This window comes from Myxocyprinus asiaticus, chromosome 41 (genome assembly GCF_019703515.2).
Source record: "Myxocyprinus asiaticus isolate MX2 ecotype Aquarium Trade chromosome 41, UBuf_Myxa_2, whole genome shotgun sequence".
In the NCBI taxonomy this organism is placed as follows: Eukaryota; Metazoa; Chordata; class Actinopteri; order Cypriniformes; family Catostomidae; genus Myxocyprinus; species Myxocyprinus asiaticus.
In genome coordinates, this window is record NC_059384.1 from 16,499,498 (window position 1) to 16,621,393 (window position 121,896).

Here is a 121,896-nt window from a genome sequence, read left to right on the forward strand (position 1 = left end):
TAATTAAGGAGCTCTTGACCATTGCCAGACAGATTCCTTAAAGATTTGAGTGTGCAAATAACTGCAGAGGTTTACCTACAGTATGTTTGTTAGAGCAATGGTACAGCTATGCACCGCAGAGGTCAGTGCTTTCAACATATATACATTTATATAGACAGGTTTATGGAAGCATTCGTAATTGCAGCTGAAAAGCAACAAACCATTTTTTCCCCAAGAGTCAGCAGCTCCAAGTGTGTTCAGTGTATATATGCATTTGTCTATGGAAATATTCCAATATTGCAGAGAAACGGCTTATAGAGATGAAACAGAGTAATTAGACACATGCATTGGACAAAGCAGACGTTAATATCAGTTAATTAGTTACTGTGCCTGTTGAAAAGCTCTCTCAAACTAATTGCATTCTAGCAATCTGTGATTTAAAAGCATTTTGGCAAAATAAATCAGTCTTGTAATGAACCACTGTATGTAATAGAATATAACAACATATTAATATTAACAATTACATAACAAACTTGCATTCACAATAATTGAGTATAACTGTGTTTAATTCAGTTAGTCAGTCTCGGAATATTCCTCATCGGACAATCCTATCAAATCAACACTGTGCCCTTGCCTCAAGCATGGCACTTAACCCTTGGTTGCTCAGGCAATTATTATACTATTTATAGTTACAAATAACTCTGGATAAGATGCTTCTGCTAAATGACAAAGAAAGCATGAGTGAGCCTGATTTGCATAATCTTCAATTCAAATATTTACTGATTACCATTTGCAGACAAATATTTGAGACATAGTGTTTGAATTCTGAAGTCAAAGAACAACCTCCCAGTACATCAAACAAAGTCTAAAATTAAGAAGTAGTAGCTCTCAGAATTCTTTGACCACTATAAACAGCGTGAGTCCAGGTAGTACCTTTGGTGATAACCTTTGGATTTCACACAAAGGTGGTCTTTTTGTCCAAAGCAACCTTGAGACCAGAGAGCTGCACTCTGGAGTTTTTTTTTTTTTTCTACAGCCTGGCACTCACAAATAGCATAGACCTTGAGATAAAGTCTTTTATTGCTTTCCTGCTAATGCAACAAAGACAGTCGTGCGTGGATGACGAAAAAGAGTGATGTGTAGAGCAAATAGTGTGGAGCTTGATGTGGTTGCGGACTGTGACTCGCTCATTGGTCGCTGAACTGTCAGCAGCTTCAGCGAGTATAGAGCCGCATAACCCTTAGGACTGTTCACTCACAGCTCTTATGATGTACTCTCACAACTTGTCCGATGAGACAGCTAACGTTGACTGAGTTTACTTTCAAGAAAGCCGCAGGAGAAACTTTTACTGATAGTTGTTTTCGTGGTAACGAACATTTACGGAAGAAAAAAGAAAACAGCAGCGTGCGATGGATGCCTCAAAATTGGCTCTATTTGTTTCAACACTGAGCTCCATGTTTTCTGCTGTAAGTATTTGTTCTTGTGTTATGGCATAAAACAAATTAAAAATGTTTTTATATGACTAGATATTGTGTTTAAATTCAGTCAGTGAGAGGCACCGTTTTCAAATAACTGCACATTTATGTACATTTTTAATTGATTTTAAATCCTTTTACTGTGAAATTATGTAATTGATGGAGGAATATGACGATATGTACCTCAGATGTTTTATATAAAACTATAAAATATATATAAAAATCTTACAAGGAAAGCCTCTCGCGTCAGCGGAGTTGTATGCTGATTGAAGAGACCAAATGCGTAATGGCGCGCTCGCATGGCAAGAGTGAAGGCGAAATGTGTAATTTACTTTACAAAAACATTATAATATGGAATTTAGCAACTCTTATGTGGTGTTTACAACATAATAATAAATTAATAGTGTTTATATTGAAGCAAGTATAGGTGCTGGAATACCTTTTCCAACACCTGTTTAGATAGCGAGGACACTGAATCATTTTCAGATCGAAAATCAATTGAAGTGAACTGAAAATTATACAGGTGCATCTCAATAAATTAGAATGTCATGGAAAAGTTCATTTATTTCAGTAATTCAACTCAAATTGTGAAACTCGTGTATTAAATAAATTCAATGCACACAGACTGAAGTAGTTCAAGTCTTTGGTTCTTTTAATTGTGATGATTTTGGCTCACATTTAACAAAAACCCACCAATTCTCTATCTCAAAAAATTAGAATATGGTGACATGCCAATTAGCTAATCAACTCAAAACACCTGCAAAGGTTTCCTGAGCCTACAAAATGGTCTCTCAGTTTGGTTCACTAGGCTACACAATCATGGGGAAGACTGCTGATCTGACAGTTGTCCAGAAGACAATCATTGACACCCTTCACAAGGAGGGTAAGCCACAAACATTCATTGCCAAAGAAGCTGGCTGTTCACAGAGTGCTGTATCCAAGCATGTTAACAGAAAGTTGAGTGGAAGGAAAAAGTGTGGAAGAAAAAGATGCACAACCAACCGAGAGAACCGCAGCCTTATGATTGTCAAGCAAAATCGATTCAAGAATTTGGGTGAACTTCACAAGGAATGGACTGAGGCTGGGGTCAAGGCATCAAGAGCCACCACACACAGACATGTCAAGGAATTTGGCTACAGTTGTCGTATTCCTCTTGTTAAGCCACTCCTGAACCACAGACAACTTACCTGGGCTAAGGAGAAGAAGAACTGGACTGTTGCCCAGTGTTCCAAAGTCCTCTTTTCAGATGAGAGCAAGTTTTGTATTTCATTTGGAAACCAAGGTCCTAGAGTCTGGAGGAAGGGTGGAGAAGCTCATAGCCCAAGTTGCTTGAAGTCCAGTGTTAAGTTTCCACAGTCTGTGATGATTTGGGGTGCAATGTCATCTGCTGGTGTTGGTCCATTGTGTTTTTTGAAAACCAAAGTCACTGTACCTGTTTACCAAGAAATTTTGGAGCACTTCATGCTTCCTTCTGCTGACCAGCTTTTTAAAGATGCTGATTTCATTTTCCAGCAGGATTTGGCACCTGCCCACACTGCCAAAAGCACCAAAAGTTGGTTAAATGACCATGGTGTTGGTGTGCTTGACTGGCCAGCAAACTCACCAGACCTGAACCCCATAGAGAATCTATGGGGTATTGTCAAGAGGAAAATGAGAAACAAGAGACCAAAAAATGCAGATGAGCTGAAGGCCACTGTCAAAAAAACCTGGGCTTCCATACCACCTCAGCAGTGCCACAAACTGATCACCTCCATGCCATGCCGAATTGAGGCAGTAATTAAAGCAAAAAGAGCCCCTACCAAGTATTGAGTACATATACAGTAAATGAACATACTTTCCAGAAGGCCAACAATTCACTAAAAATGTTTTTTTTATCGGTCTTATGATGTATTCTAATTTTTTGAGATAGTGAATTGGTGGGTTTTTGTTAAATGTGAGCCAAAATCATCACAATTAAAAGAACCAAAGACTTAAACTACTTCAGTCTGTGTGCACTGAATTTATTTAATACACGAGTTTCACAATTTGAGTTGAATTACTGAAATAAATGAACTTTTCCACGACATTCTAATTTATTGAGATGCACCTGTATATACATCTGTTGCTGTTTGATTCTCACCATGTACCTGGTTTTCACCTCTGATTCTTGTAAGCATTCACTAGCACATTATTAATTTATTAATTGCAGGGAATACTAAGTTATTCATTACGTTATCCAATGGGTTCTCACTTAAGTTTTTGCTGTGATAACAAAAACTGGAAAAATACATATTTTTCCGTCCGCAGAACTGCCGCTCACATGTTTTGGGCACCATTCTGAGTAAACTCTATTAATCCAGACTGTTGTGCGTGAAAAACCCAGGAGACCAACAATCATGCCATGGTTGAAATCACTTAGACACATTTTTCCCCATTCTGATGGTTGATGTGAACATTAACTGAAGCTCCTGACCCGTATATGCATGATTTTATGCATTGCACTGCTGCCACATGATTGGCTGATTAGATAATCACATGAATAAGTAGGTGTACAGGTTTATCAGGATCTATCTATTTATCTATCTATCTATCTATCTGTCTGTCTGTCTGTCTGTCTGTCTGTTTAAAGTGGAATTTAGTACACTTCTGATTTAGGTGTGATGCAGATGGCAAGTTTTTATCAGGAGCATTTGTATCCAGTTTAAATATTACTCTGAGTGTTCACAAAAGCCTCTTAACTGCACTATATCCACACTTAACCCTCCTGAATCACTGATATGTCCTGCCACTCTCACTGTCACTAGATGTCACAAGTTGAATGAAAATATATTTTGCCACTGACTCTGGAATTAAATGTATCGAATATCAGCTAAAAGCATCGTTTATACGACTTGCCAGCTGCTATTTATTTGAGCAAAAATTAGAGTTCATGCTGGTTTGCATGTTAGAGGGTCCTTAAGAATATTTCACAATGGAGCAAAACAGCACACTTGATAAAGAGCAGCAGGTTGTTGTTTTGAAGATGTGTGTCAGTAAGTGCAGTTCTAAATGTGTTTGACACATTAACAGCATGTAATTGATCTGTATAGCTACAGTATGAAGTATGAGGATTTGACTGGTCTGCATTTAGATATATTTTTGACCTTTTGAGGATTCTAATGTTAGATAAAGCTTTGTGCCTTGGTATTTGTTCTATCTCTTATAGATTTTTGGCATCACCATACTGTAGCTTCCTGGTCTTTACAGCTGTTTTCCAAATGACGTGATGTCTTTGACATTCGGAATGCAAATCGATGAGATATTTTAATACTGTAGCGGTGGCTGCCAACCCTTCTTTGCTAATTTACTTTAATCTCAGGTAACAACCTTCTTACAGGACTTGTTTTCAAACTGATATAATCTTGACACTCAGACTTTGAGCTTCATGCGAGCAATGAATGTGTTAGTGCAGGACGCTTATTCTGAATTCTAATGATTTGAGGGGACGTTCTAAAGACAAGCGAAAGAAAAAGATAATTATGAGGTAAATATTCTGAACTATAAATATGCATGTGCTTAGAACCACCATAGACACTGAGGGGGACAGAATAGGGGTCCATTAATATGGGGTTTTCAATTAGGCCCTCCTTAAAGCACACAAAATGTCAAATTTGGCATAAAATCAGCTAGGAGACACTTTTTGAAGTCATTATACATAAAAAGTTATACAGCAAAGTTGTTCCATCTTAACCTAAATGAGCTCATAATAAAACAATTTATTTTATTTGTATGACAAATTATTAATATTATCAATTTCATTTATTTTTCTTTGTAAAGAAAATGAGCTTTAGTAAAGAAATTAAGAGTTTCACTGCAGGAGAGATAATGCATCCTGATAATGAGCTTATGTAGCTACGCAAAACATACTTGATGCAAAACATGTCTTTAATGCAAATCTTCCTCTTTTTCACTGAAAGAAAAGGAGGTTGTGATAAATCACTAGTTCTCTTAGTGAAGGCGGAAGAGGGAGCCAGGTAAACAATCGAACGTGAATTTATTTTTCTCACACTTTCCAGTGTTAACATAAAGCTTTGCTTTTCAGTATAACACAACACACACATCCACACTGCTGCGTGCGTCTCTCTCTCTCTCTCTCCTCCGGCAGTCTGGACTCCCTTTTTATCCCTCTCCATCTCTCACTGTAACACAGAACAGCTGTTAGAGATAATTTCCCACAGGTGTCAATCCTTACCGGTCTTCCTCTCCCGACCTCGCTCTCCACAGATGTCTCTCGGCCACGGCCACATCACCACAGAGGTGCATTATTATTTTAGGAGTGGCTTATGCAGTGTCTCTTAAAGCTGAATTTTATATTTTGATGAAAGTGTTCTCTAAAGCAGTTCTTTGCTAAAATTGGAACACTTTTTTGCCCTTGAATTAATTTCATTTCACAGATATAAACAAACGCTTAGGGCAGCAGACTGCATTCATGAAGTTTTCCAGACATATTGTAAGAGTTACTCACTCTTTAAAGAATGAGTGCTGGCACTCAAGAGGAAGTACATTTAGATTTTCTCAAGTTCAGACATCTGACTGAAGCGTCAGTGTACTCCCACTGCCAAAAACACTCCCAAACCTACTCCCAAACCCCGTACTGCACTTTTGTCTGGTGTCTCTTCCCACTTCACTTATTCATGAAGAATAGATGTGAGACATCTATTCCCTTAGCACCATGACAACATCCTTTATCTGTGTTCTATACAGCCCACTGATGTATTTGTACCAGTGTTCAGGTGTGAAGTAAATATCTTTGTGTTTCCCTTTCACAAAGAATTCCGTCACTCTTAGGTTCTGTTGCTCACATGAGTTCAAGAAGTTGTCTTGGTTAGTTGTGATGAGTGGGCTATTCAGATAAGGAATAATATCTCTAAACACGCAATATTTTAAAGAATCATATGGCGTTACATTTTGGTTATTTCCAGACAGGCAGACCACTTTGTAGACTAGAGGATCAATCCATCCCTCCGTCCATCTGTCCGTCCTTAGATAATCGCATGATTAAGTAGGTGTACAGGTGTTCCTAATTAAGTGCTCAGTGAGTGTCTCTATCTATCTATCTATCTATCTATCTATCTGCATCCATCCATCCATCCATCAATCCATCCATCCATCCATCCATCCATCCATCCATCCGTCCGTTCATCTGTCCATCCATCCATCCTTCCTTCTATCCATCTATCCATCCATCCATCCATCCATCTATCTATCTATCTATCTATCTATGCTTTCCATCCATCCATCTATCTACCCTTTCCATCCATCCATCCATTCATCCATCCATCCATCCATCCATCCGCATGTGATTCAGCCTATATGGTCTGTCTTGTCTGTGCTGCTTTGCTGACATGTTTTGTTCCTTTAAAGCTTGTGTTAGTGTGAAATCGTTTAAACAGCTGACCTGTGCTCTCCTGAACATCTGTGTCATGCTTCTGTCATATACAAGAGTTTTATAATAACAAAGCCTGACATGTTGTTATTATGTAGTGGTTGAAGATCCTCAGTGATGTGGAATGGAAGAAAATCCCTATAATAATTCCTTATCCAAATTTTTGGCATGATACAGAGCAGATGTGCATGCAGAAAGTTTATGGTCATCTCTGGGGTGGTCATTTATGACTCGACTCTTCATAGTATACTGAGTGATTCACTTTGGGGTTTCGCATCAGTACTGTGAGTGTGTGCAACAGCTGTATTTCCTGTTTGTTCTGGTTTTATTCCCCCTTTCCCTTCTCCTCTTTGCTCATGAACAGTGTATAATTATTTTCTTCTCGACAGCAACAAATTTCAAGTAAACACAATACAGGAGAGCTTAACTGTGGGAATCTCCCTAGTGTCCAGCATTAGGGGATGTATTTGACATGGACTTGAGCTTTGATTTTTTAGTAATTGTGCAACTATGACCACTTATAACAGACACAAACTGATCTGTGTTCCATTCACTGATAATAATTTTTTGAGTTATGGTGTGTGAGATTTATCAGGATTATTCCAGTGTAGATGATACATTGTTCTCCAAATTGTAAATTGCTGTTTTAGACACTGGTAGGGCAACCACTATTCCAGTCACATAAATAACTCAACAAAGTATGGACAGTGGGGTCCAAAAGTCCGAGAACACTACTGAAATTGCTTCTATTTTGCACTCTTTTCTCACAATAAATTTTTTGTAATTAATTATATAAAAATTATCATAACAATTTGAGCAAAAAATGTATTGAAAAATTGACAAATTTGAAAATGTATTTGGTATGTTCCCTTTTTGCTTAAACCATAGATGTCACAGTCTGTCTCCCTCATGTTCTTCAAGGACTCTTATTTTGAAGTTTTCTCCCGGACTACATCTCCCATAGTGCACTGCCCTCATCACTTCCATCTGCTCCTTATCATCCTCACCTGTATTCCATTCCCTCATTTAGCTCCTTGTGTTTAAATTCACTCTAGTATTGTTCATTCATTTGTCAGTCCTTGAAGTGTTATGTTGTTAGTTTGATCCACTCCAGTGATTACTATTGTTGAGCTTTTTTGTTTGTTCCTCTCCAGCGTTTGTTCTATTCCAACATTGTTATTAAAGGATTTAAAGTATTTTCTCCTGCGTCTACTCTCTTCCTCTCCAAGTACTCAGCGTTACAGAAGGACTGACCTGACAAAGAATATGGATTCACTTACCTGCTCATCCTAATGTCCTCCTCTACTCCAGCGATCCCTCTCTCATAGAAAGCCAGACCTTGATGAGCACATCATTGAGCATGGAGCTAACGGGGGTTTTCATGGAACTGTTCAGGCAGGATCTTCCCTGCTTGGAATATTCTACCAAGTTCTTCCAACTCGCTGCAACAACTACCATATCGGATATGTACCTCAAGCCATTTACGGTATGGGTTTAAACTATCACCGAACAACAGCACTTGCGGAGAATCTCTCCCTTGTGGATTATATCCTTGCCACACTGAACATCACCCCTCGTTATATTCCATTAAAAAGGTTACTCCTCTCCCAGCTTTCTCCCCTCACATTGTGGGTTTTGGTGGGAACCCCGTGCCGGCTCCTTGCTCCACGGTCAACGAGCCAGTGCATGTTGCCTCAACCGCCCCTGAGCCAACTCTCGTCAAGTTAATAGACCTGGACTTTCTCCCCTCCCTAGTTCCCACCCTAACTACCCTTCATCCTCTGCTGGTTCCAGCCAGCATAATGGACACCCTTGTTCCGTCCAGTGCCCTGTCTCTTCCTCCTCTGCTGGCTTCACTCATGACATTTGCTCCTCCTCCTGGTCAGCCGGCTCCTCCCACGTCGCCGCCTCGACCTTCGCTCCCTGTGAAACCATGGTCAAGGGGAACCTCATACCCTCCGACTCCGCCTAGACCCTCAGAGCCCTGGACTCTGCCTTGGTCCTTCGTTCCCTCAGTGCCACCTCGGCTCTATGTCCCTTTGGCTCAACTGTGGTCCTTCAGCCAATCGGCTTCTCCGGGGTCCCCCAGGTCCACCTCGGTCCTCCAAACCTTCAGCTCCACCCTGGCCCTTCAAGCCATTGGCTACTCTCTGGGCACAAAGTTTACTGGCTGCGCCCCTCAGGTCTCCCACGGCTCCGCCTGCCTTCATTGATCCTCTCCTAGCTCTGCCCTCAGACTCTTCTATGGCTCTGCCTGCTTCCCCAGAGTCTCCTCCTCCAGCAGTTCCACCTTCTGACCCAGTTCTTGCCCTGTGGCCACCTCCCAGGCCTCTGGATCCATTCCCAGCCCTGAAGGATCCTTCACCTTTTGCGTCACCATACCCTCATCCGTCTTTGGGCGCCAGGAAAGAGGGAGTAATGTCACAGTCTGTCTCCATGTTCTTCAAGGACTCCTATTTGGGAGTTTACTTCCATAATGCACTGCCCTCATCACTTCCATCTGCTGCTCCTCACCTGTATTCCATTCCCTCATTTAGCTCCTTGTGTTTAAATACCCTCTAGTTTTGTTCATTCATTTGTCAGTCCTTGAAGTGTTATGTTGTGTTAGTTTGAGATGTATAGCCTTATAGTTTGTTCTACTCCAACAATCGTTATTAAAGGATTAAGTATTTACTCCTGCATCTCCCCTCTTCCCCTCCAAGTACCCAGTGTTACACTATCCATGTTATCCCAGCATAACTTTTCCAAAGATCTTGTGTGCTTCAATGAAACCATGGAAATCTGACCTTTTGTACAATAGTTGGTATAACATGGTTAATGTCATGGTTAATTTGATTAGTGACCTTGAAATCATGCAGAATTCAAAATTTATTTTATTTGTCATAACTTGTTTAAAATTTTTGGAAATCCTGAAATGTCTAGATTAAGTGTAAAGCTTATGCTACAGCTATTATTAATTTGACTTGTCTGCTTGCTGCAAGAGACAGAAGATTAGAAAAATTATTTTATCTGTGAAGACGTGGGAGTGCTTAATCTGAAATGTACATTTTTGGTAGATCATCTAGAATTAAGAGGAATAGAAGGGAATAAGAAGGAACAGAAGTATGCAGGGTTTTTTTCTTACAGATATCAGACAACAAAGTCTGTCAAATATTCATTGTTAATAGCAAATAGTGTATGGAGCGTTTTTTCTCTTGATTAAGTTCTCCCTGATAGAGACTCTTACATTTAGTAGTTTAATTAGGAAGCCCTCCAATATATATGACATTCTGAAAATATTACACTGTTTTGTTGATGAGAGCTTCAGCCTCAGATGCCCAATAACCACAAAGTCTGTTCACTGACCGTCTGATGCAAATTCAGCTATATTCTTTGTTTTCTGGGTTTTATCTGTGAAATAATTTGTACCTATGACTTTTGGATGCATGGACAGAGGTTCTCATCACAAAGTTTTCACACATTTCTTTAATGTGTTCAAAGCATTTGCAGGGAATTCTGTGCTATAATTTGAGTTTTTTTCTGGGCTGGTCTATTATTGTGGTATTATCAATCAATTGACCTGCTTTAACGACAAGTAAAAGCAAAATGAACTGTGGTTTTTCGCTTTACATGTTGTTCAGACCATTTTTTTGTGTCTAAATGTGTGGTTCTTGAATCAAAATAAACTCTGAAGTCTGTGAGTTAGACAAAAATCTGGCTGTCCGAGACTGGAAAGTGACAGCAATATGTCTTAATGTTCCCTGATCCTCCCTGATCGTTCCCTGATCCTTCCTGATCTTCTAAACAACTGCATACATAATAATAATAATAAAATAATATCTCACTGGGAGCACATTCCTGCTTCTAAAATACTGTTGAGTATTCCCAAATAGTCGTGACTTTAATGTGATGTAGCATGCCGTCAATTCTGTGCTATAAGCAAAGGGATAAACAAAATTGTCAGTGGATGCATGGAGCTGGAGTTTATAAATACTGCAGATCAGCCACCTGGATGGCATATGGCCTGTTTGCACTTTATCTCACCAAAGGTAAAGCATCTGAAATAGTCTCAAACAGGTTTTTTTTAACTCTTATAAGCACTCTGGGCTGTAACTATCTAAGGACATCTCTAATTAGCCCCATCTCTGTCAAAATTAAGATGTAAAAGAATGAGGGTTCCTCGTCAGTCAGCTCCATTACAACTTCTGTAGAGGCTCTTAGGGAACGTCTGTTTGCCATCTTGCTGTTTGTTACTTCCTCACTCAGCTACTTCCTCACTAGCAAAGTGTGTTTATCTGGCTTCGGAATAAGCATAGCAGGTTCATACTGGAGGTCAACAGATGTTCTGATAAGTCAGCAGAGGCGCAGGACTTCATTATTTAACTTAGCTGTGTGCGTATCAGCCCTGTGAGTTGTGTTTTGCAAGATTACTTGTGGTTTTGAGTTAGATCAAAGCCTTCACAGACCTTTGGTGTTATTTTGAAACCTACAAACTGGTTGCATCAGGATAGTTTTTAGTCCACTTATTCATTCGCATTAAACATAATAAATGGCAAAAAACAAAAAACAAAAGATTATATATGATAGTTTTCCCAACATAGAAGATTATGTCATAATTTACTCACCTTCATGTTGTTCCAAACCCACAGAACTTTCTTTCTTCCTTGGAACACAAAAGGAGATGTTTTGAAGAATGTTTTCAAGATGTTTTCTTGCATGTCTTGTAACCAAATGTGAAGTGCCACATTTGAATATGCAGAAGTGCAAATGAGATTTAAGAGCTTTATCGGAGGGGCTGATTATCAATGAATGCTGACTTAAATTTCAGTCTGTCCTTCAAAAAAATCTGCTGTATGGCTTCAGAAGACTTTAAATATATGAAAGTCGTATGAGCCACTTTTATTATGCATTTTTGTCATTCTGGAGCCATTACTTGAATCAGAATTAATTATGCTAATTTCTGACTGGTAAAATGCTTCAACACTGGCTATAACTTGTTTGTTTGACTGTGCAAAGAGAGAACATTGAGATTTTGTTACCAAAGTAGAAAAAAAATATTGTAACATTAAAGTCAAGTCAAATAATTTTTATTTGTATAGTTTTTTATTTGCGCTTTTCCCAATACACATTGTTCCAAACCATCTTTACAGAATGTAATGTCTGTAATGTCTCAAAAACATGAATAACCAACACTCCTGGAAAAATAATAAACAATTTTATTTTAAAAAATCAGACTATCTATAGCTTGGTATTATGGAAAATTTCACAACTTAGTCCCCCTGTCCACATATGTTTACATAAGTTTTTAGGAAAACTGTTTGCTCTAGAAATTATAACTTTTTTTGCATGTTTATTAGGTGCTACTAGTTACAAATCAAAAAGAGAAATGGAAAATACACACAGCAGTCATGCTCGGGTTCCAGGAGGTTAAAATGCTAATACAATTTTTAATTTTCAGGGATTCAAAATTGGGTAAAGTTATTTCTCTTTGAAGATAAATATGTATGTTTTCTGCAGTGAACCAGGACTTGTTGAAAAGACAAAAGGCAAAGCCCTAGAGAGAGCCAGCCCTCTGAATTAACATAATAATCTGATCTAGAAGATCACAGCACAATTTGTTTCTGGTGAGCTTTTTATTTGGCCTGCAAATGTGATGCTCTATGGTTGATTGTCTGTCGCCCAGGTCTAGCTCTGAGTCATCGCATAGTTGTTGTTAAGGGACATGCCCCCCCCCCCCCCACCAACCTCTCTCTCTTTCTTTCAAATGCCACTGAAAAGCAAGGTTGACATTAAATTTATAGATCGATTACTCATAAAGACTGTTTCAGGATTTTCATCAAAGCTGATAAAGAAATTGTTGACTGCAGAGACACTTTCAAAGGCCTTTCAGCGACTAACTTCATTGGGTTTAGTTACAGGAAGTCAGCCTCCTGGTCAAAAGCTTGCTGCACACTGTACTGTATTCACATATTTTGCTCTTTGAGATACATTTCGAGGATCAAAAAAAATTATTTTGTCGTAGGGCAAAATTGACTGCTTAGAGTTTCATGTCAATGAAGATATCAGGACAGCACATGATTAATAGTCTAAGCTTTGAAAATTTTGAACATCTTTAAGATTTAGATAAATACAGTCTGATGTAATAGACAGTTGATGTTGTACAGTCTGCTTTGGCTTTTACGCAACCCCTGGGGTCATATCGAATAATTTGACGAGCAACAATCGTAAGGTACAGAAAAAATCAGACAGTGTATACCTGTCTTTAGTCAGCCAAAGGTAGATTATGGGCTGCTATCTTTGGAAACGAGCCGTTTATGAGAAGGCTGTGTGTAAAAAAGGCTGGTTTGCAGTACACACAGAGAATCCACTTGCATAGCTGAACTCCTGCAAATAATTTGAGCATAAACACAAGTGCGTGAAGTCGACTGTGTGTGCTTGATCAGGAATGCATCAGTTATCACCCCGATGTCTGACCTACCACTTCACTAGGTCACTTTCACACGCAATGGACCTTGCACATGATAAAAGCGCCATTGCAAAATAATTATTGTATATGGAGGAATGCAACTTCATTATCTGATGTAACTCTGAGGGGAAATACTGGAGGAAAGTTGGCAGGTTTATTATTGGACTAACACACCGTTATTGTAATTTAGGAAAAAGACTGTAAACAGCCTCTGAATGGCTCCCTTGTTCACAGCTCTAGACATAGAGGCTTATTTTATCAGTGATCCATAAAAGCTAATATAAACCTGTAATTTATTGTTTGGTTTCAGGAAGCACTCTTTTGTCTGTGTGCCACTAGCTTACATTCTGATTTGTTTAGACTCAGAGGGCAATGATGATTAACCAGAGATAACATTTATAGTACAGAAGGGTTGGGAACGAAAACTGGGGCTGGATTCATGAAAATGTTCTTAAGAAAAAAATTAAGAAAGTTCTTAGGATAAATTATAAGAAGTTCGTAAGAACGTTCCTAAGTGCAATTCTTGAAAAATTCTTAAGAAGTTCTCAAATATTTTCTTAAGAACATATTATGTTCTTTTTCATCATCTTTTTCTTAAGAATAAAAAAACAGGCTTTGACATTGTCTGATCAGCCTGCTCATGGAGTTGCCTTGTCTAATAGCCTACAACAAATTCAATACTTCAACACTGGTAGATCATAATGATAAATGTATCTATTAACATTTTATATTTTCTTTTAAGTAGCAAGCACCTCGCGATAATTTTTTTGAATATAAAGTGAGATGTGTAAGTTTAACGACATTAACCGTCAAAGGAGAATTTACTTGCTGGTAAACATTTGATAATTTTTTATTTTTTTATTTTTCCCCTTTTTCTCCCAATTTGGAATGCCCAATTCCCAATGTGCTTTTAAGTCCTTGTGGTTGCATAGTGATTTGCCTCAGTCCGGGTGGTGGAGGATGAATCTCAGTTGCCTCCGCATCTGAGACCATCAACCCGCGCATCTTATCACATGGTTTGTTGAGCGTGTTGCTACGGAGACATAGCGCGTGTGGAGGCTTCACGCCAACCACGCTCAATTCACCACGCGCCCCACCGAGAGCGAACCACATTATAGTGACCACGAGGAGATTTTACCCCATGTGACTCTACCCTCCCTAGCAACTGGGCCAATTTGGTTGCTTAGGAGACCTGGCTGGAGTCACTCAGCACACCCTGGGATTTGAACTAGCGAGCTAGCGAACTCCAGGGGTAGTAGCCAGTGTATTTTACCACTGAGCTACCCAGGCCCCCCAACACTGATAACTTTTAATTTGACATGGAGGAAAAGAAAAGAAAGAAAATCTACAAGCACTGGATGTTCTTGTTAAGGAAGTTACTGCAAGGAAAGAGTTCTCCTTAGGAAGCTTGATAATACCACGTCGGAAAGTAAGAGGCGTGTAAATTGGAAAGGGTGGCAGAGGCTGTCTCTGCTGTGCCCAACTCCGATAGGGATGTGGATGGGGGGTGAAAAAGAAAGTCTCAGCTTTCTAATTTTATAATTATTGTGTTTCTATGAACTATAAATTTGCAGAGAGAGAGCGCTATATGCAGCGCATCTGTTTGAATTACGATTGGTTACCACATTATGAAGCTTCAAAACAACATTTATTGTTTGAATTTGGTGATAAAATTTACATGGTTTACAAGCTGAAAATAAAAATATAATTAAAAACATTTTTGACTGAAAAATCCAGTAAATTCATTAAACATCTTACCTTTTAGAATTTAAGACAACTGTGAGTTTATCCTAACTTTAAGATTTTATTTACTATGATTTTTACGAGAAAAAAAAAAATTCGAATTTGAATGCTTCTTAAGTTTTTGCTTAAGAACAATCTTAAGAAAAATGATAGGAACTTTCTTAAGAAGTTTTTAAGGGAATACTTATTCGTTATATTCGTAACTTTTTTCTTAAGTTAGAAATTAAGAAGAAAATGGTAGTTCAGAAGAAATTTCTTCTTAAGAACGTTTCGTGAATCCGGCCCTTGGTTTTTAATGGGAAACTTGCAGTCTGAACTGAAAGACTGGGTGCTGCAGAATAATACAAAAACAGTAAATAAACAACGTATCTTTCTATTGCGTTGTCCTTGCTGGTTGCATACAGGAGCAGACATACAGTGAGGCCAGTGTAGTCCAGTGCACATACGTATAAATGACTCTTATGAACCCGGTTCTTTTAATGAATCAAACTCATGAGTTATCTGTTTGACTCTATGAGTCTAATGACTCACTCACTGACTGAATCAGTTTATTACTTTCATCATGTCCAACTTGAAATGAACAGAGAACTGATACGGTGATATGTTTACTTGCAACACTTAAATCTGTGTAATTACTGACTGGTTGTTCATATGACAATGAGCAGTTAAAAACTGACACATTCAGAACATAGTTTATTACTAAAAACATGTTACCAGAAAGTAGTATTGGTTTTGTTATAGTATATTTGTTTTAGAATATTTGAGTATATAGTGAGGACCAAATATTCAAGGGAGAGAATGCTCTTCACTAAAAGAATTGTTAAATGTTAAAGAAACGGAAATGTTAAGGAGATTTAGACCTGTTAAATTCCTTACGATTCCTATCTCTAATACACAGTGTTTTTTTATTTATGTGTTTTTCTATTTGCATTTGTGTACTCTTCCACTTTTGCAATGTTTTGAGAGCCAGACAAGGTCAGATGATGCAATAAAGAGTGTGATGGTATCTTCTGCTGGTGGGGATTATATGTGCATGCATGGCTGATGATGGCAGTGAAGCAGCCTCTTACTGAGCTGACCCCATTATCCATGCACCAAAGTGTTGGAGAGTGACAGCTGAAACTGAGCAAAAATAGCGCCGGTATTTCCAGTGTAATTTCTGCCACTTTCCTCTCAGCTTCCTTCCATAAACATCTATCATGAAATGCAGCTCCACCATCTAGATGTTTTTGACAGTGATAAAACATTCAGCACACTTCTCTGCCATCCCCCTCCACCACCTGACACATCACTGACAGCAGATGTCTTTGCCACATGTTTTACTAATAAGGTTACAACCATCAGCAATACATTCTCAGCACCACACCCTGTCAAACACCTGTCCCCTGTATGCAACTATTCTGTCTCTATGTTCTCTCCTTTGACTGACACTGAGGTCTCTAAACTCCTCTTCTCCAACCACCCCACCACCTGTTCCCTTGACCCCATTCCTTCTCACCTTCTCCAGGCCATCTCTCCGTCCATCCTACCTGCACTCACACACATAATTAACACATCTCTACTTGCAGGCACTTTTCCCACTACATTTAAGCAGGCACGAGTAACCCCGCTGCTGAAGAAACCCGCACTTAACCCCACACAAATAGAACACTACAGACCAGTCTCTCTCTCCCATCCATGGCAAAAACACTTGAAAGGGCAGTTTTCAATCAAATCTCTGCCTATCTCTCACAGAACAAACTGCTGGATGACAATCAGTCAGGCTTCAAAAGTGGACACTCCACCGAGACTGCCATGCTGTCTGTCACTGAGTCACTGAGACAGGCGAAAGCTGAATCGAGGTCATCCATCCTGATTCTGCTGGACCTTTCTGCAGCCTTTGACACAGTCAACCATCAGATCTTACTCTCTACCCTCTCCTCGCTGGGCATCACAGGAAATGTCCTTGACTAGTTTAATTCCTATCTCTCAGGTAGGTCCTTCAAGGTAGCCTGGAGAGGTCAGGTATCCAAGCCACATCAGCTACTTACTGGGGTACCTCAGGGATCAGTGCTTGGGCCACTTCTCTTCACTATATACACAACATCACTGGGACCCATCATTCAGGCACATTGTTTCTCTTACCACTGCTACACTAATGACATGCAACTCTACTTGTCTTTCCAGCCCAATGACACCACAGTGACTGATTGAATTTCAGCCAGCCTGGCAGACATCTTGGCCTGGATGAAGGAACACCACCTGCAACTCAATCCAGCCAAGACTGAACTCCTTGTCTTTCCAGCCAAGCCTGCAGTTGAACACAACATCACTGTGCAGCTGGGTGCAACTACAGTAACGCCTTCCAAAATGGTCAGAAATCTAGGGGTAACCATCAACAACAGACTAAATTTCACAGACCACATCTCAAAGACCGCAAGATCATGTAGATTTACACTCTACAATATCAGGAAGATAAGACCCTTCCTCTCTGAACATGCCACACAACTGCTTGTCCAGTCTATTGTCATAACTAGACTGGACTACTGTAACACTCTCATTGCAGGCCTCGCTGCATGTGCAATTAGACCCCTGCAAATGATCCAGAATGCAGCAGCACGTCTGGTCTTTAATGAACCAAAGAGAGCACATGTTACACCACTCCTTGTCTCTCTCCACTGGCTGCCGGTTGATGCACGTATCAAATTCAAGGCTCTGATGCTGGCATACAGAACAGTCACTGGGTCTGCTCCAGCATACCTAAAATCATTTATGCAGAGCTACGCGCCCACTAGAAACCTGCGGTCGGCTAAGGAATGTCGCCTTGTTGTACCAACACAAAGAGGCACCAAAACACTTTCCCGGACTTTCGGCTTCATCATACCACGATGGTGGAATGACCTTCCCAACTCCACCCGTGAAGCTGACTCATTCTCTGTCTTCAAAAATGACTAAAAACACATCTTTTCCATGAGCACTTAACCAGTCATTAATTAAAAAAAAAAAAAATTCTTGTTGCACTTTTAATCTGTTTTGAATACTATTCTGATGCTAGTGAAACTTTGTAGTACGGCACTTTTTCATACCACGGTCTCCTTAAGATGATTCGCTTTTGTTTTCCTTTGGATAAAAGCGTCTGCCAAATGAATAAATGTAAATGTAAAAGTATTAAAAAAAAAAAAAAAAAGGACGAGCCCTTCGCCCCAACTTCCTGTTTCAGTAGAAAAACAAAAATGTCAACAAAGGCAAGAAGACTTTGCTCATCAGTCATTAACTCTGCAGCGGTCATTTTGCTGCATATCATATGGGGGTTTGTGTTCCACACTATAAAACAATTGAAGAAAGCCTTTTGTTCCGTTAACTCTCTGACTCCTATAACTCTTTCCATTCCCTGCTAACCTCATCTTGTTCTAATTGACTGATCTCTGGTCTCTATGCTCTTTCTTTCTGTTCTCTCATTTAAATGCAGTGGTACACCTGTACACACCCAACTCAGATACACACACAAACACACAAACAGACGTTACAGGCCCATGCACCTGCCAAATAGGCGCAGACTCAGACACAGACTTCAGCCAACAAATAAAAACACTTGCGTGCACATATATCAACAATACAGGGATTCAGTCCACTGTGCCCATTATACCCCTCTTCTCAGCACCATGTCTTCATTGACCTTTTCAAGCTGTTCGTTGGGCTTTTTACGTTCTTATTGACCCACAGGCTGTCTGCCACTGACTGTCAGCATGAATTTGTCATCAGCAGTGGACATCAGTGAGCAAATCCGACGATTACTCACTGGCCCCATGCTCTTCTGTGCCTCACAGGCATCATATCATCTCCACACTCCAGTGGCACTCTTTTGTCTGTGTGCCACTAGCATACACTGGTTTGTCAGTTTGTCAGTAAGAATGGTATACAGCACAGTGTTATTATTTTATTTATTTATTTAATTTGTTTTATTTATTTAAAATGTGACCTTTCTATTCAGTGTGGTTTTCGATCTGTGACCGTAGTTTAAGCTGGGATAGGAAAAGTTATTTTAATATAGAAAAAACTACACACTTCAGCTTTAAAAATGAAGGCAGGATGTAAAGGTTGTAATCCTGTATACTTTGTATCAAAAACTCAAATTAATTTATGGTCATTATATTATAATATATTTAATTTAGTTTTGCAGTCTTGAAAATGTATTTTAGTTTCAGTTTTTTAAATTATGTTAATTTTAATTCAGTTTAAATTTATGTTTTCATTTATTTTTTATTTAAGTTTTCATTAACATTAAAAGTATTGAGTAATACGGCAAACTAGTTTGATTTGTGGATTTGTGAAGCACAGCACGGTATAATTCTAAGTAGATGTTTGCTGTAAATATTTAGCCAAAATAAGCCCACATGAGGCTTGGTTCCAAACCATCAATATGCATATGAAATGAGCCTTACAAAAGGAAAGCTGACACCTTAAAATAATAGACCATACTGAGAATATTATCATGGCAAATCACTGAGATGAAAAAGACTGAAGTTTTTAAGGTTGAGCTGAAGCTGATCAACTGATTCTCGCTCTCTCTCTCTCTCTCTCTCTCTCTCTCTCTCTTCACAGGTTGGTGCTGTTCAGGTGTGTGACGTAGTAAATGAGATTGAGCTGGCAAGAGAGAGATGTGAAAATAAAACTACAGGAAACTTCACATCAGGTGATTTTCACACAAAATATCTTTGCTCTATGCTATTTTCACAGTCAACAAACAATTTTTCATTGATGGGGAAAAGTAGAAATAGCTGCGGATCACAGAGACATTATACCAATGCTGCAAATGGACCATAAACAAAACCTTTGGCAGATGTATTTACATATAACTCAAATTTGTTTGAATAGAACAGAAAATAGTGTAGTGATCCGATTATATAATACAGTAGTTACAAGGAACAATACAAATTGCTTCATGCACTGGAAGTAATACTTTACAATAAGGTTCCATTTGGTAACATTAACAACATTAGTTAACAAGAACTAACAATGAACAATACTTTTACAGCATTTATTAATCTTGGGTAATGTTAATTTCAACATATATTAACACATTTTAAAATCAAAAGGTATAAATGTTAACATTAGTTACTGCACTATGAACTAATATGAACTAACAATGAACAATTGTATTTTCATGAGACCTAATGGATTAACTAATGTTAGTGAATGGAACATTATTGTAAAGTGTTAGCAAAAATAAAATAAAATACCAACATTTTAGACCAGAGCTGTGGACCTATAGTCAGCTGCTCAGACAGATTTTGCTGTGATGCTCATATGGGAGACTGGGGTTTAAATCTGGCCCTGGTCATGTTCCTAACCTGTTTCCCTTTCTTTCTCTCTCTCACCTGTTGGTTTTACTCTCCTCTCTTCGCTGTGTCTGTCCAAAAAATGTGGCAAAAAGCCACAATGAATAAATATATAAAATCCAAAAATCAACTCACATACAGTCTGACTGCTGTCTAAGGCTGATTATCAATATCCTCATCAATGAGAATGCATCATGCACATTTTGATGAGTCCTCAAGCATTCTGAAAAACACAAAGATTCATCAGCCATGCTGATTATTTTGGATGTTCAGCAGAGGTTCGCAGTTAGATAGCAGTGATCATACGGAAGCTGCTTTGAGGTATGAAGTAGGTTATCCTCGGTGAATTGGCAATCAGGCATGAAAGACAGGTTTTTAAAGTGGAAGGCAGCTGTAAAAGTCAGACCCCCATCGTAGACCCCGTTTACACCTGGTATTAGGATGCATCACGGGTGATCCGATCACATGTGGTCAGAAGAGACACATCGCTGTTTACACATGGTTGCTTGCGTATCCTTTGACCACACGGACTTCGAGGGGAGGGTCTCTGATTTCATGATGACATAAAAGTACATCAATCACTATGCCAATGTGTTACTGCATGATAATAAACTGCAAAAAAAAAAAAAAGTAATAAAAGACAAAGAAAGGGCATTTCTCCCAGATGCAGCTGAAATTTGTTTGGAAAAGTCCAAACGCAACATTCTGAGCAGAATTCTCTGCTATTTTAGTGTTAATTGTGTTAGATGAGCTTTAGATGTGTGTGCTTGTCATCCGTGTCACTGCATGTTGATATCAAGCACAATGAAGAAGATCCGTAAAGTTCTTGTGCTTGTATGTGTATATGCTTTTTAAAATTTTCAGATCGGACAGTTATTTCCATTTAAAGCCACTCATAACCGGCAAAGGGATGAGAAATAACTGGGTTTTTCATGTCCAAGGCTCCAATTTAGACTAGGATGAACCATTGAGGCCACAGCAAACAAGTTAGCTGTAGCAGTAAGCTATAAACAAACAAGTTCAAACATGCAGCAAGGAAAAGATGTGCAGTGTGGGAGTTAATGAATCTAGAGGGAATTCTCAAACAATCTATGTAAATCCTCAAAGATCTGCCTTTGTCTGCTGGCACTTTTATTGACAGTAATTGTGGTTAAAAACGGATTCTGTATCAAAATGTGTGCAGTTCTGTATATCATTAGATTAACAATGAATTTATGGGTGTAATGTAGATAATAAAAATATAATAACAGCATGCATTCATGTTTTGTTGTGTTCCCAGACTATTTTATGCTGGTCAGTGCTGGTCTAGCATAGCTGTTCACCAGAAACAGAGGTAGTCTTGTTGGTTGAGCTAGTTAAGCACCCTGGATTCAGATGAAACCTGTAAATAAACTGCCCTGGTCCCATTTTAATCCACAATCAAAGGAAACAAATAAGAAATTGTATTTAGCATATAGAAAATAAAGCATATTTTAAGGGCTATACTGGTCTTTTTAACAGGGTTCTCGATACAGACAGACATTTGTCACAATTTGTCACAAAAAAATACAGCCTTAAAAAACCATAACATTTAATTGCATATGAATTGTACATTATGTCCTCAGAAATCTGGAATTTACAGCAGGGGTGTCATTCGATAACAAGGCTAAAGTAAAGAGACATAAGATTCAGTAATCTGGAAATAAGGTGGTCTGATGAGATTTATTTACATCAGGATCCTATATCTACATCTGAATAGGTTTATGTTTGGCCAAAGGATGCCTTCAACCCATAACCCATCTGTAGGTATCTGTTAAGCCCCGTTCATACTGCCGGCGACATCGAGTGACAAAGCGACACAATCCCATTCATTTTCAATGAGAGTAAAGTGACTTCTGGCAACACAAGCAACAGTGACCATTAGCGACAGAAGTCGTTGTGGCAAGCGACAAGACAAAGTTGAGAAAAGATTAACTTTATGCAAATGACGAGCGACATTAGAGAGCGACTACCAATGAGAGTGAAGGCAGTGGAGCTCACATCATCCGATTTCAGGCAGTGAGTGTGCAAGATACTGGAGTCTAGTGCATGCAAGATGGAGAAGTCAAAAGTTTCTGTGAGTGATTTCACTATTCTATATAATTTGTCTGTAGCCATGTAGCCTAATATAAATGATGCATGGAAAACCATGTCGGCATTCCGAATGAGTTTGATTAATATAACAATAGATTGTTCATCTTGTTCATAATATGATGCATTGAGCACTGCTGCAGGTTATATAAATAAACTCTCCCCTACAAAATGTTCATTTTGAGAAGCAATAGAACTGATTCCTTGTCAAATTAGGATATCCTAGTTTTACCTGCTGTATACTCTGTAATCAGAATTTCCAAAGCTACTATGGCCAGACGTGCAGTCCACCAATAACATTAAAGCAACAGCAGTAGGAATGCCAACCAGCGACACAGATGGCAGAGTCTAGCGACACCAAGCGACAATGGTATTGGTGGGGGATCTATTATGGTTCAGTCAACCATCCTTCAGAAGTCAATTGGTGTGATGCTTGCTCTATAGTGTTTTATTAAGGCCAAAGAGGCCACTTTACACAACCAGAAGTAATCTATGGTACAAATGCTATTCATGATATGGTGCAATGTCCTTGATGTTATATATAGATTATTTTACCAACCTGCGTGTGTGTGTTTAGAAATATTGTATAATGTATATACTGTACACTCAATAAACACTTTATTAGGAAGACCTGTACACCAGTTTATTCATGCGATTATCTAATCAGCCAGTCGTTTGCCAGCAGTGCAATGCGTAAAATCATGTAGATACGGATCAGGAGCTTCAGTTAATGTTCACATAAACCATCAGAATGGGGAACATTTATATCTCAGTGATTTTGACCGTGGCATAATTGATGGTGCCAGATGGGCTGGTTTGAGTATTTCTGTAACTGCTGATTTCCTTGGATTTTCACGCACAACAGTCTCTGGAGTTTACTCAGAATGATGCCAAAAACAAAAAACATCCAGTGAGCGGCAGTTCTGTGGATGGAAACACCTTGTTGATGAGAGAGGTCAACAAAGAATGGCCAGACTGATTCGAGCTGACAGAAAGGCTACCGTAACTCAGATAACCACTCTGTACAATTGTAGTGACCGGAATAGCATCTCAGAATGCACAACACGTCGAACCTTCAGGCGGATGGGCTACAACAGCAGAAGACCGCGTCAGGCACTTTATTAGGACTTTTTTATTCTTTATCTTGTATTTAACCTTGCTCTTTGACTTTGTGTTGATTCTTGAGTATAGTTGTCTAAAAAAAGCATGCATGCTGAGTGTCATAACAATGGCAAAATCATAACAACAGCTCTTATGCAGCATTTCTTTCATACAGAACCAAACCCTAAAACCTAAGCTTACCTAAAACTTTAAAAACTGTTCTAGTGCTGAATTGCAAGCACTGGTATTTTCTTATGGAAATTCACATCTAGTTTACTCTGAAATGTTAATGGTGTTTTATGCTTATACTAAAATTAAGATTATTTTGCATTCAATGTTTGTTCTGAATTCTTTTGGCAGGATGCCAAGGAATGTGGGACATGATTGCATGCTGGCCATCAGCCAAAGTTGGGGAACATGTGGTGATTCCTTGTCCATATTATTTCAGACACTTCTCGGACCACCATGAGGGTAAGCTGAAATCGCCATCAAATTCCAAAATGTAGCTCTTGAAGAAAAGTGTAAAGTATTTTTTGTCATCTTGTAAAATGGGCCATTTATCTGTGTTGGTTGTATTGACAGTCACAAAGCTTTACATCTAAAAGCTTTGAGCCACTGAAGTTTCCCACATACTCACCAGAGGACTTTGATATCAGACCTCTCCAGGCAAATTGGTCTGCTTGGGAAATAGGAAAACTCTAAAAATCAGCCCTTAATTGTCAGAACATGAAACTAAAAAGCATGTTTCCCTCTAGCAAACAGGACTTTTATGGTATGTCGCCATGAATGTTCAAGTAGTTGGCAGAATGAATAGGATGTCATGGTTGGTAAGGAAAGAATTTAGTTATTTCATACATCATAGGTCAAAGACTAGACTATTTATAGACAATGGAATCTGTATAGAATATACAGTACATGCAGATTTAACAAAGTGGTGACTGAGGGGTTACATTTTCTACACATATTTGACTGCAGAACTGCTGCATTTCGAGTAGAAGCAATGAGCAGTCCATCAGGCTGCAAATCAGACCCATTGATTGAGCACTGTCAGGGGTGTGTGCCATTAGATCACACTTCTTTATCTGAAAATCTGTTCAGTGGGCCTCGGCCATTTGAATGGAAACTATTAATCAACAGCTCATGTATTAAAAGTCTGGCAGCCCACCAAGTCCTCACATAACATTATACAGGCCTTCCCTGTTGAAAAGATCAGCATTGCTGTTCATCATGTTGGTGTGTTGGTGTCCTCACCAGGCTTCTTAACTACAGCATGGAATATTCCTCAAGATCTCAAATGCTAGTTAGATTTAGATTTACAATGTTGCAATGTGTACTGTATCATGCCTGTGCTTCAGGTACACTCTACAAGACAAGGCAACTGATCTCAATTCCATACACTGGAAATATAGAGTATGAAAAGTGTTTCTGCAATGATGAAAGAGGCTTGAAGTATTTATTGAGAGCACATCTCCTTTGAGGAGCTCTGGGATTCAGGCAATTATTTTCAACAATGAACACTTTAGGAATGACCAGCTGTGAGAAATGTCTTTGAAATATCCTTTTCCATTCTCCTCACCTGCTCATTCATGCATAAGCTATTTATATGGTACTATGGACGAATCATAGAGCAGGCTGGGTTCTACAGGGGAACCCTCAAACGAACATTAAACCACCCTCAATTGAATATATAAGCCTAATAATACTGTATATTGGCAAAGCAGATTTCCTTGAATCCTGGTGAACACACAAACACAAAATCCCTACATCAAAACTAATAAACGTGTGTTAACTTGCAAATCAGTGTTTCCTAATTTGCAGGCACAGCAATCTGCTTTCATGCCTCCAACATACACATGAGCATTTGATTTGTTAAGACCTCTGCTCACACAAAGAGAAGCTGTAGATTAATTTTCTCGCTTAATGCACTGCCTCACCTGTTGCTTCAGATTTCTGCTCTGGGATAAAGAAGCCCATAGCTGCTGGTCTAGGATCAGTTTCCCAAAACCAAATCCAAACCTTAACTATTAATGAAATGCAAAAACTGACTCTAGTGTGAGTTGAATGGCCTAGTAGCTAGGGTGATTGCCTCTGCTGCTAGAGACCTGGGCTCAAGTCCCATAGTCGCTTCGAGCGAGGGGGAGGGGGCATCGCTTACCCTGTGATGGATTGGCCATCTGTCCAGATGTTTCCCCGCTTTCGGCCTGAGAAAGCTGGGGTAGGCTATAGAGAATGGATGGATGGAAAAACTGACTTTAGATCAGTGGTTGTGGATAACATCTGCTGACATTGCTTGCTGCATTCATGCACAGAGAAAACACAGCTATAATTGATTGTACATTAACAAAAAAACTTAAAGGGATAGTTCACCCAAAAATGAAATTCTCTCATCATTTACTCAACCTCATGCCATCTCAGATGTGTTTGACTTTCCTTGTTCTGCTGAACACAGATTATGATTTTTAGAAGAATTTCTCAGCTCTATATGCAAAATGGAAATGAATGGTGGCCAGAATTTTCAAGGTCCAGAAAGCACATAGAGGCAGCGTAAAAGTAATCCATATGACTCCAATTGTTAAATCTATATTTGCGGAATCAGTATGATAGGTGTGGGTGAGAAAGTCATTTTTTTTTACTATAAATTCTCTTTCCTGACCAGTAGGTGGCAATACGCACGAAAAATGCGAATCACCTAAAACAAAAGTAGAAGAATGTGAAAGTGAAAGTGGAGATTTATAATGAAAAAGGACTTAAATATTGATCTCTTTCTCACACACACCTATCATATAGCTTCTAAAGAAATAGATTTAACCACTGGAGTCTTATGGATTACTTTTATGCTGCCTTTATCTGCTTTTTAGATCTTCAAAATTCTGGCCACCATTCACTTGCATTGTATGGATCGACAGAGCTGGGATATTTTCTAAAAATAGAAGAAAGAAAGTCCTACACATGTGGGATGGCATAAGGGTGAGTAAATGATGAGATAATTTTCATTTTTTGGCGAACTATCCCTTTAAACGAAGACAGAGCATTTAGTTGATTAAATATGAAGTTGTTTTAGTCACATCAAACATGATTTTATCTAAAAAAACACTAATTACATTGCACCTCCACTTTATACTGAGCACCCCCACCATTTTCAGAAGCACGATTTCGAAACCGGACCTGTCATAGGCGTCCCAGCCCTCTCCCTTCACACAGAGGTTTAAATTCACTGCTGTGTGAGACGGTTTTTACACTGGTGACATTTCTTGGCTGAAGGAACATTGGTGAAATGAGTGATTGGAAGTGTTGAGAAGATTAAGAGCCAATGCTGATATCCCAAACATAAGTCTGAGTTGTTAGCAACCAGCAGACAGATATCAAAAAGTATCTGACTGTGGCTTTAAAATGGCAATATGCTGAGATCTGCATAGGTATGGTTTTTGAGCAAACATTTACTGAATTGAATAGGTTAATAATTCTTATTATCCAAAGATATTAGGGTGAAATAGTGCACTGCTGTTTATTTGGCATTTATTTATGCTTATATGCTGAAAATATGATGTCATTAATGAATGTATTCTTATTTTGTTCTTTTTTTCATTATGCTAAACAAATAAAGTATTCTTGTTTAAACAGAAATTGCTAGACTTAGACATAATTTCTGTGCTTATTAAATGCACAAAGACTTGTTTAATGGGTGGCAACTTTTCAAATTTAGTTAGTGTAAAGGTACACTAAGTATTTTAGTTCTCTTTGAATTTCACACATAAAGAAATCAATTTGATTAAATCTGTTTAAAATTGTGTACACTCACATGAAATAAACACTCCAGTCATTTCAAAGGTTAATGGTCTATAAAAAAAAGCTATTTTATTCTACAAGTGTGGTCCCCCCTTAGGTGGCCGCCATGTGGAGATCACATGACCATTCGAATACTACTCACTTGATCTCAGTACCATAAATGACTAAGTGCATACTTCAACATACTGTATTATTATTATTATTTAGTTTTTTTTTTTTTTTTACCTACCTGTAACAATGGCAAAACCCCTGTCTTTATCATCTGTTCTTCTCCCACAAGAATGAATGAGGACAATTGGTTGTAGTCTAGTCTATTTTTGTATGGAGGTGTATCCCATGAATACTTTAGTATTCATGAAGGCTCATTCTTCAGCATTTAATTAAAGTCTAGGCCTTTAGTGTTACTCTTGTTGTTTCATTCAGTTCTCTCCGGAATGTTTAATTAATGAATAACTGATAAATGAGGCACAGTATGCCACAGGGTGTTGAGTGCCAGTGGTTGTATACTTATATACAGGGTTGGGAGGGTTACTTTTGAAATGTATTCCACTACAGATAACAGAATACATGCTGTAAAATGTCATTTGTAACGTATTTTGTTAGATTACTCAAGGTCAGTAAAGTATTCTAAATACTTTGGAATACTTCTTCCACACATTTTTTTTTCACTTGTTTTGACTATAAAAACTCTGCCAGTACAGTAAGACAAAATACACATGTTAAAAATACATTCTCTGAAAAACCTAAATATCTTATGCAGTGTTGTTTCTAAAACAAGATTTTGTGATTAACATTTTTATTGATTTTTTCAAAGCAAACAAAACAAACAAATCATATATACAATAAATCAACATTAACTCCCACTACTACCCCTCCCCAATCAAGAACCCCACCCGACCCCAAACGAACATCCCAGTGGTCTTACCTAAGTACACACATATACAGAGAATAAAATAATAATAACAATAATGAAAAAAAAAAAAAAAAAAAAAAATATATATATATATATATATATATATATATATATATATAATGAAATACACATACATATATATACATATATATGTATATACACATACATACCCACACATATATATATATATATATATATATATATATATATATATATATATATATATGTGTGGGTATGTATGTGTATATACATATATATGTATATATATGTATGTGTATTTCATTATATATATATATATATATATATATATATATATATATATATATATATATATATATATTTATTTTTTTTTCATTATTGTTATTATTTTATTATAACAATATGTGTATGTGTATATGTATATATATATATATACATATACACATACACATACACATATATATACATATATTCCACCACACATTCCCCTTCATTCACTCATCACTACCATCACTATTCTATAACACCCATACACATATATATGTATATACGCATATACACATACACATTCTCATACACATATATACATACACATATAATAAACATACAGCTCTAAACTATATTCCTCTCTCCACAGACCTACTCTGAGAGCCCCCCAAAAACATCAAATATTTACCCCATTTCCCATTAAAAGAATCCCATAACCCCAGCCTTCTACATATAACCTCCTCGAAGGCTGCCGCCCTTCCCATCTCCTTGCACCACTCCCGAATTGAGGGTGCTCCCACCAACTTCAAACCCCTTAAAACAATTTGCCTGCCTATCATCACACTGGCGAGGACCCAATCTTTTATGTATTTATTGCCTAAGTTGATAACATCACCCAAGACACAGAGTCTGGGGCAAAACGAAATCTGAATGCCCAACATGTCACACACAAAACTCTGTATCTTCAACCAAAATTCCTGAATCTCAGCGCACCACCAAAAAACATGGGCCATGTCTCCATCCTCCGATTGGCAACACCAGCAGGTGGGTGTGTCTTTAAGACCAAGCCTATACAGTCTAGAGGGGGGCCAATAGAATCTATGTAGAATTTTGTATTGTATAAGTTGTACCCTTGCATCTCTAGATGCAGTCTTGATGTTTTTTAGAATCCCAGCCCACACTCCATCCTCCAATACCAAATTAAAATCTTTCTCCCATAATCTCTTGATAGAGGTTAAAGTTCCGTCCCCCTGACCCTGAACTAGCAGGGAGTAATACACTGATGCCTCATGACCTTTTCCAAATGCGGTAATCACCACTCCCAGAGTATCTGCCACACTAGGGGGGTGCGTGCCACTCCCAAAAACAGTGCAGAATAGGTGGTGCAGCTGTAAATACTTATAAAATTGAGATCTGGGAATTCCAAAATTTTGAACCAAATTTTCAAAAGGTCTCAGTATTCCACTCTCATATAGGTCACTGAGTGTATTAACCCCCCTCACAATCCAATCTGACCAACAGAAAGGGGACTTATTAATGCATAGTTTAGGGTTCTGCCATATGCTCGAGGCTACGTTTAAATAAATATCCTAATTAAACACTCTGGACACTTTTGTCCATATCGAGTGTAAATGTTAAATAATGGGGTGTGACTTAACTTCACCGATTAATTTGATCGAAAGGCTATGCAGAGGCGAGATAGGGGCAAGAGCTTCCTTTTCAATACAAAACCAGGGAGGGGCTCTCTCAGGTGGAAGCGACCAATGAGCCAAATGTCTGAGACCGAATGCATAATAATAAAACAAAATCTTGGGTAGGCCTAACCCACCTTTGTCAATCGGCCTATGTAACTTATTGAAATTTAACCTGGCACGCTTACCATTCCAAATGAAGGACGTCGCTATGCTATCAAATTGCTTGAAATAAGAGAGGGGGACATCTACTGGGAGAGATTGTAACAGGTAGTTGAATTTTAGAATACAATTCATTTTAATTACATTAACCTTCCCAATCATCGATAAGTGTAATGAAGCCCAACTGTCCACATCATTCGAAAACCTTTTTATTAAGAGATCAAAATTAACTCTGACTAAATCAGACAAATTTTCTGGGAATAATATTCCCAAATACTTAATGCCCTGTTTGGGCCATTGGAAGGCGCCCAGCTGGAAGGCCGTTACTGGACAGTACGCTGTCAAAGCCAAAGCTTCGGATTTAGACCAACTGACTTTGTATCCTGAGAACTTGGAAAAGGAATTAATAATTCTATGGAGGCAAGGCATAGATCTAGTGGGGTCGGAGATGAATAATAAAATATCATCTGCGTAAAGCAGAAGCTTATGCGCCACACCTCCCGCCGTCACCCCTGGAAAATCATCCTCCTTTCTTATCGCGGCTGCTAATGGTTCCAGGGCAAGACAGAACAATAATGGGGAAAGAGGGCAACCCTGCCGAGTGCACATCCTGTGAAGCATCAATGTTTCTCTAGGTTGTTTACACAATTTTGCTTCACTGTGATCAAGGACTGAGTCCATAAAAAGATTAAAGTCTCCTCCCAATATTATATCATGAGGGGTGCCAGCGGTTTGCAGCATCCCTTCAAGATCTATAAAAAAGCCCTGATCATCGGCATTAGGTGCGTAAATATTAGCCAAAATCAACCTTTGCCCTTGAATTTCAGCTAAAACAATAATGACTCTCCCTAATTTATCTTTAGTCTGTTGGAGACATTTGAATTGTAGATGTTTATTAATCAATATAATGACTCTCTTACTCTTACTTGAGCCAGCACTAAAAAAAACATGTCCACCCCATATCTTCCCAAATTTTTCAGTTTCCTGTGGGGAGAGATGTGTTTCTTGAAGAAACACTATATAATATTTCTTACGTTTATGAAAAGTAATAACCTTCCTTCTTTTTATGGGGTGCCCCAACCCATTTACATTCCATGTAGAGAGAGATTGTACAGTCATATTAAATTTTGACATTTTGATATAGTAGAAAAAATAAATTGTGTGTCAAAAACAAAATTATACAGACCACATTCCCCATTAATGAAACAATCAAACCCCGAACTGCACCCCCTGAACAAAACAAACAGAAAAAAGAAAAATGTGCGCATTAACCCCGCGCATGAAAGCGCCAACCGGCGACAGTCCCTCTAAACTCAAAAGGTCCATGAATACCCACGAGCCCCCACGACAACTTTGCCATTGGATTGCTCAATTTTGCCTCACAAATTTGTGAGGCAAAATTACATAACAGAAAGTTGTTTGTAAAATAAACCCCAGTCAATAGGAAGAATGAACACAAAGAACGTGTAGATTCATTCACAGAACTGTCTCAAAGGTGTGATCTCCCACAAAACAAATTCCAGCTTATATAAAACCATTCAGATTCCTCAGACAGACAGACAAATGTTCAGTGAGCCGGCTGTTATGAGTTCAGCGGATGACGTAATCATTCCAATGTCTCGTAAAAATACTCAACAAACAAACTCCAGCCAGGAGGAGGAATAAGCACAAAGAACGAACAGATTAATCCACAGATGTTTCAAAGGAGTGTTATTCAATAGAACAAGCTCCAGCCGCTAGGCGGAACCAATACAAAAAGAAACAAAACCAGCATCCTGGTTCCCCGGATGGTCGAGTCAATTCACTCGGAGGCCGCATAAAAGTATATACCATGACTTACACAATCTGTCAACTTTATAAAAGACATCCTTTGTGTGAGCATGTAGATATTTTGCGGTCATCCGTAGTGTCCACTCTCAAACTGGCCGGGAACTTCAATGCAAATGTAATCTTTCGTCAATGTAAAAGTTTCTTTAAGGAAAAGTGTTATTCACAAAACAAACTCCAGCTTCCTCAATAGCCAGAGTAAGTACAGCGAGTCGACCCACTCACATGAGAAACACCCAATGGTTTACTCACCCATTGATTCAATAGAAGACATTGCCTGATTAGGACATGTAAATATTTTGCGACCGTCCTTCGTTTCTATTCTCAGTTTGGCTGGAAACATCAGAGCAAAAGTGATCATTCACTGATGTAAGAGTTTCTTACATTCCTTGAACCGATCGTGTGCAGTCCCTTTTCCAAAAACAGACTCTGAGCCACACTCAGAGACACTGCTGTGACGCACTGCTGACACTTCCGATCTGAATTCTCTAACCTATTAACCTGGACAGTACACCATGTTCACTCTCTCACACCTTGCTCACACTTGCGATGTGAAACAGCTGTTACCCACTGAATTAGACTGCCACCATCCCTTCAACCACATGCCCTCTCTCCAAAACCCTGCCCTCCAAAGACATGTCACCACCATTTGATTGACTGGTAGACAGTATTTCTGATTGGCTAAGTTTTATTATTGGCTAAAAAAGAGCCTAGGACTGTCACAGAGTCAGGTCTGATTTCTTGGGACACTTATTTTGATGATATCTGTCAGGTAGAAGGGACATTTTATGTGTGCCATTCTTAAAACAGTAGCCTTTATTAAAGAACTTGCTTTGCTCAACAGACTCAGCACAGTATTTGAAACTGGCTCTGAGCAGTTACACTTATACTAGATGGAGTGTTATAGCTGCTGTTTGTCATGTTCCTTGAATCTGCCTCTCACTGTCACGGCCCTGCCACTTTGGTCTTTGTTTTTCATCTTGTGGCGGGATTGCGGCTGTATCCACTTTCTGATTGTCCAGTGCTGTCTCTGTGGTCTTGCCTTGTTCTGTGTTGTGTCAGGTTTCAACCACTTCTCTTGGTAGTGTTTATTATCGGGTGGACTAGTTCTGACACGTTTCATGTCTTATTTGTGGCTGGGTGTGCATTGCATTGTTTGTTTACTTTGCAGTGGGCACTCAGATTTTTTCTTGTCTGGTGTTTGTGTGAGAATGTATGGCATTGCTTTATTGGCATTGTCATGTATTCTCTTGTACTGTCATTTTCTGTTGACATGAGTGCATGTTGCTTGTGTTTTCCTGGCAGCATGTGCTCGTGTCAGTTGTCTGTGTTTGTCATGTGTTAGTACGTGGCTTTAGGTGTGTTTGACTTCATGCAGCACTGCGTAGACCAATCTGGTAACTGTCAAATCTTGCCAATTGGTAAGGCAAGCCGCAGTTGAAGTTGAACACACCTTTTGTTTGGTTCCTCATTGCCATGCGCTTTTCTGTCTTGAGTGAAACCCTGCCCTCTCATTTGCCTTGTTACCTTGTTATCTGTTTCACCTGTTCTCCCTCGTTAGTCTGCTTATTTAAACTCCTTGTGTTCAGTATGTTGTTGGATTATTTTATATTAATTCCTGTCTGTTTGTTTTCTCAGTTGTTATTTTTTAGTTTGTTTGTGGTCTTGTTTATTTACCTTGTGAGAGTTTTTGTTTGTATTTTGTTTTGATCAAACTTAGTGTAACTGCCTCCTGTGTTTGGGTCCTCCCTTACAAACTGTGACCCTCACCTTTGGGTCAAAGCATGCTGAAGATATGGCCTTTCTCAGCAACAACGTTCAATTAAATGAAAAAGGGAGCTGTGTTACCACCTGAGCCCAGTTTTGTAGGCATGCCAGAGCCCCCTGAGTGGGAAATATAGCTTTAGTGTTCTGAGAGCTGTATATATATTTCCAGCCCCCAGTACCAAAAGACTTGCTGATGGTGGAAGAGTAGGAAAGACCCTACTATTGTAACATTTCCACATTTTCCTTCATAACTTACGGACTATTTCAAATCTACCTGCCATATTTTGGTATAAAAAACATTTGCGCGTGCCAAAGGTAACTGTAGAGTTCATAGACTTGTGATGAAAAATACAAGATGATTATGTCAAAATTAATACAAGAAGTCGTGGTGGTACAATAACCCCATTATGTTATATTACCACTGTATCTCAAATAAGACAAGGTAGTAACAATATATTTGCTTTAATATTTATTAATATAACTTCTAATTCTTTTAGCTGTCAAGAATAATATTTATTATATAATAACATATATAATATGCTGTCAGTTGATTAAAATGTTTAATCGTGATTAATCGCATATATTTTTTGTAGTTAATCGCGATTAATCGCAGATTTTGAAAGTGCTGGAATTGTACTCTCTATATACTTTTTTCCTGTCATGATTTTCTTTTTAGGGAAGAAATAATTATAATAATTATAATTATAATTTTCTTTATTTATCACACATTATACATTTGCACATATACAGTGAAATTCTTCTTTTTCACATATCCCAGCTAGGCTGGGGTCAGAGTGCAGGGTCAAATAAGCAAAATATGAAAACAAAACATGTAAAAACAAAATATGTAACAATATAATGCTTTATTAACATTTTTCAAACAAAGCCTACCACAGTATAAAGACAGAAACGCACTAAACTAACACCAATTTGAGTAACATTAAATGTTTTCCAAAGTGGTAGGTTAACTAATTGAAAGAGCTTGTCCGCCCCCCCCCCTTAGTTGAGTATTCATTGCAGAGTTCATTCTCATAACCTCTCATCCTCCACAATATTAATCAGCTGGCAGACAGTGGCTATCCACTTTATTACAGCAATCGTTAAGCTGTGTTTATGGTTCGCGTCAGGGCGCCAGCGTCAAGCGCTGCTTTGAACTCCACATGAAAAGCGCTTGCATACAACATCTCATTCTGCATTTTCGTGATAGTTAAGACTTGATGTGCTTCAGTGGTAATTAAATTGCACCTTACATAGGCTTAAAAGTACTTGCTTTCTATCACAAGTCCCATCTGAGCTTGTTTTGTACAACAAAGAGCGTTAAGAGTCCTTTCTCCATTTTATCACTGACACGGAAGTGCTGCTGTGTGTTTGTTAGTGGTGTGTACGTCAGTGTTAGGACTCCGGGCAGACACATTCAAAGGTTCTGCCCAACTCCGACCAGTGTTTATTCTGGTTTATACTGTATTAACGATAAATGAGTTAATCACGATTAAGAAAAAATAACGTGTTAAACTTTTGAAATTAATAATTTTATTTCAAATTCGATTAAATGTTTCAATTCATTCATATAATTTTTATCTCATAAATCTTACAATTGACCCTTACTTCACTGCCCAGATAAAATTATGTAGGGTAGCTACCAGCGGCAGTGTTAGCATTTGTCATTCATGTTAACCAATAACTTTTAATAATTAATAATTCCTTACATTTATATAGTGATGTTATAGGCACTCAAAGTGCTTTTCATATTATTGGGGGAAACTGCTCAACCACCACCAGTGTGCAGCATCCACCTGGATGATGCGACGGCAGCCATAGTGCCCCAGAATGCTCACCACACACCATCTACTGTATTGGTGGAGAGGAGAGTAGTGTGAGGTAGCCAGTTCAGGGATGGGGATTATTAGGAGGCCATGATAGATAAGGGCCAATGGTTGGAATTTGGAATTTGGCCAGGACACCATGGTAGACCCCTACTCTTTACAAGAAGTGCCCTGGGATTTGTAATGACCACAGAGAGTCAGGACCTCGGTTTAACTTCCCATCCGAAGGATGGGACCAGCAACCTAGAGATAAAACAGATATTAGTTTGAATTCAAAGACATCATAATTGTAGACAGCAGAAAAAAATAATAGCCTTACAAAAAATAATAATTTTTATATCTAAAAATCAGAGGCAGAGAAAGAACTTTATTAAGCATGTGCTGAGGAAGTGTATTATTATTTTTGATTGAAGAAATTTAGAATCACAATGGTTACAAATACATTGCCCTTTTTACAACTGTCCCAAGTCTCCCCTATTCAGTTCCTGATGGATTTGCATTTAAAGCATGCACACAGACATCTATCTATAAAAATACATCTATATACGAAATTCAATGCACAAACACAAACAGGATCTCTCTGAATGGGAATGTCTAGATTATGCTTCTTAGAATGATAAAAGTCTGTCCATGATTCAATAGATAGGATTAATGTTGCATTTTGGATTTGGCTTCATGGGATCTCTGGGGCTTTTGACAAAGCCGGCGGTCCACTGGAATAATGGATAGATATATTGGGAAGGATGGATATATTGCATGTGGGTGTTTGTGCATGGTGATAAATGTGAGATGCTCTCCGACAACCCCACACAACAAACAAAGCTTCAGATGAAAGCCAAGAGTAAACATCCTCTTAAATAAAATTACACACACTTTCAGTTGCTGGCCTTTGTAAAGGTAACATGGATGTTTGTGTAAATTTGTCATGTATTAAAATTACTGCTGATATAATCCCTGAAATATAGCAGTGGGAGTAGCATCAGGTATTAGCTGGATTAACCATAACATGATTAAATTAATCTTAATCCTTCATGATATGCAAGATGTTATGCATCTTTCTTTATTAATGTTTTAGTTTATTAAAATCTAGACTAAAATATAATGTTTTTTGAATAACTAATAAAAGGGTCTCAGATGCCTTAGATGTTTTGTGCTATTATATCATGGGATAGAAATGTACCAACTTAAAAAACAACATTGCATTCAACATGTCAAGCACCTAATGAAGTCAAAAGTCAATTGGACATTGTGACAGATGTCAAATTGTTTAAGACAGGGTCATTCAACATTTAATTATTTTTATCCAGATTGTCTAATGACAAAAACAAATGTCACAAGACTGGGGTAAATTAAAAGAGAGAAGAGAGTCTTAAGACGTCATATTAATAGGCTACTCATGTGTAGGGGTGGAGGGGTGAGAAACAAAGAAGTCTTGCATATGTTTCCCAATCACAGAACCAGGTTTCTGTTTAATTTTCATGCAGGCATTGATGGTTCAAAAGCTGAATGTAGAAGATGGGGAAAGATCAGCTGAATGTTGTTGTTTGTATGATAAAGATACATGCGGATTTATAATATTTAACTGATACTTACAGCAACTAAACTTCCCAGGGTGAGCCAGGGGCCACATCTAGACATAACAATGGCTAATTAATTTTTATCAAGTGGATATAACAAGTTGACCTTATTACCATTACTTCCTGTTGACGCCTATTGTTTTACCACTTTTAAATTTAAACCAAAGGAATTTTGTGATTTGTAACGGGGTGGGGTGAGGATAAGGGGTCGGTGGAGTTATTGGACACAAAGGTTTGTTGAGTAATATGTCTCCTGAAAAAATTCAAAAACAACTTAAACCAGCCTATGCTGGTTTGCTTGTATTAGCTGGTTCAGTCTTCTCCCAGACTGACCAGCTGAAAAGTGCTCAAAAGCCCTTTTAAAAACATCCATCTGGGAGACCAGCTAACAGATAACAATCTAAAGCTAGTTTAAGCCTTTTTTTCAGCATGGTCTTTTCAACAGTTGGAAAAAATGTCATAGTTACTATTCATTCACCAGTGGACATCACTGTTATACAGACAGAGGTCAGTGCCTTGCTGGGCAAGCACGGGTGGTCTTTGTGTGTAGATTTGTCTTGTTCATGTTGTCGCAACCTTGTGGCCTATGTTCCTTTTAAAAGTTTTTTATTTTTTTTAAGTATGTTTCTATTTTAGAACTCTGTTGTGTGCCTCATTTTTCTGTCATTACCTCAGGAAAGCACAGCTCCCTCTTTGAACAAGTGCTATGACTGAAAGGGTGAGTGCTGTCTGACTGCTAGTGTATTTTAGCATTTCAGGGCATCAAGATGAGCGGAATAAAAAATAGTTCCGGTGCCACGCAACAATCATACAATTCTTTTTTTCCACTTCGAAGCTTATGATATGCATTAATGTTCATGTAATCTAAATAATAAGATCACTTGTTAAAAGGAAAACTTCAGAATTGATATTTTTATGTGAGGATCAATATTCTTGATACCACATCAGTATTGGAAGTATCGATACTTTAGTATCGATCCGCCCATCCCTACTATTCAGTGCTAATTTTTTACATGTTATGAAATGGTATTGCTTCTTTTATTCATTCAGCATGGACATACAGTAACAAGCATGTTGAAGAAAAAGCCCTTAGAACAGCACACAGGAATCATGTACCCACACCCTTTTTAATTTAAGCCTGAGTGAAAATGATTGCCTTGTTTTTGATCAATGCATATTTTTGTAACTTGGGCCCTTCTATGAATGCATTTGTTATCAAATAAATAACTAAGTGTCATTCCTATTGAATTATACATCACATTTTTCAAACTGCAGATCATATTGGATGAGAAAATTGTTGGATGAATGAGTCATCATTGCAGGATTACCCACACCCAGACCTTCATAATTTCCCCCCCTGGTTCTTAAAGAAACAGCTCTTATTTAAAACTGGTCATAGACTGTGGTATTATGACTACAAGGCAAATTCTCCTCACAGTGTCACTTCGGTATAACTACTAACTGAACACTTTCAATGCTCTGTTTTGAGTGCTAGTTTATATTACATATAAAGAAATGAATAGTAATTTATGAAAATATGTTAATATGTTAAAGGGATTGTTCACCCACAAATGAAAATTCTCTCATCATTTACACACCCTCATGCCATCCCAGAGGTGTATAATTTTCTCTCTTCTGCTGAACACAAACAAAGATTTTTAGAAGAATATTTCAGCTCTCTAGGTCCATATAATGCTAGTGAATAGGTACAAATTTGAAGATCCAAAAGGACGTAGAGGCAGCATAAAAGTAATCCATAAAACTGCAGTGGTTAAATCCATATATTTTTAAATATTCTTCTAAAATCTTTGTTTGTGTTCAGCAGAAGAAATAAAGTAATAAACATCTGGGATGTCATTAGGGTGAGGAAATGATGAGATAATTTTCATTTTTGGGTGAATTTTCCCTTTAACACTTTACAATAAGGTTCAATTTGTTAACATTAGTTATTACACAGCGGCCTGGAATACTCGATTCTGATTGGTCAATGGTGCCATGTAGCGGTCTGTTATTACTCTGTAACCACCGCTGCTCCACGTATCAGACCGTTCATCCAGGTCCTTGTGAACAGTCTCTCCTGCTTCTTTGAACACTGTACAATCTCTTCAAGTAAGGTAATAAAATATTTTCAACTCAAATCAATGTTTCATGTCCATTTATTTGTTTATTTGGCAAGTAGTCTTGTAATAGCATGGATAATAAGGAGGCAGATGGCCATTTTTTCAAAATAAACACCAACATAAAACTCTGATGCAAACTGGAGGATTATTTCAGCTGTTCGGCTATTTCTTTCTTCTCACATAATTACACAATTTCAATGCAAATCAAAGTGTCATGTCCATTTATTTGTTTATTTGGCAAGTACTCTCGTAATAGGCTGAATAATGAGAAGTCAGATGGTCATTTTCACAAAAAGAAACCACCAACAAAACTCCGACTCAAGCCGGAGGTTGATTTCAGCTGTTCAGCGATTTCTTTCTTCTCAAATTACATAATTTCAATGCAACTCAATATATTTAATGTCCCTGTATTTATTTATTTGTAGCCATGTAATATTCAGCCGGTTGTTATCACACAATAAACCCCGACAGGTTGATCAGGACCCCGACGCAAAGTGGAGGATTCTTGTATAAGCTAATAAGTAATAAACATTATCCCTTACTTAATGCATTAGTTATCATGAACTAACAATGAACGATATATATATATATATATTTTACAGCATTTATTAATGTTTGTTAATGCGAGTTAATAAAAATACAATTGTTCATTATTAGCTCAGTTCATAGTGCATTAACTAATGTTAACATATACAACTTGATTTTAAAAATGCATTGCTATATGTTGAAATTAATAAATGCAGTAAAAGTACTGTTCATTGTTAGTTCATTTTAGTAATGTTGTTAACAGATGTCCTTAAAACCTCAATGTAAACGCCCACTGTTATGATTGGCTAACATTGTGCAGCCCCTCAAATTCAGCAAACACAATCGGAAGAGAATGAACAAGCCCCTCAACAGGGTTTACGCATAATGCACATCCAACACATTGCATCTAAATATATTAAACTGTTCATCTCAAGCACAACTGTTAACACAGGGCACCATAAACTATCAAACAGTCATGACATTTGAGATATTCATGAATTAAACAGTTTACTTACATTTTTTAAGTGTTTTTAACTGCCCCATCTTTCAATAACAGTTCCTTTGCAAAGCTTGAGTCATATTATGATGGTTCACAAACAATTGACACTGACATGAGCTGAAAACAACTAACACATCATAGTCCAAATAACGGTGAAATGACTATTGCTGGAAACACACCGAAACGGTCAAACAGTACATCGTCCATCGTCAAAGACATACAACAACAATTAAAAATAGCTCAGATGGGTGAAAGAACGCGTCCATAACGTGTTTGTGCTCAAAGCAACAAGAGGCAGCAACTGAATGAAAAAGAATTGTTCCTTTCAGAGTTGTAACTTGACACCGTGTCTTTTAAAAGCAGCGAGATACATGACAGCGGTTAAAGAGTCTGTGTAGTTTATGTTCATATACAAAATAATTCAAAATAGTCCAGATGGGTCCCCTTAGGTGTTATGTTAGGAATAGTTAGCCACAGAAGGCCTGCTCTCTTGACTTGAACTGTGCGTCAGTGGGTGGGGCCAAGGATTCGATGACACTGTGGGATGTGTAAATACAAATGAGCAATGTTTCGTGACGTCACGAACAGACAGATTTTAAAACGAGACGTTTCAGCAGGGTGGCAACTGTAAATGCTCTTTTTAGGCTGGGGAGGAAGATTTGAGTTCTGAAATTTACAGTATGTTTTTATAGTACAGTTACCTCTTATATGTATAAATATCAAGGAAAATTGTATTCTCCATTTCATGACCCCTTTAATATTTATGTACACTCACATGATATGAAGAGAGATGATACGAGTCTGTTCAAATTGGTAAAACAAATGATGGTCTGAATAATTCTTATTCGAAGTCATGAAAATGTATTAGTCAAAAAGTGTGGGAACCCTGTTTAAATATAATGAACTGAACAATTTTGTTTTTCTTTTAAATGCACTCCAAGCAGTAAACAATGTATTGTCTGATCGTTTTATACTGCATAGATCAAAACGATAAGCTCACCACACTGAGTCACCTTGCCTGGTGGGGGCTCTTTGCATATTGATTGGATGCAGATTTATTCATTCAGTGTGGTACTGTGCAGGTAAATGAGCCAGGAAACATCTCAGCAAGAGGGGTGGCATGGCCCAGCATTTCTCTACTCTAGCTGAGAAAACCATTGTACTTAAATTATGTGGACACACTCCAGGAAGCGATCTCTTGGGGCTCAATGCCTTTTAGTTAAATTTGGGACAGTAATAAACTAAAGCACACTGATGGGGTGTTTGTTTGTTTTAATGACCTTCAAATGTCTCACACAGGTAACCTTTCCAAGACTTGCACTGCAGATGGCTGGACTGAGATGCACCCCATGACGATTGCAGTGAATTGTGGATATAACCTTAACAGCACTTTTGATGATGTAAGTCTAAATTATTTATCAGGTAGTTTACTGCCTCCACAGGTGATTAAAAACCCTGCTGAATTTACCAGCACTGCTGGTCAAAAGCATGTGTTTTGGATGCTGGTATGCTGGTGCCCATTATTTTTTAAACGTATTTTGTTTTGGGGTGAATTTTGTGTGACTTCAGAAAACAATGGCAGTCTATGGGAAAATCTTGATTTTTAAGCACTTTTTGCTTTGAGATGACTGTTGTGTGACTTTGACACAGCAAACTGTGACAAACTGTGAATAACCCATGAATATTCTGTCATCATTTACTCACCCTCATGTTGTTCCAAGCCTATATGACTTTCTTTCTTCTGTGGAATACAAAACGTCCTGGTTACTTGCGTAACCTCTGTTCCCTGATGGAGGGAACGAGACGTTGTGTCGATGTAGTGACACTTGGGAGCCCGAAACACCTCTGGTCTTTTATAAAACGCCAATGGAAATTGGCGAGTGGTATTTGCATGCCACTCCCTCGAAGTTGTGTCAATGTAGTGACACTAGGGGTCCCTATACGAAACGCCGCAACTGGCTGAACTGTGTTACGAGAACTGGTGGTGTGTGACGGGCAGACCACTGTGTGTCTCATAGCCAGCACACCAGGCGGACACGTAACCTCCCCCAACATAGTTATGAGTGTCGAACGGCCCTTTGGGGACAAGTCAACTACCCAAAAGATAAAGACAGGCTGACCCAGTCGTGGCCTCTTTTCCCCTTCTTTTTTTCCACTCCCTAAAAAAGAAGGGGGATTATCCGACTGGGCCGCCAGGTCTAGTCGGGTGGTGTCCCTCCCAAGGGGAGGACACCGCAGAGACCACACCTCGCCCAAAGAGGGGGGGGATATTTAAGTGGAAAAATATGTCACATGGTCTTGCCGAGCATGTGGAGTGTCTCATGGTAGATCCTACCCAACGGGGGAGGAATTGCTACAAACATGGAGACTGTGGCAGAGGGGGCTCTGCCCAAGGAAGATGCAGTTTGCCAACAGGGAAACGAATTAGCGGTAGATATACATCTCATGGGGTTACCTTACAGGGAACCGCCACATGCGGAGCACCTACCCCAGGACAGGGCTCTTAGTTAGCACGTGTACTGGGCCGGCAGTGAGTCTCTCCGAAAACTCGACTGCCACAGTGCTCGGAGGAAGTCAACCAGGGAACATAGTTTGTGAACACTACTGGGAATTAATAGCACACATCTTCAGCTCAGAGGAGGTGAAAGGCGCTATGTGCAAGCAATACACCTGGCCGGCTATCCCGGGCTTATCCGCTTGTATTGCGTGCCACTACCTGGGATGAAACCGGTTCCACCCGGAGGTTGTAGAACCTTGCAAAGGTGTTGGGTGTTGCCCAGCCCACTGCTCTGCAAATGTCTGTTAGAGAGGCACCCTTGGCCAGGGCCCAGGAGGCCGCTACACCCCTGGTAGAATGAGCTCGTAGCCCTACCGGGGGCGGCACATCCTGGGCGAGATATGCCATAGCTATGGCGTCAATGAGCCAGTGGGCGATCCTCTGCTTAGAGACAGTGCTTCCTTTCCGCTGTGCACCAAAGCAGACAAAGAGCTACTCAGAGATCTTAAAGCTCTGCGTGCAATCCAAATAGATGCATAAAACGTGCACCGGACACAGCAACGACAGGGCTGGGTCTGCCTCGTCCTGGGGCAGCGCTCGCAGGTTCACCGCCTGGTCCCTAAAGGGGGTCGTGGAAACCTTGGGCACATAGCCCGGTCGGGGTCTCAGGATCACTTGAGAGTAGCCCGGACTGAACTCCATGTACGTTTCGCTGACAGAGAACACTTGCAGGTCTCCTACCCTCTTGATGGAAGTGAGCGCAGTCAGGAGGGCAGTCTTCAAGGAGAGTGCCTTAAGCTCAGCTGACTGCAAGGGCTCAAAGGGGGCTCTCTGTAGACCCTGAAGAACTACAAAGAGGTCCCATGAGGGAACGAGGTGCGGTCTGGAGGGGTTCTGCCTCCTGGCACCTCTCAGGAACCTGATGATCAGGTCGTGCTTCCCTATGAACTTACCGTCCACTGTGTCATGGTGTGCTGCTACAGCAGCAATGTACACCTTCAAGGTGGAAGGGGACAGCCACCCTTCCAACCTCTCCTGCAGGAAGGAAAGCACCGATCTGACTGCGCATCTCTGGGGGTCTTCCTGTCGGGAAGAACACCACTTAGGGAACAGACGCCACTTAAAGGCATACAGGCGCCTCGTAGAGGGGGCCCTAGCCTGAGTGATTGTGTCTACCACCGCGGGTGGTAGACCACTTAGGTCTTCCACATCCCGTCCAGGGGCCGGACATGGAGATTCCAGAGGTCTGGTCGCGGGTGCCAGATGGTGCCCTGTCCCTGAGAAAGAAGGTCCTTCCTCAGGGGAATTCGCCGGGGGTTGGGGGGGGGTGGCTGTTGCAAGGAGCGTGAGGTCCGAGAACCACGTCCGGGTGGGCCAGTAGGGTGCTACCAGGATGACCTGCTCCTCGTCCTCCCTGACCTTGCACAGAGGCTCACTGGGGAAAATGCATATTTGCGTAGGCCAGGAGGCCAGCTGTGTGCCAACGCGTCTATGCCGAGGGGTGCCTCGGTCAGGGTGTACCAGAGCGGGCAGTGAGAGGATTCTTGGGAGGTGAACAGGTCTACCTGTGCCTGTCCGAATTGACTCCAAATCAGCTGTACCACCTAAGGGTGGAGTCTCCACTCTCCCCTGAGGGTAACCTGCTGTGACAGTGCATCCGCTGTAGTGTTGAGGTCGCCGGGGATGTGAGTGGCTCGCAGCGACTTGAAGTGCTGCTGACTCCAGAGGAGGAGACGGCGGGCGAGTTGTGACATACAACGAGAGCGCAGACTGCCTTGGCGGTTGACATATGCTACCGTTGCCGTGTTGTCTGTCCGAACTAACACGTGCTTGCCCTTGATCAATGGCTGAAACCTCCACAGGGCGAGCAGAATTGCCAACAACTCGAGGCAGTTGATGTGCCAATGCAGTCGCGGGCCCGTCCACAAGCCGGCGGCTGCGTGCCCATTTTAAGCAGCGCCCCAGCCCGTTTTGGAGGCGTCTGTCGTGACCACGATGTGCCTGGAGACCTGCTCTAGGGGAACACCTGCCCGTAGAAATGAGAGGTCTGCCCAAGGGCTGAAAAGACGGTGACAGACTGGCGTGATGACCACGCGATGTGTCCCACGGTGCCATGTCCATCTCGGGACTCGAGTCTGAAGCCAGTGCTGAAGCGGTCTCATATGCATCAACCCAAGTGGGGTGGCCACCGCTGAGGATGCCATATGCCCCAGGAGCCTCTGAAAGAGTTTCAGTGGAACCGCTGTTTTCTGTTTGAACGCCTTCAAACAGGCCAGCACCGACTGTGCGTGCTCGTTCGTGAGGCGCGCTGTCAAAGAGATTGAGTCCAACTCCAAACTGAGGAAAGAGATGCTCTGAACTGGGAGGAGCTTGCTCTTTTCCCAGTTGACCCAAAGCCCTAGTCGGCTGAGGTGTGAGAGCACCAAGTCCCTGTGTGCACACAACATGTCCCGAGAGTGAGCTAGGATTAGCCAATCGTCAAGATAGTTGAGAATGCCAATGCCCACTTCCCTTAACGGGGCAAGGGCTGCCTCTGCGACCTTCGTGAAGATGCGAGGGGACAAGGACAGGCCGAAAGGGAGGACCTTGTACTGATACGCCTGACCCTCGAATGCAAACCACAGGGAGGTAGAATCGAGATGTGGAAGTGCGCGTCCTTCAGGTCTACCGCCGCGAACCAATCTTGATGCCGGACGCTCGCCAGAATGTGTTTTTGCGTCAGCATCTTGAACGGGAGTCTGTGTAAAGCCCAGTTCAGTACTCGCAGGTCCAAGATTGGCCGCAACCCACCACCTTTTTTCGGTATGATGAAGTAGGGGCTGTAAAACCCCTTCTTCATCTCGGCCGGAGGGACAGGTTCTATCGCACCCTTCCGTAGGAGGGTAGCGATCTCCGCGCGCAAGGTAGCAGCGTTTTCGTCCGTCACCAAGGTGAAGTGGATACCGCTGAACCTGGGCGGATGCCTGGCGAACTGAATCGCGTAGCCTCCGTGTGGGTCGTGCCCAGACACGAAAGACAGCGATCATGACCGTCTGAAGTTAAGAGGTAACGACCGCAACCAGGAATAACACACAATCGGAAAGGCATCTTTAAAAAGACGCGTCTTTAAAAAGATGTTCCGTGTGTGCCTCTCTTTTTGAGAAATATACTCTTTCAGAAAATATACTCTCTTTTTTTCTGCCGAAGCGCCCAGGGGCGTTCTCTGCAATGCACGAGTGCAGAGGAGGGAGAAGCCGCTGAAATGCGCCGTCAGATCCAGCAGAGGTGAATGAACAGTCGTGAGAATTCAGCTCAATGAGCATGACCGTTCGGCTCCGAAGAGAAAATCTGAATGAGTGGTTGAGCGCTACTGTTCATGGACAAATTGCATTTGAATTCTTAATTCAGTCAAACGTGCAGCCTTGATGGATACCATACCGATGTCTCAGAGGTCAAAATCCACAGGTTCCAGAGTTTTTGAATGGTTTTCCCCTTATCATACAGTAAGTGTTACTTTTACTGTCACTGCCACATTTGAAACGTCAGTTTTTCCACATTTATGTGAAAATTACTATGAATAAAAATTAAAAAAATACATTTTCTCTGGAGTGCCAACCCCTCTACGTTCTGTGGATATTATTATTTCTGGATTGTGCATTTAAATTCACAGTCTTGCACTACTTTTTCTCTGAGTCTCAATAGGCGCAGCTGTAGATGTAATCACCCTTAGATAAAATTAACCCTTATTTTTTGTTTTTCCAGTCAAAATTTGCGCTGCAAAAAAAATTATGACAGCTGTAACTAGTCAATTCTGGCAAGTGACCATGGTATAAGCAGGATAAGCGGGTTTCACGTCGGGTGGTTCTTCGCCTCCACGTCATGCATTTAAAAGCGTTTAATGCACACCTAGCCATATATTAACCCCTACATAATTGTTAATATAAACTACAGTTTTCGTTCAAATTCATCACTTTTATATCAGTTGAGCAGCACAGGCAGTTATTCATTTATTCACTTTGGCGCCACCCTCAGGTATAAGCACTTTATGTTATTTTTTCTCTGATTCAAAGCAATGTTTACAGCACTTTCATTCAACACTGTCGTTCATTAAAATTGAATCATGCCCGCTACTACAAATGGCCAAGGTAAGCATGCTCACCAAAATGAGTAAGCCAATCAGAAGCTCCTTCCTTCAGTCACGCTATCTGATAGGCTAGATTTTAGTTTTGTGTCAAAATGTTCAAGTTCACATAACTAATGCGTTATTAAGCGCTAAAACGGATATATGCAGTGTAAGCATCGATGACCGACATGGATTTGGCAAAGTCAATTTAAGTTAAAAATCGAGAAAGAGAGGCTATCGAAACTTCAACAAGCGGGCGACTTTTACATCAAACATCTGTGACATTGATACTAGGTCATAGATACTAGGTCAATGTTTCTGGTCAGTCTGAGGCTATGAAGTGGTGATCTGGCAATGATGTCCTTCTTGTTTTATGTCTATTTTACAGTTCTAATGTTAGGGCGCAGTGTCTGTTTAAAAATTTTTTATTAAGGGATGACTGCCATGTTTATGTTACAATTGCCTTGTGCATTCAGGTTAAGATTGTTGACTTTGATTCTGAACTGAGGGAAGAGTGATGTGTGAGGCCTATAATGTTGAAGCATCTAGCAATCTTTTCTTTTTCTTTTTGTTGTATTTCAAAAAAGATCTTCTGGCACTACGGTTCATTGTATGATTTAATGGACATAAACATGCTCAGCTGAATATATGAAAATCTTTCATTTGTGTGATATGAGCAATATTACTCTCCTGAATTGAAATCAATTTAGTCATGAAGTTTGCCACAGTGACATAAATGTTTCCATTGACCGATGAGTTCTAAGGCAACAATTTATGTCTATAACATTTCCGCGACATTACACTCACCTGTATAATGTGTTTTGGGCACAGCGTTTAATAATGTGTATTAAAAATGCTTGCCCAGTCTCAAAGCCAACAGCACGTGCCTGATTTACACACATATTCCAATATGATTAACTTCCGTGGTAGCTCACCTGATAGAGTGTTAGACTTTGGACTCAGAGATAGAGCCTCAAGACTAGTCAAGCCTGCTCGAAACAAAAGTGAAAGAGAAAGTGAATCGAAAGTGCCCCAGAAAAGACACAAAATGACGTGGTTGCTTCAGTTAATGTGCTTTTAATGTCGAAATTGCTTTTAAAACAGTATCGTTAGGTTAAGGTGTTGATTTAGGGTGAGGATGTCAGTTTTGTTTATGAAGTACATCATTTTGGTTTACAAAAATGTTGCCATTGTCATGTAAATTGCATAAAAATCAGGCTGCTTTAACCATTAAGACTTCCTTGGGCAACCAGCTTCATCAGAGTGACCATGCTGTTTGACCAGCTAAAGCTCGCATGGCAATGCTAGTTCACCTGCTAGACCAGCACCAGACCAGCACTAACCAGCTTGGAAATTCATTCTGGTCTAAGATCAGCAGGAAGTTATGAGAGAACATCATAAATGCAAAGTCTACTTGCAAAGTTATGTCAAACTACTGTTTTCAACTACACTTGCATTTTACAACACTGAAATGCTCCTACTGTTGAACTCTTGAACTATTCAACTTTTAGCCCACATAGAGTGAATACAATCATTCATACTGTATGTCATAGAGCCCTTGAGTGTTCCTCACTCCAAAACACTAGCTTTAAAATTAATTATTTTTCAGTCAACCTCTTAGCCTCCTTTTCCTGCCAGTCTTTTATTCTGTGGGTGCAAACGAACTAGCCAAGCATAAAAGCTCCTCTATTTAACATTGCACATCAGTGTCAGCTTTTCTGCGCATTTGTAAACATACTAATAGTCCATCGTTGAAACAGCCAATGATATACTAAGTGAAATGGCTTGATCTTTGAGCAGAGTGTAGTTAAGTGGAGAGCACATGCCTTTTGCCATTTCATGAAAGCTTTCCAGGCGTATGTTTCCACATCAATGAAAAGCAGGAGAGGTAATTTGCCAGCTAGGTCCAGACCCACTTGGGAATATGTGGGCATGGGACTTAAAAGGAATTTTATGTTCCAATCGGTGAGTATCTGACTCTTCTGTGTTGCCATGTTAAAGGTTTTCATACTCAACCTAAGTCAAAGACTATACAAGGCATTATTTAAGACACAAAAAAGGAATAGTGCCATTGCAGAGCCAAGCTCTATGCAGGTGAGTCATTTAGAAAAACTTGTCGTGGGAGAGGCAGCAAATTATCCATTCTTACCACAAAAAAAGAGAACCTTGAGCCAGAATCATGTCTTTTCAGTCATCTGGAGGCAATAAAAGGGAATAAAAACCAATGTATTGAGTCAGGGTCAAAAACATGGTCAAATATGGTTATTTTTTTGTGCTGTAGTATTTATGTGGGTTGTTTTGAGTGTGTTTTGACCCCACTGTCTTCAAAGAGAGGGACAGCAATATTCTAATTAAAAAGCTCAGTTATAGATTTACATTACACATTGAATACAATACTGACATATGTGACAGATTCTTTTGCTTCATGCAACATAAAAAGAGTTTTTCTTTGTCTAAATAGAAATACTTCTTACTGGAAAGCATGTTGAAGGACACTCAGAAACAGATAAAACTATAATCAAAGAATTTGTTTATTTGAATGTTCAAACAAGGTTTGGCTCTGCAGTTATATTTGAATTTGTAAACATGCATTCTTTCTTTCTGCCTTTCCAGGATAGTTTCTTTAGGTCGGTGAAGATTGGCTACACCATCGGCCACAGTGCTTCCCTCATTTCACTTACTACTGCAATTGTAATTCTTTGTATATTCAGGTAAGAAATACTACATTTTTCATGCATAGTGCTAACATGTATTTGCTGGTGTAGGGGTTCAATTTTTATTCTTTTCCACAAAAAAATTGGATTTCTCTGAATGTCACTCGATGTTGACCTTATAGGGATGTTTTAAGACAAGGGTTTTAACACCTGTTGGAGAATTTTATAGGCACACCCTTTCGGTTTTCTGAGGCCTTGTCCACACTAATACATTTTTGGTTGAAAACGCATTGATATTGCTACTCTCTTCCATTTTGAAACTGCACTTTCCACCACTGAAAACTAAGACTGAGAATTTTCGTTTGTCTGTGCATGTATAACAACATTATTCTGGAGGCAGGAGGTGCCAAGCAAAATATGAAATGTCAAGCACACATTTTTGCAGTAAAAAATAAATACAGATTCATACATTAAAAGAAATTAAAATAAAATCAATATAGCCTACAAACAGGTGAAAGTCCCATAAGGAATTTTTATGATAGGACACCATTATTTAGTTAAATAATAATAATAATAATAATGTTAAATTTATATAGTGCCTTACCAGAGTTCAATAACACTTAACATTTTCAAATTTGGAACAAGAAAAAAAAAAGACAAGAGTTTCAGTTTCTTCGTTTTACATAAGGAGGACTATTCCGAATAGATGAATACTCTATGGAATATTTAAACCTTTTTTTCTGAATAAAGTCTTAACCAGTTAATCACCTTAATTGCTGATGTGAATATATATGTGGTCAACTTTAAGAGACGGAAATATGAGCTCCGACGTGAAATCATCACTTCAGGTCAGGAATTTAACATCGCACTCAGGTTTAGGCTGTAAATAAATACATGAGAATCACGTGTGAATCGTGTGATACATTAACATAGACATTTCAAGAAGTGGAATGTGTATATGATGTTGTATCTTAACTAATGTTACACTTGATAGGCTCCAGACGTGCACAATTTACAAAGACCGCAAACGGAGCCGAGACCACACCCATCCGATCTGAAATAAAAATAAATAAAAATAAGGTTTACACTTTAGAAATATTGGCTGCACAGATTCATAAATTTGTTGTAATTTTGGATATGTTATTATCCATGTGCTTTTTGGATAATCAGTCAAACAAATATTTTTTATATTATTCAGATGAAACCATTATTCTTTTTGAAGACATTATCCATGCCTTTCCGAATAAGGTATTCGGTTTCGGGCACATCCCTAGTTATTTTTATTCGTCATCAGTTACTGTTGCATTATTTCTGCATTAAAAAGTGCTTGTTCTCTCTCACGCATGCACACACACACACACACACACACACACACACAGTACAGAATGTGAAGTAATTCTAATTCATGCTCTCAAAATGGATTTCTTTTGTGTTTTTTGTCTGTGAAAAGGTTGACTACCTGTGTCTGTTCCACCGCTATCAGAAAGAGTAGATTGTACTAAAATTACCTCTGGAATTATTGAACAACACCTTTTTAAAATGTAAAATTCTATATAATATAGTCACCAAAAAGCCTATATTCATGACTTCATTATGAATTACATGCTAACAGATTCCTCCTTCAGAAATCAATCAAGTATGCTCATGGTTATAATAGGGATAGTGGTTGGTTTGTTGGTCTGTTTGGTTTGGAGTGCATTCTCATCATAAGCAAATCACCCCAGATGGGGGAAAGGACGGCTAGCAAACTACTCGTCGAGGTGGTCTCGGACCAATTGTTTTGGTGTGGTTCCAAGTGCAATTGCCGTATATACCTAACGACCCAAACAAAGGAAGAAAACGCATCAGGTTCCAAAAACAAACGCTCCATACGAGCCAGGTGTGAAAAGTCCCTGACTCCTTTAAAGGGTGCTTAGTGGTTTTCCAGAGGAACCATTTCAATAAAATGCCTCTGGTTACACATGTAACCTCGGTTACCTGGTGGGAGGGAACGAGACATTGTGTTAAACGCTTTTGGGGAATTCCTTCTCCAATGACCTAGTTGAAGCCCTTGTATATTAACACCAATCTTATGATTGGCAATGGTGTTTGAGCCCTGCCCCTTTAGGCACGCAGTTGGCCTATATAAGTAGTGCGCAAACACCATTTCTGTGGAATTTTCTGACTGAAGGACAAGAACGCATCATTCGTACCTTGAAACTCTGAAGTAGTAGTGCAGCCAGGTTTTGCAATGCCTCATTCCCTTCATCTCAGAGAACCGAGGTTGCATGTGTAACTGGAGACGTTCCCTATCGATTCAGTTCACTTGACATTGCGGTAAACGCTTTTGGGGAACCATCACGCCACACTACATGACATCATGGTCGACTCAAGATGGCGCCAAGTATGGCTGCTGTGTTGCAAGCTCTGACACAACATTGTAGTTTTTTGTTTGTTTTGTTTACAATTATTATGTTTTTTGTCTTGGATGTTGTCTGCCTTATTGTCTATGACAGACAAACACTTTTGGACATTGGTTTTGCAATTACACACTGTAAACCGGACTTCAAATTCCTCAATGCCAACCCGCTGTTTACAAACACGGCAGCGGAGCCCTTTGTCTGGGCAGCCCGGCCACGGAAACGCAGAAGGAAAAGGGAAATAGAGCCGGCGTTCTCATCAGAGTAAGACGTCACACAAATCGACCCCGCTAACCAGTATTCTACTGGCAAATGTTCAGTCTCTGGACAACAAGCTCTGCGAGCTGAGAGCGCGGATCTCTTTCCAACGAGAGACTAGGGACTGCTGCATTATCTGCCTTACAGAAACTTGGATGTCTGCGGAAATTCCAGACCCAGCCATCGAACCTGCGGGTTTCTCCGTGCACTGAGCGGACAGAGCGAAAGACCTCTCAGGTAAAATCAGAGGTGGTGGTGTATGTTTTCATACAAATCAACAAATCCTGGTGTGATCAGAGGAACGTACTTTCTGTCAAGTCTTTCTGCTCTCCTGATCTGGAATTTCTCATGCTTCTGTGTCAACCACTCTGGCTACCAAGGGAATTCACAGCAGTCATTATCAATGCTGTGTACATCCCGCCACAAGCCAACACAGACCGGGCACTCAAGGAACTGTATGGGATTATAAGCAAGCAGGAAACTGTGCACCCTGAGGCCACGTTCATTGTGACTGGGGACTTTAACAAAGCCAATTTTAAATCAGTTGCACCAAAATACCACCAACATATCAGTTTCAACACATGAGGGGACCGGGTTTTGGACCATTGCTACTCTCCCTTCCAGGATGGCTACAAATCCCTTCCCCACCCACCATTTGGCAAATCGGACCACTCTTCCGTTCTGCTTCTGCCCGCTTACAGGCAGAAACTAAAACAGGAAGCACCCGCCCTCAGAACGATCCAGTGCTGGTCAGACCAATCAGATTCTACACTACAAAACTGTTTTGATCACGCGAACTGGGTGATGTTCCGGTCCGCCTCTAATGACGACATTGAGGTTTACGCTGATAACATCACGTGTTTCATCAGAAAGTGCGTAGAGGATGTTGTTCCGACCAAAACAATACAGATCTAACCGAACCAGAAACCTTGGATTAATAGCGATGTTTGCGTGGCACTTAATGCACGGACATCCGCTTTTAATTCCAGGAATGCGGAGGAGCATAAACAAGCCAGTTATGCCCTCCGAAAAACTATCAGAGCAGCAAAACACCAGTACAGGAACAAGATTGAAGGACAGTTTAACACCACCAACTCTAGAAGCATGTGGCAGGGAATTAACATCATCACGGACTTTAAAGGGTATAAAAACTCTGCCGTGAACACAGCTGCCTCTCTCCCGGATGAGCTAAATACATTTTATGCTCGTTTCGAGGGAAATAACACCGCCCTCGTGGAGAGAGCTCTCACAGCTGAAGCTACAGAGGTTAGTTCACTCTCCGTCTCTGTAGCGGATGTATCCCAATCCTTCCGACGGGTGAATATCCGTAAAGCCACGGGTCCAGACGGCATTCCGGGCCGTGTCATCAGAGCGTGCGTGAACCAACTGGCTGGTGTTTTTACGGACATTTTCAACCTTTCCCTCTCCTTGTCTGTGGTCCCCACATGCTTCAAAATGTCCACCATTGTGCCTGTACCAAAGCAATCCAAAATCACTTGCTTAAATGACTGGCATCCTGTTGCTCTGACCCCCATCATCAGCAAATGCTTTGAGAGACTAATTAGAGATTACATCTGCTCTGTGCTGCCTCCCTCACTGGACCCATTACAGTTTGCTTACCAAAACAACCGCTCCACTGATGATGCCATTGCATCTACACTACACACTGCTCTCTCCCACCTGGAAAAAAGGAACACTTATGTGAGAATGCTGTTTGTAGACTACAGCTCAGCATTTAACAAGCTTGATGTGAAACTCCGGGCTCTGGGCTTAAACAGCTTGCTGTGCAGCTGGATCCTGGACTTCCTCTCAAGCAGACGCCAGATGGTTAGAATGGGCAGTAACATCTCCTCACCACTGACCCTCAACACTGGAGCCCCACAGGGCTGTGTTCTCAGCCCACTCCTGTATTCCCTGTACACACATGACTGTGTGGCAACATGCAGCTCCAATGCCATCATTAAGTTTGCTGATGATACGACGGTGGTAGGTCTGATCACTGACAATGATGAAACAGCCTACACTCTGACACACTGGTGTCAGGAGCACAACCTCTCCCTCAACGTCAGCAAGACAAAGGAGCTTGTGGTGCACTTCAGGAGAAGAGAAAGAGAACACAGCCCCATCACCATCAATGGAGCACCAGTGGAGAGAGTCAGCAGCTTCAAGTTCCTCGGTGTCCACATCACTGAGGAACTCACATGGTCTGTCCACACTGAGGCCGTTGTGAAGAAGGCTCATCAGTGCCTCTTCTTCCTGAGACTACTATATATACTATTTTTTATTGTATAATGTGTATTCTATATTGTGTGTATTGTATACTGTACATTGTATGTTATTATTTGTATATGGTTGTGTGACAATAAAAGTGATTTGATTTGATTTGATTTGATCACGCCGCACTACATGACGTCATACCCTCAGAGATACACCAGGTTATAAACACTTACAAATACTCACAAATACATAAACAAGAATATGTATATGAGGTCACAGGCCTGCCGGGCGGTGACTTATTACAACATATTTCAAGTGTATAGAATAATGAACAACCGCACATGGTGACAACCAGACGGGAAGTTAATCTTATGCTGAGGATATATATGAGTCATATAATACACACAGTATAAATGTAACCCCTTCATAACCAGAGGTAGGGAGGGAGATTTATTCTTATTGGAAGTGCTTGTGACTTCTAGTGGGAGTAAATTCAATAACAGCATACACAGGTGGTTGTATTAAAATTACAACAGGTAGCCCGCCCGTAATAAGGCGCTCGGGCTCACCCGCTGGTGTTGGAATAGCAAGTTTTCTAGACAGAGAGGACTCGTAAAGTGATTGACGCCACATCTATGTTATAAAACCTCACGAACGTGTTCTGCGAAACCATCCTGCTGCAAGGCATATATCCTGTAGGGATACACCATTTGTCCATGTCCATGAAGGTGCCATGCCTCTAGTTGAATGCGCTTTCACACCAATAGGACATTTCACACCCTGTGATTCATAAGTGAGGGTGATCGCATCAGTGATCCAGTGAGAGAGCCTTTGCTTGGAGATGGACATGCCTTTTGTGTGTGTCTTCCATAACAAACAAAGAGCTAATCCAACAGTCTAAACTGGCGGGTGCGCTCCACATACATGTGTAATGCCTGCACAGTGCATAACAAACAAATGTATCCACTGCCCCTCATCTGAATTAAATCATGGCGGAAAGAAGGCTGTAGCTTGCAGAATGACATTCACCCCAGCGGGGCACGGCATTTATGTAAGCTACCACTGTCATGTTGTCCGATCAAACCAGAATGTGGTGATTCGCTACCTTGGAATGCAAAGCCTTCAAGGCTAAGAGACAGCTAGTATTTCCAGACGACTGAAGTGCCAGGTGCCAAAGGCTGGTCACCCGCCACACAGTGTACCTCAGCCTGCACTGAACGCATCAGTGATTACCACCATTTGCCAGAAGACCTGACCCAGCATGCTGTTAAAAATTTGGAGCTGTCCAAGGTGCTAGAGCAGCCAGAGAGCAGCAAGTTATGCCAATGCGCATGCGCCCCTGGCATCAGGTGTGCCGCCAGTGTTGGAGAGGTCTCATGTAAAAGTCCTAACAATGCGATGGCGGATGCTTTTCACCCAGTTTGACATTGCTATTTGTACAGCCTGGGCCTTGGAGTAGTAAATTCCTGTGCTCGCACAACAGAGCGTCTGATCAGATTAATAATAGCCCATCATACAGGTAGTTCAAAATGCACACGCTGCTCTGCTTTAACAGAGCGAGCGCTGAATCGATACACTTCAAGAGTGTGGAGAGCCAAGGAAAGGACTCATTAATAATCAATTAATAAGCTGTTCCCTTGAATTTGAATCTCAAAACAGCATGAGACGAGCTGCAACTACACCTAAAAATGCACATGCGTCCTTTAGATCTATGAGAATGTTTGTGTGTCTCTTGAAGGCATCACGAGCGCTTTTCTCTTTTTTGTAAGAATCATTCTTTATTTTACACATCACACGGAAACAACATATCGTGTAACATCCCGGCAGACTCTGGGAGTAAACAGCGTGTGATGTGTGTGCATCTCATACAGCGAATGCTTTCTCTTATATGTGAGAACATTATGTGAACACCACAAACAGAAACATATTTGTGTATCATCCCTGTGAACTCTGGCGGGGGATGAGCAGCGTGTGAATGTGTGTGTGCGTCTCTTGCAACATGCACTTTCTCTTTTGTGTGAGAACATTGGTTGTGCGAACACAACACACAGAAACACATTTGTGTATCGTCTCAGCGACCTATGGCAGGGAATGAGCAGCATATGAATGTGTGCATCTCAATATGTGCGAGTAGCACATTTCTGATTTTTATGAAAACATAGTATATGTGAGCACAATAACACAGAAACAGCCTGCGTGAAGCCTCCCGGCAAACACAAGCGTGGTGGGGAAGTGAACAGCGTGTAAATGTACTTGTGTGTCAAGTATGTGCAGCGCGAGCAGACACAACAAGCAATTTCTCTATTGTGTGAGAAGATTGTTTATGTGAAAATCATCAAGAAATAACACACAGTGTTCGTGGGGGGGTCAGGGTGGTTTGAGAGTTTGGTAGGGGGAGGGGATATAGTGGGGGTTTAATGTTAAAAGTTTTTGATTCATTATATAGATGTTGTTGTATTTCTTGTGTTAATTTATGAATCAATAAAAAAATTTAATAACAAAAAAAAGAAATAACACACAGTGGTGGCTCAGCGGTTAAGGCTCTGGGTTACTGAAGGTCAGGGGTTCAAGCCCCAGTACTGCCAAGATGCCACTGTTGGGCCCTTGAGCAAGGCCCTTGACCCTATCTGCTCCAGGGGCGCCGTATCATGGCTGACCCTGCACTCTGACACCAGCTTAGCTGGGATATGTGAAAAAAAGAATTTCACTGTATATGTGCAAATGTATAATGTGTGATAAATAAAGAAAATTATAATTATTATTATACATGCAATCTCCCAGCGAGCTCCGGCGAAGAGGGGAAGTGAACAGCATGTAAATGCGTGCATGTGGAGCAAATGCAGTGCGAGCAGACGTAACCAGTGCTTTGTCTATTGTGTGAGAAAATCATCACACAGAACCAACACACATGCAATCTCCCAGCAAACTCCGGCGAGGAGGAGAAGTGAATAGCATGTAAATGCGTGCGTGTGGAGCAAGTGCAGCATGAGCAGACGCAACCAGTGCTTTGTATATTGTGTGAGAAAATCATCACAAAGAAACAACACACATGCAATCTCCCAGTGAACTCCGGCGAGGAGGGGAAGTGAACAGCATGTAAATGCATGCATGTGGAGCAAGTGCAGCATGAGCAGACACAACCAGTGCTTTTGTATATTGTGTGAGATTATCATCACACAGAAACAACACACATGCAATCTCCCAGCAAACTCCGGCGAGGAGGGGAAGTGAACAGCGTGTAAATGTGTGTGCGTGTCGTGCACATGCAGCGCGCGCAGATGCAACCAGCGCTTTCTCTATTGTGTAATAACATTGTTTATGTGAACAAAACACACAGAAACACATTTGTCTATCATCCCGGCATACCCAGCGAGGATGAGCAGTGTATGAATGTGGCGTCTCGCAGCGAGCGCATTTCTGTTTCTTGTGAGAACATTCTCTATTTGAACACAACACAGAAACTATTCAATGGCTCAGCTGTCTTTGGCGGAGCTGGAGCAGTGGGGGCGGGGTTCTCCGCTGGGTGCTGATCTGAAATAGAGCAGTGAGTCATCAGACTGAGTCACCGGTGACTTTTTGTGACCCACAGTGCCATCTTGAGGCAACCACGAAATTTTATGTCACATCCATGACTTTCATGGCATGGCACGTATCAGCTTGAGTCGATGGCTGGTTTTGAACCGCGGTCCTCTGACTCTAAGTCCAACACTTAGAGAGAGTTAACATACAAGCCGGATCTCCAGAAAGAATGGCGCCGCCCTTTGAGATGCAGTCTTTTGATGGTGGCCAGACTACAGGACCACTCATCCAGACGAGATCTTCTGGCTCGACTGGAGGGGACCACTGTAAACCGAGCTCCTCAACCACCAGCAAGGGTACGTGAATCAGCTCTTATAAGTGGCATGCGCATGCTCCTCACCCTCACTGGTGGAAAGGACGGCGACATCCTCCATGGAACACGCGCTCATATTTGATGCTGCAAGGGACATGACGTCATCCCCATCCCCGTCAGAACTGCCAATGCGATAAGGCTGTGCGCTCCGATAGAGGGCTGAAGCTCATCATGTGTATACTCTACTGGCGTGGACACTACATCGGAAGATCAAGCGGATTGCGGGGCTTGCGCTGCCACGGAATCTTCCTCGAATTCATCCAACTCAACCTCACGGCCACGCCGTGCCTCCCTTTTTGAACCCTTGGGATCTAACACAGGGGAGGCGGGTGGGAGGACACGGGAAGCAGGAACATCCAATGAGGGCGATCCTTGAGCAGAACATCCGGAGACTCATGCCCTTGCATTGAGGGCAGTCTGTCTCTATGAGAGCCGCTTCAGCATGGGTGCGCCCCAGGCAGCAAATGCAGCTCTCATGTTCATCTGACGGCATGCGGAACACTTGCGGAACGACATCTTTAAAAAGACACATTGCACGCAAGCGGCTCTTTATCGAGTGTTTTATGTCACATGGATGGAATATAACGGGCGGAATATCATAGGCGGAGAGACTCTTCACCGGAACACCAGAGGGGTTGGGTGAATCTTTCGCTGCAGGCACTGAGAGACAGGCGATGAATGTCCTGATGCATCTGCAGGGAAGTCCCGTCCGCTGGAGAATGTCCGTTGATGGTGAAGAGAGGGCTGTTAAAGACGAGATGATCATCGTAGTCAAGATGAGACAATGTCGGTCTTGAAGGAAGAAAATTCTGAAGAAATGGTGTTCGCGCACCTGTTTATATAGGCCAACTGCATGCCTAAAGGGGCGGGGCTCACCATTACCAATCATAAATTAGCATTATTATACAAGGGCTTCAGCTAGGTGGTCGGAGAAGGTATTCCCCAAAAGCGTTTACCACAATGTCGAATGAACTGAATCGATAGGGAACTAGTTTTAAAGCCTTATCCAATCTAGTCATCATAAGGAACAATAAGATTGCCTCCCAGCCTACATACCAACTCTTTTCAATAAATTCACAGTGAAATAATTACATCCATTTGTTTATACAAAAATCTACATATAAATGATTTTTTGAGTGGCTGCTTGTGGCATAGAGCTTTATTTAACTTTTGACCTAGCAGAGCCAAAAAGGCAGCACTGGGTTCCCTCAGGAACTTCCATTTAGCAGTGAGCTAAAACAAAGCTGATTTAAAATATTGCCGCAAGTACTATTTACGGGACAAAGTACACCAATGGCACATTGTACAGATGAGCAGATTTTTTTGCTCATAGAACCCCCAGTGTTGAATTTATAAAAAGGATTTCACTCTTGGACCAGCGTAGCTCAGCAAGTACTGACGCTGACTACCACTCCTGGAGTCACGAGTTCGAATCCAGGGCATGCTGAGTGACTCTAGCCAAGTCTCCTAAGCAACCAAATTGGCCCGGTTGCTAGGGAGGGTAGAGTAACATGGGGTAACCTCCTCGTGGTTGCTATAATGTGTGGTTCTCACACTCGGTGGGGCGTGTGGATGCCGCAGAGAATAGCGTGAAGCCTCCACATGCATTATGTCTCGGCGGTATCACGCTCAACAAGCCACGTGATAAGATGCACGGTTTGACTTGTTCTCTGCCACCTGGATTGAGGTGAATAACCGCGCCACCACGAGGACCTTCTAAGTAGTGGGAAATGGGCATTCCAAATTCTGAGAAAAGGGGATAAAAAAAATACAAAATAAAAAAAAAGAATCCTAATGATGCTCTTTTGCATACAAAAGCACTTCATATTGACCACTGCTGTCAAGGTCCAAAGAGGGGAAAAAAATCATCATGAAAATACCATAAAAGTAGTCCATACAACACTAAGCTTTTCTGTGGCCCCAGAATGCTTGGAATAAAGTGCACAAGTCATATGGACTACTGTTGTGATGTCTTTATACTGAACCTTTAATAACGATTTATAGTATTTGTCCTTTATGAAGCTTGACAGCTCCTGCTCACTATAAACTCTTATTCTATGGAATAAAGCTGCTTAAAATATCTTTCCCTATCTGTCACTCACTCGACGTTGTGTCGATGTAGTGACACTAGGGGTCACTCTTGGGAGCCCTAAAAACCTCTGCTTTTTGAAAAAAGGCCAGTGGGAATTGCCAAGTGGAATTTTCATGCCACTCCCCCGGACATACGGGTATAAAAGGAGCTGGCATGCAATCACTCATTCAGAATTTCTCTTCGGAGCTGAGCGATTGCATTCAGTGCACTGAATTCAATTCACCTCAAACTGCTGTATTTTATGGCGCATTTCAGCGGCTTCTCCCCCTCTGCACCCATGGAGTGCAGAGAATGCCCCTGGGCGCTTCGGCAGAGCAAAACAAAAGAGTAAATTCTAAAAAGAGTATATTTTCTATCCTAAGAGCGGGACACACGGAACGTCTTTTTAAAGATGCCTTTCCGTTTGTGTGTTATTCCTGATTGCGGTCGTTATCTCTCCGCTTCTGACGGCCACGATCGCTGCCTTACGTGGCGACATCATTTGTGGATGGGTCTTGTCCTTGTTACGAGAACATGACCATGGAAATGTTGCGGTCGTGGCTTGCCTTCGTAAGAAAGCAAGCCGCCCGAGTGACTCCCTGCCTCGGTCCTTCTACCTACGGGTATGAGGCCACGTTGGCTAGCACTGGGGGCGATTTGGGGACTTCAGTGGGAGCACCTCCGCCGGGTAACCCCCCACGGACCTCCCATTCCTCAGCACGCTCGCTTGCCCCGGTCAGGCTCTCGGATGAGACCGCCGGCTCGTCTCAGGGCGAGTTTGACCTCTTATTCGGGGCCTGGGAGGATGATGAGTTACCGAGCACAGCATTGGAGAGCGGGCTCATCCATTCTGATGCGGAGGCTTCGGCTGGGCTTCCTCCTTTGGGTATGGTCGCCCAGTCTTAGGCCGACGCAGAGATGACGGACATGCTTTCCCGGGCAGCCGCGAGCATCGGGCTTGAGTGGAACCCTCCACTCTCCCCTGAACCCTCGTGGCTCGATGATTGGTTCCTGGGCCCAGAGCGCCGCTCACGGCTATGCCCCACCCCGGTCCCTTTCTTCCCGGAAGTGCATGAGGAGCTGACAAGATCATGGGGGGCACCTTTTACTACCCAATCACAATCTTTCAGCTCCCCCGCTCTCACTACCCTCGATGATGGGGCAGCCAAGGGGTATTCGGTGATTCCTCAGGTGGATAAGGCACTCGCGGTTCACTTGTGCCCTCAGAGCACCGCCACCTGGTGCAGGCGCCCGAAGCTCCCGTCCAGGGCCTGTAGATTTACATAGTCTCTGACAGCTAAGGCCTACGGTGCCGTTGGACAAGCCGCCTCCGCCCTGCATGCCATGGCTCTCCTGCAGGTACACCAAGCCAAGGCGCTAAAAGAGCAGCACGAGGGTAGTTCTGACCCAGGATTGATGCAGGAACTGCACTCGGCGACCAACCTTGTTCTCCAGGTGACGAAGGTCACAGCGCCACCATTGGCTCAACCTGGTCGAGATGAGAGAGGTTGACAAGGCACGGTTCCTTGACTGGCCTGTGGCTGCGTTGGCACATCAACTGCCTCGAGTTGTTGGCAGTACTGCTTGCGGAGGTTCCGGCCATTGATCCAGGGCAATCATGTGTTGGTCCGGATGGACAACACGGCGACGGTAGTGTATATCAACCGTCAAGGTGGTCTACGCTCCCGTTGCATGTCACAACTCGCCCGCCGTCTCCTCCTCTGGAGTCAGCAGCACCTCAAGTCGCTACGAGCCACTCACATCCCGGGCGACCTCAACACCACAGTGGATGCGCTGTCATGACAGGTTACGTTCAGGGAAGAGTGGAGACTCCAGCTCCAGGTGGTCCCACTGATTTGGAGTTGATTCGGTCGGGCACAGGTAGACCTGTTTGCTTCCCGGGAATCTTCTCACTGCCCACTTTTGTGCGCCCTGACCGAGGCACCCCTAGACGCGTTGGCAAACAGCTGGCCCCCGGGACTACGCAAATACGCATTTCCCCCAGTGAGCCTACTTGCACAGACCCTGTGCAAAGTCATGGAGGACGAGGAGCAGGTCATCCTAGTAGCACCCCACTGGCCCACCCAGACGTGGTTCCCGGACCTCACGCTCCTCACGACAGTCCCCCCCTGCGAATTCCCCTGAGGAAGGACCTTCTTTCTCAGGGACGGGGCACCATCTGGCACCCACGACCAGACCTCTGGAATCTCCACGTCTGGCCCTTGGATGGGACGCGGAAGACGTAAGTGGCCTACCACCCGCGGTGGTAGACACGATCACTCAGGCTAGGGCTCCCTCTACAAGGCACCTGTATGCCTTGAAGTGGCGTCTGTTCGCTAAGTGGTGTTCTTCCCGACGTGAAGACCCCCAGAGATGCGCAGTCAGATCGGTGCTTTCCTTCCTGCAGGAGAGGCTGGAGGGGCGGCTGTCCTCCTCCACCTTGAAGGTGTATGTAGCCGCCATTTCGGCACATCATGATGCAGAGGATGGTAAGTATTTGGGGAAGCACGTCTTGATCATCAGGTTCCTGAGAGGCGCTAGGAGGTTGAATCCCTCCAGACCTCGCCTCTTCCCCTCATGGGACCTCTCTGTAGTCCTTCAGGGTCTACAGGGAGCTCCCTTTGAGCCCCTGGAGTCAGTTGAGCTTAAGGCACTCTCTTTGAAGACTGCCCTCCTGACTGCGCTCACTTCCCTCAAGAGGGTAGGGGACCTGCAGGTGTTCTCTGTCAGCAAATCGAGTCTGGAGTTCGGTCCGGGTTACTCTCATGTGATCCTGAGACCCTGACCGGGCTATGTACCCAAGGTTCCCACAACCACTTTTAGGGATCAGGTGGTGAACCTGCAAGCACTGCCCCAGGAGGAGGCAGACCCAGCTTTGGCATTGCTGTGTCTGGTGCATGCTTTACACATTTATTTGGATCGCACGCAGAGCTTTAGGAGCTCCGAGCAGCTCTTTGTCTGCTTTGGTGGACAGTGGAAAGGAAGCGCTGTCTCCAAACAGAGGATCGCCCACTGGGTCATTGATGCCATCGTGATGGCATATCACGCTCAGGACGTGCCGCCCCCCGTGGGGTTACAAGCCCACTCTACTAGGAGTGTAGCGGCCTCCTGGGCCCTGACCAGTGGCGCCTTTTTGGCAGACATCTCTAGAGCAGCAGGCTGGGCAACACCCAACACCTTTGCGAGGTTCTATAATCTCCGGGTTGAGCCGGTTTCGTCCCGTGTGTTGTCAGGTACGAACAGGTAAGTTCCGGGACAGCTGGCCGGGTGTAACGCTTGCGCATAGCGCCTTTCCCCTCCCGTGAGGTGAAGACATGCGCTTTTGACTCTCAGTTGTGTTCACAAGTTGTGATCCCTGGATGACTTTCCTCCTTAGCACTGTGGCAGACGAGTTTGTGGAGAAACTCACTGCTGGCCCAGTACACATGCTAACTAAGCCCTGTATTGGGGTAAGTGCTCCACATGCACTGGTTCCCCATAAGTGACCCCATGTGATATATCTTCCGCTAAATAATTTCCCTGTTGGTAAACTGCGTCTTCCTTGGGCAGAGGTTCCTCTGCCCCCGGTCACTGTGTTTGTAGAACTCCTCCCCTGTTGGGTAGGACCTACCATGGGACTTCTCCACATGACATACTTCCGACAAGACTCGGTAAGACCATGTGATGTATTTCCACTCAAAATGCCCTCCCCCCCCCGGGTGGGGTGTGGTCTCCGCGGTGTCTTCCCCTTGGGAGTGACACCCCCCCTGATGTAGACACTGATGGCCCCCAGCCGGTAAACAAAATTCCACTCTTTTTGGGGAGAAAAAAGTGGAAAAGAGGCCACGGCTGGGTTAGCCTGTCCCTATTTGTTGGGCAGTCGACTTGTTCCTAAAGGACCATTCGACATTCGACATCAACACAATGTCGAGTGAGTGACAGATAGGGAATGTCCTGGTTACTTTCGTATCCTCCGTTCCCTGATGGAGGGAACGAGACATTGTGTCCCTCTTGCCACAACATTTAACTACCCGCTGAAATGGCCGGGACCTTGTCTCGGCTCCTCAGCACAAAACCTAAATGAGTGGTTGCATGCCAGCTCCTTTTATACCCGTATATCCGGGGGAGTGGCATGCAAATTCCACTCGCCAATTCCCATTGGCATTTTTTCAAAAAGCAGAGGTGTTTAGGGCTCCCAAGAGTGACCCCTAGTGTCACTACATCGACACAACATCTCGTTCCCTCCATCAGGAAATGGAGGTTACGAAAGTAACCAGGACAATTTTTATATTCCAAGAAAAAGAACATGAATATGAGTTTTGAACAACATAATGGTTAGTAAATGAGTGAGTAAAAGTACATTTTCCATTTTTAGGTGAACTACTCTGTTAACTGGTGGCTCATTTTTTGAGCACAGACCTGACAAGGACATACTCAAAATAAAAATGGTCTCTTATAAAAGAAGACTTAGGAGATGCTGTACAAAATTCAGAATTAATTAAAGACATAAAGAAACTATTTAGAACATCTTAAATTAATTGTTATTATTACCTAATACTATTTGCACTAAAAATATAGACACTAGTCTGTCCTTGTCACAACCTAAAAAGTCAATGGAAGCCTCAAATCACAGGTCTAATGTTCTAGTTCTAATCTGAGGGTGATAACACTCTACTTTGTGTTTTATAGATCATTTTCTTAGACAATGTCAAGTGAATTTTCAAGTGAAAGTTACTTCAAAAGCTTGCCAGATAACCACATTCATTCAATTCCTTTACAATATACACATATTTGTGCTTTATCTTAAGCCTGATATGCTGAAAACTGCTCCGTTAATGTTTTCACATTCAAAATTATTAATGACATCTGAATCACATACTGTACATGAAGTATTTTCAATTCAAAACGGCGAATTTCGCAAAATAGAAAATAGTTTGCACCCTTGGAAATTTTAATTTTAAAACAGTGATCAAATTTTGCATATTTAGTTAGATACTTACATCTTAAATTATATTAACACCCTTAAGGCCCAAACATACTCTACGCAAGTACGTGAACGCAGATGCACCTTGCTACGCAAGCTCAATTTCACACGTCGTTGCATTGTGAAATGAGTCAGCGCTCAATTCATAACCCAACTCAATTACGCGCTGGAACTTTTTGTAACCAACTACAGTAACCAACTACAGTTTGTTGTGTTTTCGTGCCATTTAGGAGTGGGTTTGTGTGAAAATTTGAATTTAAATAATAGTGAATATACAATTCTGTTCATGTACAGTGCATACAGAATGTATTCAGACCTCTTCATTTTTTTCACATTTTTTTATGTTGCAGCCTTATGCTAAAATGCTTTAAATTATTTATTTGTTTTTCACACCAATCTACACTCCATACCTCATAATTACAAAGCAAAATAAAGATTTTTGATAACTTTGCAAATTTATTCAAATGAAAAAACTGAAATATCACATTGACATAAGTATTCAGACCCTATGACACTTGAAATTTAGCTCAGGTGCATCCCATTTGAGATTTTTCTGCACTTTGATTGGAGTCCACCTGTGGCAAGTACAATTGATTGGACATGATTTGGAAAGGCACACACCTGTCTATATGAGGTCTCACAGCTGAAAATGCATATCAGAGCAAAAATCAAGCCATGAGGTCAAAGGAACTGCCTACAGAGCTCAGAGACATGATTGTTTCGAGGCACATTTCTGGGGAAGGCTACAAAATGTTTTGGCTGCACTGAAGGTTCCCAAGAGCACAGTGGCCTCCATAATTCTTAAATGGAAGAAGTTTGGAACAACCAGGACCCTTCCTAGAGCTGGCTGCCTGGCCAAACTGAGCAATCAGGGGAGAAGGGCTTTGGTAAGAGAGGTGACCAAGAACCCAATGGTCCCCCTGATTGAGCTCCAGAAATCATGTGTGGAGATGGGAGAAACTTGCAGTTGGACAACCATCACTGCAACACTCCACTGATCTGGGCTTTATGGCAGAGTGGCCAAACGGAAGCCTCTCCTCAGTGCAAGACACATGAAAGCCCGCTTGGAATTTGCAAAAAAGCACCTAGAGGTGAGAAACAAGATTCTATGGTCCGATGAAACAAAGATTGAACTGTTTGGCCTCAATTCTGCTCATCACCTGCACAATACCATCCCATCAGTGTAGCAAGGTGGTGGTAGCATCATGCTATGAGGGTGTTATTCAGCAGCAGGGACTGGGGGACTGGTCAGGGTTGAAGGAAAGCTGAATGCAGCAAAATACAGAGATATCTTTAATAAAAATCTGGTCCAGAGCACTCAGGACCTCAGACTGGGCTGAAGGTTCACCTTCCAACAGGACAATGACCCTAAGCACACAGCCAAGATAATACAAGAGTGGCCCAGCCAGAGCCTGGACTTGAACCCAATCGAACATCTCTGGAGATTCCTGAAAATGGCTGTCCACCAATGGTCCCCGTCCAACCTGACAGAGCTTGAGAGGATCTGCAAAGAAGAATGGCAGAAAATCCCCAAATGTAGGTGTGCAAAGCTTGTCACATCATACCCAAAAAGACTTGAGAGTGTAATCGCTGCCAAAGGTGCTTCAACTAAGTACTGAGTTAAGGGTTTGAATACTTACAGTTGAAGACATACACCTTAGCCAAATACATTTAAACAAGGAAAAGTTTTTCACAATTCCTGACATTTAATTGTAGAAAACATTCCATGTCTTAGGTCAGGTAGGATCACTAATTTATTTTAAGAATGTGAAATGTCGGAATAATAGTAGAGAGAATGATTTATTTCAGCTTTTATTTCTTTCATCACATTCCCAGAGGGTCAGAAGTTTACATACACTTTGTTAGTATTTGGTAGCATTGCCTTTAAATTGTTTAACTTCCACAAGCTTCTCACAATAAGTTGCTGGAATTTTGGCCCATTCTTCCAGACAGAACTGGTGTAACCGAGTCAGATTTGTAGGCCTCCTTGCTTGCACATGCTTTTTCAGTTCTGCCCACAAATTTTCTATCAGATTGAGATCAGGGCTTTGTGATGGCCACTCCACTACATTGACTTTGTTTTCCTTAAGCCATTTTGCCATAAATTTGTGTAATGTTTAATGTGTGTGTTTGGTAACGTTTTCATGCTATGTCAAGCCATGTTTATGTCAAGTCAAGTTTTAAGTCAAGTCAAGTTCATGTTTATGTTTCACGTTTGTAGTTAAGGTTTTTGGTTTTCACGTTTATTAATAAATTGCGCTTGGGTTCTTCATTTCATCATCATCGTCTTCATCATTGCCAGTACCAGCAGCAGCAACGTTATAGAAATACTTGACCGCAGCTCCTCCGCCTACGTCAGGGGAATCGTCCCCTGGAGCATTATGTGGAGGACTTCTGCGATCTGGCCTGCCAGGTGGATTTTAATGAGGTGGCCCTCAAGGACTGTTTCTGATTTGGACTGAATGAGCCCATCTCTTTTCTGATGCCAGGTGGTCAGAGTACCCACAGCCTGGCTCAATATATCGACCTCGCCCTGCAGATTATTGGTTCCACGTTCACTGTGGGGGAGGCGGATGCCGAGCCATAGTTCCAAGACATGGCCGCCGAGTCAGAGATCCATGACATGGCCGCCGAGCCAGAGATCCATGACATGGCCGCCGAGCCAGAGTTCCACGTCATGGCCGCCGAGCCAGAGTTTCACGTCATGGCCGCCGAGCCAGAGTTTCACGTCATGGCTGCCAAGCCAGAGTTCCTCGTCATGGTCACTGAGCTAGCGCCATCTTTTGCTCCTGATCCTGTGCCTGCTCCATGCCATATCACAGCAACATCTCAGCCTGCTCCATGCCATGTCACAGCAACGCCTCAGCCTGCTCCATGCCATGTCACAGCAACGCCTCGGCCTTCTCCATGCCATGTCACAGCAATGCCTCAGCCTGCTCCATGCCATGTCGCAGCAACGCCTCAACCTGCTCCATGCCACGTCACAGCCATGTCTGAGCCTGCTCCATGCCACGTCACAGCCATGCCTGAGCCTGCTCCATGCCATGTCACAGCCACGCCTGAGCCTGCTCCATGCTAAGTCACAGCCACGCCTGAGTCTGTTCCACGCCATGTCATGGTCACATCTGAGCAGTTGGACCTGGAGATGGTTCCTGCATTTGTACCCACCCTTAGTTCTCCTGAGCAGGCAAGGGGAACTTTCAACCCTCCGACCCCACCTGGACCCTCCGAGCCCTGGACTCCGCATTGGCCTGTCAGTCCCTCGGCTCCACTGTGGTCCTTCAGCCTGTCGGCTTTTCTGGGGTCCCTCGTCCCTCTGGCTCCTCCTTGGTCTGTTGGTCACCTGGCTCTGCCCTGGCTCTCCGATCCTCTGGTTGCGCCTCATCCCTCCGATCCATCAGCTCCACCGGGGACCTCCTTCCCTACGGCTCCGCCTTGGTCCTCAGTCCCACCGGCTCCGCCTTAGTCTTCCAATCCCCCAGCTCCGCCTTGCTCCTCCGAGCTTCCAGCACTGCCTTGATCCTCCCTGCCATTAGCTCCACCCTGGCCCTTCGAGTCTTTGGCTACTCTCCAGGCACCAAGTTCCATGGTGTCACCCTTCAAGTCTCTCACAGCTCCGCTTTCCATAGCTCTGCCCTTCAAGTCTCTCACAACCCCACCTTCCACAGCTCCACCCCTCGAGCCTCTCAGGGCCCCACCTTCCATTGACTCTGCCCTGGTCCCATGCCCCATGCCATGCCATTCCAAGCCACGCCTCAATACCCCCCCCCCCAGCTCCCTACAGAACTTTGAAAACTATGTCATTTTTAATGTGTTTGTCCATGTTTTGGGGCGTCAGGAGCCGCCCCTAGTGGGGGGGATATGTAATGTTTATTGTGTGTGTTTGGTAAAGTTTTCATGCTATGTCAAGCCATGTTTATGTCAAGTCAAGTTTTAAGTCAAGTCAAGTTTATGTTTATGTTTCACATTTGTAGTTAGGGTTTTTGGTTTTCACATTTATTAATAAATTGCACTTGGGTTCTTCATTTCATCGTCATCGTCTTCGTCATTGCCAGTACCAGCAGCAGCAGCGTTATACTTTGGTGGTATGCTTGGAGTCATTGTCCATTTGGAAGACCCATTTGCAACCGAGCTTTAACTTCCTGGCTGATGTCTTGAGATGTTGCTTCAATATATCCACATAATTTCCTTTCTCATGATGCCATCTATTTCGTGAAGTCCACCAGTCCCTCCTGCAGCAAAGTACCCCCACAGCATGATACTGCCACTCCCATGCTTCATGGTTGGGATGGTGTTCTTCAGTTTGCAAGCCTCACCCTTTTTCCTCCAAACATAACAATGGTCATTTTGGCCAAACAGTTCAATTTTTGTTTCATCAGACCAGAGGACATTTCTCCAAAAAGTAAGATCTTTGTCCCCATGTGCACTTGCAAATGGTCTAGCTTTTTTATGGCGGTTTTGGAGCAGTGGCTTCTTCCTTGCTGAGCAGCCTTTCAGATTATGTTGATATAGGACTCATTTTACTGTGGATATAGATACATGTCTACCTCTTTCCTCCAGCATCTTCACAAGGTCCTTTGCTGTTGTTTTGAGATTGATTTGCACTTTTCGCACCACACTACGTTCATCTCTAAGAGACAGAATACGTCTCCTTCCCGATTGGTATGATGGCTGTGTGGTCCTATGGTGTTTATACTTGTGCTTTGTTGTTTGTACAGATGAATGTGGTACCTCCAGGCATCCTTGCTCTCAAGGATGAACCAAACTTGTGGAGGTCCACAATTTTTTTTCTGAGGTCTTGCCTAATTTCTTTTGATTTTCCCATGATGTAAAGCAAAGAGGTACTGAGTTTGAAGGTAGGCTTTAAAATACATCCACAGGTACACCTCCAATTCAGTACACCTCCTATCAGAAGCTAATTGGCTAATTGTCTAAAGGCTTGACATCATTTTCTGTAATTTTCCAAGCTGCTTAAAGGCACAGTTAACTTAGTGTATGTAAACTTCTGATCCACTTGAATTGTGATATAGTCAATTAAAAGTGAAACAATCTGTCTGTAAACAATTGTTGGAAACATTACTTGGGTCAAGCACAAAGTAGATGTCCTAAACAACTTGCCAAAACTATAGTTTGCTAATATTAAATCTGTGGAGTGTTTAAAAAATTTGTTTTAATGACTTTAACCTAAGTGTATGTAAACTTCTGACTTCAACTGTATGCCAGGGGTGGACTGGCCATAGGGAGAACCGGGACTTTTCCCAGTGGGCCAGCCACGAAACGGGGCCGAACAGGTGGTGATAAGCTGAAATGGGCTGCTGCGTTATGCCGAACGGGCCACAAAACTGTGCTGCGATATGCAGAAAAGGACGGGGACAACCCCCTGCTGTATGCCAATGTGATATTTCAGTTTTTTCTTTTTAATAAATTTGCAAAGTTATCAAAAATCTGTTTTTTATGGGGTATGGAGTGTAGATTGATGTGAAAATAATTATAATTTAAAGCATTTTAGCATAAGGCTGCAACATAACAAAATGTGAAAAAATGAAGCGGTCTGAATACTTTGTGAGTGCACTGTATATGTAGTTAGCTTGCTATAAGTGCCTCAAAAAAAACAAAAAAAAAAAAACAACTCTTTTTGATGCCATTAACCTGGCAAACTTTGTCAAATCTAGAACTTTGTGTCCAGGCAGACAGATAAAAAACTCCCAGAATTTGCGTAAGGCCAGCCAATCAGATTCGAGCTTGCCAGATTGAGAAATTTCTTTCGAGTTTTGAATGCAATTAGTGTCAGACAGTTAGTAAAGTGACTGTGAGCAGTCCATGAGCATGCAATCTACTGCTGAGACTAGCAATACAAATGTGCAGACAGCATTATTTCTATTTAGCATTGGTGAAATGAGTTAAACATTGCATGCGTTTGAAGAGCAGGCAACTTTTGATGCTGTTCTAGTGGATGGTTCTTTTTTGTACATGTCAAATTACCATGACTCATTCATTACAGTAACTGCTATGCATGGATCTTGCTCATCACCCATAACATATGTGAGTGAAGATATCCTGCTATTAAATGATATAGTACAACACCTTCTGGGCTAATTATCAGTCACATTAGACAGGAATCCTCAATCCTGTTATTGGAGATCTACTTTCCAGCAGAATTCAGCTCCAGCTCTGCTGAAACCAAAAGGTCATACTAGGTTTTAAGCATGCACAATTACTTTGGAATGTCTAATAACAGAATATGATGTCACATTCTAGGTTTAAAATAGTAATAAAATAAATAATAATAATAAATAACTAAATATTGCTGCAAGCAGCAATTACGGGGTCAAGCACACCAATGGCAAACATTTCGATTGAATATAGAATTCCAATAATGATTGTAAACAGAGTGGTGAAAAAAGACATTCATTTTATTATTTATAGTGTTAAACAAATGCTTATAACTTTTGACCAATGGATAGCGCTGTCACCAAATTGATATGGTATTGTAAAGGCTTGGAAACAATGCTATACATGAAGTTTCATGTCAGTTCCTTATTGGCATCCTGCCATTAAATTTGCTGATGTGTTAAAAGAGAATGGTTTGGTCTGTCAAAAAGCTTTTTATAATTTTTTGTTAAGAGTGTCTCTAGACCAGTGGTTCCTAACACTGTTCCTGGAGGCCCCCAACACTGCACATTTTGTATATCTCCCTTTTCTGACACACCCAGTTCAGGTCTTGGAGTCTCCACTAACGAGCTGATGAGTTGAATCAGGTGTGTTTGATTAGGGAGATATCCAAAATGTGTAGTGTTGGGGGACCTACAGGAACAGGGTTGGGAACCACTGCTCTAGATGATACATGCAAATTTTGTGCAAATCTAACTTATGTTCTAGAAGGAGTTCGAACTCAAAATTGTGGACAGGACGTATGGACGACCATGGCAGATTTGGTGTCATCATACTCGGCATGACCCAAGGAAGCTAACGACACAAGTCTCATGACAATAGGTCAAATTAACCAAAATTTATAAGTATTTATTTGTATCTTTTATGTACACTAGGTGGCGCTGTCCCGAAACTTTTTGAGTACTTACAGGACATGTCCCCAATGACACATACCAAATTTCGTAATGATACGCCAATGCGTTTGTAATATGCAGCAATTTAAGGCAACATTCAAAATGGCCAATGCCCAATATGGCCAACGTAGGAAAACTGGGAATGACTAGTGTGAGTGCATCTTTTTTTTTTTTTTTTTTTTTTAGTTTGGAATGCCCAATTCCCAATGTGCTTTTAAGTCCTCATGGTTGCGCAGTGATTCGCCTCAATCCGGGTGGTAGAGGACGAATCCCAGTTGCCTCCGCGTCTGAGACCGTCAATCCGTGCATCTTATCACGTGGCTTGTTGAACGCGTTGCCACGGAGACATAGCGTGTTTGGAGGCTTCACGCCATCGTAGCCAGCGTCTTTTACCACTGAACTACCCAGGCCCCAGTGTGAGTGCATCTTAAGATCATGATAAACTGGATCAGGTGTGACTGATCTGAGTTGGAACAAAACTTTTCTGGATGGTACATCTCTAGGCGCAACATTTAGCACCCCTGACAGGATCAATAAAAAATGCACAGGTTTTGCTGTAAGTTGGAAAGTAGTAATTTGTAGACAACATTAAAAGAATGGTAAAAGAATTGGATCACCCATAAATGAAAATAATGTCATCATTTACTCACTCTCTTGTATTTTCAAAACCTGTATGACTTTCTTTCTTCTGTGGAACACAAAAGGAGTTATTAAATTGCAGAATTTCCAAGCTGCTCTTTTTGTGACCATGGCTGTCAAGAAAGATGTTCAAGGAATGTTTTTTTATGAGTTACGACTTAAATTTAAGTCTGTTCCTCACACAAAGGTATCATGCAATATGGCTTCAGAAGACATGGAATATAGTGCACGAGTTGAATGTACTACTTTCATGGTATTTTAAATGATGCTTTTTGTCCTTTCTGGACAAACAAAAGCTCTGTTACCCACCTGCTTTCATTGTATGGAAGAAGGTAGTGAAAATATTCTTCAAAATGTCTCCTTTTGTGTTCCACTGAAGGAACAAAGTCATACAGGTCTGGAACAACATGAGGGTGAGTGAATGATGACAGAATTTTCATTTTTGGCTGAACTAATCCCCTTGCTCAAGGGCATAATGCAGATAGTTCATGGCTCGCTCCTAATTACCAGCCCTGAGATTTAACCACTATACCACTCCATCCCAAATGCTGTCTTTCCCATCTGCATTAAGGTCCATGTGGGTCATCTGAATTGTATGGAGGCTCAGTTCAGCTCTAAAGCAGTGTAATCAGTCCTAATCCTGTCTATTAACACTAGCTTTGCTTGAGCTGCAGGCTTAAGCTGCCTTAACAGAGTGTAATTCAGTTTGATGCAGGCTTTCACTGACTGACAGGGGCTGAGGACCTGATCACACCTCAAGTTATTATTGCTTGTCTTTACATTTGCTCTTAAGCCAAAATGAATAACTCTGATCTGAGGTCACAGGCAGAGCTAAAGTTGTCTTCACTCAGTGTTAATAACATCTAAGAAGAAAAGTGTTTAAAAAAACTACTAATAACTGTGAAGTACAATTTACCTTTAATAAAACCTATTTGCAGCTTGAAGAAAACATTAAAGTTGGTGCCAAACTAAGACTTAAATGCTTATTCTTGGCTCGATTTTTGAATATAGAATAAAAATTATGATCTTTGTAATACGGGGTACCTAAACTACTACCATTTTCAATATGGTTGTCAAATTTGGTGATTTATTTAACGATATTCATTCATACAGGCTTTAGAGTCTTTAATTCATTGTTGCTTTACATATAAATCTCCCCAAATGTCCAAACTAGTTTGATCTGGTTTACAATCCATTACTGGAAAAAATATCACCAGTCAAGGTAGACAAATCCTAATAAAAATACAATACCATAAATCAAAAACCAGGCAAAGATATAAATCCAAAGAAACTCAATATATACAGACTTTGAATGTTCAATAATGCAACTGGCAGAAAAAGAACTATTGAGAACTGAAACAACTCTTAATTTATAACAAGTGTTCATTACAGGCAATCATGGTATAGCCTCAATAGTCCTGTGATAAATCCTTTGGTGGTTCAATAATGACAATACATTTGTGACAATAAAGTTATGGAAATTATTTTTCCTGGGTTTCATGAGGAGGAGCTGGCTTCTAGGACATTATTTGCATTTTTACTGTATACAGCAGTAAATAAAAGACTCTCAGACAGAATGTAACAGAGGTCTGAAGGAGATGGTTTAAATGTTTAGCTTTACACAGTGTATTTAACTTTGTGAAATGTATGTTAACATACCACTAGCTAGGAGTTTTTGCTTAAAACCTATTCACAAAACTGCTAAGAGCAATTTTTTCTTAAGATTAGAGTAAGGCGGAGTTGACCTCATTGCTCTGGATGACGTCACGTTTTATTAACGCGTTCTTTTAAATCACCCTGTGATTGGTAGACAGGGAACTGCTATTTGTCAGCTAAGACAAACAATGATATATATCACCCTGGGATGCTTTTTACACAGTATTGAAGGAGTTCCCATCTATATGCTGGGCACTTAGTGGCTGCTTTTCTTAATTATTCGGTCTAAGTCATCCATTTAAAAAAAAAAAACATTTTTTAAAAATTTTTTTAAATAAAATTTTAGTTTTGTAATTAAATAAATTAATATGGTGGCACAATTATTTTTTTGTCTACAAAACAAATTTCAAACATTTAAGCATATGCCTTCAGATCAAAATGTTTTTAAGATCATGAGAAACATTTCAGGCAAGTGACCCCAAACTTTTTAATGGTAGTGTACATACATACATATATACACACATACATACATACATACATACAGTAGATAGACAGACTGACTGACTGACTGACTGACTGACTGACTGACTGACAGACAGACAGACAGACAGACAGACAGACAGATAGACAGACAGACAGAGAGATAGCCCCCTTTTTCTCTGCAGCGAGAGCGCATCATCAGGAAAAAATACGGCATGAATTGTCAGATGATGTGCGGTCTGGAGACGGCATAGTTTGATAGATTATTTTGCTAAAGGATGACAGAAATTCCCAATTCATCCATGCTACACAGTTTTATTTTTGATGTGGTCAGTGAGTGCAGAGTTGTCAACCTTTATCTCCGGTGTAATTTGGTTGTTTCAGTTTTTGGGAGAGGTAACTGCATATCTAACTAAGTTTACAATAATGAAAACACCCTCGTGATTTAGACGTTACCTTTTTAAAGGTCAATGCCAGTATTATAATATTTATAATATTATATTTTTAAAATACATAGACTCAATTGTGATTCAAGCGTTTGTGACCATTTTTAAATGGTCAACGTCATAATATATTCTAATATGTTGTTTTTAATGTGGATTGACGACAGCAGCTGTGCTTCGGATAATTTGTGAGTCACTATTAAGGAGTTAAAAGTCCTCAGGAGGACTTCTAAGCTGTCGTGGGTTTAGGAGCTACTTTTAGCATTATAATGCTTCATGAATTACTCTTAGATGAAAAGTTGCTAAAGTTGCTAAAGTTCCTAAATTTCTGCGTTATGAGCTACTTTTAGCCTTAAGGTTTTTTGTGAAAATGGGCCCAGGTAGCCACCTTGAATTTTAAATCTGATTTTGTGAATTCCCATGCTACTGTAATCTGAGATGTGTGTGAAATGGACTACAATGCTGCACAGTAAATTATCTGTTTAACAAACCCCTTACATGGACCAGAAAGCTCAATTAGGATTTAATTTGTAGTCTAATTAGCTGTCATTTTTCCGCTATTATTGCCAAGGACAGAGTGCAATTAGGGGGCAAGGGATTCCTCAGTTATCACTAATATATTATAGATTCAGTCTGTGTGTGGCTGATTGTTTTCCTTTTTAAATCCCCTTTAGGAAACTACACTGCACACGAAACTACATCCACATACACCTGTTTGTATCCTTCATCTTGAAAGCCATCGCAGTCTTCGTTAAAGATGTGGTCCTGTATGATGTTATTCAGGAGTCTGACAACTGCTCCACTGGATCTGTAAGTTCAAGAGGATGAACCCAGCACAGTTCATGTATATTATGTTTTTGAAATCCAATAGCAGTCCCCTGCATTCATTTCAATTAGTAAATGATGTGACATGCACACAGATGTTTTTTATTTAGTTCCAAAAAACCCTCAAGACTACTGAAATGCACCAACCCACTGTTTTCCTCTAGTAGTAATCAGTGACAAAAAAAAAAGTCAATGACAGCTGATCAGGTTTTTAATTTTTCATAGAGGTTTCATGGTCTTTTGAAAGAACGTTATAATAAAAGTTTTTTGGGCATGTTATGTCTGCTGCCAAACATCCTTGGGCATAAATTCACACTTCTCCAGGTACAGAATTCACTGCTCAACATGACTTCTGTTTGAACCAGCTCACCAAAGAACATGTTCCATTCATTCTGTATGGTGTTTACTCCCACTATTATTGTTGTTGCCCCTCAAGAACTTCCTTTCAGAGATTTTCTTTTCACAACATTCATTATTATAAAATCACAAGATGTGATAGAACTTTTGGGTCATTTTTCAGAAACCATTTTTTATTTTGTGCTAGCTTTGAAAAATAAGGAAAGAAAGGACCAGCATTACTGGTCATCAGTATGTGTTGCGTTTTGCATGCTGGCATGCTGGTGTCCCACCAGGCATATTAAATAGCTTAACCAGTAAGGCTTCCTTGGTAAATCAGCTTTACTAGAAAGACCATGCTGATCAATCAGCCAGGGATGCATTTCCCAAAAGCATTGTTAGCCAACTATGGTCGCAAGTTCCATCGTTACCAACATAGTTCAATGATTTGGTGTTTCCCCAAACCGAACTACAGCTCTCCACCTGTGGTTAGAAGCATTGTTCCTTGTTATCATTTCACTTTTCTGAGGCTTCTATATCTTTTATTTAATATATATCTTTCATCCTATCAAGACTTTGGCCATGTTTATATGCAGAAAATGCAGCTTAGACACAAATGCAGCTATTTAAGGTATTAAAGGCTGTTAAGAGAAAGCTCTTTAACACACTTTGCTTTTGTTGATGAACACAGCTTATATATCCATGTTAACGCATAAGTGAAGTTCTTATATATTTTTGAATAGTGCACATATGCGTATGTGTGTAGTGCATCGGGGGAATCCCAAAGTCTGATGTAGGAAACCCCACTATTGCAACAAATTTATCTGTCGCATTTACAGTACATAGTGCACGCAGCTTTCGTGTCTTTGGCAACTTTTTTGCATTAAACAGGAGTACATGTAAATTAGCGATTATGATCTAATATCCGCAAAAGTTATTATTCCACCCCCTGTGTAACATCATTAACAACAGCTCTATGTTGTTGAAGCAACGTGGTTCAAACAATGGATGTGCGACATAGTTAATACAGTTTTGGGTAACAGTCATAACTGGCTAGTTAATTTCTCCAACGATGTATCATACTATGGTGGTTAAGCAGTGAATTACGTAGTTGTACAGGAAACGCACCCCAAGACTAGCACTAACCAGCATAAATCAGCCTGGAAACTAATGCTGGTCTTAGCTGGTCCTCTCAGGGAAAGCAGAAAGAGTGACAGGAACAAATTACAAAATCAAACTTAATTCTTCAAATTAGGCCATCCTGGTCGACCAGTCTTACAAGGTAAATTTTGCTGGTTTACCATCTAGACCAGCACCAAACCAACATGGAAAATCAGCAGCATGGAAATATTTGCAGGTCTAATCTTGTCTTTTTAACGGGGTATTCTATAAAAAGAAACAAATCCATTTGTAGAGAAGTCACAATATTCAGCATCTGCATCTACGTATAAACATTTTCTTGGTAATCATCATTGGCAAACTGAAAGTAATGATGAAAGAGGTTTGCAGGTACGTCTCAGCTGCTGGATGACTATTGATTGAACTCAGTGTTGGGCCGTGCATTTAAAGTCTAGGCCTTCAGTGTGATTCATGCCATTAAGAAAACACAGTTTCACAATGAATAAGACACCCTATGCCTTTGGGCATAATACAGTATGTCACAGCTAACTAATAATACCAATTTACATTTGAAAAACATGTCCACGCACGAAAGCCAGAACTTGAAATGACACTTAATGCTCAAGCAAGCCTAATTTTAACTGCAGCATGACTGTTTTGTGAAATGAATGTCTTCCGAACAGACATTCAAAAATCATAATTTTTCATATGAATCAAGGAGGTCTATAATACCTTGAAAATCTAATAATATTTGCGATTTAAATGTTGCTTGCAATAAATTTGTTCCGTCAAGGTACACGGTTATGCTGCATTCCATTCAAGTTGGATGTGGGATATTCCTATTTGATATCTCCGACCATAAATGCATTCCATTCCCCGATATTCGGAAGATGACGTTTAAGGAAACAAAACTGCAATGCTCCTGTTAGCTTAGCAGGGGTTTGACTCTCATTAGAGATATCTCCTAGCAACCCAATTGATAAACAATGCTGCAGCACTAGCATTTGTGCTACAGGTGTATGATTATCAAAAGAGCTTATAATTTACCATGTTTTATACACCTGTTTCTGCAGGCATTTGTTAAACAAGCTTTAATATCATGTAATGTGGAAACGAACTATTTATCGATATTACTTAATAAAGTGAATATTTATCACTTACTTTGTATATCTCCCTGAGTGTTGACATGTTTGTGTGACATCATGCACCTGCATCTCGGCTCTGCACGAGCCTACAAGTTGTAATTCTGACTTCAAGATGCATTCCATTGCACTTTTCCTAGTAGGAAGTTGTAAAATCTGACTTTCCAAGTTGAATGGAATGCAGCACTACTTTTCAAAACTTGATCCGACACTGAATGCTCAAACAGCCTAATTTACACTTAGAAAACTCCTGATGTTGCTATAACAATGCAAAAAGCACTCACCAGTTTACTTGAAGTGAAAATCAGCCCTCTTTTCCTGTTTAATAAATTAAGCAATCACACGGTCATGTTTTTAAATCCATAAGGATCTCTTTCTCAACGACAATACCAGCAGTGATGACAGCCGACTCGTCAGCAAGATCTCGCGCTCTTCTCTCTTGAATTACGTACATCACTTAAAGCGTGATTGCATCACTCAAGGCCAGCTAGAAGGCCTCGACCGGGACATATCCTAAAGATCACACCCACCAAGAACAAATAAATCAATCTGATTGGCTGATGAATCTGACAATCTGACTTTAGTTGCCCATTCATTTGCACTGTTGAGGGATTCTGAAGAAATTCTGAAGTCCTGACGGTGGAGTTCAAACTCACGTGTTGCTTCGGGCATGCGATTTGTGAAACAGTTGTCACACTTTGCTTGTAAGCATCAAGGAATAAATTCTGACTGGATAAACATTTTGTTTGTTTGTAGATTAATTAAGAGTGGAAAACGATTAAAAATACATAGGCAAAAAGGTGATTGAGAACAAAAGGATGAAAAATATTTATTTATTTGGCATGTTAGGCCAGCAGGCTTTGCTGGCCCTGGGAATTCGCCACTGATTGAACTTGACAAAGAACCTAAACCTCTCAAATGAAAACATGGGGCTTCTTTTCTTATTACAGTGTATGTAATGAGCCTGCTGTTAGAGTATAACACAAGTGGCCTGCAATAACACTTGTGAAATATTCTGATATGGTGTCTCTCATTATCTATAATTATAGTTAGTAAGAAACCCTGCCTGTGTCTTTCATACACATTTGACTGTGTGGCAGGCGGAGGGCGGGGCCGGGTTGTGATTCCGCACACCCGGCCCCTAATTGGGCTGATTAGCCTGAGAGGGATAATGGCCGACTGGAGACGGCAGTGCGGCAGAGAGAGTGTTACGGACAGCTGTCTGACACCTGTGTGTGTTTGTCTTTTTGGTTCAGTTTCTCATTAAATATTATTTATATTGTTAAGCCGATTCTCGCCTCCTCCTTTTCATTGAACTGTGTTACACTGGTGCCGAAACCTGGGATGGAGGAGGGATGCGCCGTAGTAGAGTTCTCGCCGCTACCATCCACCCCAAAGGAGCAGCCGCGGCCATCCGCCGGAGGATGGAGGAGCCCGGCCGCCTTGAAGCGGAGGAACGGCCGCCGACCGCAAGAGGAGGAGGAGCTCCCAACCAACTGCCTGGAGCGGTTACCGCTGCCAGGGGTGGGGGAGACCCCTACTGTCCACCAAAAATGCGGCGGGGTGTTCCATCCGCCATGGGCTGGAGGACTGCCTCCGATCCATCCGGGGAGACGTGACTGTTGTCCACTAGAGGGTGGAGGAGTGGCCAAGGACCGGACTATGGCGTATCGGAGAACCGGCTTAACAATATAAATAATATTTAATGAGAAACTGAACCAAAAAGACAAACACACACACAGGTGTCAGACAGCTGTCCGTAACTCTCTCTCTGCCGCACTGCCTTCTCCAGTCAGCCTTTAAACCTCTCGAGCTAATCAGCCCAATTAGGGGCCGGGTGTGCGGAATCACGACCCGGCCCTGCCCTCCACCCTGCCACAGATTGCATGCAAAATATTAGTAATCTAATGTGGAATTACTGAATATTCGCAGCCGGGTGATGTGTCAAGATGTTTTGTTAATGTTTCTCACCTTTAAGTAATAGGGCCATGGGGAGAGACAGAATATTAGTTGTTGTATTTTTTATATGATACATGATAAATGCATGATAAAAGGCTGTTGAAAGGTTTGGCACATGGGGTAGGTATTTGTTAGCTATTTGTGAAGTTGCGCCGGCAGCGAAAGCTTTCTATTTCAGGGAGTGTGTGCTCTGAGCAAGAGGCTGTGGCTCTCAGAGTAATTTTGGATGATTTGTGCACATTAGAACTATGAGCCGGATCCATCCATCCTGCGCTGCCTCATTTTATACGTCGAAAGCAGAAATCATCATTCAGTGGCTTCTGTCAGCTAATGTGTCGATTGCTTCATCCACCCAATTCTTTTCCTCAGCCTTTAAGGCATGTGCTATTATGTTGAAGATAGGAACAGAGTTTTAGATGTGTGAATGCATCTCTGATCCTCGCATCATACAGCTCAAAGAAGTATGTTTAGAGTGTCTGAGTGTCGGTTTTATTGCAGTTTCATTGACATGAAGATTGCAGATAACTGTGTTCAAACTGTTGTGTGTAGTGCCACATCTACTGATTTCAGCATAATTGTTTTGTTGATATTTTAAGACAACATGATATCAAAGTTGGAGTTTTGTAGCTTTTAGTTCATTTCTGTTAGTATTAAACCATAAATTTGCTAAATTCAGTATGATGCTGTATCTCTGCTCTGTTTCTTCTTTTTATTGTCCTCCTGAAAAAAAAATGACAAGGTGATTTTTTTAGGTGTCTTTGTACCTTCCTGATCCTATGTCCTACAAAAAACAAAATTCTCTGCAAAAAAAAAATGTTCTGCAATTTTTTTCTCTGAAAATAAATAAATAAATAAAAATAATAATAATAATATATATATATATATATATATATATATATATATATATATATGTATGTTGTAGATTAAAGCTTGCATGTATCATCAAGTAAGGTTTACCACAGACCTTATTTTATTAATAAGTTGAAAAACCCCATTTTAGAAAATCCAGAAGGAACCCATGGCGAATTAGCATTCCGGGTTCACCTACAAATTGACGTTATGGCTGATCAGCTCTATTGCTTACTGATAATGGCATCTGGTGTCTGAGTTTGGTACCACATGCTAATTGTTAGCTAGCAAAAAAAAAAAAAAAAAGAATTTTATAAAAAATAAAATAAAATAAATAAAACTCATGTGTTGCCTCTTGAGAAGAAAACAATCAACCTTGAGTCACGTGTCACCATGCAAGCTTCAGATGTGTGAATGGCGAGCTCTGCGCACTTTGCTAGTTTTGATACTTTTAATACACCCTGATCCATAACTGTTAGGAAGACAACGTCAAAAGGGTTAATGTGCATGTTTTGGGGGAAGTTCAGGGTTTGATTGTTGCATTAATGTTGGAATGTGGTCTTTATAATTTTGTTTTTGACACACAGTCTATTTTTTCTAATATGTCAAAATGTCAATGTTAGTATGAGTGGATTGTCTCTCTCCACATGGAATGTAAATGGTTGGGGCACCCCATAAAAAGAAGGAAGGTTATTTCTTTTCTTAAACATTAGAAATATGATATAGTGTTTCTTCAAGAAATGCACCTTTCTCCAAGAAATGCATGTTTTCTTTAGTGCTGTCTCAAGTAAGAGCAGGGGAGTCATTACATTGATTAGTAAACATCTGCAATTCAGTCTCAAACAGAGTAAAGATTAATGAGGAAGAGTCATTATTGTTTTAGCAGAAATTCAGGGGCAAAGTTTGATTTTGGCTAATATTTACGCACCTAGCGCTGATGATCAGGACTTTTTTATAGATCTTGAAGGGATGTTGCAAGCCGCTGGCATCCCTCATGATATAATATTGGGAGGAGACTTTAATCGTTTGATGGACTCAGTCCTTGATCATAGTGAAGTAAAAGTGTGTAAGCCCCTTAGAGCAACATTGATGCTTCACAGGATGTGTAAAAATCTTAGTCTTATAGATATTTGGAGACTTTTGAACCCATCTGGTAGGGACTATACATTCTTTTCATCAGTCCATAAATTTATTCTAGAATAGATTTTTTTTATTTTTTCTATCTAAGTCCCTCATTTCATCTGTTGTTGATTGCTCAATTGGAAACATCTTAGTCTCAGATCACACCCTGGTGAGTTTAGAGATGTTGCTACATACGGAGAAAAAGAAATGATATAGTTGGCGCTTAAATGTATCCCTTTTGCAAAATCCTGAATTCCAACAAATGTTAAAGGCTGAAATCAATGTTTATATGGAGACCAACTGGTCCTCAGTATCCTCTGTGGACGTGGCTTGGGAGGCACTTAAGGCGTTCCTTAGGGGTCGGATCATACTGTATGCCTCATTCACCAAAAAATCCAAAGCACGAGAACTCGTGGAGTTGGAAGGGAATATTAAAAGTGTCGAGGCAGAGCTGAAGCGCCGAATATCATCTGATGGCCTCAGAGAATTGACCCAATTGAAATACAGATATAATACTATTTTGTCACGGAAGGTGGAGTTTTGGCTATTCAGGGCAAGACAGTCATACTTTGAGTCGGGGGACAAAGCAGGGAAGCTTTTGGCTAGATATATAAAGCAGAGAGAGTCTTTTTCTACCATTCCCTCGGTGAAATCTGCTGGTGGTGAAATTTTTACCTCGGCCATTGATATTAATAATGCTTCTAAAGAATTCTATATTGATCTTTATAGTTCCACATCTTCGTCTACTGATGAAAATATTAGAAATTTGTGGAACCATTAGAACTCCTTAAACTGACGACTGAGCAAAAAATTATATTGATTCTGAGATAACCTTGGAGGAGCTTGGTGAGGTAATTAAGGCCTTAACTACAGGCAAGGCTCCAGGGCCAGATGGCTTTGCTGCTGAATTTTTTAGATTTTATGCTATAGAACTGGCTCCACTTTTGTTAGAAGTTTATACAGAATCATTAAACAATGGAAAGCTTCCGCCAACCATGACACAAGCCCGGATCGGTCTGATTCTTAAAAAGAACAAAGATCCAAGAGAGTGTAAGAGTTACTGTCCAATTTCCCTGATCCAGCAAGATGTTAAAATATTGTCAAAAATTCTGGCTAACCGATTAAGTAAAGTTATGACATCTCTTATACATATAGATCAGGTGGGGTTTATTTGGGGCCGCAGCGCTTCTGATAACATCAGGCATTTCATCAATATCATGTGGTCAATGGCGAATGATCAGACTCCGGTCGCTGCCATCTCACTTGACGCCGAAAAGGCATTTGATATGGTAGAATGGGATTATCTTTTTAAGATTTTGGAAATATACGTGCTCAGGAATACTTTTATTGGATGGATTAAGTTACTGTGGAGCGGGACGTGGTCGTGTGTCTGTCACTGGGGAGAGAGGAAGCAGTAAGGACCATCACCTGGTGATTAATGATGTGTAACACCTGTTTCTCGTTACAGTGATGATGGAGATGGGCTTGAAAAGGCCGCCGAGAACGCCAGTGAGGGAGAGAGAGTTGCGTGAAGCTGAAAAGCCACGTCTGTATCTGAAAGCCTGTTTAGTGTTGCGTGAAGCTGAAAAGCCTGCTCTTTGTTTATGAAGCTGAAAAGCCTATACATTGTCTGTGAAGCTGAATGCTTCAATAAAAGCTGATTTACCTGGACTGCCAATCCGCTTCCCGCTTCCTTCCTGTTGGATCCTTTACAGTGGTGTCGAAACCCGGGACATCGAAGGAAGAAGACTGGTCGCCATGGACACCTCACCGCTGGGTGAAGTCATCCACGCCCTGGCTAGCATCCAGGAGACCCATAACCAAGCCCTGTTTGCGCAGGAGCGTCATTTCCAGGAGCTCCTCCGGGCCCAGTCCAAGGATCGGCAGGCTCTACGGAGCTGGTTAGCTCCAGGCAGATCCTCCGCTGCGACCCTGGAGGCACCGATGAAGCCGGACCTCCTCCTGACAAAGATGGGCCCTCAGGACGACCCAGAGGCGTTCCTGGGCCTCTTTGAGCACACAGCCACCACCTACGGCTGGCCTCAAGACCAGTGGGCCCTCCAGTTGCTGCCGCTGCTTTTCGGGGAGGCCCAACTCACGGCGCAACAACTGCCAGCTGCGGACCGACTGGACTATGCAAAACTGAAGACCGCTGTCCTGCAACGGGTGGGCCGTACCTCCGAACAATATTGCCAGTGGTTCCACTCCATTATGCTGTGTGAAGTCGGCCGCCCGTTTGCATATTCCCAGCAGCTCCGGGATGCCTGCTGAAAATGGGTGCTAGCCAGGGAAGGGCATGCCGTGGAGGACATAATAGAGCTGATGGCGCTGGAGCAGCTGACCGTTCGTCTGCCCAAGAAGACTGCGTAATGGGTCCAGTGCCATCACCCCACGTCGGTGGATGACGCCGTCCAGCTGGCCGAAGCCCACATGGTGGCCTACCCCGAAGCCAGTGAGTAGTCCAAGTCTCTCTCTCTCTCTCTCCCTCTCTCTTCTACTCCCCCTTCTGTCCCTCCCTCTCCTCCCTCTCGACCTGTTCCCGCCACCCGGAAACAGGGAGCGTATTTACCCAAACTGGTGCCCCGCTTCCGAGGGCTGCACTACGCACCGACCCCCTCCCCTATCCCTCTCCATCGTCCTTCCCAGGGTGATGTCTCTGCCACCACGGGTGCAGCCGGGGAGCCTGGGCCGGTCTGTTGGAGTTGCGGGGAGCTGGGTCACGGTGTCCTGAAATGGAAGTGGGGATGTGGATCCGGATCCCCGACACGCCACAGGCCGCCCCCAAGTGGAGACTCCACCCCCAGGTGGTCCAGCTGATTTGGAGTCAATGCAGTCAAGCGCAGGTAGACCTGTTCACTTCCCGGGAATCCTCCCACTGCATGTTCTGGTATGCCCTGACCAAGGCTCCCCTCAGCACAGTTGCACTGGCACACAGCTGGCCCCCGGGGGCTACGCAAGTATGCGTTCCCACCAGTGAGCCTACTTGCACAGATGCTGTACAAGTTCAGGGAGGATGAGGATCAGGTCAGTAGCACTTTACTGGCCCACCCAGACTTGGTTCTCGGACATCATGCTCCTCACGACAAGCCCCCCCCCCCCCCCCCGGTGAATTCCCCTGAGGAAGGACCTTCTTTCTCAGGGGCGGGGCACCATCTGGCACCTGCGACCAGACCTCTGGAATCTCCACGTCTGGCCCTTGGACGGGACACGGAAGACCTAAGTGGCATACCACCCACGGTGGTAGAAAAGATCACTCAGGCTAGGGCACCTGTATGCCTTGAAGTGACATCTGTTCACTAAGTGGTGTTCTTCCCGATGCGAAGACCCCCAGAGATGCGCAGTCGGGTCAGTACTTTCCTTCTCCACCTTGAAGGTGTACGTGGCCGCTATAGCAGCGCACCACAATGCAGTTGACGGTATGTCCCTTGGGAAGCACGACCTGGTCATCAGGTTCCTTAGAGGCGCAAGGAGGCTGAATCCTCCCAGACCGCGTTTCGTCCCCTCGTGGGACCTCTCTGTGGTCCTTCGGGGCCTACGGGGAGCTCCATTTGAGACCCTTGAGTCAGTTGAGCTAAAGGCACTCTCCTTGAAGACTGCCCTCCTGACTGCGCTCACTTCCATCAAGAGGGTAGGGGACCTGCAGGCGTTCTCTGTCGGCGACACGTGCCTGGAGTTTGTTCCGGGATACTCTCATGTGGTACTGAGACCCTGACCAAGCTATGTGCCCAAGGTTCCCACAACCAGGTGGTGAACCTGCAAGCGCTGCCCCAGGAGGAGGCAGACCCAGCCTTGTCGATGCTGTGTCCAGTGCGTGCTTTGCACATCTATTTGGATTGCATGCAGAGCTTTAGATGCTCTGAACAGCTCTTTATCTGCTTTGGAGGACAGCGGAAAGGGAGCGCTGTCTCCAAACAGAGGATTGCCCACTGGGTCATTGATGCCATTGCTTTGGCATATCACGCCCAGGATGTGATGCCCCCCTTGGGGCTACGAGCACACTCTACTATGGGGCTTTGACCAATGGTGCCTCTTTAGCAGACATCTGCAGAGCAGCGGGCTGGGCAACATCCAATACCTTCGCGAGGTTCTACAATCTCTGGGTTGAGCCGGTCTCATCCCGTGTGTTGTCAGGTACGAGCAGGTAAGTTGTGGGACAGCTGGCCGGGTGTACCTCTTGCATATAGTGCCTTCCCCCTCCCGGAGGCGAAGACATGCGCTTTTTACCCCCAGTCGAGTTCACAAAGTCGTGGACCCTGGATGTCCTTCCTCTTTAGCCCTGTGGCAGGCGAGATTGCGGAGAAACTCGTTGCCGGCCTGGTACGTGTGCTAACTTGGCCCTGTACTGGGATAGGTGCTTCGTATGCGCTGGTTGCCCATATGTAACCCCGTGTGATGTATCTTCCACGAGATGGTTCCCCCATTGATGAATCCATGTCTTCCTTGGATCTGCCTACCCCCCCTGGGTAGGACCTACCACAGAGACTTCTCCACATGAGACACTGCCAACAAGACTCGGTAAGGCCATGTGACGTATTTCCACAAAATTTCCTCCCCCTCGGGCAGGGTGCGGTTGCCGCAGTGTCTTCCCCTTGGGAGTGACACCCCCCTGACGTGGACGCTATATGGCCCCCAGCTGAATGATTTTTCCTTATGGGGAGATGAAAGAGAAGAGGCTGCGACTGGGGCAGCCGGTCCCCATTTTTTGGGCAGCCGACTTGTCCCCAAGGTGCAGGGGACCATACAATGCTTGTAAGAGCATTGGGGGAGGTTACGTGACGGCCAGGTGCGCTGGCTACGAGTCACACAATGGTCTGCCCGTCTCGCACCGCCAGTTCACATAGGCAACCCCTAGTTTCACTACATCGAAACAACGTCTCGTTCCCTCCATCAGGGAACAGAGGTTACGAAAGTAACCAGGAAGTTTCTGGGGGACTCTCGGGGAGGGGCTGTGGAGAGAGAAGTTTAATTTTAATTATATATGATTATTATATTTTCTTTTTTTGTGTGTGTGTGTATTCTTATTTGTGACCACAGGGGTATTCGTTGGGGGTCAGGGTGGGGTTGGTGATTGGGGAGGGGTAATAGTGGGTGTTACATTTTAAATGTTGATTCAATGTATATATGTTGTGTTCTTTCTTTGTTATATGTCTACGAATCAATAAAACATTTTAATTGAAGAAAAAAAAAAGAGTTCCCAACTTTTGTCTGCTGAAAAGCAAACACTGAACTCAATGATAACCTGCAGTAATAAAATAATAGAACAACTTTCCCCACTCTTTGTTGACTTAAACTTGCAGGTGGTAAAAATAAACTCAGCAAAAAAGGAAACGGCCTCTCACTTTCAACTGCTTTTATTTTCAGCAAACTTAACATGTGTAAATATTTGTATGAACATAAAAAGATTCAACAACTAAGACATAAACTGAACAAGTTTCACAGACATGTGACTAACAGAAATGGAATAATGTGTCCCTGAACAAAGGGGGGTCAAAATCAAAAGTAACAGTCAGTATCTGGTGTGGCCACCAGCTGCATTAAGTACTGCAGTCCATCTCCTCCTCATGGACTGCACCAGATTTGCCAGCTGTTGCTGTGAGATGTTACCCAACTCTTCCACCAAGGCACTTGCAAGTTCCGGACATTCTAGAGGGAATGACCCTAGCCCTCACTCTCTGATCCAACAGGCCCCAGACGTGCAAAATGGGATTGAGATCCGGGCTCTTCGCTGGCCTTGGCAGAACACTGACATTCCTGTCTTGCAGGAAATCACGCACAGAACGAGCAGTATGGCTGGTGGCATTGTCATGCTGGAGGGTCATGTCAGGATGAGCCTGCAGGAAGGGTACCACATGAGGGAGGAGGATGTCTTCCCTGTAATGCACAGCATTGAGATTGCCAGCAATGACAACAAGCTCAGTCTGATGATGCTGTGAAACACTGCCCCAGACCATGACGGACCCTCCACCTCCAAATCGATCCCGCTCCAGAGTACAGGCCTCGGTGTAACGCTCATTCCTTTGACAATAATCGCGAGTCCGATAATCACCCCTGGTGAGACAAAACCGTGACCCGTCAGTGAAGAGCACTTGTTGCCAGTCCTATCTGATCCAGCGAAGGTGGGTTTGTGCCCATAGGCAACGTTGTTTGGTAAGGACCTGCCTTACACCAGGCCTACAAGCTCTCAGTCCAGTCTTTCTCAGCCTATTGCGGACAGTCTGAGCACTGATGGAGGGATTGTGCATTCCTTGTTTAACTTGGGCAGTTGTTGTTGCCATCCTGTACCTGTCCCGCAGGTGTGATATTTGGATGTACCAATTCTGTGCAGGTATTGTTACATGTGGTCTGCCACTGCGAGGATGATCAGCTGTCCTTCCTGTCTCCCTGTAGTGCTGTCTTAGGGGTCTCACAGTATGGACATTGCAATTTATTGCCCTGGCCACATCTGCAGTCCTCATGCCTCCATGCAGCATGCCTAAGGCATGTTCAGGCAGATGAGCAGGGACCCTGGGCATCTTTCTTTTGGTGTTTTTCAGGGTCAGTAGAAAGGTCTCTTTAGTGTCTTAAGTTTTAATAACTGTGACCTTAATTGCCTACTGTCTGTAAGCTGTTAGTGTCTTAATGACTTTTCCACAGGTGCATGTTCATTAATTGTTTATGGTTCATTGAACAAGCATGGAAAACATTGTTTAAACCCTTTGCAATAAACAAAGTTTATTACAAAACATCTGTGATGATCCCATTTGTATGAATGTAAGAGCTGCTTTTAACTCATGAAGAAGAACACACAGAAAGAAGCCGAGGCCTATTAGCGTTTTACATAGTCTGGTGGTGTGAATAGAGTTTGTGCTTCATGATCTTATGGTGTGTTGTTTATTGATTGTTATTAGTATACAGTGTACACACATTAAATATGTACTATATATTCACATTATAGTGCTTTTTATTTATTATAATGTGTTACAATTATGACATACCTCTATACAGTCTGGGTGTTATGAATAACATCGTCCTATGTGCATTTCCAGTTTAATTGTATCCTACTCAATTATGTTATAAATATAGAAGATGTATAGATAACTGATGTGTCTGAATAAATGAGCAAAGACCGTGCTCTTTGCCTGACTTTGGCGAAATGAAGCCGTCGCTTAAAATAAAACCTTTATATAACTTTATATATAACTTTATTGACTGAAAAAATAATTTTGCCTCTGGTAATTAAACAGCAGTATCATCCTTACAAGATTTATAAATAGCAACAAAATTTTCACCTGCTTTTGCCACATTGAGAACATTGAAGGTATATGGAATTTTGGTCACAAACATGGCGGCGCGGTCATACAGTGACATCACATAAAACAGGTCAATAGAATATACAACCATTTACATGCATGTGAAATTTGATAGCGTCTTCTGGTGGCCAATTTTTTATTTTTATTTGTTCAGACCTCTCCTATGGTTTTTACATAGTGTTTGTTGACTATCCTGCATTTTCAAATAAGGAAATATCGTCAGCGCACAATTCTTTAGTGCTGTTCTTTGTCAAAGGTAAAGTCATCACTTTCAATGTTGTGTGGTGGCATGCACATTCTAACAGATGATGGAGAGATGCTTATTGATAGCACCAGGAGTGGAAAGATTACTGAAAAATAATACTCAAGTAAAAGTACTGTTATTTCTTAAAAAACAATTAGTTTGAGTAGAGTAAAAGTACCTGTCCTAAAAACTACTCAAGTAAGAGTAAAAAATTAGCTCATTTAAAAGTACTCATGAGTAGTGATTATTAAGTACTGAGTTGCGAAAGCTATGCCTCTTTATAATAAAAACTCGGTGCTGCAATTTAAAAATGTAGCACATATAAGATAATTTACATTCCCTTCTATGGCTGTTTGCCAGAAAGAATAAAAAGTATAGGTATTTTATAGGTGTTTGTGACTGACAACTTTTAAAATACATCACTTATCTATGATAATGTAAACACTAAATGAATCTGATTTAAAATAATAAGTAAAAGGGCAACATGATTACAGAAATGAAAAGATGAAAAAGTTATTTTCAGTATCATAATGTATGAAACAATTACATTAAAATCAGTTTGTCTAGGGTCTAAATTTTCCTTAATGCCGACTGAGAGGGTTGTTGTTGCACATAAAACATGTTTAAAACAATGCAAGGAATGCAACAAAAAAAAAACCAGTTAAAAAGCAGGGTCACTTGGCACGTCATATCTCGCACAGTAGAGGTGGTAGAGCAATTGTTTGGTACAGGGGCCATATTGGGCATTAAAGGAATAATTCACACAAAAATGAAAATTCTCTCATCATTTAGTCACCCTTATGTCATCCCAGATGTGTATGACTTTCTTCAGCAGAACACAAATTAAGATTTTTAGAAGAATATCTCAGCTCTTTTGGTCCATTCAATGTAAGTGAATGGGTGCTAAAATTTTGAAGCTCCAAAAATCACATAAGTCAGCATAAAAGTAGCCTAATCCATGTGACTCCAGTGGTTAAATCCATGTCTTCAGAAGAGATATGATAGGTTGGGTGAGAAACAGATCAATATTTAAGTCAATTTTTTACTATAAATTCTCCTCGCTCAGTCAATCTCCACTTTAACTTTCACTTTCTTCTTTTGTTTTTGGTGATTCACATTTATCATGCATTTTGCCATCTACTGGGCAGGGAGTAGGACTTAAATATTGATCTTTTTCTCACCCACACCTATCATATCACTTCTGAAGTCATGGATTTCATATGGATTACTTTTGTGCTGCCTTTTATGTGCTTTTTGGATTGTCAAAATTTTGGCATCCATTCACTTGCATTGTATGGACCTACAGAGCTGAAATATTCTTCTAAAAATCTTAATTTGTGTTCTGCTGAAGAAAGAAAGTCATAGACGTGGGATGGCATGAGGGTGAGTAAATTATGAGAATTTTCTTTTTGGAGTGAACTATTTCTTTAAGTAGCACATGGGGTGCCACCTTATATTCCTTTTGAGATACAATGTTCCACATTTAGTTCTTGTATCTTTTAAGCACAGCAATAGTTGTGTTCTCATACTAATGCATGATGCACAATTTTCTGAAGTTTGTGACTGGTGGAATGTTTTGCCTGAAGTATTGCTCTACAAAGGTTGATACTTTTCTATCAGGCATTAGAAAAAACTTGATAAAGGCTAAGCATAATTATAAAAATTTTATCATCATTAACACTCTCTCTACATCAGGGGTCGGTTTATAAAAAACTTTTTTTTTAAAAAACAATATTATTAAAAAATATTATTGTTAAAAATGTCACTGTTTTATTCTATTACATGAATACTTTTAAAGCTACTCAAGTTATTCAGCCAAAAGTAGTGAGTGGTTTTCTTGTTTTCTTGTTATTGTTGTTTGATTAATTACCTTTAAATGACATAGGCTACTAGACAGTGCTCAATTCAGTTATGTACACACTTCAAGTCCAACATTTTGATGCTTTTTGTCCCACTGTTTACGTTCTCTTTAGACCAAACCGACTGCGTTTACATTAATGCCTCACCAAGACAGGCACTGGCAGAATTATGAAGTGTATTTGACCATTTTGGCGCATGTAAAGCGCACAAACATTAGCTGCCTGTCAGTCAAACAACACGTAGTTACAGACGTCAGGAAATAAAAAGTCAATCTTTTATATTTTATTTAGATCAACCAACCAGTGGTGCTCTTGCTATCGCGATCGATGTAATGAACACCCCTGGTCTAGATGTAGAACATAGGCTAAGTATAGAAAATTGCTCAAAAATTTATCATCGATATAGAGGACATCTCTTCCTTTTTTTTTTTTTTTTTCATGTTTTCAAGATTGTTTTATCGCCCAACCCTATTGATAACATTGCCTTAATCTCTCACCTCAACCTAATAATCTCAGTGATAGATAGCTAAATTACAGGCTACATTATAGACACACAGAATCTAGTAAGCAGAAATATAAAATTTACCTCGATATGTTTCTTAAAATTAGAGGCAGGATTAATGCTGATATCTGGCTTGAGCAAGATAAACTCACATGACACAATAAAGCAATTGGCCTTTTTCACTGCGAAAAGCCCTTTCAGGTGCGGCCGTGATGTTCAGGTGTTGAACTGTGTGAACTGTGTTTGAGACATCCTCCACATCCATAACAGTTGGCGTCGGATCTGCAGCTGCCATTCAAGTTTTTTACTTGATTTGATTTGATGGGAGTCACGAGACTCTCCCTAGCCAATCATGTTGATAGATAAAAATAAAATCAGGACAGGGAAGTAGCGAACACAGATGGTGGGAAAATAGTGCATTAAAATTACAGTTACAGCACTTAAAATCTACACAAGTAAAAGTAAAAGTATACCATTTTATGGTAAAAAAGTACAATTCCTGGAAAAAACGACTTAATTACAGTAACGTGAGTATTTGTAATTCGTTACTTTACACTTTGCACAATGTATTTACAACAGTTGTATGTTAAATCATTATTAGGTTGTTTCATGTGTTGCGTTGAAGTTGAGAAAACATTTGTGGAAAAAGGTAAGCATATTTGACATCAGTGTAAAGCTCTGCTTGCATGAGTTAAAGACATGTCAGATAATTTCAATGCAAGATTGAAAAGTAAGGTTAAAAAGTATCACCCAAAAAGGCAATATGGATTTAGGAAATGGTTATTGCAAGAACCTGAGATTACAGAGAAAAGTGGAGTGTATATTGACTAACATCCGTAGGGGAGTTGAACAAGCCAGAAATGGAGGGTGCTAGGAGTACTAAAGATAAGTTTGAAAGTGTAAATGTGAATGCAGGAAGAGTATGTGTTGCGAAAGATATTGACTCTTTAGGAAGTATTAGTATTTTTAGTACAATTTAAGGTAATGTGACCTTAACAGCCAACAAAACTATACATAGAATCTCAGAAATCATATGAAAACGGGGTGGAAGATTTCTCAGGAATATAAATAATTAAATGGCTAATAGGGGTCTAATATACTTATGTAGACAAGAGAATCTGCAACGCAGTTCACATTCTGTGTAGTTCAGGGCATGAGCCAGTGCTGTAGTACTCGAGACCGGACTTGGTCTTGGACTCGGTCTCGGTCTCGGTCTCGAGACCATATTTGACCAGTCTCGGTCTTGTCATGGACTCGCATGGTGCATTTTGACTTGGTCTTGACTTGTACTCGAACAAGGTTGGAATCGGACTTATCCCAGAGTCCACTCTATTCCCGTTTTTTATTGACGGTTAAGTGACATGTTCGGTTAACCAATGATTGATGATTTTCTTTTATGCATGACTTCAGACTGACATGAGGTTAGATAGCATCAGGATGTTATCTGAAGCCTCCTGGAATTCGGTCTCATTTTTTAAAAAAAATGTCTGCTACACTTTCTATTATTCAGTTCGCATATTTCAACCACAAAGATTTCATCTGCAGTAAAACTGCAAATATGCAAATTCTGCAGCGCATCAATTACTGAAACATGTGGAGCGAAAGCACAAAGAAATGTAAGAACTCTTCAGCTATTTTAACATTAAAATACATTTATATTACATTCAATGCATTTAAGTTTATGTCTTCTGTACATGCATAAAACTTAAAATACATAATAATGACACATGATGCAGGTATATTACATTTTGTTTGTGGTGGTCCTTAGCAGTTTAACATGGGGTAAAACAGAGGGTTTGGAAATGTTACATCGATACTGTACAGCATTTAAAATGCAGCAGTTTTCCCACACTGTTCAGCGGCTCTCGCGCTCTCTATTTTTCTCTCCCCCTCATTGTTCAGTGTGTGTGTGTGTGTGTGTGTGTGTGTGTATGCGTATGAGAGAGAGAGAATGTGTGTGAGAGAGAGAGAAAGAGAGAGAGAGTTGAGAAAAGGTACAATTCAATAACTTTAGTAGTTGCCCAGAGTTGCAATGCTTTGAGAGTATGCACATCATTTGCTACAGTTCTATTTGATCATACTGTATATGCAGCTTATATTAAGCGCTGACTTAAAAAGAGTTTATTAATGTCTAAATCAGTTTTATAACAAATTACACTAACAAATAACCATGTTAAATACATTATAGAAATAAAAATAAAAAATTTCAAGACTTGCTGAGTACAAGACAGTTGTGCATTCAGAATCTACTGGAAGTGCACCTGCACAACAAAGTGTAGCATCATCATTTTAAAGTTTAGCTTTACAGTCCTGACTCAAGTCGCCAACGAGCAATCAGTCAAGCATCATCACTGACTTGATTATTTGCCATTGTTTATAACTGAGAACGAACACTTCTGACATTTTCTTCACACACTAGATAGCAAGTACATTCCCATTTCAAGAGCAACAGTTTCTGAGAATTGCATTCCAGATTTATTTCGAAAGGTTAAGATGCATATTCATGAAACCTTGAAGAAACAAAGTTCCATCTCAGTAACTGTAGATATATAGTCAGACCATACTTTGCGTTCCTTCCTTGAAAGCACATGTTTGCAATGCCACTGATAATGTTTACAAGCTGAACTCTCTTCTTTTGGACTGTAGACATTTCCCAAGTAGCCACACTGGTGATAACATAGCAATGGCCTTTGATGGCATAAAAGAGGAGAATGGAATTACAAGCAAGATTGATTACATTATAACAGACAATGCTGCAAACATGAAATGTGCCTTTAAAGTGAAGTTACCTCAGCAATATGTTGACATGAGAGTGAGGAAGAGATGGACAACTTGGAAGGTGAGGAGCTGTGGGAGGATTTAGACAGCGACCAAGAAACCTTGGTAGACATGGTCAAGACAATCATGCTTTGCCCACTCTCTTCAGCTGGTTATTGGTAATGGATTGAAAGAAGCCAAATGCATATACCTGGTAATAGCAAAAGCATCCAAGCTAACATCCCTACTGCATAGCAGCACTACTTTCAAGAACCGCTTCAAAGCAGCTTTTGGCAGTGGTAAGTCAATACCAGTGGGCGAATACTACCCATTGGAATTCAACTTTCAAACAAGTGCAAGCTATCATGGGTCTTGGCCACAGAACCCTGACAGAAGTTTGTGGTCACGGATTTGAAAATGTGGTGTTTACTCTCTGTGAATGGAACCAACTTCAAGAGCTGAGTGCATTGGACCATTTTCTGAGACAACTGACAAAACAAAAGGCGAAAAATCTGTGACTATAAGTATGGTGGTTCCTACTGTTCTAGATCTGAACACACATCTTCTGAAAATGGGAGAGACAAAATGTCAGTGCCAGCCACTGATTAAGGCCCTTCAATCCTCTCTACGAAAAAGATTTTCAGGGATATTTGTGAAAACAAAAATGCCGATAATGTGTGAAAAACCCATGCCTTTTGACCATGACATACTTCTTGCTGCCATGCTTGATCCACAGTTTGTTCTGAACTGGGTTGACTTGGATGTTCCATCAAATAATTCTCCACCTGTCAAAGTTCTATGGCTTGTAGCCAATTAACAAGCCCACAAGAGCCAGCGCAACTCCACAGTGGATTCCAACATCTCTTATCAGATAAGTAAATACTTCATTGAAATCCAGGATCCACTGACTGACACAGCACTTGTCTTCTGGGCTAAAAACAAGGACAGATTCCCACAACCGCATGCACTGGCGTTAAAACTGTTGTCATTCCCTGCCTCCTCAGCACTAGTAGAGAGAATTTTTAGTCAAGAGACTAAATGATGATGAGACCACATCGTGCCTGTTTGGTTAACAGGATGGTCTCTTCTCTCATATTTTTGAAAAGTAATCATGCCCTTTTATAACTGTCAAGAACACTGTAATTTCACTTAATTCAAGACATTGTAAGAAAATTGAAAGCAAAAGTTCAAGTTCACTTACTGTGTTTACAGTATGTTATATTATACATTTTTCCATATGCAGTAATGTTTTGTACAGCAGAAATGATTAAAATTAATGGAATGTTGAGGAAATGTAAAACAAATTGAATGTAAAGGTTTACGTTCACGTACTGTGTTCACAGTACATTATTAATTTTCCCATTTGCAGTAATGTTTTGCACAGAAGAAGTGATTATAATTAATTAAAAATTGAGGAAATATTAAACAACTTGAATTTAAAGGTTTAGGTTCACTTATGTTCACATTATGTCAGATTTAATACAATGTTGTTCATTTTTAAACACTGAAGTAATATTACAGCAAAGTTGTGCTTTGTAAAGCAGAACTCCTTACAAAGAATGGAGTAGTGCACAGAAGCCAGTAGTTGCATTGGCATGCTTAGCCACATAGGCACCTTGAAACATGATTTGATATTTTTATTGACATGTCATAATTGTCATAGTATGTGCCATTTACTTCATTTTTATTCTGAAGTGGTAATAATGTTTAAACCAATATAGGTCCAAATCCAAAGTAAATTAAATAAGATATATTTAATATATAAGCTTGGTGCCAATTTTGTTGTTTTCACTGTACAGTTAAAACATCCTTTAAGATCTCATAATCCTTTAAGTCTCATCTCAGACCCAGCCTCTTCTGGACTCAGTCTTGACTAGTACTTGAGCCTCTCTGGTCTCGGTCTTGACTCAAGCCTCTCTGGTCTCGACTCTGACTCGTACTTGTACTCGAATGAGCTGGTCTCGACTACAACACTGGCATGGGCAGTATGTGTGGCATAAACGATTGTTGACTTTGAATTTGTGTGTGGCATGTAATTGGTAAAAGGTTACATCAGGGCATATGAGTGGAATGGGTATATAAAGAAAAAAAAGAAAACACCTGCAGGTAGCATGCATGTAGAACCGAGGAGGGCGGGGCCGGGCTGGAATGAGACACACCCGGTCCCCAATCAGCCTGATGGGGCGCGCGAGGGATAAAGGCGACCGGGGACGACAGTTCGAGAGAGAGAGAGAGAGAATTGCAGGCAGCTGTACTGTGTGGTTTTGGTTGTGTGGTTAAGTTGTTTATTAAATTATTAAGTTGTCAAGCCGGTTCTCGCCTCCTCCTTTCCACTGAACCCCCTTACAATGCAGTGTAACCATCAACAATAAGCTCAGGAGTCAGGCAAGTGATTGACACCTATGGTTCTTGAGGAAATGTTGTTCGGAATTATGAGATCTTTTATATGATATGAATAACGTGTATCTGTGTGAAACAGCAGAATATACAACCATTCACACGCATGTAAAACGTGATAGCACAAACATTAAGAACTATTATAGTGCCACCTATTGTCTGATCTCCTCCAAATTTTGCATGCCTCTTCAATATTATATCTCGCAATGGCATACTAAATTTGATGAAAATAGGACTTTTCTTTTTGGAGTTATTGGCTTTTGCGTAATCTAGGCCACACCCATATGTTTAAATTACCCTGTTATAGCCATGCCAAATAAAAAGTTCAACTTTTTTTATATAATTATTGATCTAGGCTGTCCAATGATTCTTCCAGTGCATGTTTTGTTGCTGTTGCATAAAAAACCTAGGACTAGTTATCAAAAGTAGGTTTTCTAAATAATCTCAAATATTTAACGAACAATTTGTTTGACACCAATGGTCCTTGAGGCAAAGTTGTTCAGAAAGTGGAGATCTATCATATGATATGTCTACCAAGTGTCTGTGTGACACACCTCGTAATATTCAGCAATTTACATGCATGTAAAACGTGATGGCACCTCCCAGTTGCCATTTTGTATTTTTATTTTGGACAGACCTCTAGAACCAAGAGTCAAATGTGCCCACCGCGATTCGTTCCTGATCGGCGTTTGCTGACTTTGTCTAAATGCTACTGAAAGTTGATTGGTCAATGGCGGCCATGTTTTTCGAGATATGCAACTGTCTTCGTTGACCTTGGTGGCACCTTGGACAAAGACACTGCATTGAATTTTTTTGCGCCGCCAAGATGCGCAATTTTTTCATGTTCAAGAGTTATAGGCATTTGTGTAAAAGCTGCCAGTCATGATTCGTACGTTTTTGTGTACTGTTGCAAACTTTTTTTAATAATTATTGATATTGGAACTCCGATCAGGTTTGGTTCCGATCAGTCGAATGGCCTAGCACTAGTTCGCAAAAGTAGGTTTTGTGAAAAATTGCAAATTGCAAAAATATTTTCATGGCGTATCCATTGTGTTCGATCATTCCAATGATATAAGTAACTTCAGTGTACAACATGGTTTAGGAGTTATGGCCCAAAATGAATTTGCCTCTGCTACAGTGCCACCTATAGGCCAATCGTGGAGAGAACATGTGCATGCGTAGCCAGCTGGAGTATTACAATTCCCCAAAGTTTCATGTCTCTAGGCCTTATGGTTTGGTCTGTGCAATCAGTTTTATTGCAGAAGAAGAATAATAAAAATCTGAGCAATTACAATAGGGTTTCAGCACTTTGTGCTTGAACCCCTAATTAAATTCTGAAATTACTTTTGTTAAACCATCTGGGTCTGATTTATAAATAAATTTGCCATTCAGTAGGCTTTTCTCCAGCTTTCAACGCTAACCAAGAATGCAGGTTTGTTGCATATGTATACCCATAAATTAAATTCTGCCATTATTTGCTCAACCTGATGTTGCTCCAAATCTGTGTATCTTTCTTCCGTGGAGCACAAAAGGAGATGTTTGACAGAATGTTAGCCTTGGTCACTATTGTGTGAAAAAAGATGCTATGAAAGTGAATGGTGACATTATTTATAATGGTTTTGTATTCCATGGAAAGAAAGAAAGAAAATGGGTGGGAATAACTTGAAGTTGAGTAAATGATAACAGAATTTCCATTTATGGGAGAACTATTCATTTTAGCTCAAAGGTTACTGTGTTTTTTTAATTCGGCACTGCTTTAGATTACTAATAAATATGCCCTGAATGTATGTACTGTATAAAGATGGCCTTTGGCCTTTCTCTGCCAACTCTGCAACGGATACTTCTAAAGGTTATTAAAAAGCCTGAATACATGTGCAGGCTGATACTGAGAGTTCCTCTTGGGAATAGTTTAAAAATGTTACAAGTAAGGCTGTCATCACATGATTAATATAATGAGCTTAATGGCATTTGTATACCTATTAGGGTTAGGGTTAGGCTAACCTCTAACCCTAACCCTATGCTATGACCTATATAAAAGATTTGACAACTATTGTCCTGGGTTGCCCAAAAGGCTAATTAAATCTGAGTAATTTCAGATTTTCTTTTTTTTTTTTTTCTCATTTAGTCCTGACAGACTTTTTACGAACTAATCAAAAGACTTTAACTTCCTCCACATTGAACTTCTTAAGTATGCGTAATATTTTCTTACATTATTAACATGATGTAAAGGAATTTTAAAATGACAAATATACTCATTTGAAATGTTCTATCCCAAACAAGATAAACTATTCATCACATCACATTTATGTTTAGAGAGATTATTTCACTGGGAATGTCCTTTTTTATGTAAATAGTATAAGTGAATTAATTAAGGATTTTAAACTTAATCACTTTATTTGATAGATTTCACCATGTTTATTGTGTAATGCAAAAATAAATAAAATAAATAGTTTTAAATGTTTGTTTTTCATCTAAATATCAGCAAATTTACATGTCCCCATTCATCACTGTTTAATTTTAATGGGTTAGGCCTATATAGAATGCAAAAGTTAAATAAAGTTTTGATTTTACTGTCTGTAAAGTTTTCTTTCAAAATTTTTATTAATTTCCTCCTTTCAGAAAATTTAGAATTTGTCTTTGTCCCTTACTTTTTGGTCAACCTTTTTATTCTGTGACATTTCCACCTTTATAAATAATGGGTTGGTGTTTCTGACATAATATTTGAGTGACATGATAAAAATGTTGATAATGTGGTTCTAACAGAGGTTTCTTTTATTGTGTGTGTTGACATGCATTGGCCTTGTGAAACTTAGTTCAACTCTGCTATGGGAAAAAAATCATAGTGATAAATTTTTACTGACAAAATATGAAATAACTGGGCTCAAAGCACAAAAATGTTGACTGTAAATAATGTGGTATGGTGCAACAACATTCACTAGTTAAAGTCATTATTAGCTGTTTTTACACGGTCCTTGGTCAACCATCAACTCCATAACATTCCACCCCCAAACAAAACAGGGTTGTCCTAAAACATGAATGAGAAAATTGTCTTGTCTAAAAAGGTTTAGCACTCATATTTTGTACTCAGTGTATATATGATGTAGCTAGTAAGTAATTCTGAAACAATTAAATGTAGAACTGATTTGTTCAGAATGAGATCACTGAAATTATCAGTGTTGTAGCTCATCAAAATTGTATCTCACACTTGCCCCATCTATAATTTTGGTGGGATTCACAAAACATTTTTTTTCGTTGTGAACATTTGCATATAGTCTCACTGCAGCAGAGGGCATTTTGTAATTTGCTGTTATTGTCGTTGAAAATGTCAGGAGCCCCCATTCCAAAAGATGAGCACTCAAGTGTGTGAATAACTTCTTCAAAGTTACTGTCATTTCCTCTGTTTCTTTGACTGATTTTCAGGTTGGCTGCAAAGCTGTGATCATCTTCTTCCAGTATTGCATTATGGCCAGCTTCTTCTGGCTCCTAGTGGAAGGTCTCTATCTTCATGCTCTATTGGCGGTTTCCTTCTCAGAGAGGAAGTACTTCTGGTGGTACATTCTGATTGGTTGGGGTAGGTGTCATAGTATAGAGCAGTTCAGTCATGATGTCAATTTGTAGGCCAACCTAGAAGGTGAATTCGCCATGGGTTCCCTCAAAAATGTCCTATTTTTTTTATTTTTTATTTTTTTTTGAATAGCAGCTTTCGATTTAAGAGTTTAATAATGTCTGTGTGTAGTGAGCAGGGCATGGTCGATCGTTCATCTGGAAAGAGAGTAAGCGGTGATGGTTCTCACCTGAGATGAATTGCTGGTAATTGCTTGTTTCTGTGTTCACAGTGAGAGGCAGGGGGAAGTAAAAGGGTCAGTCCTCAGAGTGTGAGGGGAGAGAGAGCCCAGCTGAGAAGCTGTTTGTGTGTGTTGGCCAATGCCGTTTTGAAGATTTAAGTTATATGAAGCTATATTGTTGCGCCTTGAAGCGAACTTATTATTTTGTCAATAAAAGTGACATTCACAGAGTGACAGAGCTGGGGATGAGACAGCAGGGGGGGAAAGGGTGCCCGGATATGCTGCCAGATGGTCTTCCGCCAGCTGGACCACTTTGTCTAGCGATGCGACCATTGGCACTGGACCCACTCGGCTGTCCCCTTCGGCAGCCAGGAGGTGAACTGCTCCAGCACCACCAAGCTGATCACATCGTTGGCGTCGCTGTTCTCTCTAGCCAGCATTCACTGCCGGCAGGCATCGCAGAGCTGCTGAGCAAAGGCAAACGGGCAGCTGACCTTACTCTGCATCAAGGAGCGAAAGCACTGGCGGTGTTCTTCTGGGCTGCGGCTGACCCGTTGCAGGATAGACTTCTTCAGCAACTTGTAGTCCAGGAGATCAGTGACCCGAAGTTGTTGTGCAGTAATCTGGGCTTCCCCGGTCAGCAGCAGCAGAAGGTGAACTGCCCATTGCTCATGCGGCCATCTCAGGGCTTTGGCCGTGTGCTCAAAGAGCTCGAGGTAGGCCTCCGGATCATCTTGAGGGCCCATCTTTGTGAGCAACACGTGAGGGCTTGCTGCTGCCAGGGAAAGGGCAGCGGCTGCCCCCTCCTGGGGTACTAGGCTCTGCAGCAACTTTTATCTTTAAAACATACAGAAGCTTCAAAATTCACATTTGAAGTATGATTGTGTGTAATTTTAAATTGTAGAACAAAATATGAAAGTCTCTAGTAATACTCAATATGATGACATGGGAAATAATCAGAATAATCATGTATTTCCTGAAATTGACCCTATTCTGCAGAGTTACTGACAAGCGCCATCACCATCAGACATTTTTGCAATCAATTCTAATGGGTTCAGCTTTCCCTGTGGTGGTCAGTGCACAATCTCCTTGACATGGGTTCTGGTCCCATGGAAATCAAAAAAGTAATTGTGTTCACATAAACAATGGTAAGCCAGATTCATAGGTTGCATTTTTGTTCTGCAATTTAATTTTTACTCCTCTGACGTTTAGGTTTACAGTTGGGGTTTGGGTTAAGGTTAATAAAAATGTATATGCCTGTTGACTGTATAACGTCATTTACAACTAAAAATACATCTTGCTTTTGGTGCCACCCTGTGTACATTTCACCTAAACAACACTTCCAGCTTCGGCCACTGGGGGCAGTGGTTCAAATTTCGGGATGCACAGACTGATTTCACCAGCAGTACTTTTGACATACTGTCACGAATTCAGTGTGATTTAGTCTATAATATTAATCACAGGCCTTATTTTTCTCATAAGTTGAAAACTGCTAAATACCCATAGGAAATTCCAGAAGAAACCACAGGCTCGAAAATGATAGTTCTCTTCTGGGTTTTAGTAGTACAATCTGAACAGCTTTTTATGTGTGTCTTAACCTTCTTATTGACCCTTTTGTTAACCTTTGACATAATCATTATGTTATTGATTGAATATGTTAGTGTTACTGATGAAATATACAGTCATTTCACCTCACTACAGGAGGCCCAACGATTTTCATCATGGCTTGGAGCTTTGCCAAGGCTTACTTCAACGATGTCGGGTAGGAATAATGTCTCTGTCAAAGTCCTCCAAGTCTAGTCTTAAATAATGTATTCCGTTACATTCCATTATTATTAAGACTTAAAACACTTAGCCTTTGTGAGCATAAATGTACTGTACACATTTGTATATCTTTTTTCCAGATGCTGGGATATAATTGAGAACTCTGACTCATTCTGGTGGATTATCAAAACCCCAATATTAGCCTCAATTCTGGTGAGATGTCCTAACTCTCAGAGAGTATCTGATGTGTTGGCATTAATATGATTAGAGAAAGCTGACATTTCACATTATGTTAGCTATCACTCAATGTCACCATGGAGACTAGCTTGTTGGCTGGTATGTCAGTCTCAGTTCCCCAGTCTGTGCAGTGCAGAATAAGAAGTGTATTAAACTCCCAGATTAGAAGACATTTATTCTGTGTCTTAATTGCAGCAGCCCCCATAATCAATGTATTTGATCTTGCTATCATTAATGAAAGCTCTCAGAAAACATTAGCTTGTAAGAAACATGCACATGTGTCGTTAGATTGGCCAAGATGGTCTGTTTTAATGGTTTTAATGGTATTTCTAAGGGTTTTTCAGCTAATTAGTCTGGGAGACTAGCTGGCTGACCAGCTAACCCCCCCCCCCCCCCCCCATGAGTTTACTTTGTTTCTCAGCTTATTTATACCTTTATAATCTAACAATTTGCATTTGTGCTGAATGTTTAAGTAACATACTGTAGAATCTTCCAGAAGCCTTAAACTGAAGATATCCCTCCAGGGATTATAAATGAAATATCAATAAGGGCTGAAAGGTGTGAAAAAACTCTCTTACAAGCAGTTATGGGCTTTTCTTTTGACAGATTTAAGAAACAGAGAGAGAGAGAGTAAGTGAGCGGGTGAGAGAATGACCAGTAGAAGGTGAACTGTCACCCAAGTCAAATGTTTATGCAGATTTTATAGTATCTGGGATTTGCTATGTTAGGCTGAAATACTGATTCACATCTTGTTTTCTGAAAGTCAGCAGAAAGCTTTTACATGCGTATTGCACAGTTATTGCTTGTTTTTGTTATTCAGAAAGTATGCAGTTATAACTTAGTCAATCCTGTCTACTTAAGAGTTATTATTATATGTCTTGCTGCTGACTGTAAGAGGTAGTTCTGTTCTGTGCCTCTGCTAATAGAAATCAGGCCCAGTTGTTTTGTGTTTTTCCTCCAACAACAGATGAACTTCATCCTGTTCATTTGTATCATTCGGATACTGCGGCAGAAGATCAACTGTCCTGACATCGGGAGAAATGAATCAAACCAATATTCGTAAGTATTTATAACTTCCATTCTCAGGTTTTTGCTTTAAAGGTTAACTCTTTCTCTGCTAAGAAGACCAGCTTAGGGGCCGTTCAAACACAACACATTCTTGCGTTTACAAAAATCTAGATGGAGTTCAACGTAATGGAACAAAACGCAGGTGTCTTGAGACCTGTTTTTAAAAAATGAACTTTTTAACAGCATCCCAAAAACTCAGCGCTCATGGCACGAAATGCAAAAACTTTGTCATATTTATCGCAAATAGTGTTAAGTAAATTAATCCCAAAAATGTATCCACTACAAATGACTAATCACTTCCAGAAAATTGTAATCTGATTACTTTTTCAAAAAGAAATCACATTACCAATTCCTTTACTTTTAAGTTACTTATAAATTGGTTTCACATACATTTTTTGGGGAGGTTTTTCTCAACAAATTCAAAATATTGTTGTTCATTGTCATATTTAAATCACACTCCACATGTTTCTGTCTTACAATGACTTATTAGGGGGCTTCAACTGTCACAGAAACACAAAGAGACATACATAAAAACATAATTTATGGGCCTGATTTATGTATTAAATTCTACATAAATAATATTTTTTATACATGTGTAACCCCAGTAATGTACTTAAAAATAATTAACTAAAGTCAGTAACTGTAACTGGATTACTAGAATTAAAATTTTAGCTGGTCTCTACCAGCGAGTGAGAGCCCAGTGCACTGCAATCTCATCATCTAAAATGTCATTGGCTCTCTCCACCCCTGTTTGGATGATTTAATGTACCTTTGTCCTTAAGAAGTTCTCTCTGGTGCAGTTCTCACAAAGCCAGTCTCATTTCTTAAGCATCTGCAATTTTCTACCCAGCATCACTAATGTTGTTATTCCAGTTATATGCTTTTTCCATATTACCTGGTAATAACATTCTTTTACAGAAAGCTCAGCCCTCATGCTGTGTGCAGGTTATGAATGACAGAAAAGTATCCCATTAAAGCTATTTGTTTTGTGTTTTTTTCTTCCTCTCTATAGGAGACTGGCAAAGTCCACTCTGTTGTTGATTCCACTTTTTGGGATAAATTTCATCATATTTGCTTTCATTCCAGAGAACATAAAAACCGAGCTAAGGCTTGTGTTCGACCTTATTCTTGGGTCATTTCAGGTACGTCACTGGATTAAATCATCTAGCTAGCTGTTAAAGCAAACAGGACCCAAATAACAACAAGTGTGCTGAGCTAACGATTGCACAGGATGTGCTCTCAGGCTAATTGCAGTACTGATGTTCTGATAGAAGTTTAAGAAGTTTAATGATGTCTGGTAGAACTGCTTAAGGGATTTCTTAAAGTCAGAAGATATCTCCATTGCAAATCTGATCTAGACCTGAACATTGAGAATATCTGTCTTGCACACTTTTATCTCTTGGCCAACTTTCTTTTCACATGGCATAATTACACTCAATAAAGAAAAACATTCAATTTCTCTGTCATTACACTGTAACTGATCAAGCAGCACAAATCATTTTTTGTGCATATTACTCGATTAAGCAAAGCCACCTGAATGCCAGGCATCCCTCCCCCCCACCCCCCAGTAAAATGTACTAAAGTGCAGTTCATTTGTGTAATCCTCCAGAGAATGTTTTCAATTAATGCTTGTTAATCCAACTTGTGTTTACTCTTTATGTTGCTTTTACCTGTTTTACCAGGGTTTTGTGGTTGCTGTACTGTACTGTTTTCTAAATGGAGAGGTAAGACACATTATGGATGGACAGATGGACAGACAGACAGATAGATAGATGGATGTGGACATTTCATATACAAATACAAATGGACAGACAGACAGACTGTTTTGGTGCACTCACAATTGATCTTGTTTTGGTTTTCAAACGGAAAACATCAGACCCCATACTTTACCATAAGGCACTTCCTATATTGATGTTTCATTCAGTTTAACTAAGGCTAAAAGCTAAAACCTTAGAATCCTGTAATTGGCTTAGATTTTGATAGCTCACACAGGCTGTAAATAGCTCTAGACATACTGGCAGAGGTGGCCTATTACTTTGATATATGCATTAATGTTCAGAGCATCTCTTTGTCCCTAGCTTGTACAGATTAAATAAAAGATTCAGGGATTCTGGCTTTGTGTCAGGTGCATTCTCATAATTTGATATGTTTGAGCCCTATGGATGAAGTTGAGATAAAAGCCAGCTAAAACTTAATTCAGAAATCAGGAATAGAAGCTATTCCAAGATGTTAAACAAGCATTTCATACTGCTTTCTGTGTGGAAACAAAGGACCCAAGTTTATATTCTACACGAAAAATTGTTCACTTTTAAGAAATATAGGGCAGGACTTTTTATTCATCAGTAATTGATTGGATTGTGTACAAATTGTCTCTATAGGAGAGGTTGTTGGAGGGGAGAGGTTGAAAAATAAGAAGGCTTTGTGACGTCAGCCGAGATGGAAAGTTGAAATAATAGGCATACAGCATACAGAGCCCATACGGAAATACTTTTTGGGGTTAAGAGTTATAACTTCATTTAAAGGGATAGTTCACCCAAAATTGAAAATCCTTTCATCATTCTGTGATCCTCATTGTTGAAACAACATAAGGGTGAGTAAATAATGACAGAATTTTCATTTTTGGGTGAACTAACACTTTGATAACTATAGTAGGACTTTTGAGAAAACAACTAACTTTTTTGTCTATCTCTCAGGTCCAAGCTGAGATCAAGAGGAAATGGAGGCGATGGCACCTCGAAAGGTTTATGGGTCCTGACACCAAGTACCAGCACCCATCCATGGGAAGCAACGGCAACAACTTCAGCACACAGATCTCCATGCTGACTCGCTGCAGCCCCAATACTCGCCGTGCATCAGCATGCAATGACGAGTCATCCATAACAGTCTAACTTAACATCTACACAGCAGAACAATGATGTATAACATGGTATGTTGTCATAGAGGATGAGACTCTGCTTAAAAGGACAGAGGAAATTTTTATTTTAGGAAGTGTCCACTCAAGATTCACTCATTCACTCAATGTGAACATTCATTCAGTGATGTGAACTAGTTCTGAATTTCAAATTTAATTACTAGGGCTGTTGATCTAATGCGTTAATTCAGTGCGATTAATTATATAAAAAATAACATAAAAGCAATTAATCATGTCCCCGGACCACAATAAGTATTATTACTACCTTCAGAGCAATTCAAGCTTGAAGTACCACCAATTTTCAGCAGCTAGACCAAGCGCAATTCCAAATGCAGGGGACACAAGACATTCCAATTTTCAAATTACGTTTAACTTCACACAGTTACTTAAAAATGCTGACACGATGCAACCAAAGTGAGATGCTCCAAAAGCGTCCGTCTGAGGCATGTGCACATTGACACGTCTCTCTTAGACAGATTGACGAATTCAGTTGCAAAATGGATTGCTGTGGACTGTAGGCCAATGATAGGCAATGATGTTCAATAATATGGAAATAAAGAATATATTGCCATCTAAAACCACTTTTTGTATTGTCTTATCAATGCTTTACACATCTGCCACACAAATTTTCTGCATTTTAATATCTTTATTATTTCTTATTTCTTATCTTTTTATAATATATATTATATTTCTAATTATTTAAATATAACTATAATTATTCAATCATTATATATTGAATGATTGTTTTTTGAGGGACTTTCTTAGCAAATATTTATACTTGCGATTAATTGCGATTAATCTATTTGAATTAAATCATGTAATTAATTTGATGTAAAATTTTAATCGATTGACAGCCCTAGTAATTACTACACATACTTTTGGAGGCATGAGCTACCTATAGCTATGGTTCCTCGCTTACAGTTTGTTCTAAACCTAATTTATCGCTGAACGTATCATAATTTGATGCTCTGAGAATCGTTAACGAGGTTCGTGAATGATAAACTCAGTACTGGACAGGACATGCACTGATCATCTTTCCCCTCTGTGATACATAAAACTTGTAAATAAAGTAGAGATTTTATACTGGAAAGCCATGAGATACTGCAGTTGTAGACTCTTGACATCATTTAGTGCAGAAGTGGCTCTTCAGGGACACAAATGCAACAGCATCATCTGGGATGACTGATGATACAGTGTAGGAAAAATAGGTTAGGGGTTTCTTTACCTGCACTGCTCTTTATGAGATATTTTTCTTATGATGTAAGTAAAAAAAAAAAAAAAAAGAAAAACAAAAGAAAAACAAACAAAAAGTCAACCAAAAGTGGATTGTTGAATATCCAATATATGGAGATACACTGTAGAGACCAAATGTGATATTTCTTTTAAACATGTTGTTCATGTACATTTTTTATTATTATTATATTTTCAAACCTGTACGTTTGTGTGCATGTACATGACTATCTCATCTAAAAGTGAGATAATCTGACAAAAGCCTCACTTTGTGTTATGTTTGGACACATCTTTCCTTAATAGTGTGCAACAGTCTGGTTCCGGAAGTAAAAATCCCACGTATTTTTTTCATAACAATAACTTATAACCCTTTAAAGACAGACATACCATGAGCTCAGAGGTTGTTAATCGATGGTATATGCTTCTGTTGAAGCCATCAGTCTGCATTTTTTCAACTTAATTTAAAAAACAAAATAATGTTTAATAGGGGATTTCCTTGTGAAGAACTACACTACCCATTATCCTGAAGGGAAAAATCCACCAATCAGAAAATTGCAGCAAACAAAGTGTGCTAAAAGAGCTCTGCAGTGACCGCCCACTTCCATGACGCACTGCGATTGATGCAACCGAGTAGGTCTCTCTATACTTTTAAAATAGGAATATATTTGTATATATCTTAATATATTTTGTATACTATAATATATCAATATTATAGTTATAATCAACAACTTTAAATCAATAGTTTTATATTTTTCCTTACTTCATTCGCAATGCTTCATTGGATTGTAGTCTATTCCCTCATTAAAGACGTTAAGTCTTGTACCTTTGTCTTTATGTCCGATCTTCAAGAGCCAGAGCTGGTTGGTTTGGTTCATGGCTTAAAACTCTTTCATAAAGTATTTGATGAAATCCTTATACTTCCGGGAACAAGACAGCTGAAAATGTGGGTGGGCACTGTTGTGCTGTATTGGAAAAAATAATGATTTAATAATGTTTAAATAACATTTGTATTATTATTATTATAAAAATGAAAAAAAAAAAAAGAGTTTAGAGTTAATGTTAGGGTTAGTATGTAGTCAGTACAATCACTATATTCATATTATATTCACTTTAACCCTTTAAGCTCAGATTAGCCCACCAGCGAAAAAAATAATTGGCAAATTGTCTTGATCAACACAAAATAGGTATCATTTTAAAGCTTAGAAGCTGTACTTTACAATGCATGGTAGGTATTGTGACCAAAACTGAACAAGTGCTTTGAAATTTGCAGACAAATCAGAAGTGTCCATTTTGATAATTTATTAATAATTTTGAACTCTACATATTATTGTAATCGGTAAAAACATCAAATTGATCAAATAGCCATGTGTCATATGTCATTGAAAATCTCTCAAAGAGTATAATACAACCAGCCAACTTGTTTTACTCACAGACAAAAATATAGCAAGTAATAGCTAAGTAAATGTCTTTGACAAACATTTTACATGTAAATAGGTGTTGCTTACAAGCACTGTTTTTGCTTTTAATTTCTCAAAACATAAACAGAACAAATAATATTACATATTTTAATATTTAAAACCTTTACTTTGAGGAGGTTATTCTCATAAACGAGCCCACACACAATGTAATTGGATGCATAGATCTTTAGATAATCCACACGAAGCACATTGTGCTCACAGCACATAATGTGCTATCTGGCTAAAAACACATTCTCTTCACTGGATCAGATGACTTCATTAGAAATTATGTAATACATTGTCCAGCATCATGGAATGCTAAACCAGTTGTATTAAGATTCAGATCGCTGCATCCAAGTCATCCAAATATGGGCAGAGAGGATCGTTCACTCTAATTACATATGGCAACCAGGAGATGGCGCCAGGTACATGACAAAGACTCAATGATGGTTCAAATGAGACAGAATGGAAAAGTTCTTATGTAAAATTATTATGTTTGATTTGATGGTGAGGCTTTTGGACACTTGGAGACATTTTAGATGCTAGGATAAATTATTTTTGTAATGCTATATCTTTTGATTGTATCAGCACAGAATTTTTATCATTTACAGGTGACATGTTTAGGAACATAACAAAAGCTTTTTAGAGCTATCTTATGTACACCCTGAGATATATAATGTCAAATCAGAAAATAAGAAAGAATGTTCATTCTTGGCTCAAGTTTTTTTTGTTTTGTTTTGTTTTTGTGATTTTTCATTAGTTTCTTATGCTGAGAGTCTCATTATTTATCATAATCTATATCATTAAAATGTTTAAAGTCTTTCTTTAAAATTATACCAAACAATTGATCCCCTTTTGTTTGTAGCCTTTAATTTTGGGCATGCCGCTGAAACAGGAAATCTTTAAAAAAAAACATCAGAGCTTAAAGGGTTAAATAAAACAATAGACTATGTTACAGGATGACTTACTAAGGCCACGTCTATGGTTGAAAACTGTTTTCTGTTTCCTAAAATAATTGGTATGTAAAGTATGCGGTACAATAGAGCATTTTTGAAAGACTTTCCAGTGTAGATGAGAGGCACAAACATTACAAAATCAAAGAGTTTTCAGCCAGAAACATATTAGTGTGGATGTGGCCCAAGTCTATGGTGTGTCCTCATGTGTATGTGTGTGTGGGGGCAGGTTTAAGTGGTTTACGAGGACAATTTTTTTAAGGTTATAAACTGGTAATTACAAGGGTATTATGCTATAAATGTGGTTTATGAGGACATTTCTAGTGTCCCCATAATTCAAATCGCTTAAAAAAACATACTAAATGATGTTTTATTGAAAATGTCAAAATGCAGAAAGTTTTTTGTGAGGGTTAGATTTAGGGGTAGGGTTAGGGTTATGAGATAGAATTTATAGTTTGTACTGTATAAAAATCATTATGTCTAAGGAGAGTCCTCATAATGATAGCTGCACCAACATGTGTGTGTGTGTGTGTGTGTGTGTGTGTGTGTGTACACTTGCGAGTAACAAGAATTGGCACGTTTGGAAGCCGAATGCCCTTCTCTGCACTATCATTCCAGATCAGCCATTCAACCAGTGTCAACATTCTGTACGCATGATTGTTTTTAGTGTCATTGTGCAATGTATCGCTGTGACATAACGGTTTTATAGTCAAATTTCAAATGCTTTTGTGTGAAGAACAAACAATCCATTGTGACATCAACAATGACAATGTTATCATCAAGGACAGCACTGTTGGAGCATGTTAAAAGTGTTATTGACTCTGACGATGTTAATTATTTATCTTACTGAATAGTACAAACACATTTCCCTATCTGTCACTCACTCGACGTTGTGTCGATGTAGTGACACTAGGGGTCACTCTTGGGAGCCCGAGACACCTCTGGTCTTTGATAAAAGGCCAATGAAAATTGGCGAGTGGTATTTGCATGCCACTCCCCCGGACATACGGGTATAAAAGGAGCTGGTATGCAACCACTCATTCAGATTTTCTCTTCGGAGCCGAATGGTCATGCTCATTGAGCTGAATATTACTGTTCATTCACCTCTGCTGGATTTGACGGTGCATTTCAGCGGCTTCTCCCTCCTCTGCACTGGTGCACTGTAGAGAACGCCCCTGGGCGCTTCGGCAGAAAAACAAGAGAGTATATTTTCTGAAAGAGCTTTTCCTCCTCTAAAAGAGTATATATTTCTCTAAAAGAGTGGCACACACGGAACATCTTTTTAAAGACGCGTCTTTTTAAAGATGCCTTTCCGATTGTGTGTTATTCCTGGTTGCGATCGTTATCTCTCAACTTCGGATGGTCATGATCATCTTTCGTGTCTGGGCACGACACACACGGAGGCAGCGTTTGTGGATGGTTCATGTTCTCACTGTGAGAACATGACCATGGCAACGTTGCAGCAAGCCACCCCAGCGGCTCCCCGTCTCAGTCCTTCTACCTACGGGTATGAGGCCAGCGCGGCTAGCACTGGGGGCGATTTGGGGATCCCAATGGGATCGTCTCCGCCGGGTATCCCCCCGTGGACCTCCCATTCCCCAGCACGCTCGTCTGCCCCAATCAGGCTTCTGGATGAGTTTGCCGGCTCGTCTCACGGCGAGTCTGGCTTCTTGTTCGGAGCCCGCGAAGATGATGAGCTCTCGAGCGCAGCATCGGAGAGCGGGATTGTCCAGTCAGACGCAGAAGCCTCAGCTGGGCTTCCCCCTTCGGGGACAATTGCCCAGTCACAGGCCGATGCTGAAATGACAGACATGCTTTCCCGGGCGGCCGCAAGCGTCAGGTTAGAGTGGAACCCTCCGCTCTCCCCTGAACCCTCGCGGCTTGATGATTGGTTCCTGGGCTCGCGGCGCCGCTCAAAGCAGCCACGCCCCGCTCCAGTGCCATTCTTCCCGGAAGTGCACAAGGAGCTGACGAAGTCGTGGGAGGCACCTTTTTTCTGCCCAGCCCCGATTCTGCAGTTCCCCTGCTCTCACTACCCTCGATGGCGGGGCGGCCAGGGGCTATACAGTGATTTCCCCGGTGGATTAAGTGCTCGCGGTGCACCTATGCCCGCAGAGCGCCGCCACCTGGCGCGGACGTCCTAAGCTCCCATCCAAGCCCTGTAGGCTCACGTCGTCCCTGATGGCTAAAGCCTACAGTGCTGCTGGACAAGCCACCTCTGCCCTGCACGCCATGGCTCTCCTGCAGGTCCACCAAGCCAAGGCATTGAAAGAACTGCACGAGGGTAGTTCCACCCCAGATTTGATGCAGGAAGTGCGCTCGGCGACCGACCTCGCTCTCCGAGCGACGAAGGTCACGATGGCCACACTAGTGGTCCAAGAGCACCACCTTTGGCTCAACCTGGTCGAGATGGGCAAGGCCGACAAGACACGGTTCCTTGCTGCCCCCATTTCCCAGGCGGGCCTATTCGGCGACACCGTCGAGGACTTTGCCCAGCAGTTCTCGGTGGTGAAGCAGCAGATGGAGGTAATCTGGCACATCCTGTCCTGGCACAGCTCAAGATCCCATACTCCGTCTGCTCGTCACCAAAGGCGTCCCCCTGCGGTGACTGAACCGGCTCCACCGTAGCCCGCCCCTTCGGCCCGGCCCCGGTGTGGAGCCCACCACAAGAAGCAGACGCCACCCATCTCACAGCCGGCGCCTAAGAACCCATGGAGGTCCTCAAAGCGCCCCTGAGACGGGTGACTCAGGGACGAGGGAACCCACTCACTTGGAGCTGGTAAAAAGACCACTCCATCCCCCGGTGGAGGGCCGGGCGGAAAATCTTTGTTGCCTTTTTATTTGATTTTGCCACATGCCCAAGTGGCTGCGGTACCCAACAGTTCAACAAAAGAGCGGCTTCCTTCCTCCCTGGGGCACATACCCAGTGTGTACGGTCGTCACCATGACTACCGTCCACAGGTTTTTTCTTGCAGGGTTGGCGCTCCAGCGGTGGCCTTTCCGCCCCTGAGCGCCCAGCTATGGCACACAGCCACCCCCGATGTGGCAGTCTCCATGGTTTACGAGGACAGGCCTCTTCCTTCCCCATCCCAGGCTGTTCCAGGGGTGGTCACAAGGAGCCAGGTAAGTTCTTCGATGTCCCTAGACTCAGCACGGCCACGACATGGCGTGGCACCTCGAGCTCCACCCCGCCGCGAGGCCCCAGCTGCCGGTACGTCCGACGACGTTGTCCCCTTGGTCCCCCTTGCGTGGAACTTGGACGCATGGCATCCTTGGCGGTGGCCACCCCGCTCGGGTTGATGCATATGAGGCCGCTTCAGCACTGGCTCCAGACTCGAGACCCGAGATGGGCATGGCGCCACGGGACACTTCGCGTGGTCATCACGCCAGTCTGTCACCGTCTTTTCAGCCCTTGGACTGACCTCTCATTTCTACGGGCAGGTGTTCCTCTAGAACTGGTCTCCAAGCGCATCATGGTCACGACAGACGCCTCGAAAATGGGCTGAGGTGCTGTTTGCAACGGGCACACAGCTGCCGGCCTCTGGACGGGTCCGCGACTGCATTGGCACATCAACTGCCTTGAGTTGTTGACAATTCTGCTCACCCTGTGGAGGTTCCGGCCATTGATCCAGGGCAAGCACGTGTTAGTTCGGACAGACAACACGGCAACAGTAGCATATGTCAACTGCCAAGGCGGTCTGCGCTCTCGTTGTATGTCACAACTTGCCCGCCGTCTCCTCCTCTGGAGTCAGCAGCACTTCAAGTCGCTGCGAGCCACTCACATCCCCGGCGACCTCAACAATACAGCGGACACACTGTCACGGCAGGTTACCATCAGGGGAGAGTGGAAACTCCACCCTAAGGTGGTCCAGCTGATTTGGAGTCGATTCGGAAGGTGGACCTGTGATTCCTCCCAAAAATCCTCCCAATGCCCGCTCTGGTACGCCCTCACCGAGGCTCCCCTCGGCATAGACGCACTGGCACACAGCTGGCCCCCTGGCCTGCGCAAATATGCATTTCCCCCAGTGAGCCTGCTTGCACAGACCCTGAGGTCAGGGAGGACGAGGAGCAGGTCATCCTGGTAGCACCCTACTGGCCCACCCAGACGTGGTTCTCGGACCTCATGCTCCTCACGACAGCTCCCCCCTGGTGAATTACCCTGAGGAAGGACCTTCTTTCTCAGGGACGGGGCACCCTCTGGCACCCGCGACCACAGGTGGTAGACACGATCACTCAGGATAGGGTCCCCTCTATGAGGCACCTGTATGCCTTTAAATGGCGTCTGTTCGCTAAGTGGTGTTCTTCCCGACGCGAAGACCCCCAGAGATGCGCAGTCGGATCAGTGCTTTCCTTCCTGCAGGAGAGGTTGGAAGGGAGGCTGTCCCCTTCCACCTTGAAGGTGTACATTGCCACCATAGCAGCACACCACGACGCAGTTGACGGTAAGTCCTTAGGGAAGCACGACCTGATCATCAGGTTCCTAAGAGGCACCAGGAGGCTGAATCCCTCCAGACCGCGCCTCGTTCCCTCATGGGACCTCTCTGTAGTTCTTCAGGGTCTACAGAGAGCCCCCTTTGAGCCTCTGCAGTCAGCCGAGCTTAAGGCACTCTCCTTGAAGACTGCCCTCCTGACTGCGCTCACTTCCATCAAGAGGGTAGGTGACCTGCAAGCGTTCTCTGTCAGCGAAACGTGCCTGGAGTTCGGTCCGGGTTACTCTCACGTGATCCTGAGACCCTGACTGGGCTATGTGCCCAATGTTCCCACCACCCCTTTTAGGGACCAGGTGGTGAACCTGCAAGCGCTGCCCCAGGAGGAGGCAGACCCAGCCCTGTCGTTGCTGTGTCCAGTGCGTGCTTTACGCATCGATTTGGATCACACGCAGAGCTTTAGAATCTCTGAGCAGCTCTTTGTCTGCTTTGGTGCACAGCGGAAAGGAAGCGCTGTCTCCAAGCAGAGGATCGCCCACTGGCTCATTGATGCCATAACTATGGCATATCTCGCCCAGGACATGCCGCCCCCAGTAGGGCTACGAGCCCATTCTACCAGGGGTGTAGCGGCTTCCTGGGCCCTGGCCAGGGGTGCCTCTCTAACAGACATTTGCAGAGCAGCGGGCTGGGCAACACCCAACACCTTTGCAAGGTTCTACAACCTCCGGGTGGAACCGGTTTCGTCCCAGGTAGTGGCACGCAACACAAGTGGATAAGCCTGGGATAGCCGGCCGGGTGTGTGCCTTCCACCTCCTTTTGAGCTGAAGACGTGCGCCATTAATTCCCAGTAGTGTTCACAAGTTTGTTCCCTGGTTGACTTCCTCCGAGCCCTGTGGTAGCCGAGTTTTCGGAGAGATTCGCTGCCAGCCCAGTACACATGCTAACTAAGAGTCCTGTTCTGGGGTAGGTGCTCCGCATGTGGCGGTTCCCTGTAAGGCTAACCCCATGCCATATATATCTTCCGCTAATTCGTTTCCCTGTTGGCAAACTGCGTCTTCCTTGGGCAGAGCCCCTCTGCCCCAGTCTCCATGTTTGTAGTAACTCCTCCCCCATTGGGCAGGATCTACCTTGAAGACTCTCCACATGGTTGGAAAGACCATGTGACATGTCCTTCCTCTTAAATACCCCCCCCCCCCCTTTGGGTGAGGTGTGGTCTCCGCTGGGTCTTCCCCTTGGGAGGGACACCCCCCGACTAGACCTGGCGGTCCAGTCGGATAATCCCCCTTCTTTTTTAGGGATTGGAAAAAAGAGAAGAGGAAAAGAGGCCACAACTGGTTTAAGCCTGTCTCTATCTCTTGGGTGGTCAACTTGTCCCCAAAAAGGGCCGTTCGACACTCATAACTATGTTGGGGGAGGTTACGTGTCGACCTGGTGTGCTGGCTATGAGGCACACAGTAGTCTGCCCACCACACACCGCCAGTTCGCGTAACACAGTTCAGCCAATTGTGGCGTTTCGTATAGGGACCCCTAGTGTCACTACATCGACACAACGTCGAGTGAGTGACAGATAGGGAACGTCATGGTTACTTGTGTAACCTCCGTTCCCTGATGGAGGGAATGAGACGTTGTGTCCCTCCTGCCACAACGCTGAACTACCCGCTGAAATGGCCGGACCTTATATCGGCTCCTCAGCATAAAACCTGAATGAGTGGTTGCATACCAGCTCCTTTTATACCCGTATGTCCGGGGGAGTGGCGTGCAAATACCACTCGCCAATTTTCATTGGCCTTTTATCAAAGACCAGAGGTGTTTCGGGCTCCCAAGAGTGACCCCTAGTGTCACTACATCGACACAACATCTCATTCCCTTCATCAGGGAATGGAGGTTACACAAGTAACCATGATGATGTCGATATACGGATTAATTCATGCTAACAATGGTAGTGGTCCTTAAAGGGATAGTACACCCAAAAATGAATATTGTTTCACCATTTACTCACCTGCATGTCGTTCTAAATCTGTATGACTTTTTTTCTTGATGGAACAGAAAACCCAGCTATTTAGCCAAATGTCCAAGCTACTCCTTTTCTATACAATGAATATGAATAGAGACCGGGGACAGTCATGGTCACCATTCACTAGATTGATGTCCTTTTGTGTTCCACGCAAGAAATAAAGTCATACGTTTGGAACAACATGAGGGTGTGTAAATGATAACAGAATTTTCATTTTGGGGTGAACTATCCCTTTAATAACTAAATATCTCAACTTGTCTGGTAATAATGCATTTGAATAAGCAATCAGTGACTACCTATTCTAAACGATACACTTACATTGTATGCCTTATTTGAACACTGCCATTTAGCACTCTAATATTAATAGTGGGGTATCTGTAAACTTATCATTCTTTAGCCAATAGTAATCTCTGTTTTACGGTGACACAAAATAGGTTTTCACGTCCTTGTGGTTTCAGTGGCAAGTAATTTTCAGCACTCATTCAAGTAGAAGGATTTTGAGGTTTATATACAACTTAAAGGGATATTTAAAAAGCAGGGCACCCTGTCACACCAATGTTCTTGTTTTACAGTTTTACTCATAGAGATGGACTTGCAGCCAGTTCACATTGTGGGAAGTCCTGGAAAGCAACTCAGATGAATAGTTCAAACTGGGTCACCGCCTTATAAAGGTCATATTCAGTTTGGAATGTGGTCTCTCATGTCTTTGTGTGCAGATGAAGTGTAAAATAATTATGTGCAGTCACATATGATAGAACATAAAAAGGGAATTTACATTTGTAAAAAAAATATTAATGCTACAGCTGGGACGTGTCACAAAGATAATACTAATATATATAAAGATTTAAAGCCTCACATCACTGCCCCACATTGTCTGATGTCTTATATTTTTATTTCAAACGTGTGAATAGCCATATTACCTCTCATCCGTCACAAAGAATGTATATTCTTATGAATCTTAAATCTACAAAAATGCTATTGTAATTTTCTTTATAAAAGATGTGTACTTTGTGAACTGTGTATAAGTGCAGATAGGAAAAGGTGCATTTTGTTGTACAGGCTTTTCAGGTTTTGGTACGACGTGTACATATGCTGTTTCGTGTACATTAATTTACGTAATGCTTAATGTGTCGGTGCACAGCAGAAGACCTGGATATTGCATTGCATATATGAACTCTGTGTCTCTGTGCTGTGAAAGTGAGTAGTATTGTCAATACCACATACAACACATCCAAAGTAATACTGTACATATACAGTAATAAATTCACAATAAAAGCATGACCCAAATTCTTCACTAATGTGTACACATAAAGTCACTGAATATTTTTGTATCCACATTGAAACAAGCTTGATACATGGGATATGTATTTTTGTAACATTTTGGATAATTTTTCATTGCTGTTTTAATGTTCATGTGATCAACCATTTTAAATAAACAACCTGAACTGTACATTTAAATTGCAATTTCATAATAATATACCTATATTAAGTCAACATGAAATTAATATTGAGCCTGCTGCATTTACCTATAAATACACAATTTTGCTTTTTGTGAACAATTCATTGGTGCATTATTCCAAAGGAAAACCTGTAATAACTTGCTCTGCCTCTAAAACGGCTGTCCTTTTCATATGACATCACCAAGCCCTCTAATTTTTCAGCCCCTCCCTTCCAAAAACCTGTCAAATAGACCACTTTTCATGATCCAATCAATTCCTGATGGACAAAATCAAGTCCCATCCTACATTTTGTTCTTGTGGATTATCCTACTTCACTTGGAAATACCTCAGAAAAATGGTTTGCAAATGTCATTTTATGTTGACTGTTAATGAGCTGATGATGTGCTTGGGTGCACACTGCGCAGGGTGGTAAATTAAGCCACTGAACATTCATAACAAAAAAATAAGCAACCACTGAAGTTGTCCATTGTCTTATATTACCACCTTCCTGTCAAATCAAATCCTTTTATTTTCCCTCTGCCCTTAGGTAAGCCATCCAAATGACCTGTGTCACAATCTCTTTTGCCCTGAGAGATTCAGCTAAATCATTTATATGCTTTGTAAATTTCATTCTTCTAAAATACAAAGCTTAGCCTCCCAGCCTTGTTATCAGTCAAATCCCAAACATACCTTGAAGGAACCATTCTGTTTTTGCTTTCTGGTAAGCTTTGAATGAAATTCAGGGATAAAAACAAATGCTAAGACCAAATCTAATTTGTAAACTTTAACTGGCTTGTGTTAATAAGTTTAGATGAATGCAGTAATTGATTTTGCCAGCTGGCTTTAATCCTACAGTAAAGAGATCTGTTTTCATAGTATCCACTGTTGTTCAGCTTTCAACTCACCAGTCTGAGGTTTCAATGATACACAACTCCTTGTCCAGGCTCTTGTTATATCTAGACTGGACTACTGTAATGCTCTTCTGGAAGTCTTCCTGCATATACAGTCAAACCTCTGAAATGTATCCAGAATGCAGTGGCACGTTTGGTCTTTAACGAGCCCAAGAAATTGCACGTCACACATTTTACATCAAACTGCACTGGTTCCCAATAGTTGCTCAAATTCAAGGCATTGATGCTTGCTTACAGAACAACCTCTCCGCACCCCCATTTCTACACTCACTACTTCAAGTCTACTTTTTTCCCCTTCAGAAGCCTAATGTCAGCAAGTGAGTGGCGCCTCATGGTACCATCTCACAGAGGCACAAAATCCCTTTCCCGGACCTCCACTTCATCCGTTCCTCGCTGGTGGAATGACCTTCCAAACCTCACCCAAACAGCTGATTCTCTAGCCACCTTCAAGATATATTTAAAGATGCATCTCTTTTACGAGCACTTAACCCAATCCTATTAATGTAAAAAACTGTCTTCTTTGTTCTCTTCTAAACAAATAAAAAATAAAATCTAAATTCATCCTTGTTCACCACTGTCTCTCACCTTCCTCTCTACTTGTGCTTCTCTAAGCAACGTTGTATTAGAGCGCTTCTACTGCACTCCTCATTTGTAAGTCGCTTTGGATAAAAGCGTCTGCTAAATAAATAAATAAATGTGTAAGTGACTACAGTCCACAAGGAGAAGAGAAATCAAATACTAGAAACAACTTAATACAAGAGTTGTTTTGGTATTCATGCTGAGATGAGCTATCACCGGTAACTTTATTTCAGTTCATAAATATGTCTTTCTTTTTTATTTTTTTTTTTTTGGTTGATAATTTCAGTCACCCAGAGTGAATCCAATTAAAGTCACAACATGATGTGGAAACATCATGACATAAATAAATCAGCAGGGGTTCGACATGACTTCAGATGCTCTTTCACAAGCAATAATATTTATTTCGTTTTGTTTTTTGTCCTAGAGAAGACACAGCAGGAAGTGAAGGTTACAAATAGCCAAAAAAACACTCATAAACACAGATTTTGGTGAAAGATGAGCTGTTTTTTTTTTTTTTTTTTTTTTTTTTTTTTATAAGAGGGGTAGAATGCTTCCATGAAAAACCTCATTATCAGTTTTTCTATTGTTCTGCATCCTCTTTTGGTCCAGCTTCACTTTTAAAGGCCACTCTCACTCACTCTTCCATTTGGGCATAATTGCCTCCTGGTAAATGCAGTTATAGACTGCCCGAGACAACATCTCACTGCAAATACACAGTCTCATATGACTCTCTGCCATCATATTAAATATGGGGTCCAAAAATATGAGACCACATTAACAATCTGGGATACAAAAATCCAAGTTAAACCTAGAAATAAACAGAAAGTTTTAGGTTTTTGAAAAATCACGCTGGATAACATGGATCATCAGGTTTTGCACAAACTTGTGGAGTTCATGCCAGTTCGAGTGCATGCTCTCAATTAAAAAATAGGGAAAATACCAAATACTAAGCAAAATTTCTAATAATAATATGACGTATAATCAAAATACAAATAAAAATATTAAGTAGAACAAAGTAGAAAAATAAAACAGTGAATGTGAAAAGAACACTGAAAAACATTATTTTGTGGTGAAGTAAATAGAGCAGAAAAAAATTAAGTACTTTCTACATTGAATAAGTTAATGTAAGCATGAACTTGAAAATATTAAGTA

At 41.2% G+C, this 121,896-nt stretch overlaps 1 protein-coding gene across 2 annotated transcripts; it reads left to right on the forward strand.

Moving 5' to 3' along the window:
• Nucleotides 1-1,174: 1,174 nt before the first annotated feature.
• On the forward strand, nt 1,175-119,259 carry LOC127432002 (vasoactive intestinal polypeptide receptor). Of its 2 annotated transcripts, XM_051682721.1 has the most exons (15): nt 1,175-1,445; nt 16,781-17,018; nt 19,628-19,718; nt 23,935-24,045; nt 41,534-41,634; nt 49,447-49,544; nt 76,244-76,379; nt 101,390-101,540; nt 103,456-103,516; nt 103,659-103,731; nt 104,723-104,814; nt 105,836-105,965; nt 106,506-106,547; nt 107,517-107,749; nt 118,388-119,259. In XM_051682721.1, exons 2-14 carry the CDS (start codon nt 16,986-16,988, stop codon nt 107,709-107,711), a joined length of 1,314 nt encoding a protein of 437 aa, XP_051538681.1. In that variant the 5' UTR covers nt 1,175-1,445; nt 16,781-16,985; the 3' UTR covers nt 107,712-107,749; nt 118,388-119,259. The 2 variants fall into 2 exon arrangements, with proteins under 2 accessions (XP_051538681.1, XP_051538680.1); XM_051682720.1 differs by lacking the exon at nt 16,781-17,018.
• The last annotated feature ends 2,637 nt before the right edge of the window (nt 119,260-121,896 follow it).

Coding starts and splice junctions, on each gene's coding strand:
- LOC127432002 (XM_051682720.1), top strand. CDS start 1,389: ATGGATGCCTCAAAATTGGCTCTATTTGTTTCAACACTGAGCTCCATG. Junction 41,635..49,446: donor TTAACAGCACTTTTGATGAT/GTAAGTCTAAAT, acceptor CTGCCTTTCCAG/GATAGTTTCTTTAGGTCGGT. Junction 76,380..101,389: donor ACAACTGCTCCACTGGATCT/GTAAGTTCAAGA, acceptor ACTGATTTTCAG/GTTGGCTGCAAAGCTGTGAT.